Source organism: Bos javanicus, chromosome 22 (assembly GCF_032452875.1).
Source record: "Bos javanicus breed banteng chromosome 22, ARS-OSU_banteng_1.0, whole genome shotgun sequence".
Taxonomy (NCBI): Eukaryota; Metazoa; Chordata; class Mammalia; order Artiodactyla; family Bovidae; genus Bos; species Bos javanicus.
Genome location: NC_083889.1, coordinates 52,812,083 through 52,950,953, shown reverse-complemented (window position 1 = coordinate 52,950,953; position 138,871 = coordinate 52,812,083). Strand labels below are relative to the sequence as shown.

The window sequence follows — 138,871 nt, the reverse complement described above, 5'->3', positions numbered from 1 at the left end:
CAGTGTCAGACTTTATTTTTGGGGGCTCCAAAATCACTACAGATGGTGACTGCAGCCATGAAATTAAAAAACGCTTACTCCTTGGAAGGAAAATTATGACCAACCTAGATAGCATATTCAAAAGCAGAGACATTATTTTGCCAACAAAGGTCTGTCTAGTCAAGGCTATGGTTTTTCCTGTGGTCATGTATGGATGTGAGAGTTGGACTGTGAAGAAGGCTGATCGTGGAAGAATTGATGCTTTTGAACTGTGGTGTTGGAGAAGATTCTTGAGAGTTCCTTGGACTGCAAGGAGATCCAACCAGTCCATTCTGAAGGAGATCAGCCCTGGGATTTCTTTGGAAGGCATGATGCTAAAGCTGAAACTCCAGTACTTTGGCCACCTCATGCAAAGAGTTGACTCATTGGAAAAGACTCTGATGCTGGGAGAGATTGGAGGCAGGAGGAGAAGGGGACGACAGAGGTTGAGATGGCTGGATGGCATCACTGACTCGATGGACGTGAGTCTGGGTGAACTCCAGGAGTTGGTGATGGACAGGAAGGCCTGGTGTGCTGCAATTCATGGGGTTGCAAAGAGTCGGACATGACTGAGCTACTAAACTGAACTGAACTGAAAAGGTCAAGAATAGTTGCTATAAAAAAAAAAAGAATAGTTGATATAAGCTGAAGTATGAAAGGGAGATAACTTACTATTCTGAATATCAAGGACTTTTTAATTATAAAGTATAAAGTTACAGTATTAAAGACAGAATGATATTGGTATAAGAAGAAAGAATAAGGCATTAGAAAAGAAAAAAAACCACTTCACACAAACACATGAACAACTGATTGCTAATGAAATAACCTGATAGATCAGTATTATAGGAATGATCTTTTCAATTGGTGGTGCTGCAATGGAATACTATACAGCAATTGAATATGAACAAGCTTCTACAAACAATATGGATTACTCTCACCAAGGAAGAGCAAAAAGAAGCAGATATACATACACGCTGATGGTTATTATAAAAAGGTCAAAACCATGCAAACCCAACCTTTGGGATTAGAAATTTAAAACATAAAAGCTCTGAGGAAGAGGGAGTGAGTGGTGGTTGTGAAAAAGCAGGAAGTGGACTTTTGGGGTTCTAGTAATATTCTTCTTCTTGACCTGGGTTGTGGTTCCATGGTTCTGACTTTGGAATAATTCACTAACCTGTAACCCTAATTACTTGTAGACTTTTATCAAAGTAAAACATACTTCATTAAAAAAATTTTACCTATTCATCTTATATTGCTGTATCAAATTCTCACAAATTCAGTGGCTTAATAGAATATCATTTATTCACAGTTCCCGTACTTCAGATATCTATCCTAGATCAACTGTTTCCAGAGTAGGGAGCACCTCAAAGTGCCCAGGGTCATTTGCATACAGGAAATCTTCTCCCTGGAGCACAGTAACCCATCTCTGATACAGCCTGGGTTTTGCACTTTGGCCTCCCTCCGTCCCTCCACTTGCATTTCATCCATTTCAAAACCATTAAGAGCTGTGAAGAATGCCTGAATGCAATCTGATACAAAATCCACTTAAGAAGCACTTTAAAATGAGATCCTCCACGTCTTGTGAAACCAAGTGGGACCCCAGCTCACCTTCCCAAGTCCCTTCAAAGAGTCTGTCTGCCCATCTATCTGTCTGTCTGTCCGGGGCCACTGACCTTGACCTGGTCACGGGGCCATCAGGAAATGATGGCTCCTTCGCCGTCAGCAGTTTTTTTGATAACACTAAAATGGTACTTGGAATACATTACTGGGCTCGTCTTTTCTGGGGGAAGTGGGAAAGGAACAGGAGTGCAATCTAGGAGATCCTGTCTCCTCTAGTGTGCTCAGCAGAGTAACTATTGGACTAATTTGATTGAAAAGAGAAAAATTTTGGTGAGAATTCTAAACCATAGCCATGTTTAGAAGTCTAAATCAGAATTCCCCTACCCTAACATGGTTTCTGGTAACCGCATCAAGACTATTTCGTCTTGGACATTGTGACCTCTCTTGAATAGGCTGCCCAGAATTCAGCACTGCTTAGAGTACTCAAGAGTCACTTATTTTTTCCTGCACTGTTGTCGGCAGGGAGTATTTTTTGTTGTATTTCCTAGCTCAGGCTAGGGGGCGCAAGTTGTTTTCCTTTGGAGCTTCTCAAAGACCTAGTCCACGCCCACCCCACCTTCTCATTTAGAAAGTAAGGGGGAAAGGTGATGTGTCAGCCACAGAGGCGGCAGACAACAAGATTCAGCCAAAAGGAAACCAGCACAGACAGACAGACACTGCTCTAGAGGTTGCAGAGGTGAGATTTCCAGAAGACCAGGTTTCCGGATCTCCTGGTGTGGAGGATAAGGCATAAGGAGAGGGGCTGGTGAAAGACAAGAAAACTGGTCGTTAACAACAGGGTTGACAAAATGAGGGAAACTCCAGTTCAAACGCCCTCTCAGAACCACCTGCCAGTTCATAGGAAGAGACGTACAAGCATCCAGTAAACATAACAATGCAAATCCAAACAACAACGGGATACTATTTTCACAAACAGATTCAGCAAAAATTAAGATACTTGTTGTGGGATTTCCCTGGTGGTCCAGTGGGTTAGATACTGTGCTTCTGCGGCAGGGGGTGTGGGTCTGACCCTCAGTCAGGAAGCAGATCCTGCCAGCCAGGTGGCGCTAGTAGTAAAGTACTCACCTGTCAATGCAGGACACGTAAGAGACCTGGGTTCAGTCCCTGGGTCAGGAAGATCCCCTGGAGGAGGGCATGGCAATCCACTCCAGTAGTCCTGCCTGGAGAATCCCATGGACAGAGGAGCCTGGCGGGCTATGGTCCATTGGGCCGCAAAGAGTCGGACACAACTGAAGTGACTCAGCATCCTCGCACAAGATGCTTGTTGCAGCCAGCTGTTAAGGACCTGGGGGATGTGTGGGGAAGGGAGGAAAAGGGAGGGAGAGGAAACCAGCGCAAACTTCTTGGAAAATAAATTTGGAAATGTTCTCCCTTTAACCAAACAATTCCAGTGCTAGAAGTTAACTGGCTAGATATATTCCCCAAAGTCACCAGGATATACATTCAAGGGAGCTCACTGTAAATGTAGAAACACACCAAGTATTTCTTGATAAGATAGTTTATGTCTATATAGAAATTGATATGATATACCCTCCACCCCACGCACATACACACACACACACACATACACACACAAGGAGTCTCCTCCTAAGGCCTTCTCTGTCCCTCTTACCCAATTTCTATAACAGTATAGCATTAAATTGGCTCGTTTGAACACTCTTCCCTTCTGAGACTGCAGAGTTTTGAGAGCAAGAATCTATTCTTCTAAACCCCACATAGAGGTCTCTGCAAATACAGAAGAGGTTTCCAGTGGCTATTTGCTAAGTTAACTGGTGAAAAGAGAAAGCCATTTACTTGTTGATGAACGGGTAAGGGCTCCATTTCTGCCAGAGTGTCACTTGGGTTTTATTAGAAGCCATTGGGTGCTGAGCTTGGTAGCATCTACATTCTTCAGCTGAAGTTCCCCAGCCTGGCTCATTGTTCTTCTGGCCTGAGGAGACAATGAGAGAGGTGCCATACAACTGTCCCTAGGAGTCTTATGAAAAAAGTAGGCTTTGACTTTAAACCTCATCATCGTGCTGCAGAAATGGCTATTCTTTTTATTAACTATTTGAACTTCCCTGGTGGCTCAGATGGTAAAGCCATCTGAGATGGCTTTAAAGATGGTGGCTCCTGCCTGCAATACAGGAGACCCGGATTCTATCCCTGGGTTGGGAAGATCTCGGAAATGGCACCCCACTCCAGTATTCCTGCCTGGAGAATCCCAGGGACGGAGGAGCCTGGTAGGCTATAGTCCATGGCGTCGCAAAGAGTCGGACACGACTGAGCAACTTCACTTCAGTTGAGGTTTAACTCTAAACGGTCGCAACCACTGAAACACTGAATTGACTTTTTAAAGTTAAAAACTTATCCTATCTCCAAGGTATTTTCTTCCTTGAAATTGAGACAGACACTGGAAATCTCTGTTGGGATTTTTTTTTTTTTTTTTTTGCTTTGACTATTCTTGGTTGGTTGATTGATTTTAAGTCAAATTCTTACTTGTGTATTTTAAACACACACAACTCTCTTTTGCCCCAGTTTTTAATGCAAGACAACTCAGAGTGTTGTCGAACCCAAGTTCACGCACCCAGTACTCGTTTAGGTTTGTGTGGCCTCCTTGTGCATGGCACAATGACTTGGGTTGGATGACAAGAGGGTGGTAGCGAACCATCCTGAGACCAAGACCATCTGTCAGCGCCCTCCATAAGGGAGAATGTGGGCTGCCAGTGACTGGGAACCCCCCCATTCCAGGGTCTCCTAACCCCAGACCCTCCATGGGTCTCTAACACAGTAATTACTGGCCAGAGGCTGGGTGGCCTCTGTCAATTTCAGCAGTGACTAAGCAGAGGTGTCCAGTGACTGTCTCAGAGATGTCAATCAACTCCCCACCCAGAGACAGCAGCACAACTACAATCATGACTGTCCTCTCTCCCCCACTGAGTGGTGGGGTCACCTCTCATCACTGTGTCCCCAGAGCACACCCCTTGACAAGCAACACAGTAACCTCATTAAATACTTGTTGAATGAACAGCCTGTGGGTCCCCAGCCCAATACCAAATATCTAGCCAAACACTTCAGCCCTCCCCTCCCCTTATCCTCTTCCTATCTTAAAACTTAGCCCAGATTCTATCTACTGCATACACTAGACTTTCTCTGCCCTTTGTCCCTGTGGGGAACACAGATCTTTTCAGTGAGCTCCTGTTTTGGGGTATGCAGAGATCCTGTATGGGCTGCAGGCTGAACTCACACCAGTCATGCAAACGTCACCAGACTCAGGGTCTTGATTCTCTCCTGAAAATGAGGAGGTGATTTCCAGGGGTTCTATTCCAAGTTCCAAAAGTTCCACAAGAGCCCCTTTAAACAAGGAAGTGTCAGGGCAGGGGTGGTGTCCCTCTGCCAGTTCTGCCACAGACCTGCCCAGCCTCTGTGGAAAAGACCTGTAAGTCCACAGATGGGAGTCATTGTTTCATCCAAAAAGTGAGACTAACGTTGCCAATGCTATTATCTGCTTAGCACATTGGATTGTTGAAGACTGTGAAGCACAAGCTGTGCTAAGAATGTACTGTTCTTTCTTTAGGCCTCCATGCAGTTCCTGAGTTAGATGATTAGCCTTCTCTTCTGCACTGCCCTCCCCCACATCCAGCTTCTAGAGCTTCAGGCCAAGTTCCTCATTCCCTCTGAATCTCAGAGTGACACATGAAGCTTTTTTAACAAGTTGGACAGCCACACAGGGAGCTGAAGCACAGCAGGAATTAGTCAGCCACAGTGGAGTAACTACCAGCTTTAAGTAAATAGGCTGCATCCCATTCCACCATTGCTCTGATGGGGACCTACCTTCCAATAAAAATCATTTAAAATTTAATTCCCCCAAGAATTAAACTGCTGGTGTAGAAGCAAATAACCACTCTTCTTTATACCTATGGACTCGTCACACTCACACGGTAGACAGGGATGCTGAAATGGTCTCAGATGCTGTGATTTGTTCTGCCGTGGGAAGGGGGCAGAGCACAGTCCTTAAAAAATGACACAGCCGTTGACAAAAACTGCAGACAACAGAAACTGGCTAGAGCTGACTAGGCTCAAGATGGTGGAAGATTTGACTTCCAGTAGCCTCATTAAGAGCTCATTGAAATATATTAGCATATTCGAAATGACACATCCTGTGGCACCATGACTGTTCTGAGAGGGAAGGCCAAAAAGGGGGCAGTGGTCTAATTCCTCAAAATAAATGAAATAATCCTCCCACTAACCACCCCAACAATTCGGTGCCGCTCTTGCCTTCTGAGATGGACCACATTCTGCCTGTGGAATATGTATTTCTGCTTTCACTTTCCTATGGCTCACTCTTGAATTCCTTCCTACTCAAAGCCAAGCACCTTCATTTGGTGGCCCATCCCAGGAACTCACCTGAGACCTGGGGCATGACCATCCTTTCGGGTTCCATTTTCCTGCAACTTCATTACAAAGTATATTAATAAATCTATACTTCTTACCTATCACTTTGCCTGTTACTGAATTCCTTCTGCACCAAGACATAAAGAACCTGAGTTTCATTAAGTCCTCAGATGAGTTGGGCCATTTCAGCACTAGATAAAAGTTTCACATTTGTGTGCCTGGCAATATTAGGTAAATGGAGGGCTTTTACCTTAGAAATTAGGCATAGATGATTTTTAAAAACTACTCATGACTTTAGGGGCTTCCCTGGTGGCTCAGACAGTAAAGAATCTGCCTGCAATGCAGGGGACTCAGGTTTAATCCCTAGGTCAGGAAGATTTCCTGGAGAAGGGAATGGTTACCTACTCCAGCATTCTTGCCTGGGAAATTCCATGGACTGAGGAGCCTGGCAGGCTACAGTCTATGGGGTTGCAAAAAGTCAGACACAAATGGGTGAGTAACACTTTAACTTTCACTCATGACTTAGGATGTATTTAATAACAAATTAAATTATCTGGAGCACTCAGGTATTAGGTGAAAGTGTTACCAAACCCACTCTCAGCGGCTCTTTGCTCTAGAGTCCAATACCGAGAGACAAGTGTTAGGTAAAAGGAAAGATAACCTTATTAAGGAAGCCAGCAACCCTGGAGAGACAGAGACTCAGGTCACAAAGAACCAAATCCCCAGGTTTGCTCAGAGATTACCCAGGGAAAAGAGGAAGGGGCTCTGTGCAGGGGAGGGGGCAGTCTTTTATATCCAGAGATGACTGTCCCCATCACAAGGTTCCAAGTAGCCATCAGGTCTTGCTTGCGATTGGAACAAATCTTTGGTCAGCTAATCCTGGAGAGTAGGGAACAGAAGTGAGACCTATAGAAAAACTAATCCTCAATCTTGATATGCATCAACAGCTTTCTCTATCTGTAGCAAGCTAAGCCAAGCTAATGGTAGAAGTCAGGCAGAGTAAACAATGAAGAAATAGATTTGGAGGAGTTCCCTGATGGTTCAGTGGTTAGAACGTCACACTTCTACTGTTGGGGCACAGTTTTGATCCCTGATCGGGAACTAAGGCCCCAAAGCTGCACAGTGCAGCCAAAGAAAAGAAAGAAAGGGAAAGAAAGATACTTGGAATGCTGAGTTGCTGACAGTCCCTAGTTAGAGTCTTACTTCCTCAGTGACAACCCCCACTGTCAGATTCTCCTTCCATGTCTAGGGAAAAAGGGTAAAGAAGTCTTCTGTAATTTCAAGCAGAACATGGGCAACGAAGAACTGTTAGAGTAGAAGGATCTGACCTGGTATAAGAAATATTCTCTGCTTCCCTCACATGCCCACTGAGACTCCAAAAGATGCATCTCATTATTAACATTTTAAGTAATCATTTTGCAAAGACTCGTCATGCCAATTATGATCCCCTTGACTAGAAGATAAAATTCCAATTTAAGGATTCCTTCAAGCATTGACCCACTCCCAGAGGAAATTCAAGAAAGTAGGTTAGTAAACCAATCTCATCCACCTTGAAATAGGGAAGTTTTGTGGGCTAAGGTCTGTTGGAGCCAAGTAGCAGGTTGTGTCAGTGTCATCTTGATTGTTTCAAGCCCAGTTAATCCTCAACTCCAGGGTCAGTTTTTTTCCCCATTCTCTTGAGGCCAATTCTTGGAATTGTGCTGGCCAGACATACGGCTTCCTTGGTAGCTCAGCTGGTAAAGAATCCACCTGCAATGTGGGTGACCTGGGTTCAATCCCTGGATTGGGAAGATCTCCTGGAGAAGGGAACTGCTATTCACTCCAGTATTCTGGCCTGGAGAATTCCATGGACTGTATAGACTATGGGGTCACAAAGAGTCGGACACGACTGAGCCACTTTCACTTTCAGAGAATCATTGCGGCTCAAGATGGAGCAACTTACGTCATGGCTATAGTCCAGTCATCATGCAGTTAGCCTTTTCCCTTTGGTGGCAATTTAGGTATCTGCAATACAGCTCAGGAATGTGCATCAGACACTTATCTGCCTCCTTCAGGGAGGAACTAAAGATTCTGTGACTCTATTGTCCCAATCATTAACTGCTTGAGCCTGCTCCTGTGTGACTTACAGGAGACAAGGGACACGGAGGGACTTTTTATATCTGGGAGGGCCCCAAAGGGTCCTGTTCTGTTTCAAGAGGCCTCGGGGCTCAGGGACAGGCCTCTCCAGCAGCAGCGTCTGGAGCTTACTGACATCACCAAATAAATACTTTTAGGGTAATACAGGACACAGCTAAATCGGGTTAATTCCTGTGTTGTCGGGGGAGTGGGGGACAGGGCAGACTAAGGGGATGGAAGAGACTGCACACTGAGCGCTGGGAGACTGTTAAAATGCGATGAAACCCAGTGGCAAAGCTGAAATGGCCTCCCAGGCTAGACGGCCGTGTTTCTACATCCTTTTCCTGGAGCAGGCCTGGCACCCGGTGCGCAGACCGCTAGCGGCTGCGCCCCGGCCTGCCGTCCAGCAGGAAGGCGCAGGCCCCGGCCGGCCGGACACTCCGCCTCGCTGCTCGCCTCCCCTAGCCCACCCACCCGCCTGGCGCCGGCTGCGCTTCCTTCCAGCCTCGCTTGCAATTCAGGTGCGCCTGGAATTTACACCCATTCACTCCAGCGGGGGCAGGAACCCCTTCCTGACCCTGAACTTCTGTCCTAACCCTAACTTTCCCTGAGTCCTCACCTTTCCCTTCCACCCGCGGAGACACACCCTTCTCGGAGCACGGGCTCAACACACCTTTCCTGGGAAAACCAAAAATGAAAGCAAATTTCGGGAAATAAAACTTATAAAACATCAACTCCTTGGGAGACCCAGACTTGGTGTTTCGGTTTTCCTGATTAAAGCAATACTTTTCCACCACCTCGATACAGTAATTAGTTTGCCCCTCCCCCCCTTTTTTAAACAGCAAATCTGATATTTTTAACCCGAAACTAATGATACAGACATTAGGGCTAATTAGCAACAGTTTTACAAGAATGGCCTTTTCCACTCTCTCTTTGTTTGGCCGCCTCGCAGCCTCTCACCTCCACCCCGGAGTGTTTAAGCATTGTAATGCGAACGGGCCGCCGCCTCCCCGCCCACCGGAGGGTTGTCTCCACAACCCCCGGGCTTGCGACTGAGGAAAGTGAATCTCCCTAAAGGTTATAGTCCAAGCGTTTGTTAGGACAGACCCGTGAGGAGTCCCCTAGTTTCGCCGGACCGCCCGACTTCTGCTTCTAAGAACTTTGGGGGAAAGCATATTTCTCATCTGGGATATTTTTCTTTTAAAATGCACTTTTTCACGTCAAGAAATTAACATTTTCCTTTGGGTATTTTGGCAATGACTGTGAATTAAAGCCGGGTTAATTTTTTTTTTTTTTTTTCTTCTAAATTGTTAGGGGCCACAGACCAGAGGAAGATGGAGCGCTTCTCTTACAGGTATGAACCGATCTTGAGTGTGAACCTTTTATTACTAGAGTTTGCCAGCTTAGGAAACGTGTTCTGTACCTCTGCGTTGTTCTATTCATCTCATTCAAACCTTAAAGAGCTGCCAACCGTGCTGCTGTTTTTCCAAAAGACCTGGAACTTACAGTTGCATCTACCTGCATTATTGGCTTTTAACATCTCCAGTCAGGTTACTGGCTCTGCCTATGACATGACTAGTGGTTTCCTCCTCTTTTGTAAGAACAAGTCAATATTACAACGAAATTTAAAATATACTTCTGAGAAGGTTGAAGTTATAGACAGGTTTTCAATATTTGGAAACCGTTAAGAATAATGGGAAATGTTTTTTAACCTTGAACATCTTTTAAATGGTGTAAATGAAATAGTTTGTGAAATGGGATTTGTTAATAACATTGAATGTCATCCAGCCATTTAAAATTACTATGAAAACTAGGTGCAGGAGAAAACTATGTGACATAGAAAGCAGAATCCTCATATGCATATGAGGGTACGTATTGGAAAGAGTTGGAAATTAGTTGGACTTTATTCTCATCATCTTTCTTTGGGTTGTTACATAAATTAATTATGTAAAAAGAAAAGAGGTGGGGAGGAAAGTGCTGCTGTAGGATTTCTCTCCCTAGTGGCCTGTGGTGTTAACTCAAAGGGATTTTATTTGCTTTGTTTTGCTAATGGAGGTCTGATTTCCTCTTCCTAGTGTGATTTTGATCATGGCCTTTTCCAGAGCACTTGAACTGGGATTAGTCGCTGGTAAGAGACTTTGTTCTTTTGATCACTGGCAATTTTCAAGTGGCCTGGAACATAGACTCAAGGAGTTAATTTTGTCATTCAGGATTGGGTGACCTTGAACTTGCCCGTCCATCACAGGGAGAGCTGGCCTTCAGAGATGATGGCCTTTGGTCCCAAGAGGAGCCTGCAATTCGTCACCAGCCTTCCCAGTTTGTAGCATCCATGGGAATCCAAAAGAGTAAGACGTACCCGCCTTAGATGTACAGTGTGGTATCTTTATCGTGGTCCTTTATGTGTTTTCTGAGTATCTTTTTGACACTTTCGCCTAAAAGAGTGAGCATCTGATTCTGGAGCTGGGTTTGATTCTGGGGACAATACAGGCATGCACTTCACACTGCCCTCCACCCCACCACAGAACACAGTTTCTCTCGCAGAACACAAGTTTCCCTCACCTGATCCCACGTCACTCTGGGGATTCCAGGTACCACCACTGGCTGGTGCATGAAAAAAGATTTCTCTGCTCAAAAGCACAGGTAGTCAAAGGAACACTAAAAAGCAGAGTCTTGTTCAGTGAGATTTACAATGTTTAGACATCTGCAAACACTTTGGGGAGATTAAGTCCTTACCGCCATATTAACCTTTTAAGAGAACTCACTTTTCAGTCCCTCCACCCCTCTCAGCCACCTCTTCTTAAATTTCAGGTAAGGAGCTGAACAGAACCTGCTGTTTGAATGGGGGAACCTGCATGCTGGGATCCTTTTGTGCCTGCCCTCCCTCTTTCTATGGACGCAACTGTGAGCATGACTCTCGCAAAGAGTAAGTCCTTGAAAGGGGCTGGGGGTGGAGAGGGGAGGAGAAGTGGGGATTTAAAATCTGCATGTCCATTCATCCTCAGGAACTGTGGGTCTGTGCCCCATGACACCTGGCTGCCCAGGAAGTGTTCCATGTGTAAATGCTGGCATGGCCAGCTTCGCTGCTTTCCTCAGTCATTCCTACCTGGTTGTGGTAAGCAGAGGGTCCCCTCTTTTGCCTTCTCAGGTTAGTTAGTGGCCTGTGGACACTTAGTTAATAGGGTCTTTCCCCTTACCACATGGCTTGCTGGAAACTGTCAGTCAAGGTCTGCTTGTAAAAGCATCGAGGACTCCAGATTGGATGTTCATCCTGGCACCCTTGATATTAACTTCCTCAGTATGAGGCTAGTTGTGCCACCTTTCAGGTGGAGAGTTACTTTGAGTCTACCTGACACTTTATAGGATGTGAAACTCTGTAGAGGAAAATAAACAAGAAAAGCCTTGGCCTCTTAAATACCAAGAGATGCTCTCTAGTGTTCCTTTCTTTGGGCAGGGAGACCCAGACAGACTCCAGAGGGGCAGCTCAGTTTGTGCTCACCCCAGAGTGGGATTGCAAGTGAAGGCAGCCGTCTGCTAATTAATTTGCAAGTGAAAGTCGCTCAGTCGTGTTGGACTCTTTGTAACCCCATGGACTATACAGTCCATGGAATTTTCCAGGCCAGAATACTGGAGTAGGTAGCCTTTCCCTTCTCCAGGGGATCTTCCCAACCCAGGGATCAAACCCAGGTCTCCTGCATTGCAGGCGGATTCTTTACCAGCTGAGCCACAAGGGAAGCCCAGAGTGGGCATGAGAGAACCCAACTTCAAGTATTATACTTAAATTCCATGGGAGGATCTGAGCCCCCTTCTCCTTTCATAGGAGCTTCTTCATGGATCCTAAAAGGTCCCTGTACAGCACTCCCTGGTGATTGGTCTCAGAACCCGTTCACCTTATTGATTTTTACTGATTTGAAGAAAACAATGACAGGAAGGGCAGGAACATAAAGGAAAACAAGAGGAGAGGGTTTGCTCCCTACCCCAACCTGAGCCAGATTTCAGAGGCTACCCTAGTTCAGAGGCCTCTCCTAGTCCTGACCCTGCAGACGTTAGAAATTGAAAATATTCAACAAATTGAAAATGAAAACAAATGCTTCATTGAGCACAAGATGGGACACCGATCCAGGCAGGGATTGTCTTTTCTATTTGCATTGGGTATCAGACCCAGGTGGGCTTTCCTGGTGCCTCACACGGTAACGAATCCGCCTGCAATGCTGGAGATCTGGGTTTGATTCCTGGGTTGGGAAGATTTCCTGGAGAAGTCCATGGACAGAGGAGCCTGGCAGGCAACAGTCCATGGGATTATAAAAAGCTGGACATGACTGACTGACGAACACACACACACAAATACACATACACATCAGACCCAGGGTAGGTGATTGGAAGGTGTGGTGGAATAGTTGGATAGGTAGGGACCATATTTTCTGCCCAGACCTTGGGGCCCAAAACGTGCTGTCTCCTTATCATCAGATCCCAACCAAGTTCTGCCACACGCCAGCAATTATAGGCTTCACTGGCAAGCTTGGATTACCAGGTCTGAGAAAGACCAAGTTAACAGTGGGCCTGTGGCATCTTCTGTCAAAATATTTTTTCAGGGGAGTCTGACTACACGTAATTGGTAGGTACTGTTGATCCCATAAACACATTGTACTCAATCCTGGACCCTAACTGCTTTGGGGCTCATGTAGATGAGTCACCCGTGTGGGCAACAGGATAAAGTGCCAGAGGAATCTTCTTTAATGACCAAGTGTCTCTATCTTCCAGACGGCCATGTGATAGATGAGCACCTCACAGCTTCCAGGACTCCAGAATTAACACTGTCTGCGTGTGCTCTTGTGCTACCTGGCATCTGCCTTGCTATACAAAGTTATTATTAACCCACATTTGTTTTCAACATTTGTCATGCAGATTTCATGACCTGTAAAGGCTGTCTCTCTAATGTCCCAACTGAGAGATGATAATTTGTTAGTTGCCTTGAAATAGTGAATAGATTTCCCTGTGGTCCCTAAAAAGATTCCCTTGAAGCACCAATTACTTTCCTCTGCCCTGCCCTCTCCAAAAAACTAATTAAAAAAAAAAAAAGAGTAAGCCATATCTTGTGCCCAACTCCTGTGTTTCTGATACAGGTAACTGCCAAGGGCTTACAGATAACTTCCTTTAAACAATTGAATTCTATATTTAGACTATTAAAGGTTACTCTCAATGTGGAACTGAGCATAAAGCTTTGAGTGGAGTTGACTGACATCAGTTAAGATAGTATCTTGGAAAGGAGGGACCTGTAAGGGGAGCAGAGGAAAAGGGAGGGGGCAGATATCCATGGTGAGAGACGGGGTGCTAGAGTAATGGAGGTGTGCGTGTATCCTGGGTGACTAGGTAGAAAAGTGGGAGCAAATGGGAGAGATTTGAGAAAATAAAATGAATGTCTTGGTTGATCTGGTGGCTACAGAGAAGCAAATTAAAAGGCTAAGTTGAAGGGCAAGTTTCTATCATCTATAGGAAGCTGTATGAGACAAGGGCACCTGTTTTCTGAAGGATCTGTAAAAAGAATAAAGTCTCCTTTAAAAAAAACTATCTAAATTCCCCTGATATATAAAGATTGATTAATACATTATGATTTCTCTATACTATGCAATTATTTCAATGGTGATAAAATGTTCACAGTATGTTTAGTTGTAAGCCAGTGATAAAACCATATATTGTAAAGCCAATTTTAAAAATATGTATCTGATCTGTCCAGTAAAAGTGGGAAGTGCGTTGACCAATGTGTGAACTGTGGTTATTTCTAGGTGGTAGCATTTTTCCTCTCACTTCTCTGTTTTCCACAGTGAGGGTGTATTATTTTGTTTTCGTATGGATCGTGATGACTACGACAGGCTTAAAGCCGAGGCAACTGGAAAGGCCCAGAGCGCAAGTGCCCAGTTTTGTTTGTGGCTTTGGTGTGTGTGCTCTGCTGTGAGAGACAAGATCTGTTTCCGTTATTTACATACTGTTGGATCCGTAATTCGTGGTTTTCCAAATGAATGCCCTACAGATGCAAAATTCCAGAAAAGTGGAATTTTCTTTTGTTTTTTGCAATGTCCAGTGACAGAAGGTGAAATGGGATAAGCAAGGAAGCAGTGAGAGATCCCACCAAGAGAGCTCAGAGCTGGAGAGGGGGCTGCCCAGTGCGGAGGGCTGGTCTGGCCACTCACTGGAATGGGGCCCAGTTTCCTAGTCTGAACCATGTTGGTCACTACACCACCATGTTAGAATGAAGTGAACCAACTAAAACTCTAGCACAAGTTCCTCAACAAATGTCACAGTTCTTCTCTACCTTCCTATTTACCACAAATTGCTTTAAAACATTTTTAGCCCAGAAATGAAAAAATTAAAAAAGAACCTCAGAGTATTGAAATAAGGCTTTGTCTCATTTCATGAAACTGCTGTGATCCCTAACCATAATGTGAACACGGTTGGGACTGTGTTCTCCAAACTTGGACATTCACATTCCACCTTATTTGGGCCACATCACCTGTGCTTAAAATTGTAATTTATACTCACTCATTATCATTTCTACCATTTTTAAAGAGTAAAGTTCAGTGACATTAAGTACATTCACACTATTGGGCAACCATCACCACCATCCATTTTCACAACTTTTTCATCTTTTCAAACTGAAACTCAATAACAACTCATTTTTCCTCCCCACAGCCCCTGGCAGCCACTAGTCTATTTTGTGTCCATGAGTTTATTCTAGACACCTCACATAAGTAGTCAACACATCCTTTTGTGACTGGCATATTTTACTTAGTATACTGTCTTCAAGATTCACCCATGTGTCAGAACTTCATTTCTTTTAAAAGGCCAAATAAATATTCCATTATACGTATATACCACATTTGGTTATCCATCCATTAATGGCATTTGGTTTCTACCTTTTGGCTATTATTAATAATGTGGTATGAACATTGGTGTATAAATACTATCTTCCAGTCCCTGCTTTCAGTTCTTTGATGTATAGACTCACAAGTGGAATTGCTGGATCATATCATAATTCTGTTTTAATTTTGTAAAGAACTACTGTACGTTTCCCACAACAGCTTCACCATTTTACATGCCCATCAGCAATGCATAAATATTCCACTTTTCCTGCACCCTATTGCTTTCTGGGCACGGCTTTTATCTTTTTTCATAATAGCTATCCTAGTGGGTATGAAGTAGTATCTTATGTGGTTTTGATTTGCATTTCCCTAGTCATTGGTGATCTTGAGTATCTATCCACTTTTTTTTAAGTGCTTTTAACTGTCTAAAACAATAGCATTTGTGAAGCCTGAATAATTTATACCAGTTCCTAAATTTTAAAGAACAAAAATGAATAATAATAATGTTCACCTGTATGCTATCTAAAATCATGAACAAAAAGTATATTCTCAGAAATGGTGTTCAAGGGGATGCAAAAGACTCTAGATTCTACCCTCAAAAGCCTCCCAGACTTCTTGAAGCGTCCACATGGGAAACGATAAAGACACACCTGGGTCCACACTAGCTGGAAAGCATGTTGCCCTCTGGCCCTGTTACTCCAAGTGGGTGGACTCGCCCTGGTTCACTCAAAACACTGTTGCTGACCCAGAGGCCTGACATCAGAGAAGGGTTTCTTGCATAAGAACTCAACCTTAACCTTGGAATACGACCACCTTTAAAGTACCATCTTTAGAATATTTAATGACTTGAAATGTGTAAAACACAATGTCAGATGAGAAAGCAGAGTATAGAGTAGCTTCAACTAGAGTTCATAAAAGGTAAGAAACATGAAAATATTGAAATGGTCATTTCCAAGTAGAGGGATTATGGGTAGATTTTCATCTTGTTTTCTAAGCTAACTACAATTGCACAGAATTGATTTTATAACGGGAAGTTAAGAATTTGTAAAGAGTAAAGGCAAGAATTAGTTATAATGTTTATATTTGTGAGGTTACAAATTTGTGAGGTCCATGGAAGTGTTCATGGGAGAGCAAGGCAGTTAGCCAGGGACAACTATGAAATTACAGGGGGAAAAAATCGACTTCAAGATGAGTGGTTAGATGGAGAAGGGTTGTCTCTATTTCAGTGAAAATAATGACAGATTTATGTGATGATAACGTCAATAAATAAAAGGAAGCTGGAGGAAACCACAGCACAGAGGAAAATGGCCATCTCTAGGATGAGTCCTAGTCAGGTTCCCACGAAGCTGAGCTGTGGGTGTTCAGAAGGAGCTTCCTGGGAGGAGCTCCTGAAAACAGCACTTTCAGGGAGCTGCCTTCGGGAAGAAGTTAACTGCACGGTTGCTGCGCAGCAGAGATGCTATGTGTAACAGGCCTCTACGGAGGCCGTGGGAGCTCCAGGGCTGGGATGGCCTTCAGACCTGTCTCCCGTTGAGGTAAGAGACCAGATCTTTGGACTCCTGAGTCAAAAAGTCACTAGGGAGGTTCCCCAAAAAGCTAAAAATAGAGTTGCCATATGATCCAGCAATCCCACTCCTGGGCCTATACTTGGACAAAATTTGAAAAGATACATGCACCTCTATGTTCATAGCAGCACTATTTACAATAGCCAAGACATGGAAGCAACCAAAATGCCCAACAGCTGAATAGATAAAGATGTGGTACATATCTATATACTCATAAATACAATGGGATGTTAGCCATAAAAATGAAACAATACCATTTGCAGCAATATGGATGGACCCAGAGATGATCATACAAAGTGAAATAATTTAGAAGGAGACAAATACCATAGCATATCTCCTATATAGGGAATTTAAAATATAACACAAATGAACTTATCTATAAAACAGTCTCACAGACATTCAGAAGACTTGTATGATGCAAGTAGATACATCTTCATACAGAAGATGCCAAGGGGGATGGGTAGGGGAGGGAAAGATTGAGAGTTGGAACTAGCAGATACAAACTATTACATACAGGATGTGCTACTGTACAGCACAAGGAACTATAGTCAATATCCTGCAATAAACCACAAATGGAAAAGAAAAAAGTGCAATATCCACCTTGGCAGAGGTACAGCTGGGCCTGTATAATACAAGCATCTCACAAGGGTAGGGTGATAAATATGATCTGTGCCTCCACCCCTCCTTCCCCTTCTACTTTTCCTGTCTCCCCACCCCTACTCCAACTACTGTGGGGGAAGGACCACTTTGTGAGCTGAATCCCCCACAGGTCTCTCATAGATCCCATAACACTCCAACACCCTGATTTGTTTTCCTGTCTGTCTCACTGGTCTGTCAGCATTCTCAGCCCCTGGATGCCAAACCGCCAGGGACCCTAGAGCTGCTCTGTAGATACTGTAGATGGAAGAGGGAGGGAAGGAGGGAGGGAGGGAAGAAGAGGGGGAGGAAGGCAGGAAGGGGACTGGTTCTTTATCATCTCCTTTCTCATTAACAGCTGCATTAAAGACAATTAACACTTCTGGAGACCATCTCCTACATCCCCATTGGGAGGGAAGATGATAAAGACAGGAAGAACAGGCAGCATGCTGTGTGACAAAACTGACCTCAGTATGGTCTGTGGCTCCTTCAGAGAAGAAGGCCCTCCCCAGCTGTGGTCACTTCCAGGAGCCTCTGCAACTCCCAGGAGAATTGGCCCACCTCACCCACTAGGTCAACTCTGATGGGGGGGAGGGGGGATAAATGAAGAAAAGAAAGCAGAAGAGAGAGGTCACAATTCTTCTCCTAAGTGATATAGCACTTTTAAGCCACAAAATTATTTCTTATGTTGAATGCATGATGTAAATTAACCCATCACAGATTAACCCCAGTTGTACAGGGAGCCCTCATGCAGTAGGAATCAGAAGACAAGTGCGATATTATCTAATTCCAGATCACTCTAGTTTATTTTTATTCAGAAAAAAAAAAAAAAAAGCCAAGGACTACATACTAGATACATCAGCATGTAATCAATGTCAATCAGAAATGTCAGTCAGATTTTCCAGACTAGCCCATCAAAACAAAACCCGTGTGCTATGAGAAGAAAATCAAATTTTGTCTGGAATCATGAAAAGTAAGATGTTCATTTTTCTATGGTACTTGGAGATATTTGGATAAAAGGTGTTTCCCACTCTGAAGTGTGTCCCAGTTATACAAACACATCCCAGTTACAAACAGAAATGTCAAATGCCCCATCCAACAAAAAACAGCCTTGGTTAGATTCTTCGCCTAAGACCTTTCTCTCAAAGCTTTGGCTCTGTCTCCACTCAGAGTTGTTGATGGTCTTGGCTTCATCTCTGCCAGCCTAGGCATAGCCTAACCAAGGGTCAGAGTCACCCCAAGTCCAGGATTCCTTCCTCTCTGGGCAGGGGAAGGAGGGAAGTCCACGAAGGAAGATAAAACTAATTACCTTGTAACTCCATGAGCTTCTAAAAGCCCCAAGTTAGAAGCACCAGGTAATATAGCAATAGGTGATGTGCACTCCAGCCAAGTGAGAGAGTCAATTTCTAGGCTCTGCCCCCTTCTGATGTCTATGTCAGAAGCTTTATCTTTTTTATACTTTAATAAAACCTTATTACACAAAAGCTCTGAGTGATCAAGCCTCATCTCTGGCCCCAGATTGATTTCATCCCCTCTGGAGGCCAAGAATCCTGGCATCTTTCGTGGTTCAGCAACAACCTTTCACAGGAAAATATAGGAAGCTCATTGTTTTCTCTGCAAGAGTCACTCTGCACAGCTATCTGGAGCTAGTTCTGAGTTCAGCCGTGCCTCATTTCACTTCTTAGGAGAAGTAATAACAGCTGCCTGGTGCACGCTAGTCTGCAGGGCCAGCAACCACATCTAGAGTGTGGAGTTGGGAAGACAGCACCGTCTCCCTGTATGGCCATGTTACTGGTCCCCAGCTTCTTTCCAACTTGAAACTGTTAGGTGGGCAGACCTGACTGATGTTCTTCGAAATGGATGTGGCCCTTCCCCTGGTGTCTATCAATCACTGAGGCATGTGCTCTCACTGGGAAGTGAGTTGTTACAACCGCCCATTGAAAAATGGCCAAAAGGAGGCTCAGAGCCATAGGTACTCAATAGATACACATGCTCCTGGAGATCATGCAGTAGATAGGATAATTCTTATTGAAGAGCCACTTTTCCCTTTGGCCCTGGAAGAAGCCAAGAAAGCTCTTTCCTGCACATAGGGGAGAAAAGCCTCCTCCTTGGATGGGGCCTCTGCTGGGAAGAGGTGGAGTGATGAGAAAGAAGGGGCTTTAAAGAGGATGGAGAAGAGCAGGAAACCTCAGACACACCTTTTCAGGCTGCCAAGCACTGGCCATCCAAAGCTTGGTCTTTTTCCCAGCACAGTGGATTTGGACTCCAACGGCCTAGGAGCAAGTCTCACCCCCTCCATTGCCAGCAAGTGGTCTCAAGGCCTGAGCCTCCATGTGCTGTGGGCAGAATGAGGGCCCGGGCAGGCTGCTCATCGTCATCCCCACCGGCACCAGTGCCAGCATGTGAGTGGTGCTCAAGAAAGGTTTTGGAAGGGAGGCGGGGAGGTCCCACCACCAGGCTTCCCGGGAATCAGCTCTTTTCCTGTAAGTCTCTTCCAAACAGTTTTCCCTCTGGCTGCCTCACTGCAGCGTGTGCTAAACACCCCTGGCCAAACATAAACAGAGCTGAGCACGTGGCCTGGTTCTAAAACAATGGCTTTAGAAAGTTGGTAGATGAGGTTCCCATTTTAATGGGATCATTAAGAGGAGTGTATCCCTTTCTTCTTTCTTTCTCTTTATTTTTTCTTCTGCAAATGGCAAAACATTTCAGAGTTCAACCCCCACACAGCAGTACTGAGTAACTTGAGTTCACACTTGAGGGCATTTCCTTCAGCTCCCAGCACCCTTCTGCTCCACTCCTGGGCAAGACACCTGGCATGATCAGAGGTGGCCAGACTCCCCTAAGCCTTTTTGTGCACAGCCTCCACCTTGGGAGACATTTGGACTAAAATCCAATAGATGATTTCCCTGAATACATCAGGAGTAGAGCATTTTTTGTTGCTCTTGCCTGAAAACAATGTTTACACTTGCCCGAGGTGGCAGCCCCAGCAGGTAGAGGGGTCCATCCTTCCCCAAGGTGAGGGCAAAGACCAGGCCCATCTCCTGGCTCCCAGGCTGGAGGGGAAGGAACAGCAGCTGCCTGGGACTCAGCTCTCTGCCCTAGCTAGCCTCTTCATCATCTTCTCTTTTTTTCCATAGGGTTTTTTGGTTTTGGCTGAGCTGGGTCTTCATTGCTCCAGGCAGACTTCTCTCTAGTTGTGGCAAGCAGGGGCTATTCTCAAGGCTTCTCATTGCAGTGGCTTCTTTTGTTGGAACCTGAAGAAGGGAGTGGCTACCCATCCCAGTATTCTTGCTTGGAGAATCCCATGGACAGAAGAGCCTGGCAGGCTACAGTCCAGGGGGTCACAAAGAGTCAGATATGACTAAGTACGCATACCCCACACTGTAGTGTAATTGAATAAATAGTACTCATTGTATTAATTGGGACACACTATTTAACCCCTTTGGTTCTTAATGTTTTCATAACAGTTTCCAAGACTCATCCATCTATCGTGGACTTGCTTTGCCAGGAACTTTGCTAGAAAATGTGTACATGCTTGTGATCCCATTTGATGCTTTCAACAATAGTGTTGAGTAACTATCACTACCTCCATTTCACAGCGAAAGAAACTGAGACTCAGAGAAGGTGACTAACCTGCCCAAGGCCAAATAGCTGGTAGGTGAAGACAGATTCCAACACTGACTCCACATTCCAGGTCCTTAAGCCCCATCCTCCATCCCTAGCCCCATCTCATCCCCCAAATATGGGTTTGAATCAAATTAAATCTACTGTTACTGATTTTCTTGAGCTAACAAACATTTAGTATGGGAAAAAATGCTTGCTGTATGCAAACTGTGAAAGGAGTATGACAAGGCTGAATGTTGTCACCCTGCTTATTTAACTTATCTGCAGAGTACATCATGCAAAATGTCAGGCTAGATGAATCACAACCCCACAGACTGCCAGGAGAAATATCAACAACCTCAGGTATGTAGATGATACTACTCTAATGGCAGAAAGTGAAGAGGAACTAAAGAGCCTCTTGAAGAGGGAGAAAGAGGAAAGTGAAAGAGCTGGCTTCAAACTCAACATTCAAAAAACGACGATTCATGGCATCCAGTCCCATCACTTCACAGCAAATAGAAGGGGAAAAGTGGAAGGAGGGACAGATTTTATTGTCTTGGGCTCCAAAATCACTGCAGATGGTGACTGCAGCCATGAAATTAAAAGACGCTTGCTCCTTGGAAGGAAAACTATGACAAACCTAGATACTGTATTAAAAAGCAGAGACATCACTTTGTTAACAAAGGTTCATATAGTCAAAGCTATGATTTTTCCAGTGGTCATGTATGGATGTGAGCATTGGGCCAAAAAGAAGGCTGAGTGACAAAGAATTGATGCTTCCAAACTGTGGTGCTGACGAACACTCTTGAGAGGCCCTTAGACAGCAAGGAGATCAAGCCATTCAATCCTAAAGGAAATCAGTCCTGAATATTCACTGGGAAAGACTGATGCTGAAACTGAAGCTCCAATACTTTGGCCCCCCGATACAAAGAGCCAACTCTTTGGGAAAGACCATGATGCTGGGAAAGATTGAAGGCAGCAGAGGATAAGATGGTTAGATAGCATCACTGATGCAATGGACATGAATTTGAACAAACTCTGAGAGATAGTGAAGGACAGGGAAGCCTGATGTGCCACATTCCATGGGGTCCCAAAGAGTCAGACACAGCTTAGGAGGTGAACAACAGCAACACAGCATTGTCCTAGATGCCTGGGGCAAACGCACAGGACGCACAGGACATAACCCCACAGGCCATGGTGCCCACAGCCTGGGGTGTAGAGAGACAGCTACACAGAGGAGAAAAGTACAGAGCAGGTGGTGCTAAATATGGAGCAAATGGAAATACTCAGGTTCAGCGTTCAAATCTGAAACAACAGTATTATCACTCTGTGGGGAATAGATCCCCACTTTATGCAGCAAGTCACGTCTCATCACTGGAGTGAGCAGACCATCGTCAGGAAATCCTGGAGAACACAGGGTCCTGACTGGGTAGAGGGAGGCCCTCGGGTCCAGCTGCTGGTATCGCCGCTGTGCAGAGGCGGCCCTGGCTGGGTGCTGGCTCACAGACCACCAGCTGCACTCCTGACAGAGGGCATCAGCATACCATCCTCTGCATACCTGTTTTCAGCCACCCGCATCCTGGGCGGGGAGTGGAGGAGGAGCTCCATCACAAGGGCACCAACCCGACCCCCACTTCATGCGGCCAGCCTCGGGGCTGGCCAGAGAGCGGCTGCTGTGTGGGCCTCACCCCGCCCTTCCCAAGCTGTTCCCTTGAAATGTAAGGACGTGTTTGGCCAGACATGCCTGGACTCAGCAGCCTCATTTTTGGTGGCTGGAAAGAGTTCATAAAGTCCTTGCCCAGAATAATTTTCCCCACGGCACTGCTGGAAAATCTGCCTCCATTCTCATTTTTCTGTACAGAATGGCAGGGAAGACTGTGAAAATGCTGGTAGAATCCAGGCAGCTTACTCACTGGCACCCACTCCCCACCAAGCAAGCACAGCTTATCTGAAGGTAATGGAATATGGATCAGACTCATAAAGGAGTAGAAAAGGTCAGGCCAAGAGAGACACGGTCCGAGGCCCTGTCAACTTCACAACTCTTATCTTTGGCAAAGCACTATTCTAAATGAGGTTCTTAAGGATAAGCCACCAGGGCATAGATAAATGCATCACAAAATGGTCCTGTGGTCCTGACCACATGAAGGCATGTGAAGCGTCAGAGGGAAGCTTCTGTCAGAGTTCACCGTAGCTGTCTCTTGGAGAAATTACGGTTCCTGGCTCTCTATCAGCTGGGGTCTGCAGTGGGCAAGGGTCTTGGGAAATGGGGCCTGTGGGTCAGTGATTCTGTCAAGTCCTGTCCTGCCTCTGCCTGGTGCTCAGGGGCTGGCTCACCTTCACAATCTTTCTTCATCAACCTCCACCCCCTCTCCAGAGGATGAGCCTCATTCCCAGGCTCATCTTAACACTTTTTGTCATCTTTACCTTACTTCTTACCACTTTTCCTAACCCTTGTTGATAACTCATTAGACAATGTGATTGAAAGCACTTTGTAAGTTAAAAAACATCCTACAAAATCAATATTAAATGTTCAGCTGTGCAGAATTACAGTCATATCTCAGGGCTCCCAGCCTCTTCATTAGGTCAGGCAGAGCCTGAAAGCGAATTAGCCCTGGAAAAGGAATTGCTGAGAGAAGAGGAAGGGAGATGAAAGATGGTAAGCTACTTCCTATTTAACCACCCCACGGGTCGCAGTGAAGGAGCACAGGTTTAAGGCTAAAGTCATCCAGGGATGACAAAGTCAGGGACACAGTGCTGCTGTGGACTGCTAACACAGCTTCCAGACTTCTCGTGGGTTTGGCCCAGCCATCCAAAGACCTCTTGCTTGTGGTGACTATAGTTCACGTTTCATGTATGTTTAGTCTCTAAGTCATGTCTGACTCTTTTGCAACCCCATGGACTGTAGCCCACCAGGCTCCTCTGTCCATGGAATTTTCCAGGCAAGAATACTGGAGTGCATTGCCATTTTCTTCCCCAGGAGGATCTTCCCGACCCAGGGATTGAACCTACATCTCCTGCATTGGCAGGCAGATTCGTTACTGCTGAGCCACTGCAGAAAAAAGACAGATAATAATCTTTAAGTAGAGGCATCCTCAAGTGCGGATCAGGTTACACATGTTAATCATGTTGTTATATGGATATTTACTACTGATATCCTATGTGCCTAATATACAGGCCAATTTCAACCAGGTACAAACACCAGCTTCAACAGCACTTGCAGACTTTGAGATCAGACTGACATAGGTTTGAGCCTCAGCTCTGCCATTTCCAGCTGTGAGATCATAGGCTTGTTGTTCAGTCTTTCCCAGACTCAGTTTTCATGTCTATAAAATAGGGACAAGAACCTCATGTGAGGACAATCAGTAAAGAACTACAATACAGCATCAAATGCTTCACAATAGAACATACGTAAATATTAGTTTCATCTTTCTCTGCCCCCCTCATAGAAAATTAGTCTCCTCTCAGTTCAGTTCAGTCACTCAGTCGCATCCGACTCTTTGCGACTCATGCTGCATGTACTGCAGCATGCCAGGCCTCCCTGTCCATCACCAACTCCCAGAACTTACTCAAACTCATGTCCATTGAGTCGGTGATGCCGTCCAACCATCTCATCCTCTGTTGCCCCATTCCCATCCTGCTTTCAATCTTTCCCAGCATCCGGGTCTTTTCCAATGAGTCAGTTCTTTGCATCAGGTGGCCAAAGAATTGGAGCTTCAACTTCAGTATCAGTCCTTCCAATGAATATTCAGGGTTGATTTCCTTTAGGATTGACTGGTTTGATCTCCTTGATGTCCAAGGGACTCTCAAGAGTCTTCTCCAACACCACAGTTCAAAAGCATCAGTTCTTCGGCACTCAGCTTTCTTTATGGTCCAACTCTCACATCCATATATGACTACTGGACAAACCATATCTTTGACTAGACAGACCTTTGCAACAAAGTAATGTCTTTGTCGGCAAAGTCAAGTCTCCTCTATTTAAATTTAAATATTTTATCATCTTACTAATTTTACATTCTTTGCAAGTATGAAACAATGGGGTAACTAATATGTCATGTGTAAAGCAGTGTGAATTTTTTAGGGAATGAAACTCACTCCATGGAGTATTAGAAAGAATGACAGCCATTTTCTTAACAGGAAAGTTCGGTGCTACCAGCCCTAGGAAGGCCTTTCCTGCTCCAGTGAGCTTATCCCAGAAAAGCAGCTGAATTAAGGGCCAGAAATATCATGCAACCCATATAAATACTTGCAGTGTTGCAAAACCCAGGTTAGTAAGAGGCTGTGTTGCCCTCCCCCGATTTCTGCCTTACTGACCTTGAACTTGCCTGTGAAAGGCCTAACATTGTGGAGGGGCAGTATTTGCATCTTGGCGCTGAATGAAAGTACTTTCCTCTAACGAGGGGCTTCTCAGAGCCCTATTGCAAAGGTCGGGGATGGCCTTTCCTGGGGACTCTTCCACTTCCTTGGTCTGGGCTGCAAGTATATTTCCTGCCAGCCCTCTTCTAACCAAAGATTCATAACTTTTTTGCTTCCACGAAGCCCCCAAGCTTAGTAAAGCAGCCCTGTTCCTTATAAAAAGGATCTCACAAAGTCCCATTTGTGAGCCTGCTGGCTAGACCAGGTCCCCACTGGCCTAGAGCTGAATGACTCTTAATGATTAGGATACCTGGTATGCAGGCTGGTCTTACTAATCGGTTTCCCTTGGCCCATTTGGAGGAGGGTTTTTAAACCTGGGTAGTTATCATCTGTCGGAGAGTCCTATTTTCATGTTTTTATTTTGCTCTCTCTCTGCCCATCCCCACCACCATATCCGATGACTCAGCTCTCAGAGCTAAGAGTATATGCCATGTTGAGCACAACATCACAAACTCCAGCTGGGCTCTGGCTACCCCTGGAATTCTCCTTCACCATTTTGAGACAAAAATTGAATCACCACAAATTCCTTGTTTTTAAGAAAGGAGAAAGGCAGTGTACAATAACAACAAAATCAACAGCAGAAGCAACAACATCTCCATCTAGCAGGGTCTCCTCTGGGACAGGAGCTACATGAGGAGCAAAGCAGCTGCATTTTCCAAATGCTCTGTCTGGTGGCTGTTTCAGGAGTCTTCTCCTCGGGCTGTGGCCCTGTCTTCTCTCCTATCCTCCAAGAACTGCTTCAGTTGTATAGCTCTCGCAGCTGCCCTGCTAGGCCAAGCCAAGTTCACTGAGGGCATTGTTCCAACCCTCAACTCAGAAAACATCCCATTTCCAGTGTATGGGGCTGTCTTAGGAATGAATGCAACTAGAAACCAATCAAGCAGCATTAGGTTATGCAGCGTCCCCCTAACTCAACTTCAGAAAGCTCGAAACCCAGATGCTGAGAGGGTTTGGAAGCTGTGACCTCTCCATTGCAATAGGCACACCCAGCACCCTGGTCTTGCTGCATCAACACCCTTCTTAGTAAAAGGAGCCAGGGCTTCAAAGAGAAGTGGCTGATACCAGGGCTGGGGCAGGAAAGGTACAAGATAAGCCTGGAACATCTTGTGCCAAAAAGTAAGGAAGGCCTCAAGAAGGATGTTGTTTTTGCTGTTAGTCACTCAGTCATGTCAGACTCTGCTATTCCATGGACTGTAGCCTGCCAGGCTCCTCTGTCCATGGGATCTTCCAGGCAAGAATGCTAGAGTGGGTAGCCATTCCCTTCTCTGGGAGATCTTCCCAACCCAGGGATTGAACCCAGATCTCCTGCATCACAGGCAGATTCTTACTGTCTGAGCCACCAGGGAAGGATGGGGATGTGTCAAAAAACATAGAAGCCAACTTGAAGAGGCTACCCCTCGCAAATCTGCAGTAGTCTGGGCATTGAAATAAAAAATGGTAATAAGAGATTATAATCCATTGAATAAAATAATAATCCATGAGTCCATACTGACAATATCTAGACTGACCAATAGACAGACAGATAGCTGAGAAGAGCAAACACTACTGTAGAATGCCAGCTAATTATGTAGACGGAAAGATCAAATTAGATTTATAAAAATGTTTATTATTATAAAAAATGTTGCAGGCAGGAGTCATCAGTGAATGCTAAACCTAGAGGCTGGAAGTTTGATGAGCACCAAGATATTTACACATTCTCATATTAGTTCCCCACAAAATACTTACTATAAAGGGAGAAATAATAGCTTTACAGTGGATAAAACTGGCAGATACTATGTTAATCAATGATCAACAGACACCACCAGCACTGGAACAAATGGCTATCTGTGCCTCCTGCTAGGGTGCCCTGAGCAGGAAACATCACTTCAGTGGCACTTAGGCCAAAAATCCATAATCTGATTCTAATGATGACAAGATACCACACAAAGCCAAGCTGAAGGGTATTCGATAAAATACTGACCTATGGTATTAAAAACTGTCACTGTCACAAAAGACCTAAATTAATTAATTAAATTAAAAGGATGAGCAATTTTTCCAGATTAATGGAGATCAAGGAGACATGACAAGTGAATGCAATGTCTGTATGATCTTGGATTGGATTTCAGGGGGGAGAACTGCTATCAGTTGCATTGAGAAAAATCTGAAAAACATGTGTTTGAGATAATAATTGTTAAACTTCCTCATTTTGACCACTATATGGTGGTTATGTAAGTGAATGTCCTTGCTTTTAGGAAATACACACTGAAATATGAAGTATTTAGAAGGAAAATGACTCGAGAATGCCTTGGACTTTAAGGAGATCAAACCAATCAATCCTAGAGGAAATCAACCCTGAATAGTCACTGGAAGAACTGATGCTGAAGCTGAAGCTCTAGTACTTTGGCCATCTGATTCGAAGAACCTGCTCATTGGAAAAGAACCTGATGCTGGGAAAGATTGAGGGCAAGAAGAGAAGGGGGCAACAGAGGATGAGATGGTTGGATGGCATCAACGACTCAATGGACATGAGTTTGAGCAAACTCTAGGAGATAGCAAAGGACAGGAAAGCCTGGTGTGGTGCAGTCCATGGGGCCACAAAGAGTCAGACATGACTTAGCGACTCAGCAACAACAAGGAGAAAAATGACATGACGTATGCAGCTTACTTTAAAACAGTTCAGAAATGAGATGATGGATGGATGGATGGATGGATAGAGACAGAGAGATGATAGATAGGTAGACAGAAAGAGAGAGAGATGTAGGAAATGCTATAGCTAATGTTGCAAAATTAACATTTGGTTAATCTTGGTGACGGTATGAAACTCTGTACTATTCTTTCCTAACAAAATTTCTATTGTGTGAAATTATTTTAAAAAGAGTAGTTTTAAAAAACAAAGGAAAGTAGTTTCGCAGTTTCCTAAAAACCTAAACATGTATTAATACTTACCATGGACTGCCCTGTGCTTAGTCGCTTAGTCATGTCTGACTTTGTGCAATGCCATAGACTGTAGCCCACCAGTCTCCTCTGTCCATGGGGATTCTCCAGGCAAGAATACTGGAGTGGGTTGCCATGCCCTCATCCAGCGGACCTTCCCAACCTAGGGATCGAACCTAAGTCTCCTGCATTTCAGGTGGATTCTTTATCATATAAGCCACCAGGGAAGCCCAAGGATACTGGAGTGTATCCCTTCTCCAGGGGATCTTCCCAACCCAAGAATTGAACCAGGGTCTCCTGCATGCAGGCAGATTCTTTACCAAGTGACCTACCAGGGAAGCCCAAATACTTACCATATGACCCAGCAATTGAACTCTTGGGTATTTATTCCAGAGAAGGATTTTTGTCTGTTCTCAAAAAGCCTGTACATGGATGTTCATAGAAGCTTTGGGTATAATATCCAAAAAACCGGAAAGAATCAAAACATCCTTCAGTAGGTAAATAATGAAAGAAGCTGATGCATTTACATCATGGGCTACTACTGAGCAATGCAGAGGAACAAACTGTTGATACACACAACAGTTTAAATGGATCTCAAGGAAATCTGGCTGAATGCAAAAAGTCAACCTCAAAAGTTCACACTGCATGGTTTCTGCAGTATATAGCATTACTGAAATGACAAAATTGCAGAGATGAAGGAAAAATTAGTAGTTGGCAGAGGTTTGGGGTGGAAGGAAGGAGGGAAGTGGCCGTGAGTATAAAAGGAAAACACGGGGGATCTGCACCATGGAAACAAGTCTGTGTCTTGACTGTGATGGCGGATGTGCAAATCTGCACACATAAAACTACACAGAGCTACACACACACACAAGTGCTTGTGAAACCAGGGAAGCCTGAAGAAGCTCTGCGGATGGTAGCAGGGTATTTCCTGGTTTTGCTCTTGCACTGTGGTTATATAAGGTGCTTGGCGGAAACTGGGTGGAGGGTGTGCAGCGCCACCCTGTCCATCTCTTTGAAATTCCCTGTGAATCTATAATTATTTCAAAATAAACAGTTCAAACAAAGAAAACAGAAAGCCCCCGACAGAGCCTGTATGGGCTGCCCTGCTGGTACTGACATGACCTTGGTGCGCAAGAGATGTCCCTTGAGGGAGGGGGGTCTGGCCTGAGTGCTGTCCTCTCTTCTCACTTTATCTGGCAGCCCCACAGCTTTGCATGAAGTTTCAACCCCCATCCCCATGAAACTTATCACCGGGGAACAGATGATGGAAGCACAGGGCAGAGACCCAGAGAAATCTGGGTGTGACCTTTAACAATGCTGGAGCTCACGATGGATTAAGGGCTTTGAAGTCACGCTGCTTGGGTTCAAACCCCAATCTGTCACTTACTGTCGATATGACCTCAGATAAGACGCTTACCCTTTTGTGCCGCTGTCTTTTTATCTATGAAGTGGGAGTGACGATAGTCCCCAGTCTTAGGTGTACAATGTATAGCATACTGTGCTTGTACCTACAAAACTTGGAACAGTACCAGACACCTAAAGAGAGTTAATAAATGTTAGCTTTTATTTATAATACTAATAAAACAATTGTTTACTGTTATTATATCTCTCTACAGGTTTAAATATGTGTGTGTGTGTATATATATATATATATATATTTATTTATTTATTTGGCTGTGCCAGGTCTTAACTGTGGAATGTGGGATATAGTTCGCTGACCAGGGATCAAACCCAGGCGCCCTGCATTAGGAGCTCAGAGTCTTAGCCACTGGACCCCCAGCGAAGTCCCTCTCTATAGGTTCTATCATTCCTCTTTTACGATGAAGAAGCTGAGACTTAACAAAACTACTTAACTAGTGTGAATCAACCAGTGACAGAGCTGAGATTCAAATCCAGAGCCTCCAAGAGAAAGTGAAAGTCGCTCAGTCATGTCCTCCTCTTGGCGACCCATGGACTATACAGTCCATGGAATTCTCCAGGCCAGAATACTGGAGTGGATAGCCATTCCTTTCTCCAGGGGATCTTCCTAACCCAGGGATCAAACCCAGGTCTCCCGCATTGCAGGTAGATTCTTTACCCCCAGGGAAGCCCAGGGAAGCTGAGCCACAGCCTCCAAATGTATGCCTTTTCCCATGTGTGTGTCTGAGCCAGTGTGTGTCTGAGCCAGTGTGTATGGAAACCTTACCAGAAAGATGAGGAGAGGGAAAATTCAGAAAGAACAGGAAAGGAGAAAGAATAGATTATATTCTAGAGAAAAAGATGTGAAAGAACATCTCAACTGACTGAGGACTATGAAGGAAATTCATGTTCTCACGATGGTTTCCTAAGTTGGAAGCCTCTGCTGCTGCTGCTGCTAAGTCGCACCAGTCGTGTCTGACTCTGTGCGACCCCATAGACGGAAGCCCACCAGGCTCCTCTGTCCCTGGGATCTAGGGCTGGTGAATTCAGTGGTTCAGCAACGTCATGGGTCACATGGGTCCGTCAATCTTTTGACTCCGTGTTGTCAATTCAAAATTCAAACTACGAAAATCAGAAATGTTTGTCCTTTGGAGTAAATGAATTATGGAGACTGTGAAATTCCATGCTAGGGCCTTAAGTAGGTTTTCAGATCACTTGTGAGCACTAAAGGAGAAGCAACTCTTCAGAAGCTCAGGTTGATACATTTTTTCTTAAAGGACTTGCTAATGGTTTGTCTAAGGTCTGAGGAATATATGTATATGGCATGTCAGTTAAAAAAAAAAAAACTTTCAAGACAATCTTTCACCTATTAAATATTGTTCCATTGTGTATTTCTTTTAAAGAGGAAGATGCAGTTAAAAACTTACAGAATAAATATTTTAATAGCTTTTTTATCCTGTCCTCTCTGTTTGCATATAACGTGTATCAGCAGAAAAACAGTAAAAGCAAAATGGGTATCTTTACCTTTACATACAGTCCAGTGATATCAGCGTTGCTGTTGCTATCATTTTGAATAGGTGATGCTTAGCTCCTTCTTCCCCTGATGAGAAAATCTCCACTGCATGATCTAGTTCTGCTATTCCAACAGGCATTCACAGTAGGAGAGAAAAGATTTATTAAAATACCTCTACAGATTGAACATCAGCAATTCCACTTGCGTCACTGCCCTCGGATTTTACAGTGGAGGCTTGAGCTCTGACACTGACACTCATATAATTAAGTTATAAGCACGCTTACTAGTAGCCCAGCAGGGTCTGAAGATGACCTGACTGTTCTCAGATAGGGACCATTTCAGATGTTTAACCCAAGAACTCAACAAGCTCCTTGAAATTGCTTGAAGGCCCCTTTCAACTGAGAAGCCCTTCTCAGTTTAATGCCTTTGCTGGAAGATGGTCATCGGTGTCCAGTTCCTGCTCCTGCTGGGGGAGAACTAAGCAAACTGTGAAATGTCATCACCAAGCTCCCTGAGTGGATTAGCGGCTCCAAAGGACAACACACATCTCTAAGTCATCCTGTAAAGTGACCCCGAAGCGTGGCTTGTCACACCATCCTGGGCTCGTTTACTCTCTGAAGGGCAGAGGGCGGCCTGATGCACAGCAGGTTCAAGCTCATGGATAATCCAGAGCATTTTGCACAATAACTCTGGTTCTAGCCAAGTCATGGTCCCTGCAGGGCCTGCCAGAGCAGAAGCTTACCTGCCCTGAGGTTGGTAGGGGGAACAGGCGATGGGGGCTATTTTTCACCAGGAAAGAGGTCATCATGTGCCTGGAATGATATCTCTGTGATTCTGCTACTAATTTGGTGCCTGTAACCTTGAAAGGCTGAGTCGTTTCTGAAACACCTCCCCTCCACATATAAAGGGTTGATGCCCTGAGGTTTCAGGACCAGACCGGGGCTGCTGCAAACCCTAGCTGCAATACTCACCCTTTTTGACACCGTATCAAGACAGCAGCAGATTCATCACAAAGGTAAAGGATGTTGAACTTGAGTGTACATGGGATGGAAGTTCATCTTGCCCTTCTCAGGGGGGGAGTCAACGGAGAGAGTTCTTTTAACCCTGTCTTTTTCAGCCACTGAGGTTCATCTTTCCCTCTGAATTCTCACCTTACACCTGTTTGGGAATGGTGGAATTCCACTGCTTAGAAATCTCAACAGGACTTTTCCATATCTAGTTGATATATTTAAGTAATGCAATCAAAACAGCTCTGTGAGAGAACCAGAAATCTGTTCCAGTGTTCATTTAACAAGGCTCTGATAAGATGATTTCCTGTAAACAAAAACAGTGCATATTGAGGGGGAGATGCTAAACCTCAGAGGAATCAACATCCTTTCAAATAGAGATGCTCAGCTACAGCGGGCTCCTCAGAAGACTGATGCTTAAGAAGATGTACTAAACTCTGGTCTTTGTAATTCTGAAGCTGAGCTTCTTAAACTTTCCTATGTGCGTGAATCATCTGGGGATCAGGTTAAAATGCAGATTTTGATTCGGATTTTGGTCTTGATAAACTCTGCCTTCATAACAACTCCTCGGTGATACTGGTGCAGCTGGTCCACACAACAACTGAGATGGTTCTGTGGTGTTTCAGGGATCGTAAATAATCTTTAGACTTTTCAATGACTGCATCTTATCAAATCAGTGAAAAATCAAAAACAGTTCTGTTCTATTTTTAAATTTTGATTTGTATGTTAACATAGAGCAAAATGACTCTTCTGTGTGTGCTCAATTCTAAGAATTTATCACATATTCAGCTCTGTGGAACCACCACCACAGTAGGGATACAGAACAATTCCATCACCCCCACCCCTAATTTCTTCAGCTCTGGCTTTGAAGTTATGCTCTCCCCCTATCTCTAACCGAAAGCAGTTATTATAGGCTTGTTTTTTAGAGAATGTCATATCAGTTCATTCGCTCAGTCATGTCTGACTCTTTGCGACCTCATGAACCGCAGCACGCCAGGCCTTGCTGTCCATCACCAACTCCCGGAGTCCACCCAAACCCATGTCCAGATGCCATCCAACCATCTCATCCTCTGTTGTCCCCTTCTCCTCCTGCCTTCAATATTTCCCAGCATCAGGGTTTTTTCCAACGAGTCAACTCTTTGCATCAGGTGGCCAAAGTATTGGAGTTTCAGCTTCAACGTCAGTCCTTCCAATGAACACCCAGGACTGATCTCCTTTAGAATGGACTGGTTTGATCTCCTGGCAGTCCAAGGGACTCTCAAGAGTCTTCTCCAACACCACAGTTCAAAAGCGTCAATTCTTCAGTGCTCAGCTTTCTTTATAGTCCAACTCTCACATCCATTCATGACCACTGGAAAAACCATAGCCTTGACTAGACGAACATTTGTTGGCAAAGTAATGTCTCTGCTTTTTAATATGCTGTCTAGGTTGGTCATAGCTTTCCTTCCAAGGAGTAAGCATCTTTTAATTTCATGGCTGCAATCACCATCTGCAGTGATTTTGGAGCCCAGAAAAATAAAGTCAGCCACTGTTTCCCCATCTATTTGCCATGAAGTGATGGGACTGGATGCCATGATTTTAGTTTTCTGAATGTTGAGCTTTGAGCCAACTTTTTCACTCTCTTCTTTCACTTTCATCAAGACACTCTTTAGTTCTTCTTCACTTTCTGCCATAAGGGTGGTGTCATCTGCATATCTGAGGTTATTGATATTTCTCCTGGCAATCTTGATTCCAGCTTGTGCTTCCTCCAGTCCAGCATTTCTCATGATGTACTCTGCATATAAGTTAAATAAGCAGGGTGACAATATACAGCCTTGACGTATTCCTTTTCCTATCTGGAACCAGTCTGTTGTTCCATGTCCAGTTCTAACTGTTGCTTCCTGACCTGCATACAGGTTTCTCAGGAGGCAGGTCAGGTGGTCTGGCATTCCCACCTCTTTCAGAATTTTCTACAGTTTATTGTGATCCACACAGTCAAAGGCTTTGGTATAGTCAATAAAGCAGAAATACATGTTTTTCTGGAACTCTCTTGCTTTTTCAATGATCCAATGGATGCTGGAAATTTGATCTCTGGTTCTTCTGCCTTTTCTGAAACCAGCTTGAGCATCTGGAAGTTCACAGTTCATGTATTGCTGAAGCCTGGCTTGGAGAATTTTAAGCATTACTTTACTAGCGTGTGAGATGAGTGTAATTGTGCAGTAGTTTGAGCATTCTTTGGCATTGCCTTTCTTAGGGACTGGAATGAAAACTGACCTTTTCCAGTCCTGTGGTCACTGCTGAGTTTTCCAAATTTGCTGACATATTCAGTGCAGCACTTTCACAGCATCATCTTTCAGGATTTGAAAGAGCTCAACTTGAATTCCATCACCTCCACTAGCTTTGTAGTGATGCTTCCTAAGGTCCACTTGACTTCAAATTCCAGGATGTGTGGCTCTAGGTGACTGATCACACCATCGTGATTATCTGGGTCATGAAGATCTTTTTTGTACAGTTCTTCTGTGTATTCTTGCCACCTCTTCTTAATATCTTCTGCTTCTGTTAGGTCCCTACCATTTCTGTCCTTTATTGAGCCCATCTTTGCATAAAATGTTCCCTTGATATCTCTGATTTTCTTGAAGAGATCTCTAGTCTTTCCCATTCTATTGTTTTCCCCTATTTCTTTGCATTGATCACTGAGGAAGGCTTTCTTATCTCTCCTTGCTATTCTTTGGAACTCTGCATTCAAATGGGTATATCTTTCCTTTTCCCCTTTTCTTTTTGCTTCCCTTCTTTTCACAGCTATTTGTAAGACCTCCCCAGACAGCCATTTTGCTTTTTTGCATTTCTTTTTCTTGGGGATGGTCTTGATTCCTGTCTCCAGTACAATGTCATGAACCTCTGTCCATAGTTCATCAGGCACCCTATCTATCAGATCTAGTCCCTTAAATCTATTTCTCACTTCTACTGTATAGTCATAAGGGATTTGATTTAGGTCAGTGGCTCAGACAGTAAAGCGTCTGTCTGCAATGCAGGAGACCCAGGTTCGGTCCCTGGGTTGGGAAGATCCCCTGGAGAAGGAAATGGCAGCCCACTCCAGTATTCTTGCATGGAAAATCCCATGGACCGCGGAGCCTGGTAGGTTACCGGCCATGGGGTCGCAAAGAGTCAGACACGACTGAGCGACTTCACTTTCCCTTTCCTTTGAGTGGTCTAGTGGTTTTCTCCACTTTCTTCAATTTCAGTCTGTATTTGGCAATAAGGAATTCATGATCTGAGCCACAGTCAGCTCCTGATCTTATTTTTGCTGACTGTATAGAGCTTCTCCATCTTTGGCTGCAAAGAATATAATCAATCTGATTTCGGTGTTGGCCATCTGGTGATGTCCATGTGTAGAGTCTTCTCTTGTGTTGTTGGAAGAGGGTGTTTTCTATGACCAATGCGTTCTCTTGGCAGAACTCTATTAGCCTTTGCCCTGCTTCATTCCGTACTCCAAGGCCAAATTTGCCTGTTCCTCCAGGTATTTCTTGACTTCCTACTTTTGCATTCCAGTCCCCTATAATGAAAAGGACATCTTTTTTGGGTGTTAGTTCTAAAAGGTCTTGTAGGTCTTCATAGAGCTGTTCAACTTCAGCTTCTTCAGTGTTACTGGTCGGGGCATAGACTTGGATTACCGTGATGTTGAATGGTTTGCCTTGGAAACAAACAGATTATTCTGTCATTTTTGAGATTGCATCCAAGTACTGCATTTCGGACTCTTTTGTTGACCATGATGGCTACTCCATTTCTTCTCAGGGATTCCTGCCCGCAGTAGTAGATATAATGGTCGTCTGAGTTAAATTCACCCATTCCAGTCCATCTTAGTTTGCTGATTCCTAGGATGTTGATGTTCATTCTTGTCATCTCCTGTTTGACCACTTCCAATTTGCCTTGATTCATGGACCTAACATTCCAGGTTCCTATGCAATATTGCTCTTTACAGCATCGGACCTTGCTTCTATCACCAGTCACATCCACAACTGGGTATTGTTTTTGCTTTGGCTCCATCTCTTCATTCTTTTTGGACTTATTTCTCCACTGATCTCCGGCAGCATATTGGGCACCTACTGACCTGGGGAGTTCATCTTTCAGTGTTCTATCTTTTTGTCTTTTCATACTGTTCATGGGGTTCTCCAGGCAAGAATACTGAAGTGGTTTGCCATTCCCTTCTCCAGTGGACCACATTCTGTCAGACCTCTCCACCATGACCTGCCCATCTTGGGTGGCCCCACACGGCATGGCTTAGTTTCATCAAGTTAGACAAGGCTGTGGTCCATGTGATCAGATTGGCTAGTTGTCTGTGATTGTGGTTTTCGTCTGTCAGCCCTCTGATGCCCTCTCTCAGTGCCAACCTCTTATTTGGTTTTCTCTTACCTTGGATGTGGGGTATCTCTTCACAGCTGGAATCATAAAGGGTATATAGTTTATTGAGACTGGCTTCTTCCACTCAACATGAATGCCTCTGAGGTTCATCCAAGTTATTGAAAATATCAACAGGATTCTTTTTTATTACTGCACAGTATTTCATCCTTCAGATGTTCAACGGTTATTCACACATTCAAAGACTGTTGGTTGTCTCCCCTTTTTGGCATGAAAAATAGAACTGTGGTTAGGTGTACAGACTTTGCTAGAACATTAGCTTGCATTCATTGTTGTTGATTGGTGAGTTGCTAAGTTGTGTCTGACTTTTTTGCAACCCCATAGACTGTAGCCAGCCAGGCTCCTCTGTCCGTGGGATTTCCCAGGCAAGAATATCAGAGTGGGTTGCCATTTCCTTCTCCAGGGGAGCTTCCCAACCCAAGGATTGAACTTGCTTCTTCTACATTGCCAGGTGGATTCTTTACCACTGAGTCACCTGGGAAGCCGAGGTTTGCATTTCTCTAGGCTAAATACCTAGGAATGGAATCCTGGGTCATGTGGTGGGAATATGTTTAATTTGACAAGTCATACATTGACAGTTCCAATTGCTCCACCCCTCTCCTCTCTAGCACTTGATATTGTCAATATGTTCATTTTTATTTTGGCCATTCTTATAAGGATATAATAGTATCTCTGCACTTTTTACTTAATTTGTAATTTCCTAGTGGCTAATGATGTTCAACATCTTTTAATGTTTACTTGTTATCTATTCATTCTCTTTGGTGAAGTGTCTGCTAAAGTGGTTTTCCCGTCTTTTACTTGGGTTGCTTGTTTTCATACTGTTGAGTTTTGAGAGTTCTTCATATACTCTGGACACAAATCTTTTGTCATAGACATGATTTGCAAATATTTTCTTCTCAATTTGTATCTCATCTTTTCATTCTTTTTTGGAGAGCAAAACTTTCTAATTTTGATGAAGCCCAATTTATTGAATTTTTTTTCTTTCATGGAGTGTACTTTTTATGTCATATCTAAGAATTCTTTACCTAGCCCCAAATCACACACACACACATACACACAAAACTAGATTTTCTCTGTAAGAGTTTTATAGGTTTACATTTTATATTAATCTATAATAAGTTAATTTTTATACACGGTGTGGGCCTTAGAGGATTTTTTGGGGTTTTTTTTTTTTTTTGGCATATTTGTATCCTGTTGTTCCAACACTATTTGTCAAGACATGTCTTTGATGTGCTTTTTGGTTTTTGTTTTTTGTTTTGTTTTGTTTTGTTTTTGCTGAAATCACACATCTACATTACTGTAGCTTTACAGTAAGACTTAACATTAGGTAGTATAATTTCTTCAACTTTACTCCTCATTTTCAAAAGTGCTTTGGTTACTTTAGTCCTTTTGCTTTTCCGTATAAGTTTTAGAATTATTTTGCCTTTAATTATTTTTAAAAATACAGTTTGGATTTTTGCTAGAATTGCAATAAATCTATAGATTTATTTTTGGAGAACTAATATCTCTGCTATCCTATCTTCTAATCCATTAACATGATATGTCTCTCCATTTATTAAATTTTTATTTTATTCATTAGCATTTTGCAGTTTTTAGCAACCACATTTTGTACACATTTTGTTAGATTTATACCTAAGTATTTAATTGGGGGGCATTATTGTAAATGGTATTATCTCTTTAATTTCAATTTCCAATTGCCCATTGGTAGCATACACTAATTTGTGTGTATTGAACTGATATCTTGCATCTTTGCTAAACTCACCTACTAGTTTTAGGAATTATTTTGTGACTGCCTCATGTGCACTTGAAAAGAATCTATATTCTGTCATCATTGGATAGAGATCCAATAAATTACACTTAGATCTAGTTGGCAGCTGCTGCTGCTCAGTATTTTTATATCTGTGATGATTTTCTATCAGTTCATTTCAGTCGCTCAGTTGTGTCTGACTCTTTGCGACCCCATGGACTGGAGCACACCAGCCTTCCCTGTTCATCGCCCAACTCCCAGAGTTTACTCAAACTCATGTCCATTGAGTCAGTAATGCCATCCAGCCATCTCATCCTCTGTCGTCCCCTTCTCCGCCTGCCTTCAATCTTTCCCAGTATCAGGGTCTTTTCCAATGAGTCAGCTCTTCGCATCAGGTGGCCAAAGTATTGGAGTTTCAGCTTCAACATCAGTCCTTCCAATGAACACCCAGGACTGACCTCCTTTAGGATGGACTGTTTGGATCTCCTTGCAGTCCAAGGGACTCTTAAGAGTCTTCTCCAACACCACAGTTCAAAAGCATCAATTCTTCAGTGCTCAGCTTTCTTTATAGTCCAACTCTCACATCCATACATGACTACTGGAAAAACCATAGCTTTGACTAGACAGACCTTTGTTGGCAAAGTAATGTCTCTGCTTTTTAATATGCTGTCTAGGTTGGTCATAACTTTCCTTCCAAGGAGCAAGTGTCTTTTAATTTCATGGTTGCAGTCACCATCTACAGTGATTTTGGAGCCCCCAAAAATAAAGCCTGTTAATGGACAGGGAGGTCTGGCGTGCTGCGATTCATGGGGTCGCAAAGAGTTGGACATGACTGAGCAACTAAACTGACTGACTGACTGACTGACTGACTTTTTCCACTGTTTCCCCATCTATTTGCCATGAAGTGATGGGACCAGATGCCATGATCTTAGTTTTCTGAATGTTGAGCTTTAAGCCAACTCTCCTCTTTCACTTTCATCAAGAGGATCTTTAGTTCTTCTTCACTTTCTGCCATAAGGGTGGTGTCATCTGCATAGCTGAGGTTGATATTTCTCCCGAGAATCTTGATTCCAGCTTGTGCTTCCTCCAGCCCAGCGTTTCTCATGAAGTACTCTGCATATAAGTTAAATAAGCACGGTGACAATATACAGCCTTGACGTACACCTTTCCTGAAATCAGTTGGTTGTTCCACATCCAGTTCTAACTGTTGCTTCTTGACCTGCATACAGATTTCTCAGGAGGCAGGTCAGATGGTCTGCTACTCCCATCTCTTAAGAATTTTCCACAGTTTGTTGTGATCCACACAAAGGCTTTGGCATAGTCAATAAAGCATGCTGAGAAGACAGAGAAAAAAGTAGTGAGGGTCTACTCCACCCAGTGGGACCACAGCTCCTCCTATCAGAGCTGGTGGGTTTTGCATCTCTGCAGGCCCTGCTGCTGGTCCATTCCATTGCTGCTGCCAAGCTCAGCAATGTGTATGTATTGGAGTTTCCTTGGTCAGCTGGGACACAGTGAACCACAACTAGCCGAGAGTCATAGGATTCTTATGAAGATAACTCTCACATCCCTCAATGTGGGTTTAATACTCTGAGTAACCAGAGACTTGGGAAGTTAAATGATTGGCACAGCAGTTAGCAATGGGCAAATGTGCCTTTGTCTCAGCTGACTCACTAAGATCAATCAGCCCCTGGGGCAGTACTGATGCCTCACGGATGGTGAAAAATTCAACACACTTTGTTTAACTGAATTCTATGAAGGTGTTACATGCTGCTGTTCTCTTTAAGCATGCATTAATTTTGTGAGGTAAAGTTTATAATTGTCATTGAAGTTATGGCTGTTCTGAGTTGGTGGTGATTGACTGGAAGGAATACTATTGAGTCTCTCAACAGGAATGCTTTGTGCTATCTGCTCAGTCGTTCAGTCACATCTGACTCTTTGCGACCCCAAGACCTGTGGCCTGCCAGGCTCCTCTGTTAGTGGAATTTTTCAGGCAAGAATATTGGAATGGGTTGCCTTATTTCCTCCTCCAGGGGATCTTCCTGACCCAGGGATTGAAACTGTATCTCTTACATCTCCTGCATTGGCAGGGAGATTCTTACCACTGTGCCACCTGGGAATGCAGTCTGGTGGATGGCATTGTTGGCACTGTTGAACAGATACAGATGAATAGTCACTTATTCATTGAAGACAATCTTCCACATTTTCAAAGGACTTTCTGACTATTGATATCTTCCTTGTCACCTTTCTGCAAGCTAGAGTAGTTGTCCTTATTTCAGAAGCGAGAAAACACAAATGTTCCTGGAAATGTGTATTATCTGTGAGGGGATGGGCTAAATCCTAACAATGAGATGCTGAATCTCCAAGAAGGTTAGAACTGGGGAACTTGGATGAATCTCTAGTCCAAAGATAGAAGATAGTTTTTCTCTATTTATTGAGACATAACTTAAGTGTAATAAAATTCACCTGCTTTAGGTGTACAGTTTGATAAGTTTCAGCATTGTATACAGCTGTGTCACCATGATGAGAAACAAGATATAAAACATTTCCACAACCCAAAAACATTATCAGGCCACCCACCCCATCTGCTTCTGTCTCTCTGTTTCTGCAGGGCTCTCACCCTAGGTCTCTGCAGAGTCCACTTCCCACACCCTGGGCACTCCTACCCACTCATCCTGCATGTCCCTACCCTTAGGAAGCACCCTGAGGCCCTCAGGCCAGGCCAGGTGACCTCAGGGTGCCCCTCACTGGCCCCACAGACTGGCCCTCAATGCCTGAAGCACTGCCACAGGAACCACTGCCACTTCCTGGCCAGACCTTCAGGATAAAGATAACTTGGAGGTGGGAGGCATTTATTCAATTCAACAAATATTTATTGAGCACCAGTACACCCTTTAATATATTTAAATAAAACATAGGATAATCTTATTTCCTAAAAGCTCTGGGAGCTTTCTGCAAAGTCAGTTGGATCTCTGCTCTTTCGCCAGGAAATTGTGAGATCACTGAGCATTTCCAGGAGATAAGAAAATCACTCTCCTCCTTCTTAGGGAACAATTGGGGCAGGGGATGGGGCCTGGCCCCTGAGTATGACAGCTGCCCCACTTACCAGCTATATGACCTTGATAAGGTCAGATTGCTACTCAACTTCCTTACCTGCAAAATAGTGTCTACCCTGAAAGACAGCTGTTGCTGAGACATACCTAGGCCCGGCTTTCACTACCTTAGCCTCCCTGGAGCCAGCTCTGGACACAGACATGACCAACACACAAGAGGACAGGATCAAAGACTGAGTTCTCACCTTGACTTGCAGGTTAGAATCACAGGAAGAACTTGTAAAAATCCTGACACCCAGTACATTTTCAAGGCTGATGAAATTAGACTCCTTAAGGAGGAATCCCTGGCATCCATTTTTTGTAAAGCTGCCCAAATGACTCCAAGTTCAGTGAAGGTCAACAGACACTGATTCACAAAGAAAAGAGAAGTATAATTATTTCATGTCTATAAAAAAAGTTGGGGGGAGGTTGTGATGATTACTTACTGCTAATTATTGTCCTATATCCTGTACAATTTGAGGTTTTAGAATTACAAAAGGCTATGTATATTTAGATCAGAACTCATAAACTGCAAAACACTTTTACATTTATGATCAAATTTAATCTTCAGAGAAATTTTAAAGATGAGGAGACTGAGACCTGGAGAATTATTGGCAAAGAGAAGGTGCATCAAGCTGATAGGTCTGGAGTAAACGTCTGGTTTCAAACCTGTCTCGCTTCCATCCTGCCCTAGTGTCCTTGCCCGTCCCTCTGGGAGAGCTGTGATCCAGAACTTCATGCTGATTCCAGACCGAGTATCCACACACCCCTTCAGGAGTTCCCTTGGATGTTAGTGCCCAAACAACTCAAACTCTGTCCAGCATTGCTCAGGGTTGCCCTGCACAACCCTCTTTCTCTGGTTGCCTGTCTGCACAGGCATGGCCTGGGCAGCTCCACTGACACCCCTCACTTTCGTTCACCACGTGGAGTTGACCTCTTCAGAATGCCTCCGTCACCCGTGCCTCTGCCTCCCTGGACACTTCCAGTTGCCCGTTAACTCCTTTCCCTGCACCCACTCTCACCCCTCAGCCCCTGTTTTGACCTGTCTGCTGGACCCACCGAGGTCTGGGAGTTGGGCAGTGGTCTCTTCATGTAAAAAGTGAGCATTATTGAGTATCTGACATGTATGATTCCACACACACGGGTGCATATACACACATGTGCATGTACACACATGCACATGCACACCGAGCTGCTCGCTCTGTTGTGTCAGATGTTGGGACTATTTTCTGTGACACATCTCTTTAGTAAAGAGCCGAAAATGTTCAGAGGTGTGCAGCCTGCCTTCTGCCTGTTACAGCCATGAGACCTCGAGCAAATTTAATCACTCCTCAAATGTCTCTCCTAGAAAATGAGGAAGGGGATATTGACTCATGGAGATACGATAACTAAAGGGACCAATAGCATAAAATGCCTGGCTCATACTTCCTGCTGATAAAAAGCTGAGAAGTCATTCATTTGTGAGGTGGAAGGAAGGACAGAGGTATTTGTCAGATGCTGGAGAAGGGTCTAGGCTACCCACTCCAGTATTTTGGGGCTTCCCTTGTGGCTCAGCTGTTAAAGAATCCTCCTGCAATGTGGGAGACCTGGGTTTGATCCCTGGGTTGGGAAGATCCCCTGGAGAAGGGAAAGGCTACGCACTCCAGTATTCTGGCCTGGGGAATTCCATGGACTGTAGTCTATGGGGTCGCAAAGAGTTGGACCGAGTGACTTTCACTTCACTTGTGACATGCTTCAGCGGGGAGCTTCTGCAGTCATATCCCTGGATCTCATAAATAAACCAGTGTGTCCCTATCACAAGGTTTTGTGCCTGATTGAGGTCTCCCTCGGGAGTTAAACAGCAAGGTCTGTACCTTCCAGAGTACAAGGGGAGCATGTTCTGTGGGGGTTCAGTCGATATTTACTTTTTCAGGGGATGAACAATCAGTACGTCCGCCGGGAGGTCTTCTGCCGGAACACCTGTCACGAGCTCAAACGCTTCTGGGAAAGGGAAATTGGCAAACAGACTTACTATCGAGAATCAGAAGAACATCGCCTGGGAAGAAGTGCACTGAGAAAGTACGTGCCTTGTCTACTTTTTTATTATTAATTTTTAAAAATAAACTTTGATTTTTAGGGTGGTTTTAGGTTCACAGCAAAACTCCGCCACACAGCCTCTCCCACCAGCAACATGCCCCACCAGAGGGTACTCTGTTATAATTCATAAACCTACATAGACACATCATAATGACCTTCGCTTGTGTGTTTTTTGAAAGCAAAATTAATTTCCCCAGAAAAATGCCAGTCCTAGAGGATGCAATTATTTTAATTTTCCCTGCATGTGGTCCTGCCACCATCTGTGGTTATGGGCAGTAATTTAAGAAATTCTTCCAAGTTAACAAGTGTACACAGCTTTCATCTTTATAACCAGAAAAATCTCTCCTCTCTGTCACCATTTCTAGTGTGTGAGGGTTACACTAAATTTGTGGAGCGTGTCAACAGATGTATCCATGAATAACAATCAAACAAAGGAGACAATGACCAGTTAATGGTCAGTGCTCATTTGGATAATGACACAGGATGTCCTGCACGGTTCTGGGAGGCTCTTGGCCCTCTGGTATGCAACCCTGTTCTAGCCAAGCAAGTCGAGTGGAGAGCAGTGACTCATACGAGCAGACCTGGGTTGCTGTCTCTGGAAACAGTGGCACTTCACCACCCTCACACATACAGCCTCTTGATGACTGCAGGGAGTCACCTACAGGCCACAGGAAAGGACAGGCCAGCTTGTCTGTTCCCACAGAGGGAACAGTTCAGTTGCTGTCTGTGCACTAAGACCACAGCTACTGTGTAGCCGGGGGCTATGGGGCATGTGTATGCTAGCCATTTTATCTCCTCTATTGGCTTTTTAGCTATATCTCTCTGTGTTATTCTAGTGGTTGCTTTAGGATTTATATACTTATCACAGTCTGCCTTCAAGTGATATATCATTTCCTGTAGAGGGTAAGAACCTTGCAATCATATGAATACAACTTTATCTCACCTCTGGTTTTTGAAAGATAGCTTTGCTGGGTAAACAATTCTAGATTGGCAGGGCTTTTCCCCCCTCTTAAACTTTAAAGATATTGCACTTTCAAAGGAAATTTTAGAAATTAAGACTAAAATAGTACTCAAATAGAAAGAAAGAAAGTGAAGTCACTCAGTCATGTCCAACTCTTTGCGACCCCATGGACTGTAGCCTACCAGGCTCCTCTGTCTGTGGGATTTTCCAGGCAAGAGTACTGGAGTGGGTTGCCATTTCCTTCTCCAGGGTATCTTCCCAACCCAGGGATTGAACCCGGGTCTCCCACATTGTAGGCAGATGCTTTACCATCTGAGCCACCAGGGCTCAAATAGAAATGAGATTTCAAATATGTATATATTTAAATTTGCAAGTCCTCTGCATACCTTTTCAAGCCCAAACACACACATGCACACACAAGCATACTTAAAACACCTTCAGAATAAAAGGGACAGGAGCTTCCCTGAACCAAAAGTCATGGAGAGGAACACTCCATTTGTGTATATTTTGTTTCTGTTTTCAGGCTCAGGGAAGAATGGAAGCAGAAAGTGGAAACAAAGCTGAGACTACGCAACAATCCAGATGAGACAGAAAAGCAGGCTAACGTTGGCCAAGAGCTGCACTGACACCAGAGGATACAAAGCACTGAGGTTATTCTGCCAGGACAAGCCAGTGCAAATCCCTTAGTCCCTCTGCTACACCATACATATCCCATACTATTGTTTCCCCCACTTGTGAGAGGATTTACCTGGGGATCCTTCTCCAGTGCTGAGTGGGAATTATTAGCCGAGATAGTCCTCTCTTCATGGGAGCCAGAATATTATTCCCAGTACCTCTAAAGATGGAATTATCTAACATCAAAGCTCTATGCAGCTTACTTTATTTCCATATTATTATCTTCCAATTTTGAAATCCCAATATTTGAAATTCTAAGCACACAAGGTGCGGGGGTGATGATTTTTATAGTCATACTGGGTTGACCAAAAAGTTCACTCAGGCTTTTTGATAACATCTTATGGAAAAACTCAAATGAACTTTTGGCCAACCCAATACTTTCAACATTTGCACAGTACTGTTGCTCGACATTTCTCCTAAGAAACAGATCATGTAATCCTTTCTCTTGTTTTCTTTTAATAAGAGAAATGCACCTATCTGCAGCAATAAAAATATTGTAAATAGTCAATAGTATAAGGTTCATAAATTAATTGATCTAATACTATGTTTTCTTCACATGAATTTAATTGGCTTATTCAAAAACACGTTCACATCGAACCACTCAATAAGATTAGGATAATTTTAGTCTAACTTGGTTGCCATGCCATTGCTGGCATGTGTGCTCTTTGTTTTGGCCATTCAGGCATGCAGGATCTTAGTTCTCCTGACTAGGATCAAACCCACACCCGCAACAGTGAAAGCGAGAAGTCTTAATCACTGAACCACTAGGGAAGTCCCATGTGCTCTTCATTTTCTTGCTTTAAATCTCCATATGCTGGCAGCTCAGCTAAAGTATATCTTGCCACCCCAACAAAGTGTCTATCACATAGATTCTGGACTTTGAAATATCATTGTCACTGCCCAGCTATCCCTCAGATCCCCTTACAGGGTTGCTGCTTCTTAAAGTGAAAATTATAACTAGGCCTGGTGCACTTCCCAAACAGGGCAAAGGAGCAGAGAGGTAGATGCATGTTGTAAAGTACTTCATGGTTGTAGGTAGCTAGCACCTGCAAAGTCTTACATATTCAAGCAGCAGTGCTACCAGGAGACACAGAGAACAAGGCAAGGCAATTCTGAACAGAGAAAGTGACGCGTTCCAGTCCTCTAAATGCCCTGATATACCACAAAGTGCTTCCATTAACATCCCCAGGGGGCCCAGATGGAAATCACCATCTCAATGGGAAGCAAGAAGAGTTAGGGGATCGTTTCCTCAGATTACACTTATATGATCCAGGAAACAGGGCTCAGAGCCCTTCTCCCTGCTAGGGTCTCTCATTCAACCTGGGATTCAATTCAATGAATAAACCACGAATCTCAGTTGGGATCACTGAGAGCATTCTGATGAAAGAGGAATTTTTGTTGGATATAAGAGGGAAAGTGAAAGTGTTAGTCACTTAGTCGTGTCTCTTTGCGACTCCATGGACTGTAGCCCACCAGGCTCCTCTGTACATGGAATTCTCCAAGCAAGAATACTGGAGTGGGTACCATTCCCTTCTCCAGGGGATCTTCCTGACCAGGGATTGAACCTTGGTCTCATGCATTGCAGGTACATTCTTTATTGTCTGAGCCATGAGGGAAGCCCCTAAGAGGGAAATAGAAGTTAAAAAGAAGGAGAATAAAAGACAGAACTTGCAGGCTCTGTCTGAGAGGCTCTTAGAAGCAAAGGCCTACCATCACAAACTGCAAAATGCTGCTGCTGGAATGTAAATGCAATCAAGTGAGGCAGAAAATGCAGGTGAAAATTTGTTGTGGATTTTCTGACTCATCACATGCCCAGCACTGTGCTATAAATACAGCAGGAAAAAAAAAAAAACAGAAGTGATGGCTCTGGAGGCTACCAGTCTAGGGAAGAAGATAGCAGAAAAGCCAAGGTAATAAGTGTGAAGAACTAAATAACACTGGGAGCCACAGCAGCAAAGGTGCCCACCTGATATAGGGACCCATTCTGGCCGAAAGAGGGCTTCTTAAGAACAGGCTAGTTAAGCCCAGCTGAGCATAATCCAGTGAAGGCGAAATTCAGGACTCAGGTCCTGTGTGTCTTGAGGGAATACATTTAGCTAAGCCAGAATGGGAGTGAGGAGAAAATGTAGCAAGAGCTGAATCTGAAGAAATCAGCATTCAGGGCCTTGCTGGCTGAGTACCTGAGCTTTTCTCAAGGGCCAGCCACTGAAGGGTGTTGGCCAGGGGAGTGCCACAACGGACATGGTTCAGGAGGATTACTTTGCACAGAAAGATGGCAGGACAAAGCTGGGCAGGAAAGCCAAGAGCTTCAGCAGATGCCTCTCAAGAGGCAAGAAGGACCACACGAAGTCCTCAGTGCCCTGGCAGCAGCGACTGGGGGGAAAGAGATGGGGAAAGAAGCATGAGTGCCTTTTCTCACAGTACTAGAGGCTTGAAGTCCAAGATCAAAGTGGCAGCATGGTTAGTTTCTGATGACAGCTCTTTGCTCTATTGTAGATGGCCACTTCTCACCATGTCCTCACATGGCATAAGGAGAGAGAAAGGGAGAGAGAGAGGGTGAGAGAGGGAGGGAGAGAACAAGCTCTCAGGTGTCTCTTCTTGTTGTTTAGTAGCTAAGCCATGTCCGACTCTTTGTGACTCTCTGGACTGTGGCCTGCCACGTTCATCTGTCCATGGGATTTCCCAAGCAAGAATACTAAGAGTGGGTTGCCATTTCCTTCTCCAGGAGATCTTCCTGACCCAAGGATCGAACCTGTGTCTCCTGTATTGGCAGGCAGGTTCTTTATCACCGAGCCACCAGGAAAGCCCGGTGTCTCTTCTTACAAGGACACTAATCCCACCATGAGGGCCCCACCTGCATGACCTTATCTAAACCTAATAACCCCCCAAAGGTCTCATTTCTAAATACCTGTCTTTAGGAAGGGTTAGGGCTTCAGGATATGAATTTGGGAAGGGGTAGGATTTCGGGGATAGGGAGGACACTGCAGTCCATAGCAGAATGGGATGCTTTCAATCTGTGTATGAAGTCCTGGACACAGCCCATTTATCAAACGGATCAGGATCAAACAGCAAAAACTTTGATAACTGAACTACAGCATGGAACAGCATAGGTTTCAAATTGACCTCTGGGTAGCACACAAGCAACAGACCACAAAAGCACTGCAAAGGCTTTGAAAAATAATTGATATTTAAAACATAGCCCACAAATGTGGGCCAGGACACGCATTCTTAACATAAATAGATTGACTGCCTATTAAAATAGTATATGAAAAACAGAGTCTCCTAACCTTGTACTCAAAATGTCCAGGATATAGTCCAAAATTACTCATACCAAGAGCCAAGAAAATCTCAACTCAAATGGGAAAAGATAATCAACAGACACTTAGTACTGAGATGACATAGAGGTTGAAATTATCTGACAAGGATTTTAAAACAGTTACATAAACACTTCAACAAGCAATTACAAGAACTCTTTAGGCAAATGGAAAAAGTAAAAAAATATCAGCAAAGGAACAATAGATATGTAGACAAACCAAACGGAACTTTTAGAAATGAAAGCTTTCACAACCAAGGCAAACAAACAAACAACAAAAATAACACTGGATGAGCTCAAGGGTAGAAAGGAAAATACAGAGAAAAGGATCAGTGACGTTTCAGATAGTTGATAAAATTATTTAATTTGAATAAGAAAGAGAAAACAGTTTTATTTTATTATTATTATTATTATTATTTTGGCAGTGCCACATGGCTTGTGGGATCTTCATTCCTCAACCAGGGATTGAACCCACTCCCCCTGCCTTAACCATTGGATTACCAGGGAAGTCCTGAATACAGTTTTCTCAAAAAAAAAAAAAAAAGTGGCAGAGTGTCAGGACCTATGGGACAATAGCAAAAGATGTAAAATTTGTGTCACCAGAGTCCCAAGAGGAGAGGATGCCCACTTTCACCACTTGTATTCAACATAATACTAGACATCTAGTGAGAGCAACTAGCCAAGAAAAAGAAAATAAAAGGTTTATCTCTGTTCTTATATGACATGATCTTATATCAAGATAACCCTAAAGATTACACACAAATACAAAATAGACTGTCAGAACTAACAATAAGTGAATTCAGAAAAGCTGAAGAATATAAAATATACTCAAAAATCAGTTATATTTCTAATATACCAAAAATGAACTATGTGAAAAAGATTATGAAAACAATTCCACTTGTTTTAATAGCATCAAAAAGAATAATATACTTAGGAATTAAATGAACTAAAGAGGCAAAAAGTTTTGTACACTTAAAAGTACAAAATATTGCTGAAAGAAATTTAAAAGATACAAATAAATGAAAAGACATCTCATGCTTATGGACTGGAAAAATTAATATAGTTAAGATGTCAGTATTATCCAAAGCAATCTATAGATTCAATGCAATCTCATCAAAATCTCAATGGTGATTTTTACAGTAATAGAAAAAAATCTGCCGTAAAATTCAAAATTCAACAAACTCCAAATAACCAAAAACAATCCTGAAAAAGCAGAAAGTTGGAGGTCTCATACTTGCTGATTTCAAAACTTTCTACAAAGCTAAAGTAATCAAAACAATGTGGTACTGGCATAAAGACAGACACACAGGCCAATGTAATAACACAGAGAGCCAAAAAATAAACTCTTGCACATGTGGTCGGATGCTTTTCAACAAGGGTGGCAAAACCATTCAATAGGGAAAGGATAGTCGTTTCAGCAAATGGTGCTGGGAAAACTGAATATCAAAATGGAAAAGAATGAAGTTGGACGCTCATTATACCATTTACAAAAATAAACTCATAATGGATCAAAGACCTAAATATAAGGGCTAAAACTATAAAACTCTTAGAAGAAAGCATAGGGGTAACTTTATGACATTGAATTTGATAATAATTTCTGAGTTGGACTTGGATATGATGACAAAAGAAAAAACAGATCAATTGGGCTACATCAAAATTAAAAACGTCTGTACATAAAAGGACACAATCAATAGAGTGAAAAGGCAACCCATGGAATGGGTGAAAATATATACAAATCATATATCTGATAAAGGTTTCACAGCCAGAACATATGAAGAACTAGAACTCAACAACAAAACACAAACTACCTAATTCAAAAATGGGGAATGTAGTTGAGTAGCTATATTTAAGTGGATATTCAACAGAAATCTCCAAAGAAAATATGCAAGTGGCCAGTGAGCCCATGAAAATATGCTCAACATCCTTAAATCATTAGGGAGACACAAATCAAAATTACAATGAGATACCACCTCACATCCATAAGACGGCTACTATCCAACAAACAGAAAATAAGTATTGGGGAGGATGTGGAGAAATTGAAATCCTGTCTGTTAGTGGGAATGTAAAAATAGCACAATTGTGGAAAACAGTGTATCAGTTCCTCAAAAAATTAAATGAAGAATTATCACATGGGCCAGCAATTCTACTGCATATATACTCAAAAGAATTGAAAGCAGGATCTTAAGGTGGTGTTTATACACTTATGTCCATAGCAGCATTATCCACAGTAGCCAAAAGGTAGAAGCAACCCAAGTATCCATCAACGAACGAATGGATAAGCAAAACATGGCATAGCCATACAATGGAACACTCTGGAGCTTTAAATAGGAAGGAAGGTCCGACACATGGTACAACACGGATGAGCCCTGAGGACATTGGGCTAAGTGGAATAAGCTAGTCACGAAGGAACAAACACTGTATCCCTCCAGGCTTGCATGGAATGGGGAAGGAGCAATTTCCTCAAATAAAAAGCGGAAAGTGTACTGAGCAGAAAATAATTTGTCCCCATAAATCCAAGGGGACCACGACCAAATGGCAAACACCCACAGGACCTCAACACATCTGTGGTCACATTCCCACCCTTAGCTGTTCTGAGCAGCATCTGCTCAGAGCTAAACTCAGAGAAGTTTCTTTCTGGCTTTCCTTTCCAAATCTGTGGTTCCCACAGCAGCCAGTCTTATACCGCAGAGCCCTGTCCTGACTTGGGTTCAGAAAAGAGCATGGTGCAGACCCAGCAGACATTTCCCCAGGGTGAGGTGGGGTGGATCAAGGAAGAATCCATTTCCTTCTGAGCATCTGAATGAATACCATGGAAATCTGAGAGCTCCAGGGGCCACCATGGCCTCAGACTGTAAAGAGGAGAAGTCTAGCTGCTTGGAAATAAGAGAGAAGCAGATGCCTGGAGAAAAACATATGGGTGAAAAAAGTGTCCTCCAGGGTTCTCAGCAGCCTTCCATTCCCAGTTCTCATCTTTCCCAGGGTCTGACTGCTTACCCAACTTGGGCTCCATGAGGTACTGATGCATCTGTATAATAAATTCCCTTTTCAAAGCTGCCTACACATTTCCCTTATTCACAAAGTTACAAACAATATGGATTAAAGGAGATTTCAGGACTTCCCTGGTGGTCCAGTGATTAAGAATCCACCTGCCAATGCAGGGGACACAGTTTCTATCCCCAGTCTGGGAGGATCCCACATGCCGCGGAGCAGCTAAACCTATGTGCCACAACTACTGGGCCTGTTCTAGAGCCCGTGCCCCACAACAAGGGAAGCCACTGCAAGAGGCCTGAGCACCACAACAAAGAGAAGCCGCCGTTCGCCAGAACTAGAGAAACCCAAGCCCAGCAGCGAAAACCCAGTGCAGTCAAAAAATAAGTATATATATATTTAAAGGAGATTTCAAAGTCTGGGTCAGGGAACGGGGCTGTTCTGTAGAGACCGGGCCTCCCACATCACCCGTGAAGTCTGCTGGGACCTGAGGCCCCAGATGCGACAGTGCTCTAGAATGCCAAGTTACGCCTCTATAGGGGAAAGAGGCAGTCTCAGAAGTTTGGTGCTAGGTTGCTTACTGGGAGAACACCCAGAGTCCACTCAACTCATGGGCTAAATTCTGCAAACAAACCTCTCCCAGTTCTATCTCAAGGGCAGCCTAAATACCGTCGGTTCTCCAGAGCAGTCCCGATTTTTAATGTGTTGCCAATATCTGCTCCTGTGTCACCATTTTTGGTGAAGAAATGTGGTCACCATAAATATACTCCAACAGGATTCCAAGGATTTTTCAAAGACATCTCTCATAGATTGTCTCGGCTCAGCAAGTAAGTACTATGTGTACACTGGATAAAGGAATTAGTGATCAGAAGCTACTGGACAGGGCAGCATGCATTCCACAGGGCCCAGGGAGCTGGTGCTGTTTGTTCTGAAGCCACAAAGCACCTGATCATCTGTGTCGGGCTAACTTTCTGTACAACATATTAAACGTACAGAAAGAGAATTCTACTGTGCATAATTCTAGCTAGATGACCTTATTTATGAGCTTCAGTTTCCTCACCTTTAAAATAATAGTTAAAAATTACTTTCTTCATAAGTAAAGCACAGTGCCTGACATATTGTAAGTGATGGTAGGCAAATGGTGCAAATGGAGGTGTAAAGCAACTGAACAGATTGCTAAACTTCCAAGAATGGTAATTTCTACAGTTACAAATAGGCTTCAGGTGAGTGCTCTTAAAGGCTGTTCCCACATTTAAATGCTCAAGATCAAAGTATTCTTTCTTCTAAGATTTTCCCAGAAAGTTTCTCCTCTCCCACTCCCATATTCCACCACCCCCAATCGCATTATCTCCATAAATAGTGCCCCAGTCCCCTGTTACTCAGATTAAAATCTAGTCACCCTGGCTCTTCTCTCTCTCTTAAGTCTTCCATCTAAACCACTCACAAATCCTGCCAGTTCTACCTTCAAAATTCACAAGGTTCTTAAGTTCATAAGGTTTAGAATGAGACCACTACACCCTAGTTCAAAGATGACAGTAACTTTAACACAATTAAAAGTTATCATCTTTATACTACATAATTTATAAGAGGAGGTCAGAGCCACCCACTCCCCCCAAGGACACCTTCTTTGGGAAGTGCTGTTCCCTTCCCATGAGTGATGGTTCACTTAGGATGGGTGCAAGGGAGTAGGGTTGGTGAGCTGTAGGTCCCTCAAGGAGCTTGATGGAAGTGGTACTTTTTAAATAGAGTGTGAAACAGAGAGAGAATTATATTTCCAGGCCACTGCTCAGATATTCAGGAGCACTACCTCCTCAAGACACTTTTTAGGTATCTGTAAAAATGGATATCCTAGGACCTTCTGTTTCAGTGTCTACCTGGTCTCCTAAGTGGGGGATAGAGACTTGGCAGAAGTCTTGGCTAGGTCCATGCTGGTCTCCAGCACAAGGCATCAGAGAGAATGATGAATTCACAGTCAAGGTGGTGATGAATGGGAAGAAAAGGTCTTGGACTTGGAGATCCCATTTCTATGGGGATAGGTTTTATGGGTGTGCTGGCAGGTGGAACAGTTTGTGAATGTCACATCTCTGAGAATTAAAAAGGGATGTCTCTCTTTGGAAATACACGAGCATTGCTGACTGGGTGGGGCTCTAACCTATTCCCAGGCTGAACATGTCCCGAAGAGATTTTTATTGATTGGTATGTTTTAGTTTAGTTTTTTGTGAAGCATGTGAATACAAGTAGAATGAAATTCTTCTTTTAGGACTGATCATAAAATCAACTTGTCATGTTGCTGTGGATGTGACTTATCATTTTTGAAGTTCCACTGGAATTCTCTTCTAGGAAAAAACATGTTTATGGAATCTTGTATAGTGCTTGAAAATAATACCTGTATGACATAGGATTAGTTTGTTTGAGGTCAAGAAAGAGACTTAAGGGATGAATCAGGCCCTGAAGCTCAGCTCCCAGGCCATTCTGTCCCTCTGGCTTGTGCACTCTCAGAGATTTGAACAGTCCTGGATGTTGCTCTTTGGAAATGAGAAGACACTGCTTCCTTTTCCCTAATCTGTGGAAAGGTCACCAGGATAATGCATCTACCAGGTTGAAGACCAGCTTTGGGAGAACTTGAGAAACGCAGTGGGAGAAGACCAGGAAAGGAAGATTCCAGCTACATGGTCTGGCTGCAGGGAAAGGGTAAGATAAGTTGGGGCCAGGAAGACCCAGGGCCCACCTCAGGGGGCTCTGAGGCTGAATGTGAAAGCAGAAACCTTGGCTGCCTTGGCATCCAGTACAGCCCTAGGGTCTGGAACAACACTTATAATAGGTTATGAGACATACAACTTACCTGCTGGGTGAATGAATGGAGCGTTCACACAAGCACATTGCTCTATGAGAAACTCCTCAACAACACCCCATTCACAGTAGGGCCAGGGAGGCTGAACAGTTGTCACCTCGGGCCTATTTCCTCCCCCTTTCAGCAGAGAACTCACTCAGCTTGTCTGAATTAGTTCACATAAAACAGGCTGAAGTCAGTGGCTAAGCTTCAGAGGCTTCTCCTTTTGACAAGGGCACTTCCTGACCAGGAAGATTTCATTATTTTATAACTGTTCAACTGGTTCCATTCGGCCTAAAAAATGAAGGGCATTACAGTGGCGTGGTGCTTCTAGAACTTTTTTTTCTTTTTTTTTCTTTTTCTTCTTTTTTTTTTTCTCCTTTTTTTTTCCTAGAACTTTTTCATATGGGTCCAATCCAGTTGTGCCAGGCCTGGGCCTACCTCTGGGTGCGCCCTGTGGCTTCTTGGCTGGTACTTTCTTCCTATTAAAGATAATTGTATATATAAGCCCTGAGTGGCTTTAGCGATGGGTGATCCCTGTTCCTTGTTCATGACAGTGGCCCAATTCATATCCTTCTACCCCCAGAAGGCTGCCTTGGAGGACAGCTCTAGAATCTAGTGAGGACTTGGTACAAGAGGGAAGGGTAAAAAGAAGGCAGAGAACAAACCAAAGGAAGTAAAATCCATGAACGAGAGATAGTACAGTTTTTTGGAAAGAATCCTGCAAAGCGTTTAGAAAAATTGATTCCTGATCTGATACATCTCACTGACAGGCCAGCCAAATGTATTTTGTTGGACTCGTACAGCAGGTAATTAAGCTGACTGAACAAGACCTCAAGTTGCAGGATGAAACCCTCTGACAGTATTGATTCAACCTCATCCCCCAGGGTTCAGGACCCATCAGCCGAACAAATCCCATCAACCCTGATGATGTGTACTTTAGAAAGCCAAGGGGCTTTCTCCTCAAGCCTCTACGCTGACCTTTCCTCTTGGCCCAAGGCATTTATCCAGGTACACAGAGTGTATTAGGATTACGGGCTCCACTTTCTCCTGCAAGTAGGAAGCCTAGGGAGGTTCTATCATCTGTAACAGACCCAGCCCGCGAGCTGAGGCCGCCCTGAATGCCTTCCAGAGCTGAGGTGGTGGCAATGATCAAGTGGCATTGATCACTTCAGCTGAAATCAAGGACAAGTTTTCACATCACCTTTCCTAACTGGATGATTCCCATTGGAGGGAAAAGTGCCCTCAGGGTCCACATACATAGTGAGTCTGAGCAAACAATGGTAACCTTATTTTGAAGAGATCTCAGCAATTGTCAGGGGCTTCCCAGGTGGCACGACTGGTAAAGGCCCTGCCTGCCAATGCAAGAGACTTAAGAGGCATGGGTTTGAACCCTGGGTCGGGAAGATCCTCTAGAGGAAGGCATGGCAACCCACTCCAGTATTCTTGCCTGGAGAATCCCATGGACAGGGGAGACAGTTCATAGCATCACAACAAGTTGATACAATTGAAACAACTCAGCATGCACACACACACAGCAGTTGTCAGGGCTAAAGGAGCCGCCAGTGGTTAAGCACTCAAAGGTCTCTTATGACAACCCCAAGGTACCAGTCACCTGTGGGCCTGACACGATGGAGACAGGTGTCTATATCCAACAGAGCCATGAGCCATGAAACAGAGCCCAGAGCCCTAAGTCCTTCCCTTCTCTGAGTTTCCCCAGCATACTTGAAGAGACATGTATGGCCTTTGATTTCTCTGGGGGAAATAAAGATCTCTGGCCTCTGCCCCAAGAATCTTACTCCATAAAGGAGCTGCATTGAGGACATAGGGGGATGGGAGAATCAGTATCATGTCTCATTGATTTACTCCTGGCTTGATGGTTTCCTATGGTGGCGATCTTGGTGCTTCATTATTTATGTAGACTTTAATTCTATCCTGTGCTTTCTGATTGATTCTTGGATGAAAGACTCAAGTAACATACACTGATAGTCAAGTGCATAATTTATACAAATTTTAGGTATATAATATGTAAGAGGCACAGAAGACCTGAAGCAGTGTAGGTAGACAAACATGAAATAAATTAACAAAATGAGCCTGTCTTAGTATGTCAGGTTACAATAGATAACACTAAAAACTGGAATAACTGTGCGTGATTTTTCCCCCCTCTTTGGTCACACCACATGGCATGAGGGATCTTAGTTCCCTGACCAGGGATCGAACTTGTACCCCCTGCACTGGAAGCACAGAGTCTTAACCACTGGACCTCTAGGGAAGTCTTCTGTGCAGACTTTAAAGGAATTTTGTGTTATTTTAACTTAGTGCTTAAATTTGGGGCTCTGGAATGAATTAACAATTTTCTACTGAAATTAAACTTAATTATGTTTTGTAACTTAGGAGAATTTGCCCCAGATGAGGCTTTTTTTCTTTCCTCTTCTGATCTTTATGTTATAAGCATTTTCAGATTTAAAGTATAATGAATATGCATACATATGTGATCAAAATTTAACAACTGCTGACATTTTGCCATGTTTGCTTTACCTATAACTGTTCTGCAAATGTTTTTGAAAATAAATTACAGACACACTGACATTTCACTCCTTAGGTTTCTCTGAAATTTTCTCTGAAAATATGACATTTTCCCACATAACTTGTATAAAACTATCACACCTAACAAAACCAATAGTCATTCCTTAAGCTTATCTAATACTCAGTAAAAATCATATTTCTCGAGAATAAATTATTCAACCTACAGTTGGAGAAACATTGTAATCCGGGAAGGAACCTGAAGATATTATATTTATATATCTAAGACTCTATAATAGTTTCCCTGTGGAAAGAACCAAAATAGCTCCCTTACATAAGGGAAAAAAGTGACAGAAATTTTCATTTTGTTCAAAAAAGTTTTAGACAGCATCAACAGAAACTTGTAAATTTCATTGCTATTGTCTGAGTGTGCATCAAGGTGAATAGGACGTTCAAAGTTCCCAAAGGGGACTCTTTTCCTTGGGCATCAGTAGGAGTCCCTGAACTGGAGACACAGCACATCTTTCCTCTCCTCTTTAGATACACACCAATGTGTGAGGTACACTGATCATCAGTTCTCAAACTCTCAAGACCACTGCCTCCCAAAGAAAGTGACCTTCCTGGATTCTCAAAACCCACTAAGGATGGCTCTGGCCAGCACCGCTCTGTGCTATTCTGTTCTCACAGCTGTGCTCCTCGGGGTGTCTGTGAAGCACTGAGACACTGGATCATCAAGGCCAGAAACTGACTCTCAGCTACATCCCACTTACCTTCCTCCTCCTGGGTTTCCTCTGTTCTTACTCTCCATCAGCCCTCCCAACACGGGCACCTGCATAGCTCAGCAAGTGACATTTACATTTGTGTTTACTGTGGTTATTTCTACTGTTTAGGCTAAAATCATGACTGTGGTTTTGGCTTAAAAATAAAGGCAGAAGGATAAGACAGTGGTTTATATCAGGAGCACTGACTCTGTCCCTCCCATCATGCCTTGATCCAAGTCAGAATCTAGAGTCAGGTTGGGACTCTCTCGTTTTTTCACTGAAATGAACACACACTCTGAGTCTACACACATCATCGCTGGATGCACTAAGGGCTCCGTCACTGCCTTCTACTGTGTCCTGGAATGCATGGGATCCTTGGCCCTGGGAAGCACTGCTGTGGATTCCCCAGTCAGGAACCTACCTGACACCCTCGGTGAAGCCAAGTTCAGGCATGCTGGTGTCCTGCAGTGTCTGGGTCACCTCCTTCCCTGTCACAGCACCATGGTGACCATGCAGACCTTTTTCTTCTCAGCCTCCAGTGCAGGACTACCAGGCTGCATCTTTGCCACCCGAGTGCTACATCAATATTCTGCTGAGTACTGATAAGAAAACCTTGCAGGGTTTATTTTAGGGTCTATTTAAGGAGTAAAACAGGCCCTGGAGTCAACAAACATTTCAAAGATTCATCTTATGGTTCTCAAATAAGATGTCTGATAGGTAGCAGACACATGAAAAAATCACCATTTTTATAGAGATAGTGATTTCAAACCGAATTTATAATTTCACCTCTTTCTCAGTTAGCAGAGGTTTTTCTCCTGTGCTCTCTAGTATACCAGGGGCACAGCTATGCTCAGTCAACAGTTCTTGAAACTTCAAAGTTACTTTGGATATTCCACTCTACAAAATTAAATCTATTATCCCTATTATCTATTTACAGGTACAAAAACTTCATTTTACCCTTCAGTTCTTGACTGAATTTTCTAGCCAAGACACTGATAGTTGGTACAATCTACCAGGTGGTCTACTATTAATATTTTAATTAAATTAAAATATTTTGGTCTCAATTTATTTTGGTCCCAAAAAACCTTTAGGCAGCATCAATAGAAGTTAATGCTCATTCCTAAATAAAATGGCTTTTCACATACTAATATGGGGACTTTTTCCCCTATTTCTTCTTCTAATATATTTAGAGTTTTATTTTTACCTTTTAACTATTCAGTTTATCTGGTGTTTGTTTTTGTGGTTTGTGAAGGAAGCTACACCATCCCTTTTTTTTAAGAGAGAGAACTGGAGGGTATGTGGTTTGCTATCTGTCCTGAGTGAGTCAGGTCTACTGAACATTAGTGACTAAAGTGAAAGACTGAAGAGATTTTGGGGTCCAAAGCCCCAACTTTGGAGAGGCCCTAAATGATGACAGGGCTGTTTATAAGCTGAAGATGTCATAAGCAAGGAGGGAACAGAATCGTAGTTTCCTGGGAGCCTGGGAATCCTGTGGGATCTGGGCCACCCAGGGGTCAGTTACAGGACAACAAGATTAGAGAGACACAGAAGTGCATCAGATGGAAGAAATTCCTGCAATTCAGAGCCAGTCAGCATAAGAGATAGAGACGGGAGAGGCGGAGTCTGCCCTGAGCTCACACTGCCCACCATCTGGAGGGACAGGAACATTCAGGATGTGAGGGAGTTGGAGGGAGTCTCTGCATTACCCCAGGGTGGGGAGGATGAAACCTCAAGTTACAGTAACAGAGAATTACAGAAGCAGTGTGTGTGCTTTCTATTGCCATGAGAGCAAATGATCATAAATTTGGTGGCTTTAAAACAACACAAATGCACTCTCTTTCATTTCTGTAGGTAAGAAGTCTGACACGGCTTTCCCTGGGCTGTGTTCCTTCCTGGAAGCTCCAGGACAGAATCCATTTCTTTGCCTTTTCCAGCTTCTAGAGGCTCTTACACTCTTGTGCATCTCCCGGGTCATTCCTCCGTGGTCGTTATCTCCTTTTGATACTCTCCCATCTCCCTCTTCAACTTTTAAGGACCCTTGTGATTAGATTGGACCCACCCAGAAAATCCAGGACCAGCTTCCCTTCACAAGGTCCTCAACTTAATCACATCGACAAAAGCATGTGACAGATTCACAGCTTCAGGGATTAGGTAACAGACATCTTCCGAGGACAATTTCTCTGTCTACCACACATTGAAAAGGAAGAAGAAGAAAAAAAAAAAAAGAATCCTCAAACTTCTATCCATCATACAGTGGAGAAGTTGTGTTTCTGAGGCAGAAGCCATCAGTGTATGTGGGATCTGTAACTCCAGTCAGAAGGCTGCCTTAACAGGGAAAGTAGCCACACTCCACGAGGCCATGGCCCCACCTCTTCCTGATCAGATCTCTGACGGCTCCTCTCCAGGCAAGGCCAGGGCTCCAGCCTGTCCTTTTTAGGGTACAAAAATGCAGCTTCCACCAACACCAACCCTTCCATGTCCTTGAAACTAATCTGTGTTGTTTCCTGTGAAGGACAGTTCACACAGCCAGGAAACAGAGGTTTTAGGATGAGAACCACTTCTTACTGGGAGGGATGACGCTGTTGGGGAAAGGCCATGGTTAGGACAGTGACATGGGGGCAACTGCCCAATAGAAGCCCTCCAGGCTCCCCGGCCCAGTCACATGGTGGCACTAGAGAAGTTTAGAAGACAAGGGTGGATGAGGAAGGAGCTCACTGCACATCAACGGAAGAGCTGTGGACGCAGAAGTGCTTAGAGAAAGCAACCCGCAGGCTGCACAGGCTGCCTCCCGCTCAGGCCGGTTTGTCCTAAGAGACTTTCTGATGACGAGTGTGGGGGACTGAGAATTACACAGCCTGGAGCCTGGGGCAGTAGGAAGCTGACACTCCGCGAAGAGGACGCCTGGCGTTTTGATTGGCAGTTGCCTGACAGTTGTGGCTCAGCCTATCCCATTTGAGGCCCGTTACTGGCTTGACACTGGGCATTGGTGAACAGTGAGAGACTAGCTCCCCTTGCGTGGTTCTTCCCTGGCATGTCTGTCATGGAATAACATGAGCCCTGCCCAGCAAGCCCCTATTATTAAATGAAAACAGTACGTCCAAGAAAGGAGTAAACCAGCTATCAACGGACTCTCCCACCTGCGTGGAAGTGTGGCCTTGCGATGTGGGGTCTTCAGTATACCACTGTCCTGGAGGATGCCTGGGAAAGAGCTAAAGCATGTAGGGGGAAAACGAAAAAACAAAAAAACTCTGCCCATGAACAGAGATGCAGACTGGAGCTTGTCCTGTAAGACACCCCCTGAACACACCTTGTTATATGTTCAGCAACTTGCAGCCAGTAGCCAACAGCCGTCAGTTGTGGCACCTGACCACTGAACAACCTGGATACAGTCCCAACCCCTTAGGGACAAACTGTGGCAGCAGACTGCTCAGGATTCACACGCTCTGTTCACAACCCACGGAAAAGGACCCTTTGGCAATGAACATCATGGAACCAATGATCAGTTCTGCGTCACACAGGTAAAGACCGCAGCCACCCGCACATACCATCGCCCAGACTCGAGACCCCTCACCCTTGCCCCAGGGGTACCACTGGGTGTCAACTACCGTGATCCCCTTTCTGGGTACCACACAACAATTCCCACTTGCAGAACAGACGCAGGACGTGCCATTTGACAACTCCTAAACGTGCTGCTGCATATCTGAACTCCCTGAACACATCCAGTCCGACAGTGATCCTCCCTCGTGGTCACGAGTGCCAACATCTGGCATTAATGTGGTATTTCATGCCCAGTATCACCCACAGACAATAGAAGCCATGAAAAGATGAAGTGGACTCTTTTTTAAAAACGGGGGACATCATAAGTGGACCCTAATTGTGGCAATTTTCCAGAAACGTACCACCATTTAAGTACACTATTTAATTAGGATGGAGGATGAGAAAAGGCCCACCCTGCCTGCAAGAGACCCCAGCCACACAATGAGACTTCTCCCACCTCCATTTTCCCCTCCTGTGCCCACCTTCAGGAACCCAGACCACAGGGTCTGTGGGAGGCCGAGCAGAGCTGGGGACCAGGCAGTTTGGGGACATAATGAGCATAAGCATAAGGTGATAACTCCTAGGGTGGTCCTGCCAGCATGGCCAGCATGATCTGAGATGCCATGTATAATCTCCTAGGGATGAATCCATCTGGAGTAAGAAACGGCGAGGATTTTTTAAAGGGTTAAAACTCCCGTGCTTCAGGGACAGGTCATACAGATACTGACCATGGGGCCATGAAAGGACAGCTGTTCTGCTGGTGGGAGGAGACCTCGGACGCTCTGGAGGTCAAAGATGTTGCAGGGAGGGGGGAGGGGGTACGGCATTTAGTGACTTGGCTGTCACCTGCAGGACCCCTGGCCCAGCCCGTCATCTCAGAATGCCTTGACAACCTCATCCCAGACCATTGTCATGCCTTCCGATCTGAGTCCTGGACACCCCCTCTTGGGACACTCTGAACTGAGGACTGACTGGGAAGGCAGAATGGCTTCCACCAAATGACAAAACGGTATTTCCTAGATGCTGATATGAACTCCCTTAGCTTCACCTTATTACGGCTGGTGCCCTGTGGTTACTCTCTACTGTCAAAACAAAAACAAACCCCTCTTGTGTGCCTCTTGCAGAACTGAACTGGTTGCTGGCTCTGTCACCGCCAGCCCCCACCTGGTCCTGCTGGTGGGACCACCTCCCACTCTCCTGGTTTCTTACCCACCCACCTTGGACCTGAGCCGGGGAGGCCTCCGCCAGGGGCACTTACTCAGAACTCAGGTCCAGCTCCCCCTTCTCTGTACGCAGCAAGCAGAGGAAGCAATGTCCCTGGTGAACTGGGGGAAGCAGGCACCCGCCTGTCACACACCAGTAACATGATGGAGCAGGGGGAGGGGGCACTAGAGAGGGCTGGGGAGCAGGGAGACTTTTGCCTTGGGACACGGGGCTTCATGGGATCGGGGCCTGTGAATATGGCACAGACTGGGACCCAGTGGGACCAGAGGAGGACATTTCTAGGGGAGAGAACAGGGGCAGGAGCTGGAGAGCAGGGAGGGCAGCAGACAGGTTTGACTGTCGAAGGGAAGTAGTCAAGGGTGGGGCGGGGGGCAGGGGGAAGCAGGGTTTGAGAGCTTGCATGAGAGACTGCCTGCAGGGCCAGGGCAAAGGTGGGTCTGCAGAGTCAGGGCTGCAGTGAAAAGTGGGGGGTTGGGTTGTGTGACTCGGACACATCTGCTCACTGAGAGGCCATTTACTAACTCTCAAGTGTCTCTGTCTTTCTCATCCCCAAGTCCAGGCCCTTGAAGGCCAGTGTGGCCCTTTGGAGACTGTCAGAACCCCATCAGTGGGAAGCATCTCCCCTGGCCTCTCTCCTCTCCAGCCCTGGAGAGTCTTGATTGAGACAGACTGTGAAGAATTCTACCACTTCCTAGCGATTGTTGCTGAAAGCAGAATCCTCATTCTGGAGAGGAGATGGGGACCAGAAAGACGGGGGCAGAGGCTGCTTTTCACATCAACTGGATCACTCGAGGTGCTAGAGTCTCTGGTTTCCAACCAGACTCAGAGTGGACACCAGTGCTCTTACCGCAGCCAAAGGGCTCCAGCAGCGGCTGGGAGACACCATCACCGAGGGTGGACACGCCTGCCCACAGGCCATCTCCATCAACCTCCCCAGGGGACTTACACGGCAGGTGGTCACCTGGCTCCAGGCGTCTTGTCTGTAAATGAAGCACTGACCTTAGCCTTCAATCTGCTGTCTAATCTGAAGGCCCCTTCTGGCTCTGCAGTTGTGCGGAAAGGGTCTGACAGCAGAGCTGCCCCGGGAATCTCCCGAAGCCCTGTCAGGAGGCCCCAATTCAGTAGGTGTGGGCGAGGCCCAGCCAGAGGATGGGTGAAAGGGCCCTGGTGAATCTGAACTGTGGTGAGTGGGCACCGATGCTGACAAAGCCAGGGAGTGTGCGGGGAGTGAGGCTGCAGCATCGCACCACCTCAGGGCTGCCCTCAGGCAAGGCTGCTGTCACTCGTTAAAGGACAAGAACCAGCTGACAACTGCTGGAGAGCTACCACAGTCCTGGGGGAGGGGCGTGCCCACGGCATCCTGGGGATCCCTATTCTTCACCAGTTCAATCCTCTTCCAGGGACCTCTGTGAGGACACCACGGGCATGTCTGGCAAAAACCAGAGCCCAAAACCGTTCTCCATTCCAGCTGTTCATGTGGTGGAACCAGTCAGGGAAGCTCAGCTTTGCCCCTTCTTCTGGAGGCACCTGCGGCCCTCTGCTCAATGCTCCCTAGTATCTCTGAGGGTCCTTGGATTGGCCCGCTAAATCCTTGGGCACAGTGCCCCTGGAACCCTTGGGCCCCTCCTGTCCTTCCTGCGTGCAGGTCCAGAGGCCAATTCCCTTGGCACCTGCTGACAGTGAGGCAAGCAAGGTGAGTTTCTTTCCCCTCTCCCTCCAGCCTGCTCCAGCATGGCCACTGTATGTGGACTGCAGTTCAGAGACCCCCAAGCCCACTCCCTCAATGTCATACCCAATGAGGGGAGGGCCTCACCAGAGGCCACCTAGCAGGGTGGAGCTGGAACAGTTCCTACCCTGAGGCCTAGAGAGGCCCGCACCGCCCTGGGGCAGAGCTGGGAAAGAAGCAGGTCAACAGAAGATGACTCATGGGGAAAAAAAAACCCAATAAAGGAAGCGATCACTAGCAGTTTGGAGCCTCTGACCAGGACAGGAGAAATGGAATGACACCCCCCACGACACAGGAACTTCACTTACAGCCCAACAGACCAAAGTCAGACTTACGGAAGAATGCCAGAAGTCAGCAAGATGGATGGAAGGCTCTTTACAGATCCCCTAGTCCACCATTTTACAGATGGCAACACTGAGGCCCAGAGCAGCTCAGGCATGTGAAGGCAAGGCTCAGGCAAGGAGAAGTCAGGGTCTCTTTGCCTCAGAGTCGAGGAGGTCATCCAAGACTGGCTGGAGAGTGGTGGGGGACAGACCACCAGCTCCAGGGCCACACCCGTCACCCTCACCCCAGTCAGGACTCCAGCAGCATCTCCCTGGAGAAACTGGACCTCATCTCCTCAAAGAGCCAGAGTCACCTCCAGGGCCCATCCTGCCTTCTGCCCCCTGGGCCAGGCCGGGCCAGGCCCGGGCCGCGGGCATTCCACAGCGGCCCTCTCAGCGCTGCGGTGTGTCCAGGAGAAGCCGAGCTACCATGGCTCCCTGGAGCTCCAGCGGCTGGGCAGGCGATGTAGCCTCATGTCCTCCTTCTGGATGTGCTCGTAGCAGGACTGGCAGGAGAGAGGCGAGGCTGGAGCCAGCTGGCCTGCCAGCCCCCAGCCGCGTGCAGAGGCTTTAGGACCTAACATGGGTGCACCCACTCCCAGGTCTGGACCACTGTGTCTCCAATCAGCCCTCAGCCACAGTCTGCAAGGAAAGGGGCCCTTCCCTCTCCTCCTGTGCTCAGGGACGCCGCCTGGAATACACTCAGCCCTGGGAGCCGAGGGCCGGGATGTGCTCTGCCCACTTTCCCCCACTCAGCCCCTTTTAACGAGGGCTGGAGCAGGGGCTCTGTGAGGACCCCTCCCATGGAGACACACACTAGCTGTGAATTTGAGCACATCCCCGTGATGGTGTCTGGGGCAAAAGGGGTCTGCCCCAGAGGCCAGGGCATTCCTGCCTTGGCCAACAGCTTCCATCCCTCACCTCCAGGGCCGTGAGCAGGAAGTCATACAGGCCTCCTGTGTGGAGAGGGTCCATCATGTCACGGATCAGGTGGATCTCGGCTCCCAGGTGCTGGATTCTGGAGCACCGCCGCCGCCACCACAAGAGGGAGAAGGGGACCCATCAGGACAGGCGCCCAGCAGCTGGGAAGGAGCCCTGGTCTGGGTGGCTAGACACCTGGGCTGTGGTCCCCGCTGTGAGTGGTACCCATGGGACCCTGGGTGGGCCTTTCCGGGCCTCAGCTTCCCCATCTGTCCCAAGAAAGGCTTTGCCCATAGACGGTAGTGTTCAAAGGCTTTGCAGTATGTCTTGGTTGGGGGCAGGCAGGGTGGGAAGGGAGGCTCCTGCGCCCACCCCCAGCTGGGGCTCACTGGGCACGAGACACCACGTAGATGAGCAGCGGCAGCAGGTCGTCCATGGGCAGCTTGTGCTCCCGGCCCAGCACCCGCGACACGGTGGCCTCGATTTCCCCGTATGTCCGCTCCAGCACCTCCAGCTTCTCCCGGGGGTCCACCGTGGTGCTGCAGCAGGGTAACTGGCTCCAGATCAAGGCCCTCGGGTTCAGTCCCAAACGGGGTCCCCACACTCCTGCCTCCCACGCCCCTCTCCCCAGGCTGCGGACTCACATCATCTTCTGCAGGCACTCCGTGGCCGACAGGAAGCACTTGTCTCTGACCAGGGAGTATCTCTGTGTGGTCGGGGGAGGGGGTTAGATGAGGCCTCCCCTTCCCAGGGCTGGGGCTGGTCCCCAGGCTCCTCACCACCCACCCCTTCCTCATCACTGGCTTCAGCACCAGAGGGCTGAGCGACCCAGGGCAAGTCGCAGCTCCACTGTAAGCGTCAGTTTACTTGACTGTAAAGTGGGGTAAACAGTCTCCAGGAGGTGGGAGGATCAAGGTGGATAGAGGAGAACCGTAACAGCCAATGGTAACTGGGTGCTGCCCAGTTCTAAGTGCCTTGGTCAACAGCTGCTGAATCCCAGGGCTTGTTGAAACACAAATTCCAAGTTTCCTCCCTGAGTTTCTGACTCAGTACGTTTGGTGTGGGTCCAAGAATTAGCCTTTCTAACTAGTTCCCAGCAACGCTGATGCTGCCAATCCAGCAAGCACACTGAACACCAGTGCCTCCTCTGTTCTGGCCTGCCCCCTCCTCCCGCAACAATCGCATGAGGCAGTACTAGTACTGCAGCAGTAGGTACTTCCACAGATGGGGAAACTGAGGGACAGAGATCAAATATTCCGCCCACAGCCATACAGCCAGTAAAAGGGGTGGAGCCTGGGCTTGAGGCTGGTCACTGTGGCTGCACACTCACCCACATGGAAAACCAGAACACTGCAGAAAGCCTGCTGTCTTCTCCCTCACCCACCTCTGCGGCCTGAGACCGTGACTACGAGGGTAACCCGGGGCCCAGCTGAGGCTCAGGCCTCCCTCTCCTGGGCAGGTAACCGGCTCACCCTCTCACCTGATTGGTCGTCAGTGTGAGGTCCTTGAGGGGCCACAAGTGCCTGAAATAAGACGGGAGATGGGAGGCTTTGCCCTCTGAGTCAGAGGGCAAATTCCCTGCATCCCCGTGTCCCCCAGGAGGGCTGAGCACGGGAAAGAGGCTGGGGATGCACAATGCCATCTGGGAGGACTTGTGTGGAGCCCAGGCTATAGGAGGCCAGGAGGGATTCCCTGAGAGGGCAGCCCTCCATGCAGCCCCAAAACACAGTGAGCAGAGAGAGGGACGGTGCTGCAGGCCAGGGGACCCTCCTGCACAAAGTCCTGGGGGTCCATCCAGAGAGCTCAGCTGTGGAGACTGCTCCAGGGGCTCGGTGAGCTGGCACAGGCTGGCGAGAAGTAGGGATGCCATTCAAGGGAAGTAGAGCCAATGAAGCAGGGAGGCCAGCATGGAAGAGGTGGCACTGAGGCGGCAGAGGAAAACCCTTGGGAAGCTGTGGACAACCAGGTCTCTGGGCTGATGACTGGTCAGATGCAGGAAACATTCACCACAACAGAAAGGGGAACAAGGGTTTTGGGGGAAGGGGGGATAGGAAGCACCATTACCTTGAGAAAAGGGGGACCAGGTTTGGGAGGCAGGAGTGCATTCATACCCTCAACACTCAGATCGAAAGGGCATGGAGGATAAAGGATGTTCTGATTACTGAGGGTAGAAGGGAGGCCCTGACCTGCTTCCAGAACAGTCCTCAGTTTCCCCCTTGAGGATCATCTCTCTCCCACTCTCAGTCCAAGAGCTGGAAGCAGGTGATATTACCCCAGCCCCAGCAGTAGATACTGAGGTCAGCCTGGCCAATCTAGGCCACAGCCAGCATTCAGGGGCACATTCAAGAACCTAGGCATGCCAGGGAGGAACTTTAGAGGCTCTGCTAGAGCTGTTGAGAAGGAGACTCCAACTCCTTGTGGGGACTGAGCTGAGAGAGTATAAACCTCAAGTGACTGGTTCTGTTTGTCACCACACGGGGAAACCAGAGACACACCAATAGAGAGAGGGGTCGCTTCCTTTTTCATGCAGCTGAACACCTAGATCCAGCCATACCTGAATCTAGCTGTCCTGGCCACACCCTAGAACTTCATGGGTACATAAGCCAATTAACCTCTTCCCTCTTTCTCTGAAGACTACTGGAGTTGAGTTTGCATCCTCTGCTACGTAAGAACTCTGGCCAAGGTGGCATGGTGGGGAGGCTTACTTCTGCACGTCCAGGAACTCAAGCAGCCTGGTGTCAGCGAAGAGGCTCAGGTGGGTGATGCCCTGGCTGTAGAGGCTGTCCTCTCTCTCATGAAGCAGCAGGTAGAGGGTGAAGAGCTCCGAGTAGAAGCTGGGCAGCACGAGAGGGAGCACCAAGCTGTGCACCCGCAGGTCCCTGAGTGAGAGCCACCAGGACAGCTCAGGGTCAGCAGGGCGCATGTGGGGGTCTACCTGGGCTGCCCCCAAGAGCCCACAGAAATCTGCATTCCACCTCAGCATGCCTGCCTGCAGCCTCCCCCATCCCTGAGAAAACCCTTCCCAGCCCCGTTCTCAGTCATCTCACAATCAACTGCCATCTGTGACCACCTCATGCCCTCATTCAGCTTTGAGAACCAACATGGCAAGTGAGGTTGGGTTTTGATCCGCACTTGACTGAAAGCAAAACCCAGCCCTGATAGACGAGCGACCTGCAGCAAAGCTGTCAGCAGTCACTCCGGGCTAGTCCAGTTCGGCCTCCTAGCTTTCTGTGCTTGCCAGGACTCAGGAGGAAGTTCTCCCTAGGTCAGTAGACCCTAAGGTCTAACCCTGTTTCCCATGCCTCCTGCAATGCAGTAACAGAAATCCCCCTCCGCCTCTGATCAGGAGCCCTGGGCCTGGGATCCGAAGGCAAGTTGTGAGGTTTGGTCTCGGGGGCACTGGGCCGAGAGATTTAATGACCCACTTAATTCCTGCTCTGTGTGACCTCAGGCTCAGCCTCTGCCGGGCTGTTTCCCCATCTGTGTACAGGAAGAAGGAGGTGCCTGAGGGAGCGGCTCACCCTCCAGGCACCTAAGAGATGAAGCTGGGATAATATGTTCAGAACAAAGGTGCATTTGATGCATTGTGACAGTGTCCCTTTCCAGGCTGCTCAAGGAACAGAGATCACAGGTCTTTATGATTCCTGAATGGTCAATATAAACAGAGTGTGGTCAACAGCATGAATCCCCAACATTTCCTCAGAAACACCTCTCTTCCCTGAGGGAAGTCCCAGGAGCAAGGTACAAGGATCCCCTGGACCTGAGCCTGGCTGCACCAGTGGAGAAGACCCCATAGACTTCCTGGGGGCAGTCACCTTGTCTCTGCATCTTCGTCCTCCTCTGGGGCCTGGCCCTTGCGCTGTAAGGCAACCTGCAGCAGGCCCCTGTGAACCAAAGAGAGGGGCGGTGTGGCTGCCATCTCCCACAGAACGCGTCCCCAAGGCCAGGCAGGTGGGTTCCGCTCCCAGAACCATGAAGCATGAGGCTAGCAGAGCCCAGCTGCCAAATCTCAGCAGTGAGGGGGATGGGAGTACAGGAGGTCCACGTGAGTGTCCTGGAACCCGGACAGAACGAACTACAGCATTGAAGGTTTCAGTTTATAATGTTTGATGGGGTCACAGCTCAGCCAGGACAGGACAGGAGATGGGGTGTGAGTCCAGGTCAGGATCAGCCTGCAGTGGAGTTAGAGCCAGCCCAGAGCCTGGCTGGGGCTTGGACTCTGGCAGCAATCAGGCCTTGTTATCACCTCCCCACTGTCTCACCCATATGCTCACCAGCGGCACACTAAACAACCCATCCTCTGTTTCTCTCAATCCAGACCCAAGGCAGAGGCACCATTCCTACCCCGCGCAGAGGCAGAGCTGAGGCTAGAAAGGGCAGAGCACCCCGCCCTGGGGACAGGGCAGTGGTTGTCCCCAAGTGCCACCGAGCTCACCTGTAGGCAGCCCAGAGCTCCTGGGCGTGCTGCTTCACCTCCTCCTGCGCCAGCCCCTGTAGGTGCTTGTTGGCCCCGATACCTGCGTATGTGGCCTGGAAGGTCAGCATCAGCGTCCGGAGCAGCTTCCCCAGGGGATGCAGAGAGTTGCTCAGAGCCTGGGCAGGGGCGATGGCCACAAAGAGATGCTCAGCACCAGGGCAAGACCCTGCTTCTCAGACAGGAGCACCGCGGCCTCTCAGCAAGGCCTGTCCCCTGCAGTCAGCACCCTCCCCTGCGGCCTCACCTTCCTGAGGCACTGCTGCAGGGCCTCAGGCTCCCGGTGCTGCAGCAGCTCCTCCAGGAGGTCCTCCATCCTGCCCGCCTGGTCCTCGGGGCAGGTCCTGGGGCACCACACACAACGTCTCACCCATGCCCGGGCCCGCCCCCTCCAGAAAGCCTTCTTCCCCCTCCCCCACCCACCCAGAGCCCACTGCCCCCAGCCCTGGGTCTGGACACCCCGTGGGCACACACACCCCACACGCCTGGGCCTCACCTCTCACAGCACAGGTACTCCTGCGACTTACGCAGCTCCCTTGAGCTCTGCACGTGGAAGCCCAGCAGGGCCTCCCTCAGGTCCCCAGGGCAGCCGGCACGAACAAAGTCCCGGAAGGCACCATAGACACCCTGCCAGCGGCTCTCCACGGGGAAGACGCCCTGACCCAGCTGCCTGCGATGGAGGTGGTGGGAAACGTGGACAGGGAGGGAGCCGTGTAGGACCCTGTCCAGCCCTTGGAAAGGTGGGGATATCCAGCCTGGCCAGAGTTAGGGCCCGGTGGGGTGGATGGACTGGGGTATGCAGAGGGGTCTGACCTCCAAGACTCCAGGAGGAGAAACGGGAGGCAGAGAAGGGTCAGAGAGAATCTACTCCACGGTAGAGAAAAGAGACAGGGGCACACAGAGCCCTGGAAAGGAAACAGAAAGATCTGGAGAGCTGGAGGCCAAGTCCAGAGACTGGGGTCTTGGCCTGAGAGGTGAGGGCCCAAAGCCCAGGGTTCCCCGACTCTCCCTCCTCCCACACCTGGTTCCTTCCTGAGCTTGATCCTGTCTCGGTCGCTAGGCCCAGGGGTCTGGCTGTGTGTGTGTCTGGTGAGCACTGCCCTCCCCTGTCACACTGACAGATATCCCTACACCTGCACCTAACCCGGGCTCATGCCCCTAGGGTTTGCCATCCACTTGTAGCTCCTGCTGTCAGAGAAAAAGAAACATGCTGGGATGACGTGTCAGGTAAATCAACTTCTGAAATGCTGGCTGGCACCATTAGAACCACCAACCACATCTCAACAGACAATACAAAAGTCACCACTTGAACACCTATTTTCCCAAGGAAGAACTCTGTCCCCAGAAGGAAGAAGTCTATCCACTTCTCAAATACCCCATGATAAGGAGTGTGAATCCACTTCCAAGTTTCCCTTTTCACCCTGGCTGCCAGGGAATTCAGAGTCAGGCTAATGCTCAATTATACTGCCTATCTGCACCTCCTTTTCTTTTAAGCTCAACTCATACTTTAGTTGTCTATTTTATTCTCATTTGCTTAACTATCTTGTACTTTCCTAGAAAAAAAAAAAACAGAGTCTAAGCAAAGGCTATACACAGCATTTTTCTTCAGTTCTGTGGCATGTGGAGTTATCACCACATGGCCCTTGATTCCCAGAGTCTCTGATAAGGGTTGTGTGACCTGAGCTTTCTGAACTCTCCAAAGAGCTAAGAGGAGGTACAGAAAAGCCCTTCTAACGAGACCTGAGTCTTTGGGGTAGAAACACGGGCACCCACAAGCACAACCCCCAGAAAGGCTCCAGAATGCACAGGCCAGGTGGTCAGGCTCTCACCTCTTGCAGGTACTGCTTGGATCTGGAGGGAGGGCAGCTGTGTCCAGCACACCCTGGGTATGCAGTCCTCTCCCTGACACGCTGCCAAAAGAGCCCTCCAGGGTGAAGCCATTGGGGAAGGTGACCTTGCCCTGGAAGCCGGGAGAGGAATGCAGGGATGTCTGTCCATTTGTCTGTTCAGCTGCCCTTCCACCCAATCATGACAGGCCTCATGCCCATCATCCTGGGCCACAAAGGCTGGAAACGGACGGGCGGCCTTCCCACCATCCATTCAATCTGCCCCACCCCAAGGGGCTCCTTCACCCCTGCAGGAGCTCTGACTGAGAGCTGTGCCCACCACCAAGGGACTTGTCTCTGAGGTAGAAGATGGCAAGGGAATCAGAGTAGGGACTCAGAGGTCAGAGTAGGGAGACCACCACAGAGGCTGGGAGCGGGGAATAAGTCCAGAAGTAGGCAGTGGCCTTAGGGAGGGCGTGAGGTATTACTGGCCCCAAGAAGGGGCAATTCCTTGCTGCATGGGACTGTCCCATTCACGGACGGCATTCTTGGTCTCTATCCATTAGATGCCACCATACCCTCCAGTCATTACAAAGAGAAAACAGCCCCTACGTGTCCAAAGGCTCCAGGAGGGATATAACTGCCTACTCCTGGGTCAGCTCGGGCAGAAGCTTCCTGAAGGACAATGCCTTCAGGGGACCCCACTCAAGGCACTGATGGTACTAGTAGAGGTCCCTAACTCTGGAGCCAGCGGGAGAAACAAGAGACCACCAGACCCTCTGCACCTAAGGCAAGCCTGCCTATGCCCTCTTGACTCATACCCGATCAAACTGCACCTTTGTGGCAGAGAAAGGTCACTGCACATGCCCCCTAGATATAGTGGAGATGGGAGAGGCCCCCCTACCTTCTCCACCCACCCTCAGTCCTGGGTCTAAGCAGGGAGATTATAGATTCTGGCCAAGGTCACAGCGCAGAGTGGAGAAGGGTCTCAGTGGCTCTCACCTTCCCCACGAGGGTCAGGTCCCTGGTAAAAGTGCCCTCGTATAAGGAATCATCATCAGAGAGAAGGATCCCTGGGCCCTAGAGAAGGAGTGGGGAGGGTAGGAGCAGTGGGTTAGGAAGGGCCAGAAGGCTGGGGGTAGGGAGAGGAGAAGGGTCCTGAGCCCTGGCACACCTCCTAGGACTGTGCCCAGGTGGGATGCCAGCCCTTGGACTGCACAAACCCCATGCACCTCGATCCTGGGTTACTCTGACTGATACCCTCAGACCTGGCTTCTCCCCTCCAGCAGCCTCTCTCAGGAAGTTTTCTGGGGGACCCTTCCTTCCCACCTACAGCTCAGGAAGTGCTGGGCTTTTCCTGAACCATCTCTACTTTCCTGTCACTGATGCCAGGGGCAGCGGAGTTCATCAGGCTCCCTTGCGGCTCTGGTTGCCAGGAAGCTTCAGAGCCAAATGGGATACAATTTGTGTTCTTATTTTTAAATCTATTTTATGTGCCTATTCTTATCTTTTCTTCCTCCTTCAACTCCTTCCAGAACAAAGTGTAGCTAAACAAACAAGCCACAATATCAATAACAGCCATCAGGCCGAGCCATACTATATGCCAACCACCTGGCAGGGTGTGGGTGAGACAGAAGGTGGGGGTTGATATGCCCATGCTCAGGATACCTGGGCTTGAGACTCATTTCTGTCACTCAACAGAATGTGACACTAGGCAGGTTCTCTGACCTCTCTGAGCCTCACATTTGTCACTCATACACTAGGGACGACGACACGAACCCCAGGGCTACTGGGAGGATCCCACGAGACCACACTGGGAGGCCTAGCCCAGAGCTAGGCACCAGGGTTTCCCTGGTGGCTCAGCTGGTAAGGAATCTGCCTGCAATGCAGCAGGAGACCTGGGTTCGATCCCTGGGTCAGGAAGATCCCCTGGAGAAGGGAATGGCAACCCACTCCAGTATTCTTGCCTGGAGAATTCCAGACAAGACAGAGGAGCCTGGCGGGCTAGAGTCCGTGGGGTCACAAAAGAGTCAGACGTGACTGAGTGACTAACACGCCCATTTTCTTTTTTTCAGGCACCCAGTTAGTGGTCTATCAATGTGGGCAGAGGAGGCTGCTGGCATTCTCATTACCATTCACTTCATTACTGCTGTTCCAGTGAGTCATTATAATAGGTAGGTAACCTGAGCTGCTGAAGGGAAAACTGAGGCTGGGAGGGGCAGGGCTCAGCCAAGGCCAGGGTAGGCAGGTGGCAGAACTGGATTCTGGCCCAGGGTTGGGCTCACTCTAGCACATCAGAACCCTGATTCCTGCCCCATCCACCCCTGACCAGCTTCAGTTCAGCTCAGGACACATGTGGGTCACCGTACTCACCACCATCTTGTCTGCCTGGAAGGTGCCCTGGTAGCAGACACCCGCCTGGGTGACCATGACCCCTGGGCCATGGCGCTGGTCAGCCTGCCACATGCCAATATAGCGCTCACCCCTGGGGGGTGGGGGGGAGAGAAGATGGCCGGAGTTGGATCAGAATTGTTCCCACGTACCTTCTGTGTGCTCTGCTGGCATGGGACCAGGGTGGGGGGGCAAGGGGCAGATAAGGAGCCAGGACATGAATTCACTCAAGTCAGACATGGGGAGGTGAGATTAGGACTGACAAGAGGAACAGAGGGTGGAGGAGAAAGGAAGCCTGCCTGGGGGAGGGCATCCTGGCAGGCTTCTTGGGAGAGGTGGCAGGAAGGACAGATGGAGTGAGATTGCCACTGTGACACATGCAAAGCCATGGCGGTATCAGTACATGTCAGATATGTGGGGACGTTCAGTGGTCTAGAGGGCTTCCCTGGTGGCTCCACTGGTAAAGAATCCGCCTGCTAATGCTTGATCCCAGGGTTGGGAAGATCCCCTGGAGAAGGGAACGGCTACCCATTCCAGTATTCTGGCTTGTCCATGGGGTCGCAGAGTCAGACACGACTGAGCGACTTTCACTTCACTTCACTTCAGTGGTCTAGAAGGCTGGGGGGTACACAGGTGTCATGGCACGGATGAGTTCAGAGGAGCAGGAAAGGCCTCGGGTGCCAGGCCAAGGACACTGGGCTTTGTCTCAGCCCAGAGAACCTGGAAGGGCTGTGACCCTTTGAGGGGACCAGATCTTGGGGGCACAAACTCCTCTCTGACAGAGCGAAGGGCTGGAGTTGGGCGGGGGGGTGCATCTGCAGTCAAGGTGAGGGTCCCTCAACCTGAGCCTCAGCAGCAACTGAGGGCGTGGAGTGGAAGTGAGGGGCTTCAGAAAGACTCTGGGAGACAGACAGAATGGACCCACTGATGACAGGGAACCCACGCCTAGAGGCATTTGGTCTGTGAGGGTCCTCTCTCTCCTCAATCCTGCTGGGGGCGCTGCAGAGTGCTCACCTGTCGCTGTCCTCCTCGACACCGTAGCCACTCCGCTGGCCCCTCTCCCAGTGGCCTGTGTACCGCAGGGGCCGAGGGGCCTGTGGGGCGCTCTCAAGGACCCCGAATCCATGGCGCAGGCCCTCCTGGAAGTAGCCCTTGTACACCTCGCTGGTGCTGTACCTGAGGAAGGTCACCAATGGCTGGCCCTGCCTCCCAGAGGACATGCCCAGCCCACAAGGCTACCCCTCGTCAGATGAGGGTCACTTACTCACAGATGCCATAGCCGCACATGCTGCCTTCCCGCCAGTGGCACTTGTAACAGTCAAACTTATCCTCGGAGGCCTGGGGCACCAGGCGGATGCCAAAGCTGCCAGTGTGGGTGGGCAAGGACGGCGGTCAGCACTGGGGCCACGGCCCTGCCCCAGACACCTGTCACACCCCCTCCATGCCCAGGAGTGTTCCTGCTTCCGAGGTGCCTTCGCAGACAACGAGGAGAATCTTATAGGCGATCAGGTCCCTCTTCTTCCTAAGGGCCCCTCAGGATACCCCACCTCCACCCCACCCCCATGACTCTGAGATTCATGGCCCTAGCCATGGCCCTTCTGGCCCTAGCCCACTCCCTCCATGACCTGCCCTCTCCTCAGAGCCTAGTTTCCCCTTTAGGACAATGAGTGGAGCTAGACCAGAAGGCCTCCAAGTCTCTGCTGGAGGTTTGGGAATTTAGGGTGGGGCCAGGCCGGTGACAGTGATGGGGGTGGGAACCCCCACCATGCAGCCCCATGTCAGCCCCAGCCTTACCCGTGCTCCAGGCCCTGGCAGAAATCCCCCACGTGATTCCGCCCATCTGGCCACTTCAGGGTTCCCCTGGAACACAGTCGAGGTCCACAGTCACAGGTCCATGGGTGTCAGGCCCACCAGACCATCCTTCAGCATACACAAGTCCCCCAGCCGGCCTCCACCATACACTCTCTCAGAGGCCTCGATTGCCCTTGGACTGGACTCTCTGCTCCCACTGGGCCTCTTCCCTAAGCTCTACGACCCTGTATGGGCTCTCAGCCCTTCCCTACTCCTGGCACAGCTGCCCCTGCAGCCTCACGGAGGGCACTCTACACGCAGCAGGGAAAGTTCTACCAGGTTGCCTTGTTCCCTTGACCAACAGGAATCTCAGAGATAACCTTCAAGTTCAAGCCAAGCACTAGGAGTCAGTGGGGTTTCTACCATCCTCATCTCCTCTTCTGACACAGCATTGCTTTTTCTGTGTTTTTGTTCACAGGCTTCCTGAAGCCCTTTCTGGAAGTAGGCAGGGTATCAGAAATGAGTGGAATGCTTGCCAGCAAAACCTTGGCAAGTCCCTTCTGCTTTCTGGGCCTTAGTTTCACCAGCTGTGGCACAAATTAGGGCCACATTCTTCAAAAGCCTATCTGCCTGTAGAGTCGTATAGATCTGCAGTTGAGGCCAGGCTCCCCCTAGAACCTACCCTGAGGCCTGGAGAAAGTCAAGGTTTCTGCATCTACAAAGGGCATGCTAACACTCCCTCAGGCCATTCTTATAAGGGCCACCAGAAAATGCTACACAGACACTAGTTATTCTTTCACCCGCCTTGAGAACAGAACAGTAACTGTGGGCCCTGCAGGCCGGCCTCCTGATGCCTGTCCCGGGCTCCCCAGCCTCACCAACATCAAGACTATTTGGCACAAACCTATTATGGGCCAGTGCTGTTCAGGAGGACTTAAAAATTGACAGAATTGACCAGAGAGGGTAACAGCCTCTGGTTCATGCCCTGAGGCAATAAGGTCCATCCGGTCCTATGTGCTCCCCAGACTCCCAGGAGGACCCCTGCCTTGCTTGGCCCAGAGCCTCGGTCACTCACTTGCCATGGGGCCTGCCCCAGTACCACTCGCCCTCGTAGGTGGCCTGGCAGAAGCGGCCCTCTGCACGGAAGGTGTATGCTCCACAGCGGCAGGTGGGGGGTTCAGAAGGCTCCAGGCCCGCTCCCAGCACCGGGAAGTCCTTCTTCCCACGCAAGGCCTGGCACACAGCCTGGGTAACCTTCCATTGCCAGACCACCTGGGGGAGGACAGGGGAAACACAGGACAGGTCACTGCTGCTGGAGGCAGCCCCTTCAGGAAGCCTCCTGGGGTGGCTCCAGGTACCACCCCCCCCAACACCCCACTCTGTCACCTGGGGGAAGCTCCAACAGTTCCACACTGCTCCCTAGGGCCTCATCCAGATCTGAGATACTGACTTGCAGTTTGGGGCCTTCCCAGAGCGGCCAAACAAAACCATCAAGCAGGCCTCAACACTGGCTTCACAGAGAAAAATACCTGCTCTCTATGGCAGTCTTATACCTGCGTCCAGGAAGATGCCTGATTCACTCTGGCCATGGCTCCAGAGGCTTGACATTCCCAAGGAGCCTCCAGGGCAGTATCCTCATGCCCTCCCCTTACCCTCCTGTCGCCTTCCCTTCCTCCCCCAATCCTCGTCCCCGACTTCACAGTCCACCCACACTCACCAGGCCCTGCGGGTCCTTGGAACAAAAGGAGAACTCTTCCTCGGGTGTGAGGAGGTGAAACGTGCACCTAGACAGATGGAGGTGATAAGTCGGCCCCAGTTCCATTCAGAAGGGAGCTGCGGGCGGGTCCAAGTCAGAGCCCTGGGGTGGGCAGGTTTCATGGGGTAGAGGGAGGGAAGGCCTGAGGTGTCACTGGAGAGGGGCGCTCACCTGTCCTGCCCAGGTTCTACCCACACCAGCTTCAGATCAAAGGTGTGGATGTTGTGGCCCTGAAAGAAGATGGGGCATAGGTGGGCAAGATGCTCACCTATTCTCCGGTTTGGCCTTGTTCCCAAGCACCAGCTCAGCACGCCCCTGGGTGTCCCCAGGTTGCTCGGTTCAGCATGCCCAGCGCTGAGTCCCCCACCACCCCTGCCTGTTCCCATCTCCGGGGCAGCCCCTCCACCTCCCTTCCCACCCAAGACCCAGGATCAGTCTCCCACAATCCCCCACGTCCTGCTCCATCAGGGCCACCAGAGTGGTCTTCCGGAAATGCAGCTTGGACCTTGGGAGCCCCTTCTGGAAACCTCCCTGAAGTTCCTACGGCCGAGCCTGACACCTGAGACCACACAGAACAGCCCCAGGTCATGTGCCCCCTCCTTTCTCCACTTGCCACAAACTCTCCTTAGCCTGAACCTTCCCTGTGCTGCTCCTTCTACCTGGAATGTCATCCCTGCTCTGAGAGCCAGACCAAACCTCCCTTCCTCTGGAACATCTTGTGTAGTGACCTCTCCCGCCTAGCAATAGCCACAGGAGGAAGTGGCCCCAGGCCCAGGCCTGAAGGGGAGGAGGAACGTGCCAGACATGGGCAAGGACAAGAGAGGGTCCCGCAGAGACAACAGGACGTGCCCAGATTCAGAGGTGAGAAAGGGCTCGGCGCCTTTTAGTGAGGGTCTTGTCAGTGTACCTGGAGCACAGAGGGGGCAGTCGGGGGTGGAGGAAAACTCAAACTGCATCAAAACCCCCAAACCAGGCTTCAGGAGACATAGGTTTGGATAGGCAAGTAGCACCCTTTCCATGCCTCAGCCCCCTCATCTCCCCCAGCCACTTGTCTCTTTCCTCCTTTTCTCAACCATTCCCAAGACCTCTGGCCAGCCCCAGCCCACCTGCAGCAGGACGAGGGCATCATCAAAGAGCAGCACGCGCTCTGCCCGCAGTGGGGTGACTGTCACAGGGACGTCCTGGCTGTCTTGCAAGAGTCGGCGAGCGGGGGTGCAGAGTACATCCTGGTGAGGCAAGGAGGGAACTGCAGAGCTCAGGGACCCCCGTTCTTGACACTGCACCAGTCACCCCACTGCCTGCCTCTGCCCCAGGCACGTCCACCCACACTCTGAGCGTCTCCTGGAGGCCCCCAGGTCAGTGACAGGCACTGGGGCTCTGAGCTGGTGGTGCTTCATTCCTGGCTACTCCCAGCAAGACGTCACAACTTCTCTTGAAGCCCTGCTTTGTCCTCCTCCACCCCATCTCAGGCCATGGCCACGACCAAGCCCCCATCAACTCTCACCCAGGCTTCTACAATCCCTGCCTCTCTCTGGCAATTCTTATCCCCTTCATTTGTCCTCCTAATTCTCCGCTCTGGGCCCCAAGCCTGTCATGCCTCATCAGAGCACAGGGGATTTTCCCCCTGTAGGGGCAGTGTAGGCAGTGGCTCGAGGGTGCAATCATTCAGTGACATCCCAGGAGAGAGGGTCGGTTCTGTGACCGCTCTTCCAGAGCCAGCAGCTCACATCCCAGCCCAGGAGGTACTCAACAAATGCGTGAAGATGGCTGGACAGAGAAGTGTCACAGACACTTGCTTTAGCCACTGCCCCATTTGGGTGGGGAAACTGAAGCATGGAGAATGCAGCAGGCAGCTCGAGCCACCCAGGGGGCCCCCACTGGATGGGAGGGTCTTCTCAGAGCGCCCTTCAGGCGTGGAACTCACCCTCAGCCGGCTACTCAGAGTGGGCCAGAGGGCCTGCGTGGCCGTGGCCTGGTCCAGCTCCTGCCTCATGAAGGACTGCAAGTCCCCAAAGAGGCTGGCGGCGTGTATCACCAGCTTCCGGGTGGGGTGACACTGTGGGGGGACAGAGCCACCGGGGCGGGGGCTCGTCAGAACCTTTCCCCACTCTGGGATGACTGCCCCAGCCCGGCCCTGGCCCAGCTGGTCAGGAGTTTGTTCTTTTCTCCCTGCTGGCTCTTCCTCTGAGGAGAGGTCAGCAGAAGGATGCCTCCGGGGGATTCAGGACCATCTGATGATGCCCCACCTGGGCCTGGGCCATGTGTCCTCACACCCAGCACACGAGTCTACATCTGCTCTCTGGGTCTCCGCTGGCTCCGCCAGGGAAGGCCCATGTAACTCAGATGCCCCAGGGCAAGGACATGGTCCTTCAAACCCCCAGAACAAGATGATGTCCCCAAGGCAGGCCAGATCCTTTTCAAACAAGGGGTTCCTGACATAAGGGGTTCCCTGAGCCAGAGGCCCATTTCTCCCGTCCGTCAGCTTCCTCACAGAGGCAGGTCTGGTAAGCATCGATACCGCCCTGGCCCCCTGCCCCCCGCACCCCTGCTACCTACCTCCCCGACGGTGTCCCCGAGGCTCAGCAGGAGGAGCACATACTGCTGCACGTGATGGGCGAGTGGCTGGCGGAGGGCCTGGAGCAGGGCCGTGCCCACCGAGCCCTCGGAGCTCAGGCCAGACAGGACTTGCCGCAGCGCCTTCCGCTGGCCCCGCCAGTACTCACTGAGTGGAGGGAGGGCCAGCGCCCCGTCACTCTCCCCTCCTCTGTTCCCGCACCCACCACCATTGCCTCCTTGCCCTGGCTAATCCCTCAGATCCCAGGACCAATCCCAGACCCCAAAGCTCTCTCCCATGAGAACAGTGGCTGAGGTTTGGGAGGAGCATCTCAGAGACTGAAGGGATCACTGATTACAGCAGCCCTCCCTGAGTAGGAATCAGGAATGCTCCCCTGCCCCAGGGTCACTCCTGCTAGTTGGTGTCTCTGGCTTCTGCTCACAGCCTCCCGAGGCTTCCCTGCCCCTCTTCAGGGGTGTGGATCAGCGTGGGGTTGCCAGAGCCAGGAGCGCTCAGGATGAATCCCGGGCTGTGACACTCACTGCTCTGGGGTCGTGGCTTCCCCACGTCCTCTCTCCCAGACACGCCCCTCTCAGAGGCCCACCGCGGTGCCCTGTGCTCACCTTCTCCTCTTCACTGCCTTCTGAAAGGCTTGCACTGCCACGCAGCATGTGTAGGACTCGATGTACCTGTAGGTAGCACCAGGGATACCCTGCAGGCCCCACCCTCAGGTCCAGACTCAAGGGCCTGCCCTTCTGGGGTTCCTAGATCCTACCCGCTGAGTGGCTACAGCCCTGAGGGCCTGGCTCTGGGCACTGCTGATCTTGAGTCCTCACTGACTCAACCGGACAATTCTAACTCAGTCTTTCTTCCCTGGGAGGTCACCAGGCTCAGATCTGGGGTGTCTGAGCCTGTCCCCAGGCTAACACCCAACCCCAGGGCCAAGTGCAAATCTTTGCCAAAGCCCTGAGCCAGGTGAGTCCCAGCGCCAGCCCCCAGCCCACTGGGGCTATCTTACTCCAGGTGGACCTGCAGGACACGGTCTGCGCTCTGCAGCAGCAGCAGGGACTCCAGGCCGACAGCTTCGGGGCGGCGCAGCCTCTCCCGAAGCGAGTGCAGGCTTTCCTCTGTCACGTCCCACAGCTGCTGGGAGCTGCTGTGCAGCTGCTGCAGGAGCTGCAGGCACTCTCGGCCCCAGGGGTCTGAGGCCTCTGGACCTGGGGCAGGAGCACAAGCACCCCGTGAGGGGGAACAGGGCCGCTCCACCGTCCAGGGAGCACACACAGGCCCTGGCTGGTCACCCGAGGGGCAGTAGCCCCACGAGCCCTGGAGGTCCTTGGGACAGGACTGGAAGCCCACGTGCCCCCTGGAGCTCAGCAAGGGACGGGCAGGCTGCAGTAATGGGTGGCACCCTTTTGGATTAAACAGGGGCACATTTCCACCTCCTCATTACATAGGGGCAGCACTGATGACCTACGGCCACTGAGTACACACATTCCCCGAGTTTCAGAACTTCCTCAGGTCCAGAATGTGCAGTGATCCCCTGCCATTTACAGACACGCCGACAGAGCTCCTGAGATGAAGGCACCTGCCTAAGGTCACTTCACAGACTGGGCATCCTGCCTTCCAGTCACGCCCTAGGTGACAGCAAGATGAGAATTTGGGCAGAGAATCCAGACCTGTGCCCTGGGAGAGATGGAATTTTGTCTCCATGCACAGCAGACCTAGGTTAGAATGGGGTTCAGAGCCTAGCTCCCCGGGGTCCCTTTGAGAAGGAAGCAGCCAACAGTTGGGCGTGAGAACCCTGGACTCATCGAAAGCCATCCACTTCAAATGCCACCGCTCCCATCTGCAGTTAGGGTTAGGGTTAGGGTTAGAAGATCCAACCAGGGAGGACTCCTGTCCCTAGGAGGATGGTTCCTGTGGCCCCCACCTTTTTCACTGGAGAGCCTCAACTCACCAGCCTCAAGAAGGCGCTGGAAGACAAGGCTGTTGATGCGGGCAAGGGTGGCTGAGAAAACCTCCTCCAGCCGCAGCAGGGCTGCCTCCTCTGGGCTGCACATGGCCAGGGTGCCAGACTCAGGCCTGTGGACAGAGCACAGATTAGAGCAGCTGTGGGAGCATGGTCAGTGCTCATCTCAGGCCAGATGCCCAAAAGCAAGGCCCAAGACCACCCCACCTCAGAACTGAGCAGGGAGCCCAGGTCACCCCAAAGGGGAGTTCTAAACAGACCAGTGACTCCTATTTATGCTCTACTTGGACCCAGTTGAGGGGAGCCTGAAGGAGTAGTAGAGAGGGCTCAGAATTGCCTAAAGAAACATCTATTTTTACCCAAAAGGCAGATGTTCCTTAAGCCCTCTGGCTTGTTCATTCCCCTGCTCAAACACCCACCATGGCTCCCAAGGGCTCAGAGTAACATCTAGTAGTGATCTGACCTAGCCCCCTCTCCACAGAGTCTCTGGAAACAAGGATATTGTCAGAAGGGCACAGCCTTTTTCTCAAGGTCATGACTCAGGACCCCCTGTCTTGCCTTATAAACAAGAAGAGGTCTGGGGGAAGTAGGGGACTGCCTGCTGGAGCATGAAGGATGAACAGGAAATAAAAGAGGCAGAGAGGACAAGGCATGCAGGTGAGGGAACCAAGAGCGCAAAGGCTCGATAGCATGAAGACCCAGGCTTGGCAGGGGGCCCACCAAGAGCTGCCTAAGTGGCTGACAGAGGAGCCATGGAGGGGCTCAGAGTCGGGGACTGGTGATATTCAAAGTCAGACTTGGGGACACGGACTTGGTGACAGCTGCAGACGAGAAGATGCCAAGCAGTGAGAGGGTGAGATCAGTGTGGGCAGGAGCCAGCCCCTCCATGCTCCCCACCTGGCTGACCCTGCAGGACAGGTCCTACTCCACATGTGGGGGCTTTGGGGATGAGCAGGTCTTTGTACCTCCTGCTCTGGAGAGAGGGACCCACCAAGAAGGCAGGATCACCTGAGAAAGGAGCCTCCTGACTGGAGAGAGAGGAAGCAAAGGGCCTAGGTTCAAACCCACCGCCATAGCCAGGCTGCAGCCTCCAATCAGACACAGCCCTCTCCTACCAGACCTGGTAAACGAGGTCATCTGCCCAGATTCCATGACTATACATCTTAGGATTGAAAATTAAATACTCTTTTAACCCCAGACTCTCAGACTCAGCCTCTCTCCAACTCTGACATGCTGAGTTGGTTGACCCGGGTGGAACTAGAGACATAATTTGAGGCAATGCTGGCAGACCCAAAAGACCAAATGGGAAGGGGTCTCATCATCTCCCCCCTCCCAGCCCTAAAGACACTGAAGGGTATTCCAGGCCCCTGGAAGAGCCTATGATTCCCAGGGAATTGGCTCTGGGGCAACAAAGTGAGACAAGTGTCTCAGAACTCTGGCCATGGGCCCAGGCATTCCTGCCCCACCTTTCCTGCTGTTGTTGTTTCAGGAGGGTGAGGCCTTGGGAGGGAGAGGCAGGAAGGAGAAATGACTAGACACCCAGCTGCAGCCTTCTTCTCTTTCTGCTGGCCCTGCAGCAGCCCCAGGCTGCTTTGGAGGACTAGGGGAAGGTTGCTCCAAATCAACTCAGACAGACCAAGCGACCCCAGCCTAGGAGTCAGAGGTGCAGCAAGTGTCACCTGGGCCCATCTGACTCTCACCCACATCTCCAGAAACTGGTGGAACAGAAAGATCCTTTGGAAGGTGACCTTTCCAACCTTAGCTGGCAGTCTGTCAGGGTCAGAGCTGACAGGTGAGGACACTGGCTAAAAGTGAAGGGGGGAAGGTGTGGTTAAAATAGCAGGTACAGACTAGAGACCAGATCAGGGTGAGCTGGGGACCTGCAGCACATAACTCACTGTTGGGAGGCCTTGAACATCAGATCCCAGATACTATTTGGGGCCCACCCCAGCCAATGCCACATTCGAGATGCTCTTCTCCCCCTCAGGTTTCCTCCCCTTGCCACATGGGGCTGGCAGTTGCTACCCCAACCCTGGATGCGTGGCTCACACCTCAGCAGTTCCCACAGGCCCCTTCTGACCTCTGCCCAGTCTTGGCCATTTCCCAGCTTATCCAGAGCCTTGCTCATCTCTGGGCCTCAATCACCTTCTCTATGAAATGGAGAAGACTAAATTATAGCTTTTTACTCTGACTAAATCACAGCTTTTTTAGTCTACCCTAGAAAGGATAACAGAGAAGGCAATGGCACCCCACTCCAGTACTCTTGCCTGGAAAATCCCATGGATGGAGGAGCCTGGTAGGCTGCAGTCCATGGCGTCACCGAGAGTCAGACACGACTGAGCGACTTCACTTTCACTTTTCACTTCCATGCACTGGAGAAGGAAATGGCAACCCACTCCAGTGTTCTTGCCTGGAGAATCCTAGGGACGGGGAGCCTGGTGGGCTGCCGTCCATGGGGTCGCACAGAATCGGACATGACTGAAGCGACTTAGCAGCAGCAGCAGCAGAAAGGATAAAGGAGCTTCCCTGGTGGCTCAGACAGTAAAGAATCTGCCTGCAATGCAGGAGACCCAGGTTCAGTCCCTTGGTTGGGAAGATCCCCTGGAGAAGGGAATGGCAACCCACTCCAGTATTCTTCCCTGGAGAATTCCATGGACAGAGGAGCCTGGTGGGCTACAGTCCACGGAGTTGCAAACAGTCACCAACCGAGTGACCAACCCTTTCAGAAAGGATAAACTGATGGAGGGGAGCTCTTCTGGGGACCTGTTTCTCACCTTCCCTTACCTTTCAGTGCAGCCTGGGGCCCCTGGAGCTGAGTCTTACAGACCCAGACTGGCAACACTATTCTGGGACCCTTCCAGGTCTGTGGCCCCAGAAGAATCTTCTACCTTTGAGTCACACTGCCCAAAGAAAAGGCCAGAGGCTAAGCATTGCTGGTGAGGTGGTGGGTGGGGAGAAAACTGCATTTGAGGCTAAAAACATCTGGTCTGGTAGTCCTGAGAGCCTCTGCTCCCAGGCTAGGAAGCTCCCAGGCTTCATCCCAAGGGCAATGAAATGTGAGGGCAGGACCCAGGCCAGGCATGAGTGTGCCTGAGTGTGTATGAGGAAGGAGAAAGAGGTGCTGAACCTAACACCACAGGGACCCAGCAGGAGTCTCCTCCCTCAAACAGCAGTCCCATCACCAAGCCACAGCTCGATGGTTAAGGGCATGGCCTTCTTACCCTCTCACTCCATCCAGTTCTAAGGTTCCTTAGGAGCCTGCACAGGAGGTACATATGGGGAAGCTGAGGCCCAGGAAGGAACGGGAGGGCCCAAAGACACTAACTATAGAGCACATACATGGCTCAGACCCAGGCCTCCAGCTCCCAGTCCCATGAAGCTCACTTGAGCTAGGCGGTTCAGAAAGGCTGGGCGACTCACCTCAGGGCACACAGCAAATACCTAGGCTCCCCAGGCAGCTTTCACGGTCACCATGGGGCAGGGTGAGGACAGACTGGCTAGCCTTGGCATGCCCAGGTGAGTCAGCTGCCGGTCCTTGCAGCTATCTAACCAGCAGCCAGACCTGCTAGCTCACTCTGGCTCGCTTGCTTGCTCTCTCTCTCTCTCTCTCTCTCACATTCTTGGCCTCTCTCCACGCTGGGTCCCTTTCTCCCCTGCCTTCTCCAAGGCCTGGCCCCTCAGGCCCCTTGGCCACACCCTGTCTATGATTTCCTGGTCAGCAAGGAAGTGCTGCCTGCTGCGGAGGCTTTTTCCTGGGCTGCCTTGGAAGCCCCTTGATTATCCAGCAAGCTGGGGCGGTAGACAGAGAGAGGAGGGAGGAGCTGCCCTAGGGAGGGGGCGCTGAGCTGTCACAGCTGACAGGTTCCAGTCCCCACCTGGGCCTCTCCCCCAAACCCTTCCTCTGGGCCTCAGTGGCTCCAGGCACCTTGTCCTAGACCCCCCCCCCCATTTTTTCACAGCCTTCCTTCCTCTCCCTGGCCAGGCACACGCAGTCACTGGAACTTCCCAAACATGGGATCTTGTTCCAGTCACCAGGCGTTTGCCCATGCCATTCTCCCTGTGGCAACACTAGACTGCGTCACCTCCTGGCACCAAGTTCCTCAAGCTGGGTGCTGCCCACGAGGTCGCCCAACAGCCCAGGCCAAGCCCCTGGGCACTGCCCTCTTGTCAGGCACGGGACCAGAGAGGCTGTCCCATGGTGACAGGGTGACCAAGGGGCAGGGAGGACGAAGCTGAACCCCGCTGGGAGGGAGGGGCCTTCGGACAAACTCTGACGGGCCCCGAGCGAGCGTGAGTGCCGCTGAGGACTGAGCAGTAGTGGAGGGGCGGCGCGCGGCGGCCCGAGGGGGCGCGGAGACGAAAGTCTCACCTGGAGCGAGGAGAGGGGACAGTAAAAGGGCTCTGCCCCAGACGCGCGACCTCCACCCCGCCCTTACCTGTGAGGCGCGGGAACCCACGCGGGGGAGCGCGCTGCGGTTGCTTGCTCGCGGACGCCCGCCCCTCGCCGGCCCCGCCCCCTCGCCGGCCCCGCCCCCACTCCTTCCCGGCCCCGCTCCCGAAGGCAACTCCGCCTCCCCTGCCTCCGCCCGGCCTCTGGATGTTGCTCGTGGTCCAGGACAGGGATCGGCAGGGAGGAGGCGGGAAGTGGCGTCAGTCTGCCCCGCGCACGAGGCCTCTCCTGAGGTCTCAGTTTGGCTTCCTCTAGGGTCTGGGACGCAGTCGGGGTGGGAGAAGGAGGAGAGAAGGTGGGAACTTGATTGCCCGCCCCAGCCAACACACACGCACACACACACGCACACACGCGCACACACGCGCACACACACACACACACACACACGCTCACGCTCAGGAGAGCCCAGCTACGCCTTAGGAAACATCCTTGAGGGGTCTTTCCCTGTTCCACGCATCTGCGTCCCTCCCCGCTGCCCCGCCATTCTGACGCTCTACGGACCTAGGTGCACCGGATGGGTTCCTGAAACCTGTGGCGGAGAGGAGGGTAAACCGAGGCTGCTCCTGGTGGCCAGGATGTCCTTGGCCAGCCGCCACTCTTGTCTGAATGACCTTGGGGAAGTCTCCTGCCCCCACTCCCGACTCTCAACATAGCCCGGTAGACCGTGAAGTCAGCGAGTGGTTGTCTGCGCGCCAGGGCCTGCGACCTTGGGAAAGGTGGCAGGAAGCCTTGTCCTGGAGGACCTCCTGGGAGGGGGAGCACCCACGGTTCAAGCCTGTAACAAAGTAGCCCGCTGTCTTCCTCTGGGTCCTCCAATCACTTCCTGCGGCATGAGGATTCTAGGGGATAACCGTGTCACTGACAAGACTGAGGTCAAGAGCGCCCCTCCAGAGACGGGCAGTGGAAATGAAGAAAGGATGCGGGCTGGTCTTCCCTCACTCACTCCCCACTCACTGGATAGCATCACAGGCATTCCCAAGCCCAGTTTTACTGTCTCATAAACGGGGCAAGACCTGCCCAGCCTTCCTTCCAGGGTTGTGGATAATTTGAAATGCCCTGGTAGTGCCCCAAAGACAGCTTCTACTGGGTCCACCTGCTCTTTGCTGCCTGCAGTACCCCAAGGCCCTTACCCAATCCCATCACAGATGTGCACATACCCACCTGAACTTCTCCCCCTTCTACACACATGTGATTCCACAGTACATTCACCTGTGTCACATGGACCCATCTGCTATTGAACCCACTGGCAGGGCTTCTGTGTTGCACAACTTGAGTGGCAGCTCTGTCCATAGGCACATGTGTGCAGACTCATACACTGGTCCACGGAACACACACTGAGACTCAGACCCATGCACGCAGAGAGGTCAGTGCAGAATACTGATGTACTCCCATGTACTTGAGTGCCCCTGGACACAAGTAAATGCTGATGAAACACAGATCTCACCCAGGCCCGGCTCAGCCCCAGAGCTATTTTGGGCCAGGCCCAAGGCCAACAAGGTCAGAGGCTGCCAGCTCCCAACAGGCCCCAGCCACTGTGTCACAGGCCTCAGCCTCCCAGCCCGCACACCAGCCTAGGCTGAGTCCAAGATGCACTGGATCTCAGCCTGGCTCTGTAACAGGAGGGATCCTCCCTTCCTACCTGCTGCTTCCCTAGAGCTGAACTTTGAACTCTGGGGTTTCAGACTCCTGAAGAGAATGTCTGCAGGGTCCCCTGGCTACTGCCAAATGACTCTGCCCACAGCTTCCAACCCAGAGGCCCTAGAGGCTGGACTGGATCCCTACAGGAAACCCACAGGAGCTAAAAATAATACGCAAGGGACAAACAGGCTTCTGCAGGCCAGCATTCATGCCACCGTGTATAGGGGGACACTATCTCTCAGAGAAGCCAGCCTGGAGAGCTTAGGGGTCCAGAGCTCTGTTTCCCCAGACCTGATGGGCCCAATTAGGAGTGGAGCGTAGGAGTATGTGCGGCCCCTCAGAAGAAGTAGAAACAGTACTGAACAGTGAGCAGAGCTCACTGGATTACAAGCTGAAAACTGAGTTTGAGGCTGCAGTTCCTGAGTGACCTTAGGTAGGACACAACCTCTCCCTGGGCTTCAATTCTCACAAGTAAACAGAGGAGAGGAGTAAAAAGGTGGGAAAAGCTTTAGCTTTCAGGATGTTCCTCTCACCATGGTGTTTAACATTGGAGAATTGGAAACACACAAGTATTCGAGAATAGGGAACTGATTGAATAAAGTATAGCTGAGGATTTGTGCTTGGTTTTAGGTTTTGTTTTTCTGCCTCCACCACATGGCATGTGGGATCTAAGTTCCTTGACTAGAGACTGAATGCGTATACCCTGCAGAGGAGGTACAGAGACCACCAGGGAATTTCCTCTACGTGGGTTTTATACAGTGTAATTTCAGACTGCCTTTAACAACGATAACGATAATGATGGTGACTTGCATTTACTGAAGGTTTGTAATGTGTGGGTGCCACGATACTGTAGTTATACCCATTTTACAGATGAAGGGTTGAGGCTTAGAGAGATTCACTAACCCACCGAAGGCTCGCAGCTGTCAATAGGAACATGACCCAGAAGTCTTCATTTTAAGCTTTAATAACTTCAGAAGTTATAAAATATAAAGCTCAAACTTATAAAAAACAATTTGAAAGTTTCATCACATGTCTTCTTTAAGCTGATTTCATCGTGAACTTTGGATAACTAATTTTTGGTCATGTTTTGTCATCTTCAGAGGCAGAAAAGGAACTTCAAATAAATTTTCAAATGGGGTCTCTTGTAAGTTTATAGCTTTATACTTCTGAGGTTATTAAAGCTTAAAACTACACTAACCCTTCGGGTCCACATTGTTATTTTAAGTCCGTTTGACTCCAAAGCCTGCATGACAGTACTGACACTGTGTTTAGGGAAGGTGGGGATCTAGGATGTTGTACTGGGAACAACCTCTAGGAAAAAGGTATATTGATAAATGGCATACAGTGAGATTTCAGCTGTATTCAACAGCCTGAGGAGAGGTAGAGCCCACTTGGAGCAGTGGCCATATCAGGGACACACATGATTGTATTCCCTTTCCGATTTCTTCATTGGGCTTTCCCTACTTTTTGGATAGAAAGAAGCAATGACACCCTTCCCTCCTGGGCTGAGCCATCCCATCAAGGCAAGCCAGATTGTACTCATCACTCCCACAATTGTTAGATCATATAGTCCTCCCATCAGCCCTGGGATGAGAGTTTTGCCCTCTCCATTCCTTAGATGAGGACATCGAAGCAGAGAGGAGTAACGGTTTACCCAAGGCCACTGTTAGGCTCACTAACCTCAGCCCAATCCAACCAAGGCTTCTCTGACCTCATGACCCAAGGGTAACCTCCCTAGTTGGTCAAAATGGTGGGCAGAGAGCTACAGCAAGTGGTTTGGGCTTCAGTGAAGTTTCTGTTTGCTTGATGAGGGAAAAACCCAGGGAGGATGAGGTGACCCAGCCTATTCAGTCCCCAGACTTTGCCAGCCACTGTCAAGGGTCTTCTCGATGGACCCCTTGGGACAGCCATCATGGTTCACTGCTGGCTTTCCCACTTTCCTGCCTGCCCTGCATGTCCCAGCCCTGATGCCTGTAGGTATCTACAGCTGGCCCTCTCCTCTCTGCTGCAGCTTGCCTTGGTCCTTGCCCATCTACCTGGCACCACCAGGCAGGAGCCATAAAGGCTCTGTATCTACAGGGTTCCCAATTCTAACAGCAGGCCCAAGGCCCAAAGCACCGCAGCCTGCACAGGTCTCCACTGGTGTCCTTGGGGATGAGGAATGGGGGGGTCTAACACCTGGCTGCTTCTCTAGCGCTCAGCAGGGAAATTAATAAAACACAAAAGAAGGAAAGAGAGAAGGGGGAGGATGGACCATAGGAATCTCCCTGTCACAGGCCTCCCCACTTCTCTTCCAAAGTCCTCCCCAGGTCTCCACAGCTCCTCCAGTCCTCCTTGAATCCCGGGGTTGTCAAGGCTCACTCTGAGATCAGGACCAGAGTGCAGTGTGGGCCAGGTTCAGTGTGAGGTCAGGGTCATGGCTCAGACTGGAGTGAGAGTCAGAGCTCCAGCTGGGGCAGATGCTGAAGATCAATCAGAAACAGAACATGGTCTTCCAGCCCTTTCAGGGGGAGCTCACCCTGTCCTGTGGGGCCACAGATGCTGGCTCCTGCAGAAACCTTCTATCACACCCGCCGCTGGCTGCTCTGACCATATAATCCCTTTCCCCCTCCCCCTCCCCCTTGCTCTGGTGTCCAGGGTGACCAGAGCTGCCTCTGGGCAGGAAGCCAGCCCAGAAAGCCCAGGACATCCCTGAGCGCCTGTCACCATAGCAACCTGCCTGCCAAGCCATCCACCCCCCACCCCACCTGGGTCCAGTACGGGTTTTCAAATTCAGAACGTCAGAATGGGAAGGGCCTCCTAGATCAGCAGATTCCAGCCCCTCCCTTTGTCCCAAATGAATAAACTGAGGCCCGAGTGGGGAAGGGAAGGGGGAAACCTGTTGTCCAAGGACCTGACCCCAACCTGTCCCCCCTCCCACCCACTCCCGCCCAATGTCGGTCTTGGTTGGATTCGGAGAATGGAGAGTCTGGAGTGTGATCTCCGGAGCGGGGCGGGCCCTCCACCCGGAGTGATGCAGGGGCGGGGAGCCCAGGAACCGGACACCGACGATGAATAAATGATGCTCACTCGCAGCCTGCCTGCGACCAGATCGCCAGTGCCGAGCGCCGGCTGCCCAAGGGGCAGTCACCCGGCTAAGGCAGCCTGGCCGGCGTCCCTCGGCTCCCCCGACCTGCGACCTGCGGCGGAGCAGCGCGGAGCGCGCGAAGATGGCGGGGCCGCTGCGAGGCGCGGGGCTCCTCTGGGGGCTGGGCGGCGCCGCCCTGGGGGTTTGCCTCGCAGGGGTCGCCGGGCAGCTGGTGGAGGTGAGGTGGGCCGGCGCGGATGGGTTCGGGGTGGCTGTCACCGTCCAGGTAGAGCCAGGCGGTGCCTTTCTGACGGGAAGCTGATTTTTCTTTTTCTTTTGCCCTAGGAGACCTGACTTAATGGGGAGACAGTCCATCCCAAGCGCTTCCAGGATGCAGGGAGACTCAGCCCCAGTCTTAGTGTTCTTGCTCTGATGGGCGGGCACAGCCCCCGATCTCAGGAACATTATTCTGATGGGGGAGACTCACCCTGACCTTAGGGCTTTCCAATCTGATTGGAGATACAGCCTGGCATCAGCGACTGTCTGATGGGGGACACTCAGCCCCTGTACTCTACTCTTTGGTGTCCAGAGGTGGGCAGGTGGGGGGCGGAGGCAGGGGGACGAGGACAGCCTTCGCAGAGCAGCCATGTGTTGAGTTTGACTCCACACTGCAGGGAGGGGCAGGCAGGGCAGGGCCCAGGGACTCAGGGTCTTACTTGGTCCTGATGATAACTGGGAGCTAGCAAAGGCGTCTGAGCAGAGGAGAATCAGGATGAGTCCTGGACTGGAAGGAGAATAAATTAGAAGAGGGCCTACACTCGGGAGAATTGGAAGGAGCTGCTGAGATAGTCCAGGACGAGGTGAAAAGGATGGCTGAGGGGCTGGCCAGAAAGGGAAGGGTGGGGGCCATCTGCAGCCCCCTTGGCTGGCCTCTCTGTACCCCATTCCTGCTGAGCCAGGAAGGGGAGCTGATGAGGCTGACCAGACCCAGGATTCTAGAGCAGCAAGCAAGAGGGAGAAGGCCAGAGGTAGAGCCAGGGAAGAGTGGGGTAGGAACCTGTGTAGGCAGAGGCAGAGTGGAGAGAGCAGAAGTGCACAAGATAGTCAAGCACCGCGGAGAACCCGCAAGAGGCAGGTGCTGGGCAACAGGATGGGAGAGGGAGGACAGGGCCTCATCTTTGGGGTTTGAGGGGACACACCCCTGAACTAGTGGGTCTGAGGTATGTGGGGACAGAGCCCTGCACCCCCATGCTAGTCTGTGCCTGCTGCTGACCAGGGGGTGTGATCAGAAGGCTGGTCTGGAATCAGATGTCAGCTCTGGTGTCTCTGTAAGGGAAGTCGGGCTGGCTTGAGCCCCATGGAGTGCACTTAGGCCCCTACCAGCTGTCCTGAGGCCTCAGGTGCAGAAACTGAGCTGGTCTGGGTGTAGGAGAAGCCTGACAGAGGGGGTCGACTCAGATTTGAGTCAAGGACTCTTCCCTCAGTCCCCAGGAAAACGTCTTCTCCCACTTCATCAAGGGAAATTGCATTTTGAGTCCTTCTGCCTACCATCCGCCTACAGCCTGAACAAGGGCCTGGCTGAGCCCAGGCGATCCAAGGAAGTACCAGAAAGATAAGCGGGGCTGGGGTCCATGGTACCACCCACCCTACCCACAGGCATCACCCTCCAATTAGCCTGTGAAATTCTGATGGAGACCAGGCCCCCAAGCTTCAGAGTTCAGACTCCCAGCGGTGTCCACCACAAACAGATGCCCGACTATTACCTGCTTCCCCCTACCCAGGGCCCTATCAGTGTGTCTAGAATGTGTCAGAAGTGAGCCCCTGGCTGCCCAAGCTCTGAGTCTGAGATCTTTACCATGGCCCCCAGAATCTCCCAGTCTTACAACCAGCTGGGTCAACACACTGACCCTCAGAGCCATGGAACCCTGCCACTGCCCAGACCTCAGCCCTGACTCTACAGATGTGTGCCCGACCACAGGCACATGTACTCCAGCCGCATGTGCCCTGTACCCACAGTGCCCAGCCCCAATCCCACACACATGTGCCAGACCCCATGTACACGTGTCTGACCCCACAGATGGGTCCAGGCCCCTGGGATGATGCTGAGGAAGGGTGTCTCCTTGTCCATTTTACCACTCAGGTTGTGTAGGAAGCCTCTCAGAGACCCCTGGAACCATTCCACTCAAGTTACAGATGGAGAAACTGAGGACTAAAGGAAAGAAGGCTCCTACCCCAGTTCACCTTGGTTAAGAGGAGAGGGCTGGGAATCATGTACCAGTCCTGGGCACATAGACCTTCTTGGTTACCTGGGACAGGCTGCTGGTCCTCTCCATGTGTCCCCAGTATAGGCTGAGGGGTGGCGTCTATAAGGTGAAAAAGTACCTGGCTTTCGGTAGGTGCTCCATCCAGGCTTACGGACCAGGGGAAAGACTGGACAGACGGTTGAGCTATGGGTTGCCTTTCCTTTCCAGAGAGCTGGAAGAGACTCCTCTTGCCTGTCCTTCTTCGGTTAATCGAGGGGCAAGGCGTTGCACTGATGCCCCAGGGGGGTCCCCTCTCCCTCCAAGTACCCCTCCATACCCCTCAGCCAAGCTCCATGACAGAGATAGGGTCATATCCCTCTCAGCCCCCCAGGTCAGGGACAGGTCTCGCTGCTACCCTCCAGAGCAGGGCCGTGTCCCTGACCTGGGGGGCTGAGAGGGATATGACTCTATCTCCTTCCTCAGAACCCCAGGACAGGGAGGTGTGGCACTGGGAAGGTGGGAAGTGGCGCGCAGTGCTCATGATCGCTCCAGCCGTGCTTACAACTTTTGGCCTCCAGGTGTCGCTACTGCACTTCAGACAAATTAGTCCCTTTTTTTTTTTTTTTTTTTTTTGGCGAGGATTCTGGCCTAGCTTTCTGGTCAGAGGAGGTGACTCAGGTAGGACAGGCAACTGCTGAGGCCACCTGGTGGGGATCCTGGTCAAGTAAGAGAGTCATGAAGCCCTGACTGCTGTTCCACACCCTATCCCACACCAGGGGCCCATGAGAAAAAAATACCGCGGGGCAGTACAGGACTCGCGTTGTCTCTGGCCTTGGTCCTGAGACCCCATCTGCCTGTGTGGGGCCCAGGCCTGGGGCAGGAGAGAAAGGGCCTTGAACCTGACTAAACAAACCATCCACATTTGCCCCTTGGGTTCGGTTTCCCCAAGCACTAACTACCCTCACACTCCCAAGTTCCCAGCTCCATGGTTCTGGGTTCTGCCCTCTTCTCTTGCTCTAAGGCTGGAACGTCCCAAGGTCTAAGGCATTGGTTATGAATGTCTAAGACCCTTGATCCTGGGAGATTCTGAAATGCTCAGACTTAGTGAGTCCTCGCTGAGACCTGGGCCTCTCTCAGTCCTGTCCCAGCCCCTGGCTTCTGCCTGTCTCACTCTGCTCTCTCCCGACCCACAGCCCAGCACAGCCCCGCCCAAGCCCAAGCCGCCCCCGCTGACCAAGGAGACAGTGGTGTTCTGGGACATGCGTCTGTGGCACGTGGTGGGCATCTTCTCACTTTTCGTGTTGTCCATCAGTAAGTAGCAGCTGCCCCCCTCTACTACCCCCTGCCATGCCACACCACAGTGGGAGCACAGCACCCCGTTACCCCCAGCACCACCCCCCAGGGGCTCAGAGCGGCAATTCCGGGCAGTGCAAGTGGGCCCGGTGCCCACAGGAGGCCCTCTGTGGTTTCTGGCACCTCCTAATCTACACAAAGTCCCTGTGGAGGGCTGACAGGCTGGTGGTGACCTGAAGTATTCTGCCCGACGGGGGATGCAGCCACATGGCAATTATGGTAATTACAGGGGACTCCACTGAACCAGGACGAAGACGTGTCATTTTTCCCTATCGCTGGCCTCCTCGTGCTTTTCCTGCAGCTTGGCCAGCTTAAAACACCCACACCCAGGGCCCCAACAAGGCCACCCTTGGCTGCAGCTCAGCACCAGAGCTCCCCAGACGCCCAGCAGATGTGTCTCCCAGGCTGCAAACCCAGCATTGTTAAATACCATTTCCTTGGAATGAGTCACACCCACCTCAGTTAAGAACAGGAGACCCCTGCCCTCGCCCTTCCTCTCTTGGATCTGGGAGTTGCTTTATGCGAAGTTGCAACAGAAGCCAGTTTGGGATGCTCCTCTCAGTTGTCTTTCCAGAGTTGGGGTCTGGAGTTGAGAAAAGTGGGGCTGAGAAATGCCGAATGGATGGGAGAGGCCACCAGGGTACAAAGAGGTTCCCACAGACCATAGGGAGGAGGGGGGCGCAGGCAGTAAAGGGAAAGAACACACTCCCCTAGTAAAGGCTTCGTGGAGGAGGGGTCCTCTAAGCTGTAGATGGATAGGATGGGTGACGGTTTGTGTCAGGCAGCTAGCAAGGCATTCTGGAGAGAGGTACAGTGCGGGTGGACGTGGGAGAAGACGGCCTCCACACAGGTCTCAGATAACCCCTCTAAGACAGTTTCTGAGTGCACCCTGGCTCAGGGGCTACAGGGGCATTTAAGTTCTAGCAGGAGCTATCCTGGGATGAGGTTCCCCAGAGGGCAGGGCTGACCACAAGGGCCCACCCAGATGTAGAGGCTCCAAGGGAGACAAAGACATCAGTTTTGCCTGTGCTTCTCCTAGCACCAGAAGTGCCCTTCCACCCCACCCCTCACCCCCACTCTCCTCACAGCTAGAGTGGGAGAGCTTCCCTGGTGGCTCAGACGGTAAAGAATCTGCCTGCAATGCGAGAGACCTGGGTTCGATCCCTGGGTTGGGAAGATCCCCTGGAGAAGGGAACGGCTACCCACTCCAGTATCCTGGCCTGGAGAATTCCATGGACGGAGGAGCCTCGCAGGCTACAGTCCATGGGGTCGCAAAGAGTCAGACACGACTGAGCAACTTTCACAGGGTGGGAGGAGGAGGTGAGCAAGAGGCTGCCTTCTATTCTAGCCAAGGCTGATATCAGTCAGGCTTCTGAGTGGAGGCCCCACGGATAGACAGATGTGGCTGCAGCCCCAGCCAGGTGTTTAGAGAGTGGAGCAACCCCCAAGTACCAAGAAGCAGGTTTAGGGGAGGTAATCTGCCTGCAGGGGCCACAGGAGCAGTCCAAAGTCCAACAGGTCCAAAGAGCAGCTCAGGGGGACCCCGAGGAACAGGGTTGAGGGCACCATGGGGCCTCAAGACACACAATGGTTTCTCCCGGGCTCTGCTTGGCCCAAGATGGTGGAAGTGCCTAGGGCCACATAGGAAAGCTGCAGTGTCAGGCCCAAAGAGGCACTTGGACCTCAACTACACAGACTGACTTCTATTCCTAACCCTATTTCCTGAAAAAGGTAAGGGATAGTCCCAAAGGCCTCTGAGTAACAAGTCAGCACTTGTTACCTTCTATGCAGGGCTCTAGGAGTTGGAGACCCTGGGTCCTGGGGAGGAAACATTTTTCCCACTTCTCTGTCTGCTTGGACCTCGGTGGTACAGCTGTTAGTGGAGCATCATCCCCACAACCTTGTGGATAGGATGGAGTTGGATGGGTTGCCTCTTTAGTTCCCTGCCAGCCTGGGGACTCCTATCCCCAGCCTCTTCCTGGGCTTGGAACTCCATCCAAGAAACTTCGTTTCTCTACTCTGAAGAGAAGTAAGCAGGCCAGGCTGGGCGGGACAGGTCCAGAGTGAGGGGCAGGGCCTCCATCCTGCTCTGAGGGACTGGGACCAGCCTTTACTGAGAGCCCAGGCATGGTCCTGAGAAGGTACCTGATGGGGTAACTAGAAGAGGTGCTTCAAGCCAGTAGGGTGGGGGTGGGGGACCAACCCTGGACCTCTGGCATACAGGAGTCTGGAGGTGACCAGAGACCAGCTCTTTGGGTAAGAAAGGCCTACTGTCTTCCCAGGTCCATCCCTGGGCAGCAGTGCACAGTCAGACCTACTATTAGGGCCCTCACATGACTGTCCCCCACCATATGTTCCTGGATGCTATTGACACCCTGTCCATTCATTCAGGAGTCCTGTCCGAGTTGCAAAAGCTTTGAAACCATCTCATTCATTTTTTCTTTCATTCTGTGAGTGTGAGGAAGACTCAATGGGGCCATAATACTGGCCGAGGAGGTTGCACAAGATGACCCCAAAGGGTGCTCCTGCCCAGGCCACATAGGTCTGATCTATCTTCCCCAAAAAGAGGCCTGGCCTGTCCTGCCTGGCCCTCCTGCCTCTAGGAGTCTGCCAGGAAGTTATGTCTGGTCATCTGATTTATAATAGGAAGCAGCTCTGTCCCCTCCCCCTGAGGCTGGGGCCAAGGTGGTCAGACTGGGGGCCTTAGAAAAATAAACTCAGTCCAGCTGGGTCCTGGCAGCCCTGCCCTGCCCGTCCTGGACAGGCCAGCTCCATGCCTTGGCCCAGCTTGCGTGGGCACAGCCGCCCTGAGCCAGAAAACCACTCCTGGAATAACTCTGTCTGAGGTGAACGCCCCAGGGCAAGGTCTGTGTCCTCCTGCAGGCTCTCACAGCCAGGAGGAGCCCCGGCTTGTCCTCAGGGAGGTTGAGGAGGATGCAGCCTGTCCTCTGGGGTCTGAGGTCCTCTCAAGAGCCTGGGGAGGAAAACCTAGGATGAACCAGGAGCCCAGAGGCCTGGGCTGCAAGTACAGGACACCCTCCAGGAGGCTGTAGCTTGAGTCATGGTGTAGCCTACTTCTTACCCTCCAGGACCTCTCAATCTAGTTAGAGAGACCCTCCCCTGCCCAACAAGCCAGGATCACTGACATAATATATGGGACCAGTGAAAAATGAAAATATGAGATCCCTGTCCAAAGATTATTAAGAATTTCAAGAAAGTGACAGCAGAGTATTACACCAAGCACAAGGCCTCTCTGCGAATAGGCCTCCTACCTAAAGCCAGCCCTGCTCAGGAAAGACATTTTGAAAATCTCAGAGCCCACAGGGGTTTTGTCAAAATGTGGAACCTCCTGAAAGAGACTCTTGGGTGAGACACACATAGATAGATGGAGACAGGCCTGGAATTCAGGTGCTATTCCTGGGGTGTCTGAGCTCTGGCCCTTGCCAAGCCTGCTCTGTCCTCCCTGTAGTTATCACTCTTTGCTGTGTCTTCAACTGTCGCGTGCCACGGACCCGGAAGGAGATTGAAGCCCGGTATCTGCAGCGAAAGGCAGCCAAGATGTACACAGATAAACTGGAGACTGTGCCACCCCTCAACGAGCTCACAGAAATCCCTGGAGGTGAGCAGGCCTGACCCCCAGTCCCGCCAACCCCCAAGCCTGCCAGACTGGCCATTTCCTTGATCCTTCCACCCAGAATGCCCTGTTCCTCCCCTCCACCTGGTTCAGGAAGGGGACTCATCCCTGTTTCTGGAGACCAGAGCAAAGAAATGGGTCAGAGTGAGGCAGGGAAAACAAGAAGCTATTTTGCAGGTAGGAGTGCTTTGGAAGGAAAAAGGAATGAAGGGTGGGACTGGGAGGCTCTGGTGTGGGTCCTAGGACTCTTTCACTCCCGTTGAACCCTTTTCCTTCTATTCCACAGAGGAGAAGAAGAAGAAGAAGAAGGACAGTGTGGATACAGTGGCCATCAAGGTAGAGGAGGATGAGAAGAATGAGGCCAAGAAGAAGAAAGGAGAGAAATGAGGAGAGCTTTCTGGAGGTGGCGGCTGGGGCTGGCCAGTCCTGGGGCTCATGGTCCTGCCAGAGTACAGACATCTTAGACTCCAAGCTCACACATGGACCCAGGAGGTTGCAGAGAGCCCTCGCCCTGTAGAGAGGGAGTTGCAGGGGCCAGGACCCTGTCCTAGAGCCTATAGGAGCAAGGACAAAACTGTACCAGGTGTGCCACTTCCTGGCCTGGACGCCAACTCCCTTCACCCCGTCACATGGGGCTCAGCAGAGGTGGTCTGTAGACCCTGTCCCTCTATAGATCCAAAGTGGCCTCTACCCACCCAGACATGCCTCTGTCTCCTCTTCTGCCAGGAACAGCTGTGGCTAAGGGGTGACGGGATGTGGGTTTTCTCCTGGAAGGGGATGGCCGGCCTGGATGGGCCAATGTGAGGCCACACCAGGCTGCCCACAGGAGGGAGAGGGTCACTGGAGGAAGCAGGGGCAGCAGGAGGCTCTCGGACTTGGCTGGATAGCAGCCCTGCTGGTGAGGGGCTACCCCAAGCCTGGCATGGGTTCTGGCCCAGAGCAGCGAGCAGAGAAAGACCAGAGGCAGAACCCCCAGCCCAGCAGATACCAAGCTCCAGGCAGTGGACGTACTTGTCTTACTTACTGTCATGTAGCTGAGGCTGCTGGAGCGCCTAGCACGAGGCCCAAGGGCTCAGGACTGGGGGCTCCAGGGGTGCAAAAGGCTGAGGCCAGTGGACCAGAGAGAGAAGAGAAGACAGCTGGCACCTGGGACCCAACTTGGGAATCCAGGGAATATTTGAGAACCCAATGGGGACTTGAGGCTGTTCTGGGGCCCTTTCTAGGCTTAGCTGTGGTGGGAGGGCCCCAGGAGACCACCACAGGGGGCAGTTAGGGATGGAGGTAGCAGCCAACCTTCCACCTGCTGAATATAAGAGCACAGCTTCCTCTTCTGCTCTCAACCATGATTCCTGAAACAGCACTGCTGACCCGAAGGTGAAGGCTCAAACTTGACCTGCGGACTGGATCCCTGGGGAGGGGACATGCAGAGAGGGTATCTAGATGGCAGCAAACATCGCCTGAAGAACTCGGACCTGGGGCTGGAGACTTAGGAGATACTGGAGGTTTCCGAGCTGGGGAGAGCTGCTGGAAAAGCTCACGCTGCCTCTGCAGCCTGCAGAGATTTGTAAATAAAGCTGAGTGCCTTCTCATACCCGAGCGACCTGAGATGACTGCTCAGGTACCCCGTCCCTGGAGCATTTACTTGGAGGGCGATACAGTGATCAGTGATAGGCAGTGAAGGCCAGGCTGTCGTTCCCTTTCCTGACTTTTTTCTGTTCTGAATTCAGATGAGCTGGAGGAAGAGGTGGTGGGCCGAGGGGCAGAGGGTCAGCTGTGGCCGGTGGGGCTCAGCCCTGAGGCAGGGCATCAGGACCAAGAAGGAAGCTGCCTGCTCTGTGCTTGCCTCTGCTCCATTTCCTGGTGTCAATAGATGGGTGCTTGAGACACAGAGGAGTCAAGCCTGGATTCCAGCCTGGACCCAAATCATTATTACACGAGGCAAGGGAACCAGGCTGACATGGGGGAAGGAGCACGGGGTCTTAGAGCCACGGCGGGGGGCAGAGATTACAGAAGGCCCTGCTGTGCAAGCTGAGTACTCACTGGGCCACCATGTGGAAACCCTGGCTCTGCCCAGGGGTCCAGCCTGTGGGTGTCTCATACATACGGTTTTGGCAAAGACCATTCTACCGATACAAGCCAGAACCCTTCTGTTGGCTTCGCAGCAGAAGCCCAGGGAAGCGGGGCCCACTAGAAGTCAGAGAAGCAGCTGGCAATGCCTGGGTTAAGTCCAGGCCTGGGCCACATCTCCTCTACCAGCTGCCTCTTTGACGTCTGACTTGGGTCTCCGCTAGCCGTTTAAGGACAGGCATATCTGCTAATCATGGGGATAATGTCTGATCCCAGTGGGCATCTGCCCCAAGTCCAGGCAGGGGACAGGGTTGGAAGGTCAAAGTTAACTACAGTGCTTCAGGGCAATGACAGAGTATGTTCCAGCCACAGGCCAGAAGATGGGTCAAAGTCAAGGAGAACACACTCACCTCCACGGCCCAGAGCTGCAACCTTAGGCCCAGCGTCACACTGGGTCCTGGCAGCCCCAGAATGAGCCTGGGCAGTACATTCTAGGCCCTGAATTATCTGACCCCAGTATCATCCCCACACATTCCCTCCACCTTCTGCGGGAGCCACCCCGAGCCTGCGGATGGAGCTGGGGCTCTGCACTTTGCAGTATCAACTGCCGGAAGCCACCCATCCCACCCCTTCCCTGTTCTCTCATCTCCCACTGCAGCAGACCCAGGAAGGAGGAGGCATGGGGAAGAGAGCCATTTAATTGAACATCGAGTCTCTCCCCTGCCTGTGAGGGCTGAGAACTGCACCTGCAGCCTTCTAAACAAGAGGGTGAGGAGGGGCCTGGGCAAGAGAGGGCAGACCCAGGGACAGCAGAGCATCAGAGGGCAGCAAGGAAGCTGAGGAGCATCAGGAGTGCCAGGAGCAGGGCCCGGGATGGGGCTGGCAGAGTCTGCCCGCTGATGCGGTCCCAGATCCACTGTTGGTAAGAGGAGATGTGGACGTAGATAGGCGGAGCCTCGCTCTTCTTGCAGCCTGGGCCCCAGCTCACCACTCCCACCAGGTGCCATATGTTCTGCACAGGACAGGCCAAGGGCTCCCCACTTATCTCCTGCGGGGAGGGGTGGAGAACAAAAGGGAGGCCACATGTGGTCCAAAGGAGACTTGATCCAGCTCAGGAACAAGCAGGGTGCCCTCACCAAACCTTCTGCGCAGCCTCCAAGTGTCTTATAGCTGAGAGGTACCTTCGAAGTCCTGACCCAGGAGACCTTCCTTAAAAGGCTCCACCTTCCATCTCTCTCCATCCCCCATCTCTTTAACATCCACCTTCCATCTTCCCACCCTTCCCATCCTCCTCCATCTCCAACCTCCATCCCCACTCCCCATCTCTCTCTCCCCAACTCTCATCTCATCCCCCCAATCTCCATTCCCTGTCAAATTTCCCCTCCTTCATCTTCCTCCTCACTTACCCCTGCTCATCCCTGGCCCCTCTCTCCTCCCCACATGTCCTGCCTCTGCTGTGCCCCTCACCCCAATTCTGGCCAGGTGCCCTTGGAGGCAAACGAGCAAGGGCTAGAGATGCTCACGTAGCAGAATTTTTCCCTGTCGACGTCCTTTGCACAAATCATCTGGGAGTTGATGATCTGAATCAGAGAGGGGATTTTGGAGAACCTGTGGTAGAGGCTGTCACACTCTGTGCTGTTCAGGATGGTGACTTCCTTCTCCTGGATGGTTCGAAATTGGGGCCACTGACCTGTGGGACAGGGGCCCCCATTCAGGCTTGGCTGTTTAGCTCGTGCCTGCAGCCACTGGCCTCATGCCCATCCTCCCTTTGTTCCTTGCCACACAGCAGCCCTGGAGATCTCTCCAGGATTAGCCCACCTACCACTCCAGACGCTTCCCAAAAGCCCCTCAATATAGAGACCCTGGAGCAGTTTACCCAAAATCTGGCTTTGCTGGGCCTGATCTCACATCTGGCAGAGTCCAATCCATCAAGTCCATTCTGATCTCGGCATTTTGACTTTTGCATTCTGTCTATCCCCGAAGCCTACCAAGTCTATCTGAGGTCCAAATCCTGCCTTTTCTTCAAGCTTTCCTCAAAGGCCTCTTCCTCCCCTGAGCTTCCCCAGACTCGCCTCTGTGGTTCCAGGAACTCCTCACTCCCCTCCCCAGTCTCACAAGTGTGTGTCTGTCCCTAAGTCTGAGCTTCCGGGGGACAGGTGACTTCCAACCGTTCCCAACTATTCACCAGACAGGCCATGGCAGGGATGACAAAAAGCCACCCCACCTGGGCTGGAGATCCTGGGTGCTTTCAGGCATGCTGGCTCTATGAGACCACAGGGAAGAACACTTCTCTTGTGGGAAAGGGACAGGGGTTCCCTGAAGAGGATGGACATTTCTGGGCTAAGGAAAGGGGCCCTTGGATGGCCCTGGGACAACACTCCTGCTCATTGGGCTCCTAAACTGGGATGATAAGGGATTGAGGGCCACTGCTGGGGTAGGGGGAGACATGGGGAACCCTCGGTGACTCCCAGCTTCCGGGTGCAGACTGCCCTTAGCCAGATGCATGGGTCTTCTGGGGACCCTATTACAGACATAGACCCCTTGTCCTCTCGCCTTGCCTGTTCTGCTTCAAAACATGATGCCGTAGGATTGTGTGCAAATAGCAAGATATCACTCTGTGCCCACTATGCCTTCAAGGACGGCCTGTTTACATACCCTGACCTGGGCCTGAGGGTTTCGAGGGCAATCTGGGTCCCCTAGATACATTCACTGCTGAAACCCTCAAAGGGAAAAAGAGATAAGAGTCTGACAGGAGAGGGGTGGTGGGCTCCCTGGGGAAGGCGTCTCAGAAATGCCTGTCTATGGTAGACCCTGGCATGCACCCAGGTTCTATCCCGCACCATCCACCCTGCTGGGGGTAGGAAGGTTCCAACTCACCATCAACCCTGGGGAGTCCCCAGCCTGTCACAGTGCAGAGCGAGTAGTCCTTCACCGAATAGTCCAAGCCAGGCAGGCAGATGGGCCAGACATACTTGCTGTACTGCAGTGGCCGATCCAGGTTGAGGAGGGCAATGTCGTTGGCCCGGCCAACCCAGGACCAGTACCGACTGGCTCGATAACGGCTGTGCACGATGACCTCTTTTGCCAGGGTGTCGATGGAAGTCTTCGTTATCCGGTCAATCCACGGACTCCCCGCCCGTACTGAATAGGTAACGTCACTCCTAGGGGAAGGGCAAGGGGAGTCCTCCATTAGTCCCAGGAACCCCACACCAGCCTGCACCCCCCTAAACTCCACCGCACTGTTGTACTCTGAGCAAATTCAGGCAAGCCACCCACCTGCTTCGAGTCCCCGAGCCCACTTCTCAGGGCAGGTGTGAATGGGGCCCTGCACACACAGACACCGTGTGGTCAGTCCTACAACAACCCTTCAGTTTATGGAGAGGGAAACTGACTCAAGTGACTGACTCAAGGCTACACAGCTAGCAAGTGGTGGAGGTGGGATGTGGACCCAGTTTTCTCTGGTTCCAAACTTTAGACTCTGTCCAGTAACCCATGCTGGGTCCCAGGAGTGACAGAGGCCTTGTGCAATCATCCAACCCTCCCTCTAGCTTTCTTTCTCAGTGTGTCCTTTAGGCGTGGAAATCACTTCTCCTCTGGCCAGCCCTCATGGCCAGATGTGACCCTCGGGTCGCCCCCTGGCTCCAGACCACAGGCACGCCTGCTCTCTTGTCCCCACACTGACCAGACTGTGAGCATCTATATTCTTGTCTGTCTTCCCCAGCAACCTGACAGGAGTGGGGCAGCCCTCTTCAGCTACCAGTGCCCAGGCCAGGGCCTGGCTTCAAAGACTGTCAAGGCTACTGGTTGAAGGAAGGAAGAAGTAAGTGAAACGAAGGGTATGGAACAGAAGAATTAGAATCTTCTTTCTGTGCACAAGAGGAAGACCTAGACAGTGCTTTGCAAGGCTTCGTTTCCTATCTGTAGAATGACTGCACAGAACTAGGGGATCAGATGAGGGGAGCAAGCCTCCAGTTCCTAGGAAGGAATCTACAGGACTCAGCTCCACCCTGCTAGGAGCTGGGGTGAGGCTGGGATTACGGGGTTCTGCCACTGAGGGGCCAGCTGGCAGAATGACTGAAGCCCCGGTGGCTCCACATGACTTTCCACCCGTCTGTCTAGGCCCCGACTCACTCGGTCGTGCAGTGGGCTGCAGTCAGCACCCACTCGGAGGCAATGAGGGTTCCTGCACAGATGTGTGTGCCATTAGCCTGCACACTGACCATCCACGGCCACCGCCGAGCCATGGACTCCGGATCCCTGAGGGTGGGGTCCCGTTCATAGGAGAAGCCGCAGGCTGAGGAGGGAAGTACAAGGAGCTTGATAAGGAGTGGACCTTTCCAGCTGCATCTCACAGCTCTCCCTCTCCCTCTCCTCAGCCTGAGCTCCCACCACTCTAGCTGGCCTGCACCCATCCAACGATTCTCCTTCTTCATTGGTCATCAAATAATGGTGTTGTTCACATGAGGATTGGGGTCTCCAGCCTTAGAAGGGCCTCAGCATCCCCCAGGCATCCCTCACGTCAGGTCCCAGGGCTGACCAGTCTGGGCATCACTGGCTCCTTTGTCCTGGTCAAGCAGGCCTCAGCTCTGGCTAGGCTAGGCCCTTTACAATTCATCTGTGTTTCCATCTGGTTCCCCTACTTCAACCAAAAAGACCCTTTCCTCCTTCTCTAGGACCCTCCTCCTGTGATTCAGTGAGAGAAAAGCAGATGACCTAAGAGAAAAATGAGCACTGTGCATGAACGCACACACATCTGAGGATAAAACCCCAACAGCAATGAATGCAGCTCTTCAGCCCCATTAGTTCTCAGGGGAGCATGGACTTAAATCACAGTGACGTTCTGCTCACCGTCACCTGCCAGGCAAAACTAAATGTCCCTGATGCTAGGAGTTGGTGAGGATCACAGCCCCAGACTGCTCACTCACTGCTCAAGGGAAGCTCAACGGGTACAGCCACTTTGGAAAAGCTTTTATGGAAAAATTCTTTCAACTGAAGAGGCACGTATCCAACACCACAGCAGACCCACTCCTAGGTGTTCCAAATGGACTAGTAGATTGTGAGATCAATGTAAGTAGGCCATCACCAGCAGCTGTAAAGGCTAACACAAGAGAGGGAACGGCAGCATGCACCGCGGAGTGCTGCGGGGTCCTCAGTGTGAGACTTCCCATGACACTTAAATTCTGAGCAATGAGTTCCAGGATGAGAAGTATTCCTTATGTGGGTCTTACTTCAACCAGCTTGGAAGGCACTGCTAGAGAGAACACTTATGGATGTGCCCCCAAACACACAAGGGAAGGCTCCCTGAAAGCGGTGCTGGAGACCCCCAGAGGCCTTGGCTGGGAGCTTGGATCAGGGCCTGGGCCCGATGGAGAGATGCTGTCCCCACCGGCCATTCAGGAAGGCAGGATGTACAGCACGCCCCAGGCTCCCCCGACCTTCCTTGCCTCCTACCTCAGCAGCATGGGAGGTTCCACCAATAGGTGGTCAGTAAGCACTAGTGAAAGGAAGGTCTCCTCTCTCTCCCTGCCCCTTCTTCCTCTGTCCCTTAAGGTCCTCGAGGCTGCTTGGGCGCCTCCTCCCGCAGGGAGGCCACAGTACTCACGGGGAAGGAACTCGTTGTGGGAGGCTTTAGAAGTAGCGTACTGCGAGATACTGGGCGGCGGGCTACCACCGGTGACCTGCCGAGGGAAGCGACGTCTGCCCGAGGGACAGGTGGCACTGGGGGCACATGGAGCATTAAGGTCTGCGGGGACATCCGTGGACAGTGCCCCCAGGGTGTCGCCAGCGCCCAAGCAACCTGTGGAAGGAGGCAGAGAATCAGAAGTGGAGGCCAGATCTGAGGGGGTCGGGGGATGGGCGGGGGCGGGCCTTACCCAGGGGCCGCAGCAGCAGCAGCAGGAGCCCGGCGGAGGCAAGGGCCAGGGCCAGGGTAGACGTCCCAGGGCGTGGGGGCCCACGCCTGCCGGCCGGCAGCTCACACCAAAACTCCATCTGCGGGAAACAGCGACTGCGCCGCGGTGCTCTTCTCGCTACAGCGCTCCCAGGGCCCGCCCCACGAAGGCGCCCCCCATTGGCGGCCGGTGACGGCTCTCTGTGGTGTGGTGGGCGCGGGCATCCGCGGCCTCGCGGGCGCCCCCCAGTGGCCTCCTGCCATGGTGCTTCTGATGTCCCAGTCACCCTCTGGCTTGCAGGTGGCTCAGGACTGCCTGGCTTCTGGCCACGCCTCTGCCCTCCTGGGAGCACGTCACTCCCAGGCGGTCTGGCCCAGCAGTTTCCTGGAGTCCCTTAACCTCACCTCGTCCAGTTTCTGCACCTCCTCTGGCATCCCACTCCCATCCCTACCTGGTGAGATGGAGGCCCAACCCCTGGGGCTGGCATCCGGGATTTCCAAGCGGTCCCATCTGCCCCCCAGTCTGGTAACTACAGTGGGGCCTTGCCCCAGGGTACTGAAATTAAGCAGATTGAAATGTTTTCAATAACGATTTTTCAAGAGTGCATAGTTTTAAGCATTGTTCCCCACCCTCCCACCCTCAACTTCCATTCAGCAAATGCCCTTCCCTTACAGATCCATCCTCTTAGAAAGATAGCACAGGTGAGGCTTCCATAGACAGTAAAAGAGTGATGGTAACCAATGGGCTCTTCTCGGTACACTGGAAGTCGGGGAACATTTTGATGGCTCAGTGACACAGATGGATAATACAGTTAAAAGGTAGTCTGGGGACATCCTATGAATTTTGATTCAAAGCTGTTGGAAAATTCTAGCCCAATAAAAGGTGGAAGTTAAATCAGACTAGAACAATTTAACTTTTGCCAAGGCCTGCTCTCTTGGGACAAACAATAGGGCTGGCCATTCAGTACTTCAGTCTCCAGCAAACCACACCTGCTATGCTGTGGAGCCCGAGGGCAAAGATAGGGGCCACTGTGAACCTGAGGCCCCCCAGGCCTGATGGGCTCCCATGCTACCTCCCACAGAGGTAGTAGGGCTCTGCCTCTCAGTCTGGCTAACTGGGGCCTAGTCTTCCTCTTCAGAGTATGACAGATGTCACTAAGGCAGCTCCGGAGTTTAGGGTGCAGTCACCCCCCACAGTCACCTAAGCAGGCGCTCTGCCTTGCCCCTCCCTGCCCCCCATCCTCACTCATTCCTGCTGGGGAGGGAGGAGGAACTGGTCAAGCTCTGTAGACTCTTAGGGTGATATGAGGGCTTGAGAGAGGCCCACAAGTTCTGGAACTGAATCCACAAGTGCAGGTCTGGTCATTTTGAGTTTCCTGGGAAGAAGACAACCCTCATGGTAAGGAAATGAGGGGAAACTGTGGTCAGAGACCCAGGGCATGGCCATGGGGACCTGGGGACTGCTGGAGTGCTGGGTTACTAAGCAGGGAGTGGGGATCACAGAGCCCAGCTTCATATTGGTAGAAGAGGCAACTGCAGCCCAGAGAGGGGAACAGGATGAGTACAAGTACAAGGAAGGCTATCAGGGAGGCTCCCCTTGAGAAGACAGCAGGCCTCTTGGGGCTGGGGAGGCTCTGGCCAGAGTCTAGAAAAAAGATGATGACTTCGGTGACACAAAGTTCAAGAGCATCTTCATTGAACAATTGAAAAAACAGTGGTTCTGGAACCCTCCCCCATGGACTTGCCCTGATGTCCTGTGTTCCTCCAGTCTCCGCTTCTCCTCAGGACAGACAGAGGAGAGGAAGCAGCTGCATCGGGGAGGGACGCCCAGGAAACATCATTCACAGGAGCCACAGGCAGCCCAAGGAGATCAGCAGGATGGAGCTAGTGAGGAGGACTGGGCTAAGGCAGGCAGGCCCGGCCCTGCTGACGAACTTCACGTCACCGATCTGCTTCCTCATCCAGTTAGTGAAGTAGGAGGTGCTGGTGTAGACAGCCGGGAAGTGGCGCCGGTTGCAGCTAAAGCTCCAGGTGACCACCCCCATCTGAATCCAAGAGTTGTCCATTTGGCAGACCAGGGAATTGCCAGAGTTACTCTGTGGAGGGGAGCAAGGGCGGCATAAGAGAGGCAGCAGGAGGGCCTCCTTGCAGGTCCTGGACAAATAAATTTGCACCTTCCCAGGCCATGTCCTTAACATGAGCTGTATTAGGCCCGTGCTGTCCCTGACAATGAGGCATAGCTAGGAGCCTGCCCTGTGACATGGAAGCGCTGTTCTGGGGCCTGAGCTCAGGATCACACTGGTCTCTTTCTTCACTCCCCTGCTAACCCTCTGACCATAACTCCCTGGTCCCCTCCTCTGCCCTCTCTCTAAATTGTGGTGGGCCTCCAAGGTGTTACCCTTGACTTTCTCCTTTCCTACCATCCGGCTGGCATAATGAACTATTTGAAATGCAAATAAATCTGTTCCCTCTTTTCATGCAAAGCAGAGGCAAATGTAAGAATAATGTTTACAACAGCAAACATCAAAAGGTAACAGCTTTTATTTCTGCTGCTGATGGGTTTATGATTTTTTAAACTATCCTATACTTTTTAGTATTGTTGAAAAGTTTTATAAATCAGAAAAATAGCCCATGCTCTCCCTCCCTCCCTATATGTATACATATATATTTTAATGTAATGTAAACCAAGATTTGGAGAAGGAAATGGCAACCCACTCCAGAATTCTTGCCTGGAGAATCCCAGGGACGGGGGAGCCTGGTGGGCTACCATCTATGGGGTCGCACAGAGTCGGACACAACTGAAGCGACTTAGCAGCAGCAGCAGCAGCAAACCAAGATTTATAAGATATAATCTAATGAAGAGTGCATAAGATACATAAGGACAAATAACAAAATCATACTTAATAAGATAAAGGAAGACCTACATTAATGTACAGATATACTATTGTTCTTAGGTGAGGCAATTTAAAACAATGTAAAACTGTCAATTCTCAGCATCTGGCTTCCTGCAGCATGGAAGGCTAGATCCCCTATCCCACCTTACTTAAGATAACATGTGAGTTTTTTTTAATTATCATTTTAAATGCATGGGTGAGCTGGCAAGAAAATAGACTCCTCAGTTTGCAAAACCCAAGGGAGGGCTGAAACCCAGAGAGCTGACAGCTAAGCCCAGAAGATGACTTTTTGCTCCAAGGCCATGGGCCAAACCCAGTGAAACTGAGTTTTGGTTTTCACAGCCTTATTCATGGGTGCAAAAGACAAAATGCAAAACCCAGAGCCTGCTCAAGATGGGGAGCCCAAGAGGAAACCTCCTGCAAAAAGTTATTCCTGCCAAAAAGGACCACACCTTCTGCGTGAGGATAAACTAGGAACACCTGCCCTCATGTGAACTTGTAATTCAAATTCACACTGTCTGGGTGATTAAAAAAAATTGAGCCAAGAACATCATTTAAAGCAGTTTTTGGTTGGCTTTATGCCCTGGTACCTGGCAGAAGCAAATATAGATTCTGTCTGAAGGACCTCACTTTTCAAGCCATGCTTCAGCGAACTCCCACGAAGAACACTCTAAAGAGCATGTCATCACTTTTAAAACATCACTGCGCACACAGGGAAGTTGAGGCACCAAGAGCAAATGCCAGCCAGCAGAAAAAACCAAAAGCAGCATCAGAGCCTTCACAGTTTGATATTCAGAAATCATCACATGAGAGCCTCAAAGTTTCTGGTGATGCACTATTTTGTAGGCTTGGCGGTGAAGGTATGGGTATTGACTGTGTTATTCTTTGTTCTCCAAACACATTTTATAAATATCTTTTATCTTTATTCATTAGAGAGTAAAACAGTCAAAATATTGTGACAATGTCAGTTCTTGCATTGACCTCTAACATTCAAGCAATTCCAAGTAAAATGCTACCAGGATTTTTTCAGGACCTTGACAATCTGATTCTAGAACTAATATTAAAGGATAAAGGCCATGAATTCTATGACAAGTTTGAGAAAAAAAGAGCAAACTGGAGACGCTGTGGACTGGAGATATATCTAACCAGAGTTAGATCTATTTCAAAGCTATAATTATACAAACTATGGCACTAGCATAGAAATAGAAAAATAGACCACTGGGGCAATGGAGAGCCAGCCAGATGCCTGCAAGTGAGGAAACTTGGCACATGCTCCAGAAAGTGTCATGACTATGGAAAAGGAGGTCTCTGTTGTAGGTAGTAGGGAAATTGACAGAGAAAAATTAATTTGGACCCCACCATAACAAAATTCCAGGGAGGTAGAGTGGGCTTGGTGAAGTTTAAATCAAACTGATTTTTAAATTGAGGCTTATAATAGGACAAGGCATTTACTAACTGAAAGTAACTGAAAATTATGGGCTCCTCCCAAAATGGAGGAGAGAGAAAGATTTGACATAGGGCAATGGGGGAAATGACTCAAAAGAATAAAACTAATGTGGATTCTCTAACAAATTGAGATTCCTCAACAAACAAATACAGGAGGGGAATGTAGAACAACATCAGTTATGTAAATTAAAATACCCATATATCATGCTACACATTTTTCAAAGATACAAACATCTTTAAAGACATTACTAAACACATTTCAGTAGGGGCCTTATGTGGGGAGAGAAAATGGAAGATGAAGGGGAAAATCAAGCCAGTGATAATTAAGCTAGTAATGATAGTGTGAGGACCCTTACCTGAGAGAGATGGTTGACTGGACTCTGGGAATCCAGAGTTAAAGAAAAGTCAGAGAAAAAGAGAGAGAAAATTGGAGGGCAAAAGAAAGATCCTATGTGGACATTCTCTTACCACAGTGAAATAAAGCCAGAACCCAATAAAAAAATGTGAAACACCCCCATCAGAGGAAAAAAAATTAACTTTCAAAAATGCTAAAATAAAAACAGAATTAAATCTACAATTGGAATGCAGAAAAATAAGAATACCATATATTGCAAAGTCCATGGGATGTGGGCCAAAATTGCACACAAAATAGTCTTAGTCTAAATACTTTTAACATCAAACAAGAGGGAATGAAAATAAATTATTATCAATTATTTATCACTGCACATTCAGCTGAAGACAATTAAAATGGAATTAATAAAGGCAAAAAGGAGATGTCATGCATTAGAAAGCAAAAAAATCATGGACTTGAGAAATAAAATCAATCACTTTTTCTTAAAAAACAACAAAATATATAAATACCTTTTAAGTCCTACCAAGGAAAACTGAAAGAGGAGGAAAATGCAAATATTTTGTGGTGTAAGTAGAAGAGATTAAAGTCAGATTCAGGGAAAATACACTTTCTAGGATCTGAAGACTGTTTATAACTTTCTCTTTATGGATTTAAATTCTAGATGAAATGAATAATTCTTAAGAAAATACAAATCATAAGCCAATAACCATGGACAAAATAACATAAAATACTGCTCAAGAACTACCCCTTCAAATGAGAACAGGTCTATGTGGTTTTACAGGCAACTTCTTTCTAGCGTTCAAGGAGCAGATAATTTATGTCATTTCAAATGTTCTAGAACATAGATTGTACTTTCAAGTGAAGCATAGTTGTGACTCTATAATTTGACAAGGAGAGTGCCTTTCTCAACACACCTTAAATGCAGCCCAGTCTCACTGGAGGAAAACAAAACACAATGCAAAGACTGCATGTATGGCGTCTCACAGGACTGCTGTTCCCTGGCCGCACCTTTCCTGGGCTGTGCACCACCACCATCCTGTGTCTGGTCCAGGGCCCAGTACAGGGTGGTCTGTTGGATGAAGAAAGAAATTAAATATATCCTAAAAAAGGATATTATAAATCTGAATACAACAGATGAATGAAACCAAGGTAACTATGACCAGGGAGAGCTGATCCTAGCAGGCAGGGTAAATGGACATGAGGAATCTGTTCACAGAACCAACTTAGCATGCTGAAGAGTATACAGTCATCTTGATAGCTGCAGAAAACACGTTTTATGAAGTTTAGCATTCGTTCCTGAAATAAAATGCCACAGTGAAACAGAAAGCAATCACTCTCTCCTCCACAGATGATATGCCATGTTAGCAAGATGCTTCATCATGAAGTGTGGGGAGCACGTCCAAGAAGGTCAGCAACAAGAAAAAGCAGAGCCACAATTCCAGGCTGCTTTCAGGGACAGTACCCAGAATAATGGAAAAAGTAAAAATCATGAAAACGAAAGAGGCAAAATCATCACTAATCATAGCTCATATGGGCATAGACCTGGAAAGCCCAAGAGAGTCAACAAAAACTCTTGGAATATAATAAAAGGGTTCAGTGAGCTGAACTCCTAGATGTTTTCAACAAAATGAGTCTGGTGGATGGAAGTAGGGCAAGTCAAAAGGAAGGAAGGTTCTTGTTCTTCTGAGGAAGCTGTAGACATTGATTAACCCTGGGTGTTAAATTTAAATACATGTGTGGAAACTATCAGGTGACCAACAGGAGAATGACCCTGAGATACAACAACTTCTAAACCACTACAGGGAAAAAGTGGAGTGGAAAAAATATCAAACCAGTATATAAAGTGAGGGGTATAAAAAGAAACATTCTTCTTGGTAAATGGGTTAAAGGAAAGCCTCCCAAATGTGTTGGAAAGTATAAGGCACTGAGCCTTATATTGTTTATAAGACATATAACTAAAACAAGATAGCACAGTGTCTCATGGAAGACAGAGGGATTGTTCTGGAATATGATTTTTGATATTACAAAAAAATAGAAAAAGAAATAGGCATAATATTGAAAAGTAGGAGACAAATTTATCACTGTTCGCAGATGATGTGTCTCTGGGCCTACAAAATTAAAGAGAATCCACTATACCTAGGAAGCTTGCTTAGTACAAAGTAAATACACACAAAAATCAATATATTGATATAATACAAACAGAAAATACACTGAAAAAAAATACTGCTCACAATAGAGATGTGATATAAAACACCTAGGAATAAACTTAAGAAGGGGGGCATGCAATAACTATATAGAGAAAGCTATATAAACTGTTGCTCTAGAGACACAAAGAAATAAACCAAAATAGGGTCTATTTTTCCCTAAATCAATCTATTAATTTCCACCAAAATCACCATGATTTTCCTTTTATATTGTACTAAGACTGTTCAAGAGAAAATGGGGAAAAAAGAACATATGGAGACTACACGACATGCTACTAAAACACCAGTGAGTCAATAATTAAATCAAAGAAGAAATTAGAAAATACCTTGAAACAAAGATTGTTCAATTTGAATGAACGTGGGAGAACAGCCAGGTAAATTCTTTAAAATAAAAATAATAAAGGAGGACTTGCCTTACCACACACAAAAAGGAATTGTAGAGCTATAATAATTTTAAAACAGTGGTGGTGGCATAGGAATGAGACTGCAAAGGACAGAAATACACAAAATAAGATGGAAATGTATAACATAATAAAGAGGGCATTTCTAATTCATTGCCCCAAAAAAGTATTCAATAAAAATTGTTGACCTAACTGGTTTCTTGTCTCACCCTTCCAGATGAATCAAAATTAAAATATTTAAAGAAAATAATTAAGAACATATATGAGTAAAGAATTTTAAAAATCTTAGGGTGGGAAAGATTTCTAAGTACAGCATGAAAACTACAATCACTAAGGGAAATAATGATAAATGTGAACATATGGAAATTTTAGTTAACTCTGTGAGAACAAATCCATACCCAAAGAAGGTAAATCGTGAACAAGTAGGGTTTCACAAAGGGTTAAAACTTCCTGTTTCCAAAGTTTAAAAAAAAACCCAAACTTTTGATTTTGAAGTAATTCAAGACTTACAGGACTTCCCTGGTGGTGCAGTAGATAGGAATCCGCCTGCCAGTGCCGGGGACATGGGTTTGATCCCTGGTCTAGGAAGATTCCACATATCCAGGGCAACTAAGCCCGTGCACCACAACTGTTAAAGCCCGAGCCTAGAGCCTGTGCTCCACAAGAGGAGCCACTGCAGCGGGAAACTGGCGCACCAATGCGACAAAGAGCAGCTCCTGCTCGCCGCAACCAGAGGAGGCCCGAGCACAGCAACTAAGACCCAGGGGAACCGGCAATAAAAATAATTAATTAAAAAAGATTGACCAAAAAGTTATGAGTATAATATTTTTACTCAGACCCGCTGATTTAATGTTTAACCATATTTGTTTTATTTTCTCTATCCATTAGTATGAGTGTATACATACACATATTTTATAAGCCACTAAAATTAAGTTGAAAAAGACATGATGTTCCTTACCAGTAATTACCACAGCATATAATAGCTACAGTTCTTACAAATCAATAAAAAGAAAAGTAGTTTAATAGAAAAACATGGGCAAAGGACAGGGAAAAGTGTAAATGGTACACTGAACCCAATAAGCATCTTCATTTGAACCCTTTTGTCCCTTTAAAATGTATTTCCTTGATCCTGGGTAAAAAGTGGGCAGAATCAGAATGTTTTGCTCACTGTGACTATTGTAATCATAATCACTGTGATTACACTGTCATATAAATGTCTCAGTTTAGAAATCAGAATACACACACCCACACAGTAAGCACAAAGCTAGACTTGATTTAAAGTCAAACTTCTCAGTAGATAACTAATGAGGACCCACTGTATAGCACAGAGAACTCTACTCAATACTCTGTAATGGTCCATATGGGAAAATAATCTAAAAAAGATAAATCTGGGACTGGCAGAACTCCTGGACAACCAAGGCTGCAAGAAGGATCCCCATGTAACCAAGTCTGACAGGAAAAAAAGCATCGGGTCAGGACCTGTGCCCCTGGAAGGGGTCTAAGAGGAGAAGAAAGACTGCACAGTAAAACCTCACCTTGAGGAGTGAGCCATAGACTGGCCATCCCAGTTCTGGGGTCCTACATGGAGGAGACAAGCCCCCTTGGCTGCTGGGAGAACCACTGGGACAGATAGGCAGGACAAACCTAGATGCCACACACGAGGAATGTGCCAGTGCTAGCTTAATGACAGGTTAGAGAGACGTCTGCCTAATGACTTCTGCCTTACTGCCTTAAACTTAAACCCCACGCACGTGATGCCACAGCTTAGCACAGAATGGAGGGCAGCTGGGTCCTGAGAAAAGACTCAGTCTAGCAAGGCAGAGGCAGCAGAGGGGTGTGGGGTGGGGTCCAAATGTGGGGACAGTGGCCATGGTTGGCACTTACTCAAACAGCACTTACTCAAACAGCACCACAGAGACAGCCTGGGCCTCTGGTGGCAGTACAGTCACTTAAACCCTTGCAACCAACACCACCATCCCCACTCCCATTCCGCACCACGATACAGCACCAGAAGTGGGACAACCAAGCAGGGGAAAAGATTCAGTCTTGGGCTATGTGTGAGCAGAGCCCCAGAAGCCTACACCGGCAGCGCAACAGCCCTGTGTGAGCACACAAGCCCCATTTACTCCAGCACTCCCCTCCTTCAGGGCAAAAGCCACAGTGTAGGGAGAAGAAAAACACAGACTTAAAAGGAACAGAATTAGCTTGAACTCGACCTCAGGGTTTCCTAGCAACGTGGGAGCAAACTCCACCCTTGAGGGGGTGGCCACACAGAGGGAGCAGAGAGGAAGTCCCAGCTCCTACCCTGCACAGTCTGTAGTTCCTCTAACAGCAGCCACACCTTCCATCAAGGTGATAGTGGCCAGCACACCATGAGGAAAGACTTGGCTGGCATCTACATCAAATCCAGCCCTCACAGCAAAGACACTGGGCACACACAGTCTACGAAGGGACACTTCCACATAAAAACATCACCCCTTCAAGACAACAGCAGACAACTGTGTTTCACCTAAATTCATAGACAGAGAAAGTTAAGTAAAATTGAAAGAAACTTACTCCCAGCTGAAAGAACAAAAGAAAACCCCTGAACAAATAATGAAACAGATAATCAGTCTACCAGACACTGAGTTCAAAAAGTTGGTAATAGGGACTTCCTTGGTGGCCCAGTGGCTAAGACTCTGCGTGCCCAATGCAGGGGGCCTGGGTTCAATTCCTGATCAAGGAGCTAGACCCCACATGCTGCAACTAAGAGTTCTCATGCCCCAGCTAAAGATGCCACATGTTGAGATGAAGATTGACAATTCCCTGTGCCACGACTAAGACCATTTATTTGGTGCAGCCAAATAAATAAATGTTTTTTAAGTTGGTAATAAAAATGCTAAGTGAATTAAGAAAGAATTATTAGTATAAACATAGATGATTTTAACAAGAAAGCAGAACTACAAAGAAGGCCCAATCAAAAATAGATAAATCAATTTCTGAGATAAAAGGCACTCTAGAGGCAATGAATAGCCAACAAAATAAAAAAGAAGAATACATAAGAGATCTGGAAGATAGAAGAATGGAAATCACCAAATCTGAACAGCAGAGAGACAAATGAAAAACAAAAAAATAAATAAATAAAGCAAAATATGAGATCTGTGGGTATGATATAAAGGTGCCAATGTATGCATAATAGGGATTCCAGAAGGAGAAGAGAGAGAAGGGGATTGAAAATGTATTTGAAGGAACTTCCCTGGTGGTCCAGTGATTGGGATTCCGCCTGCCAATGCAGAGGACATGAGTTCAATCCCTGGTCCAGGAAGATCCCACATGCGTGGATCACCTGAGCCCATGAGCCACAACTACTGAACCCATGCCCCACAACCACTAAAGCCTGTGTGCCTACAGCCCATGCTCCGCAAAAAGAGAAGCCACCACAATAAGAAGCCCGAATACCACAATGAAGAATGGCCCCCACTTGCGGCAACTAGTGAAAGCCCATGCATTAACAAAGATCCAGCATGGTCAAATAAATAATTTTTACAAAAAGAAAATGTATTTGAAGAAATTATGGCTAAAAACTTCCTAAGCCTAAAGGAGGAAACATATCCAGGTACAGAAAGCACAGAGGGTCCCAAACAAAATGAATCAAAACATTCCCACACCAATACATATTGTAGCTAAAATGGCAAAAATTAGGACTTCCCTGGTGGTCCAGTGGTTAAAAATCCACCTTGCAACACAGGGGACATGGGTTGGATCCCTAGTCTGGGAAGGTTCTACATGTAGTGGAGCAACTAAGCCTGTCCACCACAGCTACTGAAGCCTACCCACCACAGTGAGAAGCCTTTGCATCACAACTACTAGCCCCCACTTGCTGCAACTAGAGAAAGTCCTTGCAGCAACAAATAACCAACACAGCCATAAATAAATAAATATTTTTAATGGCAAAAGTTAAAGAGAGAATCCTAAAGGCAGCAAGAGAAAAACAGAGTCATGTACAAGGGAACCTCCTTAAAGCTATCAGCTGATTTCTCTGCAAAAGCTTTGCAGACCAGAAGGAAGTGGCATAATATACTCAAATTCATGAAAACGGGAAGACCTGAAACCTAGGATACTCTACCCAACAATATTATAATTTAGAACAGAAGTAGAGAGAAAAAAATTTCTCAGACAAGCAACACTAAAAGAATTCAGTTACACTAAACCATTCTGAAAGAAATGTTGAGCATCTTCTCTAAATGGAAAAGAAAGAATCTATAGGGAAAGGAAAATCCCAATAGGAAAGGCAAACTATATAGTAAGCATTGATGATCACTTAAATAATTCAAAACATAGAATAAAAAACAAACAAAAACTATAAAAGCAACTATAACTGCTGAGACAGTCAATTCCTAGGCAGGTTGATTAAAAAGTCCAGGGTCCCCAAGGAGGAGAAAGGGGTCTGGGGCTCTCAAGAAGGAAAGGACAAACTTTTTTTTCTACATTCCTTAGTAAGGATTATATAACAATAACGTATCCTGCTTGAGGACATGTTTCTCCTTCCTGAAAACCTTCTGACTAATCCTGTTATCTTAAAATGTATATTATGGGAGTGGGTCTAGTAAGATCTTTACAACCTTGAGACATTATTTGATTTATTGCAATAACCAATTAAAAAATATATAATTCCCTTGCTAAGAATAGGGATGGGGGCACTTTCTATTCCCCTTCTGATGTCTATGTCAAAAGATTTCTCTGTCCCTTTTTCACTTTAATAATACTCTGCTATGCAAAAGCTCTTGAGTGATCATGCCTGGTCCCTGGTCCCGAAGCTAAATCTTCTTCAGAGATCATGAATCTTACGTTCACTGTAAGCTATCACTACAATAAACAGTAAAGGGGCAAGCATGAAGATGTAAAATATGACATCAAAAACACAAAATCCGGAGAAGGGGAGTAAATAAGTAGATCTTTTAGAATGTATTTGAACTTGAATGACTTCTTTTTAAAGCAACTAGATATAATTATGGATCAACATATATAAATTCCATGGTAACCACAACTCAAAAGCATACTTATTGTAGGTTGTGTATACACAAAAACCAAATAGAAAAGACCTCAAGCATACTATTAAAGAAAATTATCAAGCCACATTGGAAAAGCAAAAGGAAGAAGAAAGGAACAAGTAAGAACTACAAACACACTAGAAAGCAAGGAATAAAATAGCAATAAGTACATACCTGCCAATAAAAACTTTAAATGTCAATGGACTAAATCCTCTGATCAAAAGACATAGAGAGACTTACTGGATACCAAAAAAACAAATGAGACCCTTCATTACGCTGCTTACAAGAGACTCAGTTCAGGGCAAAAGACATATGCAGACTGAAAGCAAGGGGACAGAAAATGGAATTCATGCAAATGGAAACGACAGGAAGGTGGGGGTACTGCTACTGCTAAGTCACTTCAGTTGTGTCCGACTCTGTGCGACCCCATAGACGGCAGCCCACCAGGCTCCCCCGTCCCTGGGATCCTCCAGGCAAGAACACTGGAGTGGGTTGCCATTTCCTTCTCCAATGCAGGAAAGTGAAAAGTGAAAGTGAAGTCGCTCAGTCGTGTCTGACTCTTAGCGACCCCATGGACTGCAGCCTACCAGGCTCCTCCGTCCGTGGGATTTTCCAGGCAAGAGTACTGGAGTGGGGTGCCACTGCCTTCTCCGAAGGTAGGGGTAGCGATACTTAAATGAGACAAAACAGACTCTAAAACAAAGGCTATAATAAAAGACAAAGAAGCACATTATATAATGATAAAGGGGTCAATACAAGAAGAGGATATTACACTTGTTAACACACACACTTAATACAGGAGCAATTAAATACAAAGCAAATACTAACAGACATAAAGGGAGAAACTGACAATAACGCAGTAACAGTAGGAGACTTTAATACCCTACTGATCTCAATGGACAGATCATTCAGAAAGAAAATCAATAAGGCAACAGAGTTCCTAAGTGACACCAAAGATCAGTTGTACTTGATATCTACAGGACACCACATTAAAAAAAAAAAAAAAATAGAATACACACTCTTTTCAAGTGAGCATGGACTGTTCTCCAGGTTATCTCACACACTAGGTCACAAAACCAGCCTCAACAAATTTAATAGGATAGAAATTATATCAAGCATTTTTCCGACCACAACAATATAAAACTAGAAATCAACTACAGAAAAACTGGAAAACAAATATATGGAGACTAAACAACATGCTACTAAAAATCAATGAGTTAATGATGATATCAAAGACAAAAACATTCTGAGAGAAGTTTATAGTGATACAGGCCTTCCTCAAGGGAAAAAGAGAAAAATCTCAAATAAACAACCTAACCTACCACCTAAAAGAATTAGAAAAAGAAGAACAAAGAAAGTCCAAAGTTGGCAGAAGGAAGGAAATCATAAAGAGATGAAATAATTAAAACAGAGATTTAAAAAAATAGAAAAGAAGGATGAAACCAAGGGCTGATTCTTTTGAAAAGATTAACAAAATTGACAAACATTTAGCCAGTCTCATCAAAAATAAGAGGACCCAAATAAACAAAATAAGAAAGAAAGAAAAGAAATAACAATCAATATCATAGATGTACAAAAATCATAATAAAATACTATAAACACTTAAATGTCAACAAACTGGACAATACAGAAGAAATGGACAAAATTGGACAAATTTCTAGAAACATATAGCTTGCCAAGACTGAGTCAAAAAGAAACAGACAATTTGAATAGACTAATCATAATCATTATAAGTGAAACAGATTCTGTAAAACAAACAAACAAAAACATGGCCTGCAAACAAAAGTTCAGATCTGTCATGGTTAAGACTCTGTGCTTCCATTGAGGGGGCATGGGTTCAGTCCCTGGTCCTGGAACTAAGATCCCACATGAGGCAAAAAAAAAAGAATCAGTTTATTTTTAGGGACTTCCCTGGAGGTTGAGGTCTGAACAGCTTCACTGAGGAATTCTATCAAACACAGAAGAAAAAAAAAAGTTATCCCTATCCTTCTCCAACTATTCCAAAAAACTAAAGAGGAGGGGATACTCCCAAATTCATTCTATGAGGCCACCATTACCCTAATATCAAAACTAGACAAAGATCAGAAAAGAAAATTACAGGCCAACATCTTTTATGAATATAGATGCACAAATCCTCAACAAAATATTAGCAAACTGAATCCAACAATACATTAAAAAGATCATACACCATGATCAAACTGGGTTTACTCCAGGGTCACAAGGATGGTTTAACATACACAAATCAATGTTATACACCACACTAACAAAATGAAAGAAAACCCACATGATCATCTCAGTAGATGCCAAGAAATGCATCGATAAAATTCAATATCCATTCATAATAAAAACCCTCATCAAAGTGGGTATAGAAGAAACATATCTCAACATGATAAAGGTCATTTATGACAAAATCAGGGCCAACATAATATTCAATGGTGAAAAGCTGAAAGCCTTCCTCCTGAATTCAGGAAGAAGACAAGGATGCCCATTCTTGTCACTGTTATATATATATATATATATTTTGGTCACTGTTATTTAATATAGTACTGGAAGCCCTATCCATAGCAATCAGACAAGAAAAAGAAATAAAATATGTGCAAATTGAAAGGGGGGAGAGAAAATTGTCACATTTGCAGATGACATGATACTCTATATTGAGAACCCTAAAGTTTCCATCCAAAACTATTAGAATAAATGAATTCAGTAAGTTTTCAGGATCCAAGATTAATATACAGAAAGTTATTGCATTTTTGTACCCTAGTGAAATATCTGAAAGAGAAAGTAAAAAAACCATCCTGTTCAAAATCTTGTAAAAAAAAAAAAAAAAACCCTAGGAATAATCTTAACCAAGGAGGTGAAAGACCTATACACTGAGAACCATAAAACACTGATGAAGTAAGCTGAAGATGACTGAAAGAAATGCAAAGATAATCTGTGCTCTTGGATTTCAAAATTAATATTATTAAAACAGCCATACTACTCAATCTACAGATTTAATTTGTTGTTGTTCAGTTGCTCAGTTGTATCTGATTCTTTGAGACCCCGTGGACTGCAGCATGCCAGGCTTGCCTGTCCTTCACTATCTCCCAGAGTTTACTCAAACTCATGTCCATTGAGTTGGTGATGCCATCCAACCATCTCATCCTCTGTCATCCCCTTTTCCTGCCTTCTATCTTTCCCAGCATCAGGGTCTTTTCCAATGAATTGACTCTTCACATCAGGTGGCCAAAGTATTGGAATTTCAGTTTCAGCATCAGTCCTTCCAATGAATATTCAGGGTTGATATTTTTTAGGATTGACTGGTTTGATCTCCTTGCAGTCCACGGGACTCTCAAGAGTCTTCTCCAACACCACAGTTTGAAAGCATCAATTCCTTGGTGCTCAGCCTTCTTTATGATCCAACTCTCACATCCGTACATGACTACTGGAAAAACCATAGCTTTTACTAGGAGGACATTTGTCAGCAAAGTAATGTCTCTGATTTTTAATATGTTGTCTAGGTTTCTCATAGCATCTCTTCCAAGGAGCAAGACTCTTTTAATTTCACGGCTGCAATCACCATCTGCAGTGATTTTGGAGCCCAAGAAAATAAAGTCTGCCACTGTTTCCACTGTTTCCCCATCTATTAGCCATGAAGTGATGTGACCGGATGCCATGATCTTAGTTTTTTGAATGTTGAGTTTTAAGCCAGCTTTTTCACTCTCCAGGCTTCCCTGATAACTCAGTTGGATAAATTTATATTAAAAAAAAAAAAAAAGAATCCAACCTCAATGCAGGAGACCCTGGTTGGATTTCTGGGTCAGGAAGATCCACTAGAGAAGGGATAGGCCACCCACCACAGTATTCTTAGGCATCCCTTGTGGCTCAGCTGGTAAAGAATCTGACTGCAATGCAGGAGACCTGTGTTCGGTCACTGGGTTGGGAAGATCCCCTGGAGAAAGGAAAGGCTACCTACTCCAGTATTCTGGCCTAGAAAATTCCATGGACTGTATAGTTCACAGGGTCGCAAAGAGTCAGACTTAAGTGAGTGACTTTCACTTTCATTCTCCTCCTTCACCTTCATCAAGAGGCTCTTTAGTTCCTCTTCTGCTTTCTGCCATAAGGGTGGTGTCATCTGCATACCTGAGGTTATTGATATTTCTCCTGGCAATGTTGATTCCAGCTTATGCTTCATCCAGCCCGGCATTTCACATGATGTACTCTGCATATGTTAAATAAACAGGGTGACAATATACAGCTTTGACACACTCCTTTCCCAATTTTGAACTAGTCTATTGTTCCATGTTCAGTTCTAACTATTGCTTCCTGACCTGCATACAGGTTTCTCAGGAAGCAGGTAAGTTTGTCTGGTATTCCTATCTCTTTAAGAATTCCCTAATTTGTTGTGATCCACACAAAGGCTTTAGTGTAGTCAATGAAGCAGAAGTAGATGTTTTTCTGGAATTCTCTTGCTTTTTCTATGATCCAACAGATGTTGACAATTTGATCTCTGTTTTCTCTACCTTTTCCAAATCCAGCTTGTACATCTGGAAGTTCTCAGTTCACATACTGTTAAAGCCTAGCTTGGAGGATTTTGAGCATGACCTTGTTAGCATGTGAAATGAGTGCAACTGTGTGGTAGTTTGAACATTCTTTGGCATTGGAATGAAAACTGACCTTTTCCAGTCTTGTGGGCACTGCTCAGTTTTCCAAATTTGCTGGCATATTGAGTGCAGCACTTTAACAGCATGGAAGTAACCCAAGTGCCCATCAACAGACAATTGGCTTAAGGAGATATGATACCCACACACACACAATGGAATATAACTCAGTCAATAAAAAAAGAATGAAATAATGCCACTTGCAATGTGGATGAACCCAGAGAACATTACACTTAGTGAAATAAGTCAGATAAAGACAAATACTACATGATATCACTTACATGTGGAATCTAAAAAAGAATACAAATGAATGTATACACAAAACAGAAACACAGTCACGGATACAGAAAACAATCTTGCGATTACCAAAGGGAGAAGGGACGCGGGGAGGAACAAATTAGGGGTATGGGATTAACAGATACAAACTACTATTCAATATATATAAAATAGATAAGAAATAAGCATATACTGTACAGGACAGAAATTATACTCATTATCATGTAATAACCTATAATGGAATATAATCTGCAAAAACACTGAATCGCTATGCTATATACCTGAAACTAACACAATAAATCAACTATACTTCAATTTTAAAAAACCAAAAGAAACACTTGTATTAAAGATGAAAAAAAGTTAAGATGTCCAACTCAAGAAATTATCCTTTGTGTATACAGAAATTTGATTTATGAGATTATTGGTGACAGCCAGTAGAGGAAATGGTTTTTTTCACTGAATGACACTGGGAAAACTGGTAGTCCATACACAGAAATAAATAAAAACAGACCTCTAACTTTCCCTATTCACGAAATGAATACACATGATTCAAGACCTAAATGTAGAAACCAAAATTTCCAAACTTTTAGAAAAAAGAAAACATAGGAAAATGTCTTTATAACCTCAGGAAAATGAAGGATTTCTTAAATAAGCATATGCCAAAAGGGGAAAAAATGGATATATGTTTGACTGAAATAAAAACTAAATTGCTAACACAACACTGTAAATCAACTATACTTCAAAACAACATTTTTAAAAAATCCAAATTGCTGTTCAGCAAAGACAGTATATATAAAATTATATATAAAATGATTTCAAAAAGAAAACATTTGCAATATATATAATGAACATAAAATCAGTATCCAAAATATAAAAATATAATAAAAAGAAAACAGCAAACAATAGAAAATGTATAAAATATCTGAACAAGTGACTCACAGAAAAAGAATCATGAATGGTGAATAAACATAGGAAAGGATGCACAAGTACACTAGTAACCAGAACATGTACATGCAACCACATAGGATACTATTTCTCTAGTTCTCATTCTCAGAATGGAAAACATGTTAGTCTGACCAATACCAAAATTGGCAAGGATATAGAGCAGTGAAATTTTCAAACACTGCTGTAAGAATATAGATTAATACAATCACTTTGGAAAACAATTTGGCAATGACTATTTAAGATCAAAGTACGCACGGCCTATCACCCATCAGCTCCCTGTAAGTACTGCCATGATTAACTATAATTGGGAAGAGGAGTGAAAAGTATTTTCATCCCTGTTTTTACAGAGTGGGAAAACTGAAGCCCAGGGAAAGGCGATTTTTAATCCCCCAGTGCCATGTGGGAAAGAATGCATGACCCCTAACAGTCACCTTCTTGCCCAGGTCTAGACACTGCGCACCTGACAGGTGTCCATGCCCAAATGAGAGGTGGCACAAATCATGTCATTCCCAAGTAACTTCTTCTGGTTTGTCAAGAAGAGGAACTTGTACTGTTGATTGCAGATATCATTATTTATGATCTTGACAGCCACTTCCTGAAGGCTGTAGGGGGACTGTGGGTTCACTGGAGAGAGAGAGATCCTGCCTCACTGTCTCTTCAGCTCATCTCCATCTTGGAGCTATCCAGATTCATAATGTGGGAGGCAGGGCCATTTCCTAGGATAGTGATTCACAAAGGCCCCACTCCGCAGTCTGACTTTTGAAAATGCCCAAGCACATTAAAAAGTCCAAGCAAAAGTCTCCTGAGGGGCTCAGAACAACATCCAGGCACAGAATGAAGCCAAGGATTCAGGTTTCATGAGCATGAATGGCTAAGCACTGCTCCATTGCTACCTGCCAAGATGGCAAGATCCTAAAGCCTAGACGGAGCCACCCCCTGGAAGGCAGGACCCCACAAAGGCTCCTCAACTCTAGGACCTCAGAGTGACACCAACAGGGGACAGGAAGTCTTGGTGCTCAAGGCAACAACTGTGTAAACGGCTCCCAATGTCTAGGTAGCCCCTGTGACCATGGCCCTGTGCCACCTGCAGACAGGAAATCCCAGTAACAAAGTTAATTTCCTTCCAGGCTGCAAGGTGAGAGTTTGACATTGGATTTAACTTAACTTTGGGAACCGAGATCCATGGACATCATGGGTGTCTTTTACACCAGGGTGCTGCATATATTCTCACATCAACAGAGTTCAGGACAATGTGCAGCACACTTAGGTGCTCAGGAAATGTTTGCTGATGGAGTGAATAAAGGAATGGGATGGAGAAGCCCTTGGTGGAGCTATGTTCTGAAGAGGCAGGTGTCTTGGAACCTCAGCCTGCTTTCACTTACCGTGAATATCCACTTTTCCCCACCCGATCATCCAGCACAGGGATCCAAAAGATGGCTTGAGTTTGGGGTTAGGTAGACAGACAGGCTGGATGAGTGGGGACCAGGAGACAGAGTCCCTGAGCTTCAGGAGGGCAAGATCCTGGGATAGGTTAGTGAAATCCTCATGAATCGTGATGCGAGCAACTTGACGTTCGGTACCATTTTCCAAGAGGCTCTGAACTCCCATCTTCACGGAGTATGACAAGGGGTCCTTGGATCTGCAGGGTCACGGGTAGGAGGCAGATCACCAGCAGTGAGGTCAAACATGGAACAGGTAGAGAGACACAAGCTGAGCACAGGGCTACCCAGCCAGGCCCCTACTCCTGGATCACCAGATTCAGTGGGGGCTCCCAGGCCAAAAAGCAGAGCCCCGGGGACCGCTGGCCACCCTGACTGACCTCTGTAAGCAGTGCGCAGCTGTAAGGACCCACTGGCGGTGGATGAGGGAGCCACTGCAGATGCTCATGCCCAGGAATAGGATGCTCACCTGCCATGGCCACTTGCCTACCTCCACTAGCTTTCCGTTCACATTCTTGCAGGAGATGTTAGTCTGACCACAAGCCCGGAACCAGGACCCTTAGGAAAAAGGTAGAGAGGGGGCCATGCCAGCCTCATGCAGACTCTCAAGCAGCAAGGGGCAGCCCTCAGGCTTCTGGCCATCACAAGCAGCCACTGCCGCATGCACATGTGGGGAGGGACTTTTCTCACCACCCCCAAAGTGGCAACCAAAGGTCCAGAGGCAGCAGGAGCCCCATGCTAAAAAGAGAGCCTCCAAACAACCGGGACCAGACAACCTCTCCAGGGCTTGTTCGGATCCAACAGCCCAGGAGTCATCCCTTCTCCCTTGTTAACACAAGCAAAAGGTTAGGGGAGTGAAGGGGAAAAGAGAATCATCAGAGGGATGAGAGTCAGTCAAGCACTAAGTGATGGGGCACAATGAGCAGGGCTGCTAGTCAGTTGTAGCCAGAAAGCAACGGACAGTCATGTCACATTGTACAACTCCAGGGCCTGGTCCATGGACCACCAGCCCTGGAGGTGTGCTCTCTGTGACTATAACAGGAAATGAGTAAAGATGCTGTCAGTTCCCTCCTTGCCCCTCACTGGCCCCAACAGCATGAGTGGGAGGAGACAGGGCTGTATTGAACTGGCTACGAGACTGAGATTTTGAACTGGACCTTCCTGGACTAGTATTTAATAACAGCATCATTGAGGACAGGAAAAGGAGAAATTCTACAGCAAAGGTTGGAGACTGAGATTAAAGACAAAAAGATGTTTTATCAACGTATAACCTGCTGTCAAGTTTGGACTGGTCTAGAACCGTCACAGGGAGGTCAGAGACATCCTCATTACATGCAAACTTGGACATGTGTTTACACTGTCTCAAGGAGACGTGGTTCCAGCAAGTGTTTCCGTAAGCAGTTCAGCGTGCAGTGCCACCCAGAGTTTCAGGGACTCAGCAGCAGCAAGCAAAGCTTGTCCTTGTCTGGGAATGGGGGAAAGGGGCAGGAGGGGAATTATGGTGGTGGTGGAGAGGGTACAACAACAGACAGACCAGGCTAATCATCTCTTGCGACCCACACACTAGCAGAAACATCTACTGGGCCATGCCTCAGAGCAGTCCCTCAGAGTCCCAAACCACTGATGTTTGGTCTTGTTCCACCACGTCCAAGGGCTCTTGGTACTGCTATCAGATGTGGGTGGCTGGTTTCTTTGCCACACCTGAGGCTGGTCACCTTTACCCTCAACCAGTGGCTCCCTACAGGGATCCACAGGCACCCACACAGGCCCCAGCATCTCCGTGGAGTTTTGTCTACCTTGCCCTCTCATTGCTCCATTCTTGCCCATGTCTCTGGCCAGTGGCTTGCTGTCCTATTTTCTGTCTGCCCCAGGTGGGGTGGCTATATTTTCCAGCCTTTCTCATATACTGTGGTTGGTTTATGGCTACCTTGTTTCAGATTACAGCCTACCCCAATGGAGACTTTGGGAGGAAAGAGATGGCTTCCAACATCTTGCCCTTTCCTTTCTCACAAGGCTAAGGCCCTGAAGAGCCAGGGTCCCACAGAATGAACTTCACCACTTGAAAATCTAAATCTCATATCTAGTTCAATGCAGCCCATTCTCCTCCCACTCCCGCTGTTGGGGCCAGTGAGTGGCAAGGAAGGAACTGACAGCTAGGAGGAAGGGTTGGGCTTTGCTTCTGTGCTCCACAAGTGTAGTGGGTTCTTCAGTTTCAGAGAATAGCACTCCTCAGAACTCACGTCCAGGACAACACTGACTCTGATCTCTTCCCCCAAAAGCTTATGAAAGATTTGCAGGATTCAGCTTGGAGATGCCAGCACCAGATGCCAGCACCAAGTACAGCAGCTGAACCTTTAGGGAACCAGGATGGATTAATTTGGGGCCGTGAGATGTTGCAGATCAATCTTCTCATAGGCACAGTGATACTATTCCACACACAGGGGACACTTAGTGGCTCCAAGAGACCACTGCAGATCACCTCCACCCCTCCTTGGAGTTCCAGAGTCCAAGCACTCCCACTCACAAGCTGTATTCTGATGTCACCACCTGCCCTCACACGTGGTGATAGAGACACCTGTCTTGGCTCATAACCTCCATCCCCACAAGGTCACAGGTCCTCACCCGCACATCATCACAGGCACAGCCATCAGCAACGAGGAGCAGTGCCTATCCTCACCAGCCACAGACGCCACAGACGCCTGAGGACAGCAGAGAGCAGGACGGCACTCATTCATTCAGTCCCTCACTTAAGGAACTGGTCTGGGAAGGCAAGTCACACTAAGGGAAAAGGACAAAGTCCCTAAGTTGGGGGACACATCCCGACCAACAGATGCCATGCCAGCATATTTTCTGCCAAGGGGCAGAATGGGCAGGTAAATCTGAACCAGGGCTGCCACCACAGTATTACATGTGGTCAGTTAGGGTGGGATCCCAGACTTTGCCACATGGGGTCCAAACTTTTTACCCCCAAAGAGTCTATTGAAAATTGGTGTTGAATCCTGGCTCCATAAGCATTTAGTTCTCTGGACCGCAGGTTCCCGTGGTGAAATGGCCCACCTCATGGGGTGCCGAGACGTAAGCATGTGAATGACGCCTTTCATGGCTGAGCAGCCACCTACACACCACACTGCTGAGAAGGATGCCGTGGGAATGATACCTACACACCACACTGTCCTCAGCACAAGTCCTGCTGCTCTGAGACTGTGCCTCCCTAATGAGCTCACTCATTCCACAGATTATTCGTTTTCTTCCACTTTTAATAAGGCTCTTTCCTCATGGCCATGGTCACCTGCACACAGGAACTGCCTTGCCACTGTCTGGGTCCCCACGCTTGGCACACCATGCAGTCTGGTGAGGAGGTACCCATCAAGAACAAATGAAGGCCCTTCAGGCATCAGGATGGCTGACATCGGCACCCAGGCAGAGTCCTCCTGCCTCTTTCTCATGCTCCCAAAGCCCTACCTTCAGCATAGAGGTGACTGTCAGCCCTGGCAGAAGGAAATGGAGATGCGAGGCCCTGAAGAGCTCCCTGCCCACAGGCCATAGCAAGCAAGTGAACAGCTCTCACTGGTTCTCATAATGGGACTTGGGGGCAGGGCATCTCCACTGTGTGAGAATTCTAGAACTCATGGTTTGTTTATATAGCAGGAAGTGAGGCAGAATCAGGAAGCTAAGGAGACAGTGTGGTCTGGGTCATGACCTGCCAGGGTTGTGAGGTGATGCTGTTGCCAGACACCCCTCTAGTATGGTGCACCTGTTGCCAAGCCCAAGGCCTGCGACAGCACCTGGTGTCTGGCCCATGACCTCCTGGGCTTGGCCTTGGCCTTGACAGTGCCCCTGTGTGCCTAACACCCAGTCTGTGGTAGCACAAGGTATCTGGCTTGTGACAGCGCCTACTCCCTGGCCTGTGAGGCATCCCCAGTACCCAGTTCAAGAGCCTCAAAGCCCTTCTCATGGCTTCTCTGGAGGATGGAAACTGAGGCTCTAACAAGGGGATGGCTAGTTCCTGCTGAGACTCACTGAGCTGGAACTTGAGTTTTCCTTTTCCCCCACACTTTTTCTCTTCACTTTTAAGAGAACAGCTCATGGGTGGAGGGAGGTGAGCTGTCTGGGGCCTGGAAGGTGAATTCCTGAGAGGAAGCAGTTTGCAAGCCTGGGTCTTCATGAATCAGCAGAGTGACATCTTGCCCTCCTCATCACTCCAGTGAAGTCCCACCCCAAGAATCCCATCTCCTCATACCATACAGGAGGATGACTCACTCCTGCTCCACCCTGCTGTTAGTGTTGTCAAGAACATGGAGTAATGAGATCGCTATCATTACACTGCCACAGGAGGTGGACTGGGACCAGCACTGTGAAAAACTTTGGGATCATTTCGTAAAGCAGAAAATGTGCCTAACTCACAAGCTGCTGGTCCGTTACTTACAGTGTGCCCTGGAAATATCATGCATGTAAGCGGCAGGAAAGCCACACGAGACTGTTGACAGTGGCACTGTTGAGTATAGTCCCAACTAGAAACCCACCAGCTGTCATCAAAGGCAGGATGAATGCACAGGATACTCAAAAGCAATGAGAACACAGCAACATGGTAAATCTCATAAAAACATATTGTTGAAAGAAGTCAAACACATATCACATGAAGTTCAAAAACAGGCAGCACAAACTATTTTTAGGGACTGCTAAGTCACTTCAATTGTGTCAGACTCTTTGGGACCCACCAGGCTCCTCTGTCTATGGGATTCTCCGGGCAAAAACACTAGACTGTGTTGCCATGCCCTCCTCCAGGAGATTTTCCCGACCCAGGGATCCAACCCACATATGTTTCCTGTATTGGCAGGCAGGTTCTTTACCACGGAGCCATCAGGGAATACATGGTACAAAAATCAAAAGAATGATTAGTGAAGTGAAAGTCACTCAGTCGTGTCCGACTCTTGTGACCCCATGGACTGTAGCCCGCAAGGTTCCTCTGTCTATGGGATTCTCCAGGCAAGAATACTGAAGTGGGTTGCCATTTCCTTCTTCAGGGAATCTTCCACTGAAGTGGGTTGCCATTTCCTTCTTCAGGGAATCTTCCAGATCCAGGAATCGAACCCATGTCTTCTGCATTGTAGGCAGATTCTTTACCGACTGAGCTAGGAGGGAAGCCCTAGAGAAGAAGACAATGATTAGTCCTATACTTAGACTGCCTCTGAGAAAAAAGAGTAAGGAAAAGAGAGAAGAAAGAAAACCCAGAGAAGCAAAACCACCTCTACTCTTCTGGCTCTGTGGAAAGTAATGCTCTGTGGGGAATAATCAACCAAGAATAAAAGATAACTGAATAAAGACCAAGCATATTCATGACCACCAATGTGAATACAAAGAAAAACCTCTACTTACACAACAAGTCAGAAATTCTTATACTGGGTAGAAAAAAAATCCACTCATGTGCTACTTGAGACTCACCTAAAACAAAGTAATATGAAGCAGTTGAAAGTAAAAGATGGGCCGAAATACATTAAATATATGTAAGCAAAAATAGAAATGACAAGATTAATTTCTAAAGATGTAATCCAGGATAAAAGCTTTAAATAGAAAAAATAAAGTTATGGTGAAAAAAGATAAAAATTATAATGACTATGTGATAGCAAGGGATTCCCTAGTGGCTCAATAGTAAAGAATTCACCTGCAATGCAGGAGACATGAGTTTGGTCCCTGGGTCAGGAAGATCCCCTGGAGAAGGAAATGGCAACCCACTCCAGTATTCCTGCTAAGATAATTCCACAGACAGAGGAGCCTGGCAGGCTACAGTCCATGGGCGTGCAAGAGTCAGACATGACTTAGAGACTAAACCACCACCATCACCATGTAATATCATGACATCAAACACAAGTGATACATGAGAAACAGAAAAACCTCACTTGCAATGGGAGAGTCTTCTCCAGCTCTGCCTATCTTTGAGGGAGGGAACATCTATAAAAGTCAACCATGGGGGGGAGGAGCCAAGATGGCGGAGGAGTAGGACGGGGAGAACACTTTCTCCCCCACAAATTCATCAAAAGAGCATTTAAACGTCGAGTAAATTCCACAAAACAACTTCTGAATGCCGGCAGAGGACATCAGGCACCCAGAAAAGCAACCCAACTCTTCAAAAGGAGGTAGGAAAAAATATTAAAAACAAAAAAAAAGAGACAAAAGAGGGAGGGACGGAGTTCCGTCCCGGGAAGGGAATCTTAAAAAGAGAGAAGTTTCCAAACATCAGGAAACCTTCTCACTGCCGAATCTGTGCTGAGCTTTGGAAGCACAGAGGGCAACATAACAGGGAGAAAAAATAAATAAACAATTTAAAACTCGCAGATTGCGAGCCCTACGGTAACTCCCCCAGCAGAGAAGCAGCGCAGACGCCTGCATCCGCCATTAGCGAATCGGGGCTGGGCAGGGAGGCGCGGCGTGGGCTGCATTGCTGAGAGTAAGAATCTGGCCTGAATACCCTGAGCGCTATCTGAGCGAAATAATTTGGGCTAGCAAACCAGACTGTGGGATACCTACCACGCGAAAAGCCAGCCCTAACCTAAGACCGCCAGGCCCGCGCACGGAACAAAGGACTGAACAGAGATAGCCGGCTGCAGATCTTCCCCCTCCGGTGACAGGCAGCCAGAGCCGGAAGGGGGCAATCGCAGCCCCAGAGAGACATTATCTATAAAATTGTAAGCAGGCTTCTTTGCTAACTAAAACTTCTTGGGGGTCTGGACGGTCAACATCTGCCTGAGAAGGTGCGCCGGTTTTACATCCAGATAACCGAGTGGCGGGGAGGCGATAAGTCGCAGCATTGGCGCTCGCCTGGGAAGAGCAAATTGGCGCTCGGACCTGGGAAGAGTACAAAACGCAGGCCCAACTGAGTCTGCGCCTCTGAGGACTACCTGAGTGCCTGAACCTGAGCGGCTTGGACCTGGGAGGTGCATGCAGCCCAGGGCCAGCCTCGGATTGTTCCCGGTGGAACAACCTAGAGTCCGAGCAGTGTGGACAGGGAGGCTACACGCGCCGTGAGCGGGGGCAGACCCAGGGTGGCTGAGGCACTGCGAGCCCACGCCAGTGTTATTTGTTTGCACCCTCCCTCCCTCCCTCCCCACAGCGCGACTGAACAAGTAAGCCTAAAAAAAAAAAAAAAGTGTCCTCCACCGTGCCCTTTGAGTCAGGGCGGAAACCAGATACTGAAGAGACTAGCAAACAGAAGAAGATATAACAGAGGGAAACGCCTTGGAAGCTACAGGCAATAGATCAAAACCCTGTGGTTACTACGGACTACATAGGAAGGGGCCTATAGATCTTGAGAAATATAAATCTGACCAAGGAACTAGCCAAAAATGAACTGAACCCACAACACCCACAAAAAAAGAAACAAAAAAGTCCTAGATATATTTTTATTATTTTTACGATCATTCTTTCTTTTTTTTTTTTTATTAAAAAAAAAAAAATTTTAAGTCCTCTATTGTTCCTTTAATTTTCACTTTTATAACCTATTACTTTGCAAAAAAAAAAAAAAAAAAGACCCTATTTTTTTCTTCTTCAGCAAACTTCATATATATATATTTTATAATTTTTTGACCTAGTTTTTGTTGTTGTTGTTGTTGTTGGTTTTTGTTTTTTTCTTCTTTTCTTTAACATTGTATTTTTGAAATTCCAAACTCTACTCTAGATTTTTAATTTTCGCTTTTTGGTATATGTTATCAATTTTGTACCTATAGTTTTTTTTTATATAATTTCTGTGATTTTTTTTTCTTTTTTTCTTCTTCTTCTCTGTTTCTTTCTCTTCTTCTTTTATATAACATTGTATATCTGAAATTCCAAACTTTACTCTAGATTTTCAATTTATGCTTTTTGGTATTTGATATCAATTTTGTACCTGTATTTTCTTTATAATTTTTGTGACATTGTTCGTATTTGTTTGTTTGTTTTCTCTCTTTATTTTTCTTCTTCTTTTTTTTTTAACATTGTATTTTTGAAATTCCAAACTCTACTCTAGATTTTTAATTTTTGCTTTCTGGTATTAGTTATCAATTTTGTACCTGTACTTTCTTTATAATTTTCGCGACCTTGTTTGTTTTTGTTTGTTCGTTCTTTCTCTCTTTCTTTTCCTTCTTCTTTTCTTTAACATCGTATTTGTGAAATTCCAAACTCTACTCTAGATTTTTAATTTTTGCTTTTATGTATTTGTTACCAATTTTGTACCTTTAAGGACCCAATCTTCAGGACCCATTTTTCACTAGGGAGTGAGATTACTGGCTTGACTGCTCTCTCTCCCTTTGGACCCTCCTTTTTCTCCACCAGGTCGCCTGTGTCTCCTCCCTAACCCCTCTCTACTCTACCCAACTCTGTGAATTTCTGTGTGTTCCAGACGGTGGAGAACACTTAGGGAACTGATTACTGGCTGGATCTGTCTCCCTCCTTTTCATTCCCCCTTTTATCCTTCTGGCCACCTCTGTTACCTTCCTCCTTCTTCTCTTCTCTGTATAACCCCGTGAACATCTCTGAGTGGTCCAGTTGTGGAGTGCACATAAGGAAGTGACTACTGGCTAGCCCACTCTCTCCACTATTGATTCACCTCATCTCATTTGGGTCACCTCTAACTCCCTCCTCCCTCTTCTCTTCTCCATGTAACCCTGTGAACCTCTCTGAGTGACCCTCACTGTAGAGAAACTTATCATCTTTAATGTAGATGTTTTATCAATGGTGCTGTATAGAAGGAGAAGTTTTGAAACTACTGTAAAAATAAGCCCGATAATCGGAAGCAGGAGACTTAAGTCCAAACCCTGACTCCAGGGAACTCCTGACTCCAAGGAACATTCATTGACAGGAGCTCATCAAATGCCTCCATACTGACACTGAAACCAAGCACCACACAAGGGCCAATAAGTTCCAGGGCAAGACATACCAAGCAAATTCTCCAGCAACAAAGGAACACAGTCCTGAGCTTCAAGATACAGGCTGCCCAAAGTCACCCCAAAACTATAGACATCTCATAACTCATTACTGGACATTTCATTGCACTCCAGAGAGAAGAAATACAGCTCCACCCACCAGAACACCGACACAAGCTTCCCTAACCAGGAAACCTTGACAAGCCACCTGTACAAACCCACACACAGTGAGGAAACGCCATAATAAAGAGAACTCCACAAACTGCCAGAATACAGAAAGGACACCCCAAACTCAGCAATTTAAACAAGATGAAGAGACAGAGGAATACTCAGCAGATAAAGGAACAGGATAAATGCCCACCAAACCAAACAAAAGAGGAAGAGATAGGGAATCTACCTGATAAAGAATTCCGAATAATGATAGTGAAATTGATCCAAAATCTTGAAACTAAAATGGAATCACAGATAAATAGCCTGGAGACAAGGATTGAGAAGATGCAAGAAAGGTTTAACAAGGACCTAGAAGAAATAAAAAAGAGTCAATATATAATGAATAATGCAATAAGTGAAATTAAAAACACTCTGGAGGCAACAAATAGTAGAATAACAGAGGCAGAAGACAGGATTAGTGAATTAGAAGATAGAATGGTAGAAATAAATGAATCAGAGAGGATAAAAGAAAAACGAATTAAAAGAAATGAGGACAATCTCAGAGACCTCCAGGACAATATTAAACGCTACAACATTCGAATCATAGGGGTTCCAGAAGAAGAAGACAAAAAGAAAGACCATGAGAAAATACTTGAGGAGATAATAGTGGAAAACTTCCCTAAAATGGGGAAGGAAATAATCACCCAAGTCCAAGAAACCCAGAGAGTACCAAACAGGATAAACCCAAGGAGAAACACCCCAAGACACATATTAATCAAATTAACAAAGATCAAACACAAAAAACAAATATTAAAAGCAGCAAGGGAAAAACAACAAATAACACACAAGGGAATTCCCATAAGGATAACAGCTGATCTTTCAATAGAAACTCTTCAAGCCAGGAGGGAATGGCAAGACATACTTAAAATGATGAAAGAAAATAACCTACAGCCCAGATTATTGTACCCAGCAAGGATCTCATTCAAGTATGAAGGAGAAATCAAAAGCTTTTCAGACAAGCAAAAGCTGAGAGAATTCTGCACCACCAAACCAGCTCTCCAACAAATACTAAAGGATATTCTCTAGACAGGAAACACAAAAACGGTGTATAAACTCGAACCCAAAACAATAAAGTAAATGGCAACGGGAACATACTTATCAGTAATTACCTTAAATGTAAATGGGTTGAATGCCCCAACCAAAAGACAAAGACTGGCTGAATGGATACAAAAACAAGACCCCTACATATGTTGTCTACAAGAGACCCACCTCAAAACAGGGGACACATACAGACTGAAAGTGAAGGGCTGGAAAAAGATTTTCCATGCAAATAGGGACCAAAAGAAAGCAGGAGTAGCAATACTCATATCAGATAAAATAGACTTTAAAACAAAGGCGGTGAAAAGAGACAAAGAAGGTCACTACATAATGATCAAAGGATCAATCCAAGAAGAAGATATAACAATTATAAACATATATGCACCCAACATGGGAGCACCACAGTACGTAAGACAAATGCTAACAAGTATGAAAGGAGAAATTAACAATAACACAATAATAGTGGGAGACTTTAATACCCCACTTACACCTATGGATAGATCAACTAAACAGAAAATTAACAAGGAAACACAAACTTTAAACGATACAATAGACCAGTTAGACCTAATTGATATCTATAGGTCATTTCATCCCAAAACAATGAATTTCACCTTTTTCTCAAGCGCACATGGAACCTTCTCCAGGATAGATCACATCCTGGGCCATAAAGCTAGCCTTGGTAAATTCAAAAAAATAGAAATCATTCCAAGCATTTTTTCTGACCACAATGCAGTAAGATTAGATCTCAATTATAGGAGAAAAACTATTAAAAATTCCAACATATGGAGGCTGAACAACACGCTGCTGAATAACCAACAAATCACAGAAGAAATCAAAAAAGAAATCAAAATCTGCATAGAAACGAATGAAAATGAAAACACAACAACCCAAAACCTGTGGGACACGGTAAAAGCAGTCCTAAGGGGAAAGTTCATAGCAATACAGGCACACCTCAAGAAACAAGAAAAAAGTCAAATAAATAACCTAACTCTACACCTAAAGCAACTAGAAAAGGAAGAAATGAAGAACCCCAGGGTTAGTAGAAGGAAAGAAATCTTAAAAATTAGAGCAGAAATAAATGCAAAAGAAACAAAAGAGACCATAGCAAAAATCAACAAAACCAAAAGCTGGTTCTTTGAAAGGATAAATAAAATTGACAAACCATTAGCCAGACTCATCAAGAAACAAAGGGAGAAAAATCAAATCAACAAAATTAGAAACGAAAATGGAGAGATCACAACAGACAACACAGAAATACAAAGGATCATAAGAGACTACTATCAACAATTATATGCCAATAAAATGGACAACGTGGAAGAAATGGACAAATTCTTAGAAAAGTACAACTTTCCAAAACTGGACCAGGAAGAAATAGAAAATCTTAACAGACCCATCACAAGCATGGAAATTGAAACTGTAATCAAAAATCTTCCAGCAAACAAAAGCCCCGGTCCAGACGGCTTCACAGCTGAATTCTACCAAAAATTTAGAGAAGAGCTAACACCTATCCTGCTCAAACTCTTCCAGAAAATTGCAGAGGAAGGTAAACTTCCAAACTCATTCTATGAGGCCACCATCACCCTAATACCAAAACCTGACAAAGATCCCACAAAAAAAGAAAACTACAGGCCAATATCACTGATGAACATAGATGCAAAAATCCTTAACAAAATTCTAGCAATCAGAATCCAACAACACATTAAAAAGATCATACACCATGATCAAGTGGGCTTTATCCCAGGGATGCAAGGATTCTTCAATATCCGCAAATCAATCAATGTAATACACCACATTAACAAATTGAAAAATAAAAACCATATGATTATCTCAATAGATGCAGAGAAAGCCTTTGACAAAATTCAACATCCATTTATGATAAAAACTCTCCAGAAAGCAGGAATAGAAGGAACATACCTCAACATAATAAAAGCTATATATGACAAACCCACTGCAAACATTATCCTCAATGGTGAAAAATTGAAAGCATTTCCTCTAAAGTCAGGAACAAGACAAGGGTGCCCACTTTCACCATTACTATTCAACATAGTTTTGGAAGTTTTGGCCACAGCAATCAGAGCAGAAAAAGAAATAAAAGGAATCCAAATTGGAAAAGAAGAAGTAAAACTCTCACTATTTGCAGATGACATGATCCTCTACATAGAAAACCCTAAAGAGTCCACCAGAAAATTACTAGAAATAATCAATGACTACAGTAAAGTTGCAGGATATAAAATCAACACACAGAAATCCCTTGCATTCCTATACACTAATAATGAGAAAACAGAAAGAGAAATTAAGGAAACAATTCCATTCACCATTGCAACGGAAAGAATAAAATACTTAGGAATATATCTACCTAAAGAAACTAAAGACCTATATATAGAAAACTATAAAACACTGGTGAAAGAAATCAAAGAGGACAGTAATAGATGGAGAAATATACCATGTTCATGGATTGGAAGAATCAATATAGTGAAAATGAGTATACTACCCAAAGCAATTTATAGATTCAACGCAATCCCTATCAAGCTACCAACAGTATTCTTCACAGAGCTAGAACAAATAATTTCACAATTTGTATGGAAATACAAAAAACCTCGAATAGCCAAAGCGATCTTGAGAAAGAAGAATGGAACTGGAGGAATCAACTTACCTGACTTCAGGCTCTACTACAAAGCCACAGTTATCAAGACAGTATGGTACTGGCACAAAGACAGAAATATTGATCAATGGAATAAAATAGAAAGCCCAGAGATAAATCCACGCACATATGGACACCTTATCTTTGACAAAGGAGGCAAGAATATACAATGGATTAAAGACAATCTCTTTAACAAGTGGTGCTGGGAAATCTGGTCAACCACTTGTAAAAGAATGA

The 138,871-nt window shown here is 47.7% G+C and overlaps 6 protein-coding genes across 13 annotated transcripts; 3 read left to right on the top strand and 3 right to left on the bottom strand.

The window, feature by feature from the left end:
- Positions 1-9,088: 9,088 nt before the first annotated feature.
- On the top strand, positions 9,089-13,879 carry CRIPTO (cripto, EGF-CFC family member). Its single transcript, XM_061397010.1, has 7 exons — positions 9,089-9,204; positions 9,442-9,481; positions 10,203-10,255; positions 10,338-10,472; positions 10,936-11,050; positions 11,130-11,239; positions 12,886-13,879. The coding sequence occupies exons 2-7, from the start codon at positions 9,462-9,464 to the stop codon at positions 12,996-12,998; spliced, it is 546 nt and encodes a 181-aa protein (XP_061252994.1). The 5' UTR covers positions 9,089-9,204; positions 9,442-9,461; the 3' UTR covers positions 12,999-13,879.
- Positions 13,880-31,875: 17,996 nt separating this feature from the next.
- Positions 31,876-45,521, top strand: FAM240A (family with sequence similarity 240 member A). The gene is made up of 3 exons (XM_061397009.1): positions 31,876-32,037; positions 43,173-43,318; positions 44,821-45,521. Exons 2-3 carry the CDS (start codon positions 43,176-43,178, stop codon positions 44,921-44,923), a joined length of 246 nt encoding a protein of 81 aa, XP_061252993.1. The 5' UTR covers positions 31,876-32,037; positions 43,173-43,175; the 3' UTR covers positions 44,924-45,521.
- An 18,713-nt stretch (positions 45,522-64,234) lies between these two features.
- Positions 64,235-86,415, bottom strand: ALS2CL (ALS2 C-terminal like). Of its 6 annotated transcripts, none has more exons than XM_061396997.1 (27): positions 86,319-86,400; positions 84,150-84,436; positions 81,844-81,995; positions 80,929-81,127; positions 80,534-80,599; positions 79,913-80,078; positions 79,281-79,412; positions 78,463-78,582; positions 77,528-77,586; positions 77,318-77,384; positions 76,676-76,872; positions 75,604-75,669; positions 75,074-75,172; positions 74,824-74,985; positions 73,792-73,903; positions 72,421-72,498; positions 71,422-71,552; positions 70,089-70,262; positions 69,840-69,936; positions 69,554-69,711; positions 68,934-69,002; positions 67,824-67,997; positions 66,599-66,641; positions 65,763-65,824; positions 65,508-65,657; positions 65,119-65,215; positions 64,235-64,703 (listed from the first exon to the last, which is right to left on the bottom strand). In XM_061396997.1, the coding sequence occupies exons 2-27, from the start codon at positions 84,161-84,163 to the stop codon at positions 64,623-64,625; spliced, it is 2,925 nt and encodes a 974-aa protein (XP_061252981.1). In that variant the 5' UTR covers positions 84,164-84,436; positions 86,319-86,400; the 3' UTR covers positions 64,235-64,622. The 6 variants fall into 6 exon arrangements, with proteins under 6 accessions (XP_061252981.1, XP_061252983.1, XP_061252982.1 ...); XM_061396999.1 differs by having other exon boundaries at positions 81,871-81,995; XM_061396998.1 differs by lacking the exon at positions 86,319-86,400 and adding an exon at positions 85,104-85,118.
- Positions 86,416-90,725: 4,310 nt separating this feature from the next.
- On the top strand, positions 90,726-99,858 carry TMIE (transmembrane inner ear). Of its 3 annotated transcripts, none has more exons than XM_061397008.1 (4): positions 90,726-91,275; positions 94,474-94,591; positions 98,103-98,252; positions 98,554-99,858. In XM_061397008.1, the coding sequence occupies exons 1-4, from the start codon at positions 91,180-91,182 to the stop codon at positions 98,652-98,654; spliced, it is 465 nt and encodes a 154-aa protein (XP_061252992.1). In that variant the 5' UTR covers positions 90,726-91,179; the 3' UTR covers positions 98,655-99,858. The 3 variants fall into 3 exon arrangements, 2 of the variants coding, with proteins under 2 accessions (XP_061252992.1, XP_061252991.1); XR_009732560.1 differs by lacking the exon at positions 90,726-91,275 and having other exon boundaries at positions 93,738-94,591; positions 98,554-98,850; positions 99,626-99,858; XM_061397007.1 differs by lacking the exon at positions 90,726-91,275 and having other exon boundaries at positions 93,738-94,591.
- Positions 99,859-100,974: 1,116 nt separating this feature from the next.
- On the bottom strand, positions 100,975-106,861 carry PRSS50 (serine protease 50). Its single transcript, XM_061397003.1, has 6 exons — positions 106,208-106,861; positions 105,937-106,131; positions 104,466-104,628; positions 103,212-103,495; positions 101,858-102,024; positions 100,975-101,382 (listed from the first exon to the last, which is right to left on the bottom strand). The coding sequence occupies exons 1-6, from the start codon at positions 106,323-106,325 to the stop codon at positions 101,152-101,154; spliced, it is 1,158 nt and encodes a 385-aa protein (XP_061252987.1). The 5' UTR covers positions 106,326-106,861; the 3' UTR covers positions 100,975-101,151.
- A 1,032-nt stretch (positions 106,862-107,893) lies between these two features.
- LOC133235465 (serine protease 46-like) lies at positions 107,894-129,481 on the bottom strand. The gene is made up of 5 exons (XM_061397006.1): positions 129,314-129,481; positions 126,232-126,409; positions 125,795-126,051; positions 124,873-125,036; positions 107,894-108,320 (listed from the first exon to the last, which is right to left on the bottom strand). Exons 1-5 carry the CDS (start codon positions 129,393-129,395, stop codon positions 108,066-108,068), a joined length of 936 nt encoding a protein of 311 aa, XP_061252990.1. The 5' UTR covers positions 129,396-129,481; the 3' UTR covers positions 107,894-108,065.
- Positions 129,482-138,871: the final 9,390 nt, after the last annotated feature.

Coding starts and splice junctions, on each gene's coding strand:
- LOC133235465 (XM_061397006.1), bottom strand. CDS start 129,395: ATGGCCTGTGGGCAGGGAGCTCTTCAGGGCCTCGCATCTCCATTTCCT. Junction 126,410..129,313: donor CAGTCACCTCTATGCTGAAG/GTAGGGCTTTGG, acceptor CTTTTTCCTAAG/GGTCCTGGTTCCGGGCTTGT. Junction 108,321..124,872: donor TGGGCATGGACACCTGTCAG/GTGCGCAGTGTC, acceptor TCCCCTCCACAG/AGTAACTCTGGCAATTCCCT.
- CRIPTO (XM_061397010.1), top strand. CDS start 9,462: ATGGAGCGCTTCTCTTACAG. Junction 9,482..10,202: donor ATGGAGCGCTTCTCTTACAG/GTATGAACCGAT, acceptor TCCTCTTCCTAG/TGTGATTTTGATCATGGCCT. Junction 11,051..11,129: donor GAGCATGACTCTCGCAAAGA/GTAAGTCCTTGA, acceptor ATTCATCCTCAG/GAACTGTGGGTCTGTGCCCC.
- TMIE (XM_061397007.1), top strand. CDS start 94,372: ATGCTCAGACTTAGTGAGTCCTCGCTGAGACCTGGGCCTCTCTCAGTC. Junction 94,592..98,102: donor ACTTTTCGTGTTGTCCATCA/GTAAGTAGCAGC, acceptor TCCTCCCTGTAG/TTATCACTCTTTGCTGTGTC. Junction 98,253..98,553: donor GCTCACAGAAATCCCTGGAG/GTGAGCAGGCCT, acceptor TCTATTCCACAG/AGGAGAAGAAGAAGAAGAAG.
- PRSS50 (XM_061397003.1), bottom strand. CDS start 106,325: ATGGAGTTTTGGTGTGAGCTGCCGGCCGGCAGGCGTGGGCCCCCACGC. Junction 104,629..105,936: donor CCACAACGAGTTCCTTCCCC/GTGAGTACTGTG, acceptor TTCCCTCCTCAG/CCTGCGGCTTCTCCTATGAA. Junction 101,383..101,857: donor ACAGGGAAAAATTCTGCTAC/GTGAGCATCTCT, acceptor CCCTCCCCGCAG/GAGATAAGTGGGGAGCCCTT.
- ALS2CL (XM_061396997.1), bottom strand. Junction 79,413..79,912: donor TCGGGGACACCGTCGGGGAG/GTAGGTAGCAGG, acceptor GTCCCCCCACAG/TGTCACCCCACCCGGAAGCT. Junction 69,712..69,839: donor TGCAGCAGTGCCTCAGGAAG/GTGAGGCCGCAG, acceptor GCCCCTGCCCAG/GCTCTGAGCAACTCTCTGCA.
- FAM240A (XM_061397009.1), top strand. CDS start 43,176: ATGAACAATCAGTACGTCCGCCGGGAGGTCTTCTGCCGGAACACCTGT. Junction 43,319..44,820: donor GGAAGAAGTGCACTGAGAAA/GTACGTGCCTTG, acceptor TTCTGTTTTCAG/GCTCAGGGAAGAATGGAAGC.